At 38.1% G+C, this 115949-nt stretch overlaps 1 protein-coding gene across 4 annotated transcripts; it reads right to left on the bottom strand.

The window, feature by feature from the left end:
* Positions 1–38876: 38876 nt before the first annotated feature.
* Positions 38877–91603, bottom strand: jag2b (jagged canonical Notch ligand 2b). 4 transcript variants are annotated; one of them, XM_067383621.1, is made up of 26 exons: positions 91398–91603; positions 90614–90937; positions 75206–75260; positions 69973–70230; positions 68973–69033; positions 64150–64280; positions 63459–63578; positions 62317–62430; positions 58052–58165; positions 56255–56368; positions 55874–55920; positions 55601–55777; positions 52278–52440; positions 51969–52133; positions 51119–51232; positions 50919–51032; positions 50718–50831; positions 48927–49043; positions 48746–48773; positions 47963–48048; positions 47510–47623; positions 46583–46698; positions 46249–46500; positions 45066–45197; positions 43600–43750; positions 38877–41504 (listed from the first exon to the last, which is right to left on the bottom strand). In XM_067383621.1, the coding sequence occupies exons 1-26, from the start codon at positions 91464–91466 to the stop codon at positions 40981–40983; spliced, it is 3774 nt and encodes a 1257-aa protein (XP_067239722.1). In that variant the 5' UTR covers positions 91467–91603; the 3' UTR covers positions 38877–40980. The 4 variants fall into 4 exon arrangements, with proteins under 4 accessions (XP_067239722.1, XP_067239723.1, XP_067239724.1 ...); XM_067383622.1 differs by having other exon boundaries at positions 56255–56281; XM_067383623.1 differs by lacking the exon at positions 56255–56368.
* Positions 91604–115949: the final 24346 nt, after the last annotated feature.

Here is a 115949-nt window from a genome sequence, read left to right as displayed (position 1 = left end):
GTTTCTAAGACATAAAATAAAATAAAAAAAGTTGACCCCCAGCTGGGAAAAAAAGTTTATATTGTAGAAATGTGCTTTCCTAACATAATATTTAGCTTTCTTAGTGAGCTTACATGCACATAAGTCCAACACAAGATTTTAATTCAATTTTTATTTTATTTTTTATTCTACAGTTTGCTGACCGGACAGGAATCGTGAATCAACATTTGGTTAGCATTACTGCACTGATAGCTTGTTAGCTTTGATGGGGGGACCTGTACTAGTGCCAGTCCCACAGGGCGCAGAGGGCCAGGGACCACCTCCCTCTGCTGTCCACCGAGGGAGAGTCACACAGCCACATTGTCCTGCATTGTTGCTGGATGACATCACCGACTGATTTATAACACTAGCTCAGAAAAGGATTCTTTGTGTCCAAACAAAACGCCTCTAAATGTATGACACCCCATTAATTGGCCTGCTTACTAAGTATTTCCATAGACGGATGGGTAATGATTAAACTACAGTCCACCTCCTGCTCATCTGATCCACCAGGAAAGACGCGGATGCGCTTCCGATGCACAGTTGAGTAACAGCGGCGTTTATGTGCTTAGTCAGAATCACCGGCTGGCTGAAATATTGCCTGTGCATGAATACGCTTCCATTTTTGGCAACTTAACAAGTATTTCTGAGTAACTTTGATTGCCAGCCTCAAGCTATGCATGTCCAAGCATTATTTGAAGAAACCTAATTCTACATTCAGGCTTTTTTTGAGTACTTTCCCAATGCCTCATGTATTATTCCATAACCACAACATGTTAATACTGTCTAGTCCTAGTCATTAATTGTTACAGTGAGAATTCTTTTTTAGTTAAGGAATACAAACAAGATGTAACTGTGTTTCTGAACATGTGACACAGGCCCGGCAGGGGGCAGCAGGAGGCAGTGTGGATTTGACAGGATTCAACCAGCAGCATACAACGGACACTCATGAAACACAATACCACTGTGCGTGCTCTCAAACATACGACACACACGCACGCTCGCACGCTCAAACGACTGGCTCCGTTCCATACTGCCGGCACACTCAAACTTGGTTTCACATAATGATGCAGCTTCAGGGCAGTAAAACCTTCTGCTTCATCCACATCTACACCCTCATCTGCTGGTGTTGCCTAGACTGGCACGGCTATAACAATTAGAGACAGCTTGGCTTCTCTTTTTCTTTGAAAGAAGTCCAGAATGGTTATGAAGCATTAAAAATCAGCAGTAAAAGCCACTTTTCAATGTTCTGCCAAAGCTAGAAATTACTCATTGTTAAGGGCAAAAATGTCCCTGTAGTACATTTTATAATGTTCTATTAGGTCTGTGTTGTTCAGTGACACCGCAGTGATGTTGAATGTGAAAAATTAGTCAATACTATATGTTGATTAAGGATAAGGGATGATGACACATTTAATTAATAGAAATTCATATTATCTATTATTCAGATAGACCCCTAGTCGCTGATATGGTAATCATTAATGAATGGTTTAGTTCTTCTTGAGTCAAATATTAACTCAAGATTATCTGTGCATTAGTTAAGCATGAAATAATGCATAATAGTGCACAAGTATTGTGAAAAGTTACTCACAATAGAGCTGTAAAATATAACATTTAAAGCATTAGTTCACCCAAAAATAAAATTTCTGTCATTAATTACTCATGTCGTTCCACACCATAAGACCTTCATTCATCCTCAGAGCACAAATTAAGATATTTTTGATGAAATCCGGTATATGACTCATCCAGACAGCAATATAATCACCACTTTCAAGGTCCAGAAAGGTATAGACATTGTTAAAACAGTCGACGTGACTGCAGTGGTTCAACCTTCATTTTATGAAGTGATGAGAATACGTTTTTGTGCACAAAAACAAAACAAAAATAAGTTGTTGTAACTCGGGCATACAATGTCTGATCCTGTCATTAACCTTACGCAGTTGACGCAGTAAGCACAGTGAAGGCTTTCATGTTTATGTTCGCTGTATATGCTGGCTCAGTATTGGCCAAAGCACAACACATGCATCTGATGCTGATGCAGGAGCTGGCCAAAAATGAGTCTGTGTTCTGACGTAGAACCTGGAAGCGCTGGACATAAACAACGTATGAGAATGACACAGAAGAGAAGATACTGTTGAATAAAGTTGTTATTTTTCTTTTGTTTTTTGCGCACAAAAAGTATTCTTGTTGCTTCATAAAATTAAGATTGAACCACTGCAGTCATGTCGACTGTTTTAACAATGTCTATACCTTTCTGGACCTTCAAAGTGGTGATTATATTGCTGTTCACGGACGAGTCATATACTGTACCTCTCGGATTTCATCAAAAAATATCTTGATTTGTGTTCTGAAGATGAACAAAGGTGAGTCATTATAGAATTTTGGGTGAACTAACCCTTTAATGTATTCTAGCAGAAAGTTTATTGCATTATCTGTATGTGAATTTACAGTTAATTTTGTTATTGATTTCATTTAACAGTTTTTTTTTTTTTGTAACAACCATTTTTTAAACACCAATGGAATCGAACAAACACCCCTGAAAATCAATTCCAGGGAACAAACAATGACCCTTAAAATCTATATCATTGCTAATAATTTGTAGAATATCCTAAAATCAGACAGGAATTACAAAAGCTAGATGGAGTTTGAAGCAAATGGGAAAGCATGGTTTCTCTCCAACTACTTCCAGTAAATCTACTGTCTTATAAATCTACTGCACACTAGAGCCAACTGCAGCCTCCAATGTTGGCATATTCTCCTCCATTTGGCTGTTGTGTCTTCCTCCATGCTCTTAGATGGTGCTATAAAAGAGGTCTGCATCCTATTCTCGTCTTGCTCAGAAATCTAGTCACCCCACAACCTAGTCACTAGTTTTGGAGAAGCCCTCCCAATGACTGTTCAGCTTTAAATCCCACCCACTCTTATCTTCCAGGCAATCCTGCTGCTGTGGTGCCAAATCCCTTCTTGCTCAGCCCAGCCCCGGGACTACAAGAGTTTTTCCCACCTTTTATGGGATCAACCCCTTATTTACCCTGTTATTTATTTAGAGATGCTTCCGGACTCAGTCTTGGCTGCATCACCTTATTAATTCTTCTGAGCAACTGAGGCGGGTACATGATATCCTCTTTCTTCAGCGAGCCAGATCCCAGCCAAACAAAGTTAACCGTGCCTTGAGAGCCCAAATACTCAAATCCAACTCGGCTTATGTTTGTGGTGCTGCCCGCTGAAAAGTGCTGTTGATATTTGTCTACAGTGATGCAAATTTACAAAGAAAAATGGTGTCCCTTTAGTGTGTGATTAGGATGTTAATGTAAGCAAATGTAAATATCCATTTTGTTTGAATATACAAAGCCAGAATGTGCCTTCAATATCAATATCCTGTTATAAAACAGTAATACAGTGGCAAAATGATACTGTCTACTGTGTGGAAAAAACACAAAACTATAGGTTTTGATTCAACTATTTGCAGACAGTCAATAGCCTAGTAATATGCATGCTAATAAGGAACTTGTAAATAGTGAGAACTGGACCCTAAACTAAAGTGTTGCCGAAGTCTGATACTTACCAAGGCTACAATTATTTGATCAAAAATACAGTAAAAAGAGTAACATTGTAAAAATGATTACAATGTCAAAAAACTCTTTTAAATCTGAATACATTTTAAAATGTAATTTATTCCTGCAATGTCATAGCTGAATTTTTTTACTCCAGTCTTCAGTGTCACATGATCCTTCAGAAATCATTCTAATATGCCAATTTGGTGCTCAAGAAACATTTTAAATGTTAAATTTTTGTAAAAGTTTCAGTCACTTTGAATCAATTTAATGCATCTATGATGAATAAATGTATTATTTTATTAAGTTTTTATATATGTGTGTGTGTGTTCCATTTATTGAAATATTATTTAAATATAGTATATTTAAAATATAAATATAGTCATATAGAAAATATAGAAATATAGAAAAATCACTTTTTTGTTTGCATATACTTCTAGATTGTATTAATCATTTACAGGAAAGGAGGAATTAAACACTTTTTGGCACGTGATCAATTATCATCTATTGTATGTTTGCTTGTCAGGACAGAAGCAGTCAACAATAGAAGATATGCATTAAGAGGATGGACCCAATGGCTGGCATATATGAGCATATATTTTATTTATAGGGGACATTTTAATGTCAAAATAGAGATGCGAATAGGTTCATTAGCACTGACAGCCAATGTCTTGTGGTGTTGAAATATCCCCTTTCTGCCACTCAGGCCCTTCCCCTTATAGGTGCCGCTGCGATGAGCGCCAGGTTCTACGCTCTGCACTACCACATCCCTGACAACCACTGCACACCCCTTTATCAAGTGTGAGTTGACAAGCTGCCATCTGACAAGAAAAGGAGATGCAGAGGGCTAATCATTCATTCTTTCCACACAGGCAGTTATAGGTATTTCAATTCCATACACATCATCTTCCCTGTATCCCCTCTGGGTCTTTCTCATACCCACTGTTTTCAGACTGGCTGCTACCGGCTGTGACAAGACTGCTGGAGCAACTGCACTGCTGGTGGTAAGGTGGGCTGGGGGGTTGGGGGTGGAGGAACAGCTGCAGTCACAAGACAAACAGAAGCTGGAGGACGCTGGTCTACCCTGACCACAACCAGACACCACCAAAAGCAATGCCAGAAAAGACAACTGGCATCACACCGCAAGAACCGAGCTACTGTTATATGATGCAGCAAGAACAAAACTCTTGCATGTTGGCTAGTTTCGGCAGTAGTTAACATGTAAAATTATCAGAATTTTGCAGATATTGACTGCAATTAATTCTGAGGATAATATTATTCAGGCTAACTCCAGTTTTATTCATGTTCGGACTGTGAAGCCACCCTTGTGAAAAAGAAGTACACTTAAAAAATATACTTTATTTGGAATATGTTATAATATACTTTACATCTGCATAGTATGTTAGACAACATCAAAATAAATTATTAAAACAAACATTTAAAATGTACATTTAAGTAAAACATTCAATATGACATTATTACAAAAAATGCATTTTTTAAAAGTGTACTTAAAGGGATAGTTCACCCAAAAATGAAAATCCTCTGATGTATGATGCAGGATGTTGGAGTATTGTAAGCTTAACCTCTTGCGGTTCAAACAAATAGTACTGGGCAACAAATTTAAGCTCCTCTTCTCTTGTATCAAAATCCTCTATCATTTCTCTTTAAAAATCATCATTTTAGACTTATAATCCATGACTGGTGATTTGTTTTGCTCTATCCTCTGTGCCTCCGTGTTCATCATTACATTGTGTGTCAGGTCAAAGGATACTCTTCCACCACAAATCGACTTGCGCATTCTGCGTAAGGTCGTCCCCCGGAAGCTTGAAGCTTGAAGTTTTAAATATGGATATTTTTCTTACAAAAATGCATTGCTTCGCTTCAGAAGGCCTATATTAAGTAGGGGTGTAACGATACGCTCAGGTCACGATACGGTATGTATCTCGATACGGAGTTCACGATACGATACGTATCACGATATTTTGAACAAAATGAAACAAATTCAAACAAGATTTATTAAAAAAACGAACAAATTTCAATAATTTTCCTTGTTGTACATACAAGATCACATTTCAATAAAATAAATAAATATAAAATTTTAATAAAAACCTTCTGTATTCAAATTAACAGTTGAATAGGGCTGTCTGTCACTGAAAAAAAAATGTTAAATTTAACATGAACTTAGAATTATGAATAGGGGCCGTTCACATATCGCGTCTAAAAACGTGTGTAAGGTGCGGCCGCACCGCTTCTCCTTCTTTCCAAAGCGCTCCCATGGCGTCGGTCGTTGCTATGCAACCATGAACTGAGTTCTCCAAGAGGATCAGGATGTTTCTGCAAAGGATAAATGATTTCTGGCCCTTGCATTAGTTTTACTATGAGATATATTGATGGAGATAAGATATAAAAAACACCATGTACAGCTATGACCAGCTGTTCGGCTGAGCATTTGATGTTTTGTTACGGAAAGGCCATAGCTGATCGGTTGATTCTTGTCACACGACCTGCGGTGCGCTTGCGGCATTCTGAGAAGTTGAGAATTTCATGCGCGTCGATCCCATTATGAGCGCGCCCGCCACGCGGCTACATTTGAAAATAATAACTGACTTGCACGCGGAAAAGACGCAATATGTGAACGGCCCCACAGAACTTCTTAAAACAAAGCATCGCAAGCGTCTTTTGCTTTTCTGTGAGCACAGCTGTTGCTGTGCACTGCGGTGAAAGAAAGCCACGACTTTTCTCACGCGATCATGCAAGAGACTGACATGAGAAACGTTTAAACCTGCTTGCAAGATTCAATGTGTGCCTGAAACACTTACTGAACTAGAGAGCTGATTGAGACACACCATCTACGATAAATCGTTACACCCCTAATACTTATAGTAATTTAAAAATGTGGTAGCATTGGATCTGGACAGGAAGGATAACTCTGGGAGTTGGAAGGGGTGTGTCACGATTCTGCCTTCTCACATTGCGATACAGGTTCGTGGACCTGCGTATCACAATTTTGGTTTCATATCGCATATCGTTACAGCCATAATATTAACCCACTGGAGTCGTATGGATTTAGGCATGTGACGGTATCAAATTTTCATGTTGCGATTAATTGATTAAGCTTTTATCACGGTATACGGTATTATCACGATATTAAAATAAGTTGCAAAACAATTTGTCAGTTTAACAGGTTTAAGAACTCTTTTTGTAATAAAACAAAAACAACTGACTGAAATTTTCAAACAGATTAAAATGCAAAAGAAGGCTATAAAGAACAACAGATAACACATATACTCTATTTAATGCATTAACTAAGATTGAGCAATAGCTACATTTGATACAGAAAGTGTTATTTTTTGTTAATGTTAGTTTAGAAACACTACTGATCATTGTTCGTTTTATCTCAGGTCCATTAAAAAAGTTATTTTGATTTTAGTAATGTTATTAAACAGTAACTAAGAAATTAACATTAATTAATAATAATTAATACTTTATAAGAATTTTTATTGTCAGTTTAGTGATAATGAATTAACATGTTAACTAATGAAGCTGTATGTTTTCAAAGTTTTACTGAACAATAACAAATAATCAGAACATTTCTAATCATTAGGGCATGTTGTAGTCCAGATTAAAATATAAAAATGTTTAGGTTTGAAAATAAATATCCTTTTAAGTCTTTTTTAAGTATTCAGTATTTAGTGCTGTAATGAACAACACTGAGATTACGAAAAAATGAATGGCTGTTTGAAGCATTTTAAAAACTTCACTAGCGCAGTTACTTTGTTCGCACGGTTTCCGTGGTAACCGCTGCTGTTCCATCAGCGCCCTCTGCTGTCAGAGAGTGAACGCACACTATCATTCAGCTCGTCTCCTTCACTCATTCCGCCATGTGCTTCTCGTGCACGTTGGGATTGTTTACATTTGAGCGCATGTCATTTTGACGCAGAATACAGCGGTGTTGTGCATTTTATACGATTGATGGGTAAAGTTGTCAGAAGAAGTCTCGGAGTCAAATGCAAGTTCACAATGTTTATTTTGAAGAGATAGAGAGAGGGTCAGACAGAGCACAACAGTCACAGTTCACAGGTGAAGAACCACACGCGGCGTCCAGCGATGTAATCCACTCTGGTCGATGACCGGAGAGAAATCCTCACACGACAGATGACTGAAGATGTGATTCACACCAGCAAAGAAAGAGACAGCTCACCGCAACCCGGAGGAGACTGGATCTCGCCTGAAGACAAAGCGCACCAGTTTCACCGGGAAACAAGGCAGGGTTCACTCGAGGTCAAGTTCACGAACACTCACAGACGTGTGAACTCCGGGCAAAGACAAACCTCCAGATGCCGGCGACTGAATCAGAGACAGAAACTGAGAGAAAATTAATAACTGGACCAGACAGCGTGACTGTGACCAACCAAGACAATGAGCGCGCGACGAAGGACAGGACAGCGTGCTACTTAAAGAAAACAGCTAATGAGACACAACAGGTGAACACTTACCGAAACGAGTGGGAGGGGCTAGTGCACATGCGAGGAACTGCCACCAACAGGTAAGTAAATAAACATACACACACAGGCACCATAAATCACCCAGGCGTCGTGACAAAAGTATTCCTAATTGCCTTATAAAAAATTAATAATTGGTAATTATTTATTATTTACGGTATTCTGAAGTGCCCACGATTACAATATCGTGAATATTCATTATCGCGATTTATCGCATTACCGAATATCGGCACAAGTCTATATGGATTACTTTTTTTATGGATGATGCATTATTTTTGGCTTCAAAATGCAGCCCCTCATTCACAACCATTATAAACCTTGGAGGACTAAGGATATTTTAAAATATATCTCTGATTATGTTTGTCTGAAAGAATATAGTCATATACACCTAGAATGGCTTTAGGGTGAGGAAATCATGGGATAATTTTCATTTTTGGGTGAACTATCCCTTTACGTGTGTTAAGAAATGTTAAAGGGTTAGTTCACCCAAAAATTTAAATAATGTAATTAATTACTCACCCTCATGTTGTTCTACACCCCTAAGACCTTCGTTCATCTTCAGAACACAAATTAAGATATTTTTGATTAAATCCAATGGCTCAGTGAGGCCTACATAGAATGGTACTTCCTCTGTCAAGATCCATAAAGGTACTAAAAACATATTTAAATCAGTTCATGTGAGTACATTCGTTCTACCTTAATATTATAAAGTGACTAGAATATTTTTTGTGCACCAAAAAAAAATAAAATAAAATAACGACTTTTTAACAATATCTAGTGATGGCCAATTTCAAAACACTGCTCCATGAAGCTTCTGAGCTTTACGAATCGAATCAGTGGTTTGGAGTGCCAAATTCACGTGATTTCAGCAGTTTGGCAGTTTGACGTGCAATCCGAAACTCTGAATCGACACAAAAGATTCATAATGCTCTGAAGCAGTGTTTTGAAATCACTAGCCATCACTAGATATTTATAAAAAGTTGTTATTTTGTTTTTTTGGCACACAAAAAATATTCTCGTCACTTTATAATATTAAGACTGAACCACTGAACTCACATAAGCTTTATAATATTTAGACTGAACCACTGTACTCACAAGAACTGATTTAAATATGTTTTTAGTACCTTTATGGATCTTGAGAGAGGAAGTACTACTGCTGGCAATGTAAGCCTCACTGAGCCATCGGATTTCAACAAAAATATTTTAATTTGTGCTCTGAAGATGAACGAAGGTCTTACGGGAGTAGAACAACATAAAAGTGAGTAATAAATGACAATATTTTTATTTTTGGGTGAACTAACACTTTAAGTCATGAAAGTGGCTTCATGTCATATATAATATTTTAAAAATATACTTTTAATATTTGGAGTACACTACAAGTTATAATTCAATACAATTAAGCACACTTCTTTTTTTTTCTTTTTTTTTTTTTTTTTTTTTTTTAAAATGGAGGGAAGCGTTTCAGTAAGTTTTATTATAATTATAATATATACTAATTTTCTACACATCATTAAAAGGATAGTTCACCAAAAATAATTTTATATGCCAATGTACTGGGGTTTTACGAAAATACATAAAAAGAATCATAAAAATTGTCCATATGACTTGTGATCTATATTCCGTTTTCCCCTTAAGTTGTGGGACAGGTTTGTGAGGAACAGACCAAAGTAGAACTTATTATTCACTGAAAATCTTGACATGTGACCCTAGATCTCCTAGGCACATCTGTAAGTCCTTGAAAGAAGTAGTGATGTCAGATTTGTGAATGAATCACTCATTTGAGAAGTATCTTTTCAATGAATCAGTTAACCCAGTTAAAAACCTGACTGATCATCAACCTGTCTAATCCAGTTCTTTAGTTCAACTCAAAAGACTCAACATTTACTGGAGGGAATTTTCAGTGAATTTTGGTCTGTTCTTAACACAAAGATATCGTATGACTTCAGAAGACTAATATATATAACACATTCATTGTAATTGAATATAAAAGAGTAGAAATTCTTCTAAATTTCTGTTTTTGTGTTTCACCGAAGAAAGTCGACATGAGGTTCAATTAATGATTAAAGAATTGTAATTTTACAACATATCACATTTGACCAGTGCAGGCTTCTTCACTTGACTCAACCTCGATTGCAAAGCAATGCCATGTTATCCGTGCATGACCTTTAATGATCTAATATACTCTAATTCATCTCAGTCACAGAGGGAGTCCATGCAACCGACTAATCCCACAATGCCTTTCATGTCTGAAACACCAATTACAGGGGGCTGATTTGAAGCCACACACACATTTACAGTGTCCCGACTTGCAGTACTGGTGATCACGGCCGGGACTAGCGTGGGAATACTGACATGAAAGAAAGTCTAGAGGTTGGTCATGATTATGGACTTAAATACAAAGTGAATCAGGGGCAAAGAGGCTGAAAAAAGCTTGTTCACTGGATATCAGACGCGTTGTCTCATGCACAGAATTACTAAACATCACTGGCAATTAGCCACTGATATCCAGCCAGGAAGAACATCAGACTGTGAGCCAGACAGGCAGGAACGCAGGATAGAGGGGGGGGTGCCGAGGTCTATTGTCAATGGATCTCTCTTACAACTGAGCTGGACACTGAACACCGAGCACTGCTATAAGAGGCTTCAGCTAACAGGCCAGTTTCTGATGCCCAGATTTACACATGAGGGGAAATCAGCAGGGACCTGCTGATATGATATTATATCAATATCTGGGGCATGATACAAAAATACTGTATATGTATAATGTATAGTTATAAGAATAGTCATTATATTATATTATATTATATTATATTATATTATATTATATTATATTATATTATATTATATTATATTATATTATATTATATGATGATTAGAATCAAAAGCATGGAGGCTGATAAGAAGAACAGTGACAGTAGATGATTCAAATGGTGTCTATGAGTCATTAATGTATAAAAAAAAAAAAAAACGGTAAAAAATAAGGGAGGGTTAGGAATGGTTAGGAATGTAGTGCTGAAAAGTAAACAGAAAAATTATGTGAATAAAGGATGTCATTGAAAGGAGGCCCGGAGGAGAGCTCCACAGCTCCAATGACATGCTTATATTTTACAGTAGTCTCATGACTGTAACACTCACACACACAGATCACTGTTTCTCCCACTAAGTCAAAAGTTCAACCAGAAGATTAAATGATTATGAATACAGTAACTGATGACACATTCAAACTAAACAAATGACATCAACAAAATAACTTGAGCATGACAAATAAATATACTTAACCCCCCATTATTTATTAGATTTTAGCCAAAATCTCATGTCACGATAGAGGCAGGGTGGAGTTATGAGGTTTTACTGACAGTTTGAGGAACCATTGGTCATTGGTCATTGGATCATTGGTTAAATATTTGCAAAACCCACAGGCAAATGTAAAAGGTGACCAATAGTAATGATTTATGAAAACAATTATGAAATATGGAGATATGAGGTTTCCGCCTGACAGTGACAATATTATGTATGTGTGTGTGTGTGTGTGTGTGAGTGTGTGTGGTTCAAGTATACCTACGTTATGGGGACAACAATCCTGGACCTTGCAGGGACAGTTATTGGTCTCAATGAGGAAAAACAGCTTATAAAAGTGATGTTTTTTTAAAATCTAAAAATGCAGTATGTTTTCTGTGAGAGGTAGATTTAGGGTTAGGAGATAGAATCTACAGTGTGTACAGTATAAAAAAAAATATGGAATGTACCAAAAAACATGAAAACCCATTGTATGTATGTATGTATGTATGAATGAATGAACGAACACAGTTTGGGTCAAGAATTTTTTAGATGACCTATTATGGTTTTTTGCATTTTCAACTTTAGTGTGTAATGTTGCTGTCACTCCAAAGGGAGTTATTCTCTATTTCAGTAAAGCACTGTTTCTCAACTCCCTGAAACGCCTCAAATGTAGTCTTGAGTTTTATTCCGGGAACAAACACGTTACAATATTCCTTATTTAAGTAATTCTCGCCCAAAGACCGCGCAAAAAAAGGGGTGAGGACAGGTTGAGTTGGGTTAGTAGTGCGCTGAAACATACTTGAAGCAGACGACCAATCAAATCGCACTGATCCAGCCAACCAATCAGAGCACACTGTGCTTTTTGGAAGGAAGGTCTTCATAGAGACTGGAACTAAACAGAACGTTACAGAAAGACTGGGATGAGAGGAGCTGCAACAATGCAAAATATGTGAAAAATACTTTTCTTTTTTATCAGCTTTTTTAACATAAAAGCATGAAACCTATTCTAGTAGACCCCCAAATCAAAATCAAGACTTTTTAAAAGGGCATAATATGGACTATTTAAAGGCACAATATGTAATTTTTCACCACTAGAGGTCACCTATTCAAAACAAAGGAATAACTTGATGATGCCGAGATTGAGTGTGGAATCATGGGAGATGTCGTCTTCACCTCACAGCCGGTGGAAATGAATCCAACGGGACTCGGGCAGAAATCATGTTCATGAATTATTAAAGGGATTGTTCACCTAAAAATGAAAATTTGATGTTTATCTGCTTACCGCCAGCGCATCAAAGATGTAGGTTACTTTTCAGTAGAACACAAATTATGATTTTTAACTCCAACTGTTGATGTCCGTCAGTCAAATAATGGGAGTGAATGGGAACTTGGATCAACAAGAGTCGAAAAACCTTGCATAGACAAATCCAAATTAAACCCTGTGGCTCGTGACGACACACTGACGTCCTAACACACGAAACAGTGATGGAGTACTCGAGTCCTGGACTCGGACTCAAGTCCGACTCAAGTCACTATTCTTTGGACTCGAGTCCGACTCGAGACTCCATTCTCTGGACTCGTGACTCGACTTGGACTCGCGGACTGATGACTCGTACTTGGACTCGGACTCGAGGATATATAAAATCAGACTTGAGCATTCATCACGTTGTTTTTGACTAAATATGTTATAAAAAATTATTTAAGTTTATATATAATATTATATAAGGTTTCGTGCCCAAGACTGGCCGGGATCTATTTTTTTCCCCTCACAGACACTGCTACCGCTCGCTCTCTTGACAACACACTCACTGACGTAACTCACTTTACGCTTGAGCATTATTCGCGGGCTATGGTCACTGTGTCAGATGGATGACGCAATTTTGACTCCTAAAATCCTGTGGTGTAGTGGACAAGAAACATGTCAGACTAACGTTACACGTTGCTTTCTGACCAGTCGTGTGCCGTCACACATGCACATTCACTTGAACACATACAAACGCACTCACGCTAAATCACTCGGTCACTCACTCATAAGTGCTCTCTCTCTCTCTCTCACTCACACACTCTCTCTCTCGGCATATTGTATTGATCTTTACGTTTTTAGTATTTTTAAATTTAATTTTAAACTCGAGACTCGACCCGGACTCGAGACTCGACTCGGACTCGAACTCTGGTAATGGTGACTCGACTTGGACTCGACTCGGACTCTTCTTTGGTGACTCGGACTTGGACTCGGAATCGAACACTGATACTCGAGACTCGACTCGGACTCGACAGTTGGTGACTCGACTACAACACTGACACAAAACGATCGGTTTGTGCGAGAAACCGAACAGTATTTATATAATTTTTTACCTCTAAAACACCACTATGTCCAACTGCGTTCAGCGCTCGCTCAGTGAGGTCTGATTGTGCTCTGACAACGGAAGTGATGTCTGGCACTCACTGAAGTATATGCGCGAGACATTATGCTAATGAGATACGAGCGTTACAAATGGCTCGACAGCAGCAGAACTTTTATTATGCTACACTGCCACTTCCACTTCTTCCGGTCAAGCATATGTGGGGTAACACAGCACTGTTTATCATATTAGATACAGTTGAGTGTGTTGAAAATTATGTTATAAATGTTACTCTGTGCGTTCACTCTGCGCCTGCTATGAGAGAGCATCAGCAGAGCGAACGCACCGAGTTGCACACTGCAGTAAGCTAGATCGATATTAGAATATCATATTAATAAATTCTGGATGGCTTGTGTTGCTAAATGGCATGCAATTATTTTTAAAACATATTGTATGACGGAGAAAAAATGCTGTATTACTGTTACTAAAAATATAAAGCTGCATCTGATTATGCTATGTTAGCCACTTGACAAAATAGTGTTTTCTCTGAGGCATGGTGAAAACATCAAGAAAAAGAGATTCAAACAATAAGATTAAATGTGTTGAGCTATATAATAATTAGTTTTTTTTTTTTTTTTTTTGTCTATAAATGTATCCAAACAGTTGTTCCCTTGTCTAATAAAACATATAATATATTAAAGCATCTTTGGTATTTCCATGGTTTCTACAAAATAAAACTGGAAATTGAGGGTAACACAGGTATGACATCATTTATAGGTGACCTGGTGTCCTGGTTAAAATTGCTTATTTCTCTGGATTTAAACATTCTTGGAAACATCTGGGATAATGTAAGTACACAAGTCAACAAAATGTATAACACTGTTATTTTTAATCCAAAAATCTTACATATTGTGCCTTTAAAAATGGTGTGACTATAGTTTTAGCCATGACTATAAGCAGAAGGTATGATTGCGCCATATCTCAGAACTTGTGACAGCTGAAATCAAGACTAAGCATGCATCAAAATGAAAGAGAAAGCTCCTCCTGTGCTCCTGGAGCTTGGGGGCCACATCCTGCCTTGGGTGTCCATTAACTCATTAGAGCATCCGATTAAAATATCAGACTGCAAGAGCAGCGAGTCTTCAGTCAATCAGCAGCCAAAGTGAGAAACCTGAGGCTTCCGCATCAGCTCATCAGTCATTGAGAGATGCTGTCATGTGTACGCTATACACATACTCTTCAACGCTTCGGACTGAAGCGTATTTTCAGCTGGCAGGACTAATCATGCTCCAGTGCTGAGACAGCACACTTTTTTTCTTCTGTGCTTTTCAGTGGTTAAATCATATTGAGGCTTTTCATAAAGCATTTAATCTTAGGTTAACACCTTTTTAAACACTGGGTAAATCACCTTTCAACACTCAGTTTAGTGTTGTGTTGTTATCGTTAACTAAATCTGAAACTATGTAAAATCATTTTTAGTATTTGAAGCTTACCTCATTAATTTATTCATGAGCTTTGTACAGTTGCAGAAACTTTAAAGTGATTCCTTTTAGGAGACAATTTTTGGGAGTCCAGTTAATTTTATTGACCTCATACAGGTACATTTGCAAAGAAGAATGTTAACCCAGTGTTTACAAATACACAGTGTGAAGTCTTGAAACCTGAATAACCAGGATTAATTACTAACTCAGAGACAAATATGAACAGCATGAAACATGAAACAAGATAACCAAGGATTAAGTTTACCCAGGTTGAATGGCTTCGGGTAAACAATTGTAAGCATGAAAACCCCAATAGCGAACAAATAAGCTCTCCATAACAAACAAGACGTTTTCACTGAAGTCAAAAACATGTTCTCCCACCCTTCTCGGTGAGCTTCTGTTGTTCTGAAACCAAAAACAAAAAAACGCTGTGGGAAAAAAAAAAAAAAAAAAAAAATGCTGTAAGTACACAAACTCTGAAACTACCCTGCTCTTCTTTTGGGCAACCCTGCAGGTTGTAGCAGAACCCCCACCGTCTTCTTCAGAACCTTGTCTCATAGGTTATTTGATAAAGTGATGAGGGGGTGCTGTGAGCGACTAGACGGTAACAGGGTCTATTTTTAGAGTGTCAACATGGAACATATTCTAGAACATGCTCCTCAGGGAACGCTGGCCTTCAAGTTCCTGAAGGACATTAAGCTACGGTCACCTGGTGGCCAAGACAGCGTTACTATTGTGAATATGAAGAGTTAAGAAAACCATATTAAAATGCCCAACAAAACTTTCATTACCTGACCTCTCAGGGTGCATTAATAGCTGGAGAAAGCAGGGAAGCAAGCAGAATAACCTTTTTCTTTCAGTATCTATCTCTTTCTATGATGTGATTAGTTAATGCACTTTAGCATAAAACAGGCAGGAACAGAATAACCAAAGTGTGTATCAAGTTCAAAGAGCTGCTCATAAGCGGCTAACTTCTTCCTGTCTTCTGTAGCACAAGACAGCTGCTGCTGCCCAGCAATGCTGCAACACATGATAGCAGTGACATATCTAATAGCGATTGAGTTTCACTTCGCCTTGTGGTTTGTTATGTTTTAAATACTATCTGGAGTAAATAATCTGGGCGAGAAGTCACAAATATCAAATCATGTTTAATTAGATTTTATTTAATTACTTTCCAAATCGCATCTACAAGTTTCATCTTTATGTCAAAAAGTATCAGTTCTCTTTTTGTCATAATTTCATTTGCACAAACTCAAAATAAAAAAGTTAATTAACTAAATATTTTATGTTAATTGCTATCAAAATGTATGAGTTAGCTAACTCGGTACTTCAAGTTAGGAGCAGTTAACAATGCATGAGTACTACAAACTCAAACTTGATAGTTCTGCTTACTTAAAATTGTGAACATCATAACTCAAAAAAATTGATGTAAGCGATCACCTGAAATTTTATGAGTTAGCCCAACTTATTCGGGTTTACAGTGCACATCCATTTTTAATGTTTTCTTTTGCAAGATAAATGAAAGATAAACGAAAAAATTTTTGTCAGACAAACAAAAGATAAACAAAATAAATCTAACAAAACCAAACAAAAATTATTTGCCATTGTTTTTGTTTTGTTCCCTTTATCCTTCATTTATTTAACAAAACAAAAAACAAAACATCTAAGTCAAGATTATTGTTTCATGTTTTCATTTTGTTTTGTTTTCATTTGTTCATCTTTTTCAAGATTAACAACTTTTAATCTTTTAATAGGAATGATGCTTGATTTATTGTTCACAGTGAAGGCAAATCAGCAAACTTGGATTTATACTGTATAACAACAATACAAGTTACAGTGTGCTATAGTTCACCCTATATGGGAAACTTAGAAAGAGGAGCATTATTCATGCTCCCAAAACAAATCCTTCCAAGACAAATTTCAATCGAGTTAGAAATACATGTGTGGGATTGAATTGTTTGTGCTGAGTTCTCGCGAATCATTGTTTATTGGAAGGAATTTTCTGGCCTTTGATGCTTAACCACGCATCGCTATTTTTACACCAACACTTGTTCTCCTCGAACGAAGAGATATTGTTTTCAACCGGTGCATAAACACACATAAACACTAGTTGGCTTGGAATAGCGAGCTGCTTATCAACAGGAAGTCACAGTTCCTACTTTGGAAATGTCATTGTTTGAATCCTACAATACACATTAAGGGGCTTTCTGTAATCAGCTCTGGGGACTGAGGGGCTGGGAGCCATTTCTTCGCTCAAACAGAAAAGGAGTGAGTGTACTTCACAAACCAGAGAAAGATTCCTGAACAATGGATTTGACAGGATATTACTTATAGCAGGAAACTCTGAATGGTTACCCACTCTAATGTAATCCTCAATCCATCATACTGACCAGTTATATTGTGCCACCAAACAGACCCTGACACATTTAAGAGCCTTTTATGAAATTAATAAAAGTCTTTAGTTCAATGCTCAATGTCGACCTGTCTACTATTTATGTTTAGCAGGACAAAAGAAGTCTAAGTTGACCTTGTATTTGAGGCTGAGATGCAAAACAAGAATGTTTTGACAGCATCCAGCGTCCTCTTACCTTTAATCATTAGCCTCATGGTGACAATCAGACAGCCTCGTCAGAACATTAATCTAGTTACTGAGGCCTTTTATGACAGCTTAAGCTCTGCTAAGTCTCATAATTCACGTATCACATTTCCCTATCAGGAGCGATGTTACATCAACTGTGTAATTACTTCCACTCACATGCAAACTTCACATTCCTCCCCTCAAGTATTTTCTCCATGCATTTCCTTTGCTGTCTTGGTATAATTAGGTGAGTCAGAACAACAAGTGGATTTTACAGGCAAGATGGACTTGTCAGATTCTGGGGGGTTTGATAGCATTTTTTTCCCCAGGGCAGGCTGGATTATACAGATCCATCATCCCTTTTGCCAAATACTGTAGGTAGGAAAACTTTCACACCCATAAGTTATTTTTGGATGTAGGCAGTGGCTAAAGTCTGCAACGAATCGTAAATGCAGAGAAAACGCCGCAACGGACAATCTGAAAAACATCTGTGTTTGTAGTCAGCATTTCAGATTCGATGACCATGAATTAAGTGTTTTAAGCCAAATGGAGGGAAAAAATGAAAGAAACTGCCGTTCTGTTCTGCTGTAATGTGCCGAATTATGTGACCCATCAAATTATGTGACCCTAGTAAGCTCAATACAGGTATCTATACAATATGCTGTATTGAGCCGACTTTGGTCACATAATTCAGTGGGCCATAGAATTTGGAACAACAATGCCCAATCCACTGAAGCAAAAGTAAAAAAAAAATGTCTGTTTGCCATAGCATTCCATTATTAACATAATGCTGTTTAGAGTAGACAAAGTACGATACAATTCACCCTTTGCAGGCGACCTGACCAATCATGATGCTAAATCCGCCATTTTGTCTGACAAAAAAAAAAACCAGACAGATGAGTTAATAAATTAACGTTGGTGGACTTGAACTCAAAAAATGGTGTATTGACGTCTTTCTGCAGTTGAAACAACATACCTTCTGATGTTCATTCGTGTTTATTACTAGTAGGAAGAGATGATCTCGGTTAGCAAATCTGAGTTTATATCTCACTTTTTTTACAAAGAAAAACAATTGTGAGATATACTCGTTATTCTGTCTTTTCTGAATTGCAATTTATCCCGCAATTCTGACTTTTTTCCCCTCAGAATTGTGAAATAAACTCACAATTGCGAGTAATAAAGTCCGAACTGGGAGTAATAAACACGCAAATGCAAGAAAAAAGTCAGAATTGTGAAATTAAAATTGTATAGACTGTTTAAAAGTTATCTATGTGAAATGTTATAGGTTTAAATATTATTTCAATGCTGTAACTGCTATGTATGTATGTCCTCTGAACTGCATATGTGAATATTATGTAGGCTTACTGTTTACATCAAATTCCTGCTTTAATAGTAGACTAATCCTTGCAGGTGTCAGGGACATTCTAAAACGCTTAACGCGAAAAAGGCTTAACGTGGCTTAATGTACCAAGACAGTGATTTTAACAGACCAAACTTACTAAATATCATTATAATAAAAGTATACTATGTGCAAAAAATCAGATGAGCCCAAAATATGATCTTAACGCGTTTTATAACACGTTAAGCTTTTTTCTCCCATAGAAAACCGTTATAAGAAAAGGCTTAACGTGGCTTAATGTACTAAGACAGTGATTTTAACAGACCAAACTCACTAAATATCATGCTAATAAAGTATACTATATGCAAAAATCATATGAGCCCAAAATATGATCTTAACGCTTTTTATAACACGTTAAGCTTTTTTTCCTATAGAAAACCGTTATAAGAAAAGGCTTAACGTGGCTTAATGTACTAAGACAGTGATTTTAACTGACCAAACTTACTAAATATCATTATAATAAAGTATACTATGTGCAAAAACGTGTAAAGATCATATTTTGGGCTCATATGATTTTTTTGGACATAGTATACTTTATTATAATGATATTTAGTAAGTTTGGTCTGTTAAAATCACTGTCTTAGTACATTAAGCCACGTTAAGCCTTTTTCACATTAAGCGTTTTAGAATGTCCCCAGGTGTCATCAGTCCAGTCTGTGAAACGTCTCCGTTTAGCTTCAAAGGACGTTTTCAACGATGGTTTTCTTTAAAAATGAAGACTATATTTTTTGCATTCCGATTCCAACATCCAGAGGCACAACAAAACATTTTTCTCTTATTCTCTTATTTTCCTCCAATTGCTACCGCTATTTTTCTGCAACCACTATGCGCGCGCAGCTGCAAGTGACGTCATTGTGACGTCTGCTCCAAAGTGGTCTATAACACCAACAGTATTGTAGGCTTACCCCTCTTTTATCATCATGCTCAAAAACACATCATTCAGGTAACCTGAAAAACCAACCTTGGCCTAAGCTAACCTGCGCCAATTCTCAACAGAGTTTGATCTCACACTGTCTTTCACAGAGGTCACAATGTGGGGAGATTCTGCAGTTCTTCTCTGCACGGCTCCTCCCTTAACTCTGCAGCCTGGCTTGACTTGAATCTCTGTCTGATATTCGATACATCAGAAACATCCTCAAATTGCTAAGGCGGAGGGACCAGGATGGCTATTTGCTGACTTAAATACACCTGGATGGAGGGGAGTTCTGAATGAAGACATGGAGAGAATCTTTACAGTTTGAACACCAATAAAGTAACGGTCAACATCGGTACTTATAATGACAATCTGTCTTAGAATTGTGAGTAAAGGCTGGCCATGGGAGGCACTGCAGCACTGCAGTTGGAAATGAGCAGAGGAAGAATGAGAGACACAGAGAGAGTTGTTGATGTGGAGAGCCCCACACAATGCCCCTGAAATAGATTTATCTTCAGCACCGATCAATAGCCTCCAAATACAGAACAAGAGTTCAGCCAGTTCAACATACAGAAGCTCTCCCTGTCAAAAAATACACTAAAAGGGCACCTATTATGCAAAATTCACTTTTACATGGTGTTTAGATATAAATGTGTGTTGGCAGTGTGTGAACACAAACACTCTACAATGATAAAAATCCACCCGCTCCTTTTTTTTAATCCCCATTAAACCAAAGCATTAGACATGCCGTTTTGATTCTCAGTCAGCGGTCGCAAGTTGTACGCTGTCCGCCATTTCCTCCCTGCTTAAGCAGCTTTACCGACAACAACGCACCCCCCAAAAATATAATTTCACTCCACTTTGCGAATGAAGGTCAATGCAAAGGGACAATACAAAACACAGGTTTTGCTAAAAAGTTGCTACTCAAGGATGCATCAGTATCAACTGTTCGTGATCCAGCTTATAGTCTCCGGAGCGATACTGGTTACGGAAGGTGGGAGCATGCACTTTATTACAGTTCAGAGTTGTTTTACAGATATTAAGTTCACCAGTTTATTAAGCACTCTTCTAAAAAGCGGCCGTGAGCAGCAGCTCATTTGCATTTAAAGGGACACACACAAAAACAGTGTGTTTTTGCTTACTCCCCAGAACTGGCCATTTTAGCATGCTAAAAATTTTTTCTGTGGGGTATTTTGAGGTAAAACTTCACATACACACTCGGGGGACATCAGAGACTTATATTAAATCTTGTAAAAAGAGGCATAATAGGTGCCTTTAAAAAAAAAAAAGGACATTACATACTTTAAAAGAATATACTTAAGTGATAATTGATAATTGAATGTAATTTTTCTGCATGTTGATTTTAATTTACATTTATATTAAATGCAATTAGCTTAACTTTGGCCTCATTTTTGACCCACTGAAGTAGCACTTAAGTACATCTTTATATGTAACATATACTTTAATGTCATTTCTATTGAAATTTGTGTCATGCATTTAAATATATTTCAATGTTTGTATATATTTTAAACATTTAAAACATATTAACTTTAAATGTACTGTAATATTAGATAGCATAATATATATATATATATATATATATATAAGCAAATTCACATTGGTTTCTCTTAAGTAGGCCCTTGTGAAAGAAGTGGACTTAATTATATTAAATGTGCACTTGTAATGTAGGCTATTGTATATGTATATATATATATATATATATATATATTATATATTATATATATATATATATATATATATATATATTATATATATATATATATATATATATATATATATATATATATATATATATATATATATATATATATATATATATATATATATATATATATATATACATACATACAATACCTTACATTACAAGTGCACATTTAATATAATTAAGTCCACTTCTTTCACAAGGGCCTACTTAAGAGAAACCAATGTGAATTTGCTTATCAGATAAAATGATACTTACAGTAAATCATTTTTTATTCAAAGGATTTTAAATTATGTATTTGTTTCCAATTGCAAACGACAATGCCTAAATGTACACAACAAGGGTGCAAAATTAACACTCACCAAGCAACAAATGCATGTAAAAAATGGTTTTGATGATTAAAAGTAAAAAAACAAAAAAAACAACAACTAGTAAAATTTAAAGGAACTGCAACATGGCTTATTGTCAAGCATGTATAAAACTTAATTTACCAAAACAAAATGAGGAATAAAATCAGTATAAATATGAAGAATAAAAATAGTGTTACCACTTTAAGACAGTTATTCCGTAAGACTACTCATGCATTTGAATAAAGTCATGTGCAAATAAAGATATTTTAATAACAGAGATCCAAGGGGAGTGTATATCACTACAACAGTCAATATTACAATAAATTTATTTAAAAAAATCTCCTGATTGCTGTCGATTGTTGAATTGTTGAAAAGGGGTCTATGACTGTGCCCTCCTGTGACAGACAGAAGCCTATGATATCTGGACAGAAGACAGCAGCAGTGCTTGCCTGGGTTATATCGCAATGTGTGTGATAAGTTAAGGGCTCAAGGTATCAAATCAGACACCTTGTCAAGAGAGCGCTATCAACCTCTATTTGAGTGAGACATTGAGTGCCAGACCGACTGGACAGACGCAGGAAGGAAGGCAGCCAACGTCGTAGTCGATGCTTCTTTCAGCCATACAGGATGACAGAAGCATTTCTCATGACCTCAGCTATTGTAGCACCCCAAAAGCAGCAGGGGATCCTACACTAGTCATGCATGTCTGCTTTAAAAATACAAAGCCACAGCTTGATGACTTTTCAGTTCATAGTAAGTCACCCTCCCTTCCCCACTACCTATATTGGCATTCTCTTTGGCAGTACTGGTCAGATCCTCGCGCTGGCCCCTTTGAGGTAGTAATACGGCCCTTCCGAAACTACTCACATCTCATTGACCCAGTTGGACAGGGTAACAGAGTTTGTTTTCTATGACATAGTAGGTCTACATCAATAAGTACAAGATATTGTAAAGGGGCGGTCACACAATTTTTGCTCTAATTCCATTCATACGCATGTGTATGCAGTAACTCACAGTAGGGCTGTTTACAACAGTTTAAAAGTTATCGTTCAAAATCATTTCCCCTACGGAGAAAATGAATGGGATTCCATTAGGAAATGTGTTTCACTCAGTACAACAGTACCTGCCCCCTTTTTTAGTGGAGTTAGTTCCGAAAGTATTTGTTCCATTCATTTTTCTCATAGGGATTTAAAAAAAAGTATTCTTAAAGCCTAATAAGCCATGAACTAAACCAATCAGCTATGAGGTGAATCATAACATAACAAACTTTGTTAAAGTTTTTGAAAATTGGACAAAATTACAAAGATAGAACACTGTGTACTTAACAGATTTATAGATAGAAAGAACTACAATCCCATGAAGCACTGTGATCAGCATAATTTAATAAAAAAATATGCATAAAATATAAAACTACTCATTTAAAAAAACAATATATTTATTGCAAATATATACATATATTTAAAGGTGCCCTAGAATTTTTTTTAAAAAGATGTAATATAAGTCTAAGGTGTCCCCTGAATGTGTCTGTGAAGTTTCAGCTCAAAATTTTTTTAATTCATTTTTTGAAAAATGAATTTTGGGGCATCATTATATATGAGCCGATTCAGGGCTACTGGCCCTTTAATTCTCGTGCTCCATGCCCACGGAGCTCGCGCTTGCCTTGAACAGTGCATAAACAAAGTTTACACAGCTAATATAACCCTCAAATGGATCTTTACAAAGTGTTCGTCATGTATGCGGCATGTATGCGTCGGATTATGTGAGTACTGTATACAGGCCCGGATTAAGAACACATTGGGTCCTGGGGCTATAGCAACACCAAGGGCCCCCTTTCATATGATTGCCAAGCCACAGTGTCTTGTACCACAAGAATTTGTTTTTTATTGTTATTATTTTTATATTTTTACAAATTTCATTTTATCAAATCATTTTATATAAGCACAAGCACACTAAATATTCCATGCTATTTTACATATTTTAAAATATATTCAACATATAAAATATTTAACATATTTTGAAATTGTATTGCATATATTGCTGATACAATAATTCTTTCTTCTTATTAACACAAAATAAACTATTTTGAAGAATGTGGGTAACCAAACAGTTGATGGTCCCCAGTGATTTCCACATTATATATATATTTTTTTCCTACTATGGAAATGAATGGGGACCAGCAACTGTTTGGTTACCCACATTATCAAAATAGTTTATTATGTGTTCAACAGAAGAAAGAAACTCATTCAGGTTTAAAACAACTTGAAAGTGAGTATGATGACAGGATTTTAATTTTTGGGGAGAACTATCCCTTTAGGGACAAGGGTCCGCATGCTAACTATTAGGATGCTGTCACTTTAAGACCTGCACGCGTCCGATTTTCTCAACTCACTTCAGACATAACCAACTGTGTTTATGTAAACCTTTTGTGTATTTGACAGTATTATAGCGCAATCAGACGCGAAAGAAGTCCAGTAGTCAGGTACTGTTTGACAGGCTTAAGTTTGTGTGCACGCTTCGGGTGTATGGGGTCAGAAAAAGCGCATAGAACAGCACACGAATGACATGTTTAACTGGCAGGGCTTTAAAGCACATGCAAATAAAGAACTTTTGTGATTGCGAATAAGTGCAGTGTCCCGTGAGTAACTCTACCGCTGTGTTAACGTGTGATGTGAATGTGAATGTGTCGAGGACGAGGTCGAGTTGTACGGATGGAGGCACCAGAACTGCAACTGATAGAATGTGCTTCAAAGGCAGATAGTGGAGACAAGTCACACGACATTGGTGTTCGTCAAAAAACAGTAGGAACGTTAATTCAGGGTTTTTACACGGGTGATGATGATGATGATGGGAGAAAAACACTGACATTGTGAATTCAAACGGCAATAAAATCAATCGACTCGTAAACTGTAAATGTTGAAAACACCTTACGTTTTCATGAGAAACAATTACTATCCGAATAGGGCTTAACTCGTTATAAGAATAATAACTTGCTGCAGCTGCTATCTCACCTTCTTCAACGTCTAAAGCACACAGATCGGCGACGGTGTCGGTGGGTGAAGACAATTGTGAGCTGCCGCTGCGCGCGGGGTCTTCCACTGGCTCGGATGTTTTATGTGAACCGAAGAAGTTAGTTTTGGTATTTTTGCTGTAAGATTAGCATCCCTTTTTCTCCCTTTCAAGCTTATTTTTCCTTTTTTGCGCACCACTTTTTTAATCATTTGAACACCAGCGAGGCTGAAAAAGCAATAAAGGCCAATTTTCTAGTCTACATGCGATAGCATAACGCAAAGAGGCGTTTCCCGATGTCATGGCACGAATTGTAAAGTGATTTTGATTGGACGATGATTTATCAGTCAGGCACATTTTCCAATCATTTTTTCTTGTTATTTTATTAGACACAAATGAAACACCTATGACTTGTCAATCTCATTTCCTCCAGCCAATCACGGGCCCCCTCTACCCGCGGGCCCTGGGGCTTCAGCCCCACCTAGCCCTTATGTTAATCCGGCCCTGACTGTATACTGTTATATTGTTTACATTTGATTCTGTATGAGTTTGAGGCAGTGCTCCGTGGCCAGGGGCGCCCCCAAGGGGTGGCCAGGGGTGGCCACGGCCACCCCTGCATAAACTCTGGCCACCCCTGTGGCCACCCCAGTATGATTTTGCATTGGGTACTATTAATTTAAATGCATAATGTAAACTCACAAGTTCATGAAGTGAAAGAAAATAAAATGCCACCAAAAAAGATAGATTGACTGACGCCACCAGAGGAGCTGTTTCACTGAACAGAACAGGTCCAATGATCTTGGTTATTCTGTGCTCGCGGCGCGCACTCAAGAATTGCATGCGCAAATGCGCCGGCGTGCGCTGCATAATTATTTTATTATAGCTTAAATAAAGCCCAAAAGAATACGAGCAATGACCGTCATTGCTCTGTTGTAAGTTAAGTCATGAAATTACCACACATGCGATTAAAGCTGCCTCAAAACTGTGAATGCATGTATTTGTTAACATGGTTTTAAAGCTATTGTTATCCAATTTGTTGGCCTTAAAACGTCTTAAAAATGCACATATGTACACAAGAGAAATCTAAATTTTCTCGGGGGAGCATGCCCCCGAACCCCCCTAGCAAACTATATTTTATGACCTCGATCATTATGAAACCATAATGCAATCTGAATGCAAAATGTGTATTTCTGCAAATGTGCACATTTTTGGACTCAAACGGTGTAGGTATGTGTATGCAAATAAATGGGACCGAACACGACTGAATGTAAAGGTTTGTGTCCTCATTATTCTATTAATAACTACCAATTGATTTTGCATGTATGTATATGTATATACATATAGGACTAATATATATATATATATATATATATATATATATATATATATATATATATATATATATATATATATATATATATATATATATATATATATATATATATATATATATATATATATATATATATTTTTTTTTTTTTTTTTTTTTTGCCACCCCAAGAATTACTGTGGCTTCGTCTGGCCACCCCTATTAAAATTTTCTGGGGGCGCCACTGTCCGTGGCTAACAGCTAATGCTACACTGTTGGAGAGATTTAGAATGAATGAAGTTGTGTTTATGAATTATACAGACTGCAAGTGTTTAAAAATGAAAATAGCGATGGCTCTTGTCTCCGTGAATACAGTAGAAACGATGGTAACTTTAACCACATTTAACAGTACATTAGCAACATGCTAATGAAACATTTAGAAAGACAATTTGCAAATATCACTAAAACTATCATGATATCCTGGATCATGTCAGTTATTATTATTCCATCTGCCATTTTTCCCTATTGTTCTTGCTTGCTTACCTAGTCTGATGATTCACCTCTGCAGATCCAGACGTTAATATACTGCCTGCCCTTGTCTAATGCCTTTCATAATGTTGGGAACATGGGCTGGCATATGCAAATATTGGGGCGTACATATTAATGATCCCGACTGTTAAGTAACAGTCATGTTATGTTGAGATTCGCCTGTTCTTCGGTGGTCTTTTAAATAAATGAGATTTATATAAGAAGGAGGAAACAATGGAGTTTGAGACTCACTGTATGTCATTTCCATGTACTGAACTCTTGTTATTTGACTATGCCAAGATAAATTCAATTTTTCATTCGAGGGCACCTTTAAATATTTTGAGAGCGTAGGGAGATGCGTTTTGGTGCGATTTGCTTGTTTCGACTCTCTGATTGGTGAAATTTTCTGTGGGTTCATGGGTAACGTAGTTTTTCAGCACAAATTCTGCTGTTAAATATGATTATTTAAAAAAAACAGTAAGTTGAAATAATGCAGGCTAAGGAAATATTATCGATTAAGCACCCAATAGCTCACAGTAAGGCTGTCTTTAACTGTTTATAAGTTATCATTAAAAATCAATTTCCCTATGGAGAAAATGAATGGAGTTTTTACTTCCAGAACCCAACTGTTGCACTATTAGGAAATATCTCACCACTGAACTTCACAATTGACCAATCAGAATCAAGTATTTCAGAAACCCATGCAATAACCAGATCAAATAAATGGAATACAGTACTCAGACATCATGAGAGAGACAAAGATGAGGTGCAGCATCCTGTGTCAGATGCTAGTCCATATTTCTACCAGCACACAGCATTCTCAGGGGAATTCTGAGTACCATCAACTCCACATGTTGTGCGAAAGATCAAAGAGCAGCATCCGAGCCAGCAGGGCAGCGTGCCAGCATACATGGTGACCTGCCAACCCCAGCTGTTCCTGCCATGCCCACGTCTATCGTGTTCAAACCTGACCTTTTGCATAACAAGCTACAGCTTCATGGGGAGGTCCCTCCTCTCCCTTATGCCAAAAATCTAAATTACATTATAACCCCAGCATGTCCTTTTAACTAATGCATATGACGAATTAGTGCCCGCTTCCTGTTCAGGCTTGTGAAAAAAATTGGCTAAAGTAATTCTTGGTGGATCTACGTTCCTTAAGACACAACTCCAATGAGGGCCACCACTCCCCAAGCTTTTGTAGAGGCATCTGTTGAAAAGCATAACATCTGCAGTCCAGAGCATCAGCGGGACCCAACCCTACTGCGGCATGTGACCAACTCCTTGGGCTTACTTCACCCCACGCAGTTCTGCCCTCTCTAATGGACACGAGACAATAAGGTCTGAGAAAGTGCGTTTATGATTATGACAGTTATTAAACGGAGACACGATCTCTCTATACTCAGTCGTCAACATTTTATTCAGTGCCCATTGTTGTTTTCATACCTTTCGATATTCAGCGCTGTGTCAAGTATGTGAAATCATTCTTTTGAAAGTAACTTTACACAAAAGTTGAGGGTGCTTAAGACAAGCCTGAACCCACATCGGAATGTGATATTACAAAATAATGATGAACAATCAGATTTGTTCATTGAATTACATCTGGCAGGAAAATATTACCAAAAAAAAAAAAAAAACCCCAACAAAAAAAACAAAGCAAAACAAGATCCACAGGGAGATAAGAAACAATTCCAAGCACATCTGAAATGATTTATCGTGATTCTGTGGAAAATACAGTGTTAGGGGAAAAAAGTATTATTTTATTACTTTTTTTCCTAACACAATTTCCACAGAATCACAATAAATCCTTTCAGATGTGCTGGGAATTCTAATTTTGGAAATGAAAGGGTTAGTTCACCCAAAAATGAAAATGGTGTCATTTAATACTGTCGTTCTACACCCGTAAGACTGTTCATCTTCAGAACACAAATTTTGATTAAATCCGATGGCTCGGTGAGGCCTCTATAGACAGCAATGCCACAAAAAAAATCTCAAGATCCAAAAAGGTACTAAAAACATATTTAAAACAGCTCATGTGAATACAGTGGATCTATCTTAGTATTATAAAGCGAAGAGAATACTTTTTGTGCGCCAAAAACCCCCAAAATAACGACTTTTCAACAATATCTTGTGGTGGCCGATTTCAAAACACTGCTTCATGAAGCTTCGGAGCTTTACGAATCAAATTAGTGATTTGGAGTGCCAAAGTCACATGATTTCAGCAGTTTAGCCATTTGATAGGAGATCCGAATCACTGATTCGAAACAAAACAATCGTAACGCTCCGAAGCAGTGTTTTGAAATCAGCCATCACGAAATACTGTTGAAAGTCGTTATTTTGTTTTTTTGGTGCACAAAAAGTATTCTCGTAACTTTATAATATTAAGGTAGAACCACTGTACTCACATAAACTCTTTTAAAATATGTTTTAGTACCTTTATGGATCTTGAGAGAGGAAGTAACATTGCTGTCTACGGAGGCCTCGCTGAGCCATCAGATTTAATCAAAAATATCTTAATTTTAGAACGACATGAGGGTGAGTAATTAAGTACTTTATTTTAATTTTTTGGGTGAACTAATCCGTTTAACTATAGTTAATCACATTGCAAGTATTTGATGTACTGTATGTTATTTTTGCATTAACATCAACAGTGCTGATTTATGTATCCTAAATACACATGCATTATCTGACAATTACAATTTGATTGAAAATGACACAAAAATTGATAACATTTTACAAAGAGGATCCATTTGTTAACATTAGGTAACAATGAAAATGCTTCTAAATACTTTTAAAGAAAATATATATAAGCAAATATATGATACAATTTTAATTGTGACTGCTTTATTTTCAACTTATTCTTATTTCAACTTATTCTACAGTTTTACCTGTATTTGAATTTTGAACTTTATTGCATTGTGTTTTAGGGTTAATGGAAATGTCCTGGTAATTTTCTGCCAGTACATTATGGATTTTTTTTCTTTCTTTTTTACAGTGTAATGAAAGTATGCATTCTTACAAAGTTGTGTTAAAATGCTTTTGTGGGTACATTTTAATGAACTTAAATGTTTGTATTTCTTCATTTAATCACTATATTTACTTCTATATTCACTATATATACACTTCTCAAGGTTACTGAAGTCTATTCAGTGAAGATACTGACAATACAGGCACAAAAACTTAAGGAAAATGGAATCAAGAATGGGAACTTGAACAATGAATAAGTCACATCAGGGTCAGGAAGTCTCTTTCAAGTCTGTTTGATGTCCATGGGCAGCAAAGGCCTGTGGATATTTGAGAGGTGAATCTGTATGAATGTGTATATTTTGGAAGGCCCTCTCTTTGATGTCAGTGGGAATTTTTGGGGTTTCTAGGTCACCAAGACAGTGGTCAACAGTTATTCCATCCAAGCTGAGAAAAGCATTATTTGAATGTCAGCTGACTATGAAAATAGGAAGATCTGGCTTGAGTTTGAGGAAGCAAAGCCGCCCCAAAGTCAACAGATCAACTCAGCATGTTCTCAGGAATAGGGCATTTGGCCTGCACTCTTCTTCCTTTTTAAATTCACCTTCTTCTGCAACAATAACATTTCAGCTGCTCCTTGGCAACATGATGAATTTCCCAGTAGCCTCTAACACTGTGGGACACAAGCAAACTGGGCCAATGATGTCTTATCCAGAGCACGTACACAAGAATGGAGCAGAAAAACAAGATACACAACACAGCCATCTTGAGCTGCACTAGATGAATCTGAACATAGACACATGATGACAGTTCCTGCCATGGGAGTAATTCTTGATCTTGTATGGAAGGGGTGATGCTTGCATGGGGGCTCATGACCTTTATCGTGCTGCCAAAGCCTTACCCATGAGACCTTGCCGCATAATCCATGCCTCATTGCTGGAATAAAGGCCCCTGGGTGGAGTTCATCTGCTCCATCCTATATCTAGATGGAGGTTAGGTGGAATATGCACACCAATGGATGATATTTGATTTATTTGCTTAAATAGCATCTCATAATGTCAGTAGTTAGTTTTATTCAAGAACATCTGATCTCAAGAACTTACACAAGAAGTTCATACTCCAATTTGGTATTAACCAACACTACTTACTTAAAAACAGTGCCATCAATGTTTAAATCCTGTTAAAAAGCGGTACACAAACACAATCCCCCATTAAGGTGTGGTCACAATATTTACAATATTTCAATGAAATTTCATATCTCTTGTCAATAGCATAGCCATGCATGAAGCACTGCACACACAGACGTCACTTTCAAACCAAGCAGCTTTCTGTTGGTCAGCGTGGTGACCAACTTGAAACAAGAGAAATCTGTCCAGGGGAACTTTTTCACCCTCACGCAAAACTCCCAATTGCACAGATTCCTACTGTCAGTGAATCTCCCGATTGCGTGGATTCCTACTAAAATGACTCAATTTCACTAAGCAACAGTAAATGCGACTGCACCTTTACTCTCGTTTGGTTAATTGGCACCACTGGCTTCAGGCCAGAACACGCATTGTTTGTTGAGCTATAACAGCTCTAGCACCAGCTCTGCCACAGGTCACAAACGCTGTGAGGAAAGGCACAAAAGATATACAGCTTGTTATACAGCTTTGGCAAAAGTTGTCCCACCAACAAATACATGAATATTCTTTATATCCTGCATGTGCAAGGATACAAGGAGATGTTTTATTGCTGGTGGGAATGATGGTGTGCCTCACAGATGCTACTGTGCCATACACCTGCTGTATGTGATGAGCATTTCTTGCTCTCCAGGGGTTTGTATATATACCTCATTGCCTTGAGATCCCATTCTAACTCATCTAAAGGCCAAAGCATTAACACAAGGATGAGTGACAACCGTAGATTGAATCATAATGACCAGACCCATCAGAAAGAAGTCAAGCAAATGATTCTGTCCATCAGTGGATGAAGGAGTCAGTTGTATAAAAAGCAACAATGATTGCCTACTTTTAAAGTCTTCCTGGTTTTGGAAGTATTTTTCCCTATTTGTTGTTTTCCATCAGAATTAAATTCAGCACAAAATGAACATTTACCCTATTTATTTTCTACATTCTATTGTAAGTCTATTGGATACTATTGGATGCATAGGTTTATAATACGACTTGATGTATGCTGGACATATCCAATCAATTCGTCAGCTTAAACTCCACTTTTGTACAATCAACTGCAAACTTGCATTCACCCATCCATCCAATCAACAACTGATGGAATAGAATCGTTTCCATGCCCAACATTTTTCATTTTGTTTCGCTCAGATGTACAGTATGTCACAATACAAAAGAAAAAAATACAGTCGTTACTTCGGTCACATCACAACTTACACAAATATTTATCAAAAAGATCAAAGACATAAACCAAAAGTTCTGAATTGCAACATTACAAACTTTGATTTAAAGGAAAAGAAGTATTTGAAAATTGGACAAAACTGTACTAAACATATTTACTAAGAGAATGAACTACACTTACATGAAGCACTGGGAATGATGTAATAGAATTAAAAACAATGGAAAAATATAAAATAATTGACTTACAAGCATAGAAATTAAATATAAATTGTAATTAGACTTGATTACATCATTCGCATTGATTTGATTGATTTATTTGCTGCTGTTTGGTGATTGGTCCATATTTCTTTGCAGGATCATGGGTAGTGTAGTTCTGCACATTGTTTTTGAAATTGCTGTGTTAAATATATTTTTTAGAAAATATAGACAAAAAACAGAAGCATATACTATCCCTTAAAAATGCAGTAATAAGAGATTTAAGAGAAATGCTGTTGATATATAAATCAACCCAAACAAACCCCCCCACCCCCATTCATTGCTCCGCCCCCAAAATGCATGACAATGCAATGCAAGAGTGAATGTCTCTTTATTATAGTTGAAGCGAAGCAAGATAATGCTTTGCGAAAAATAAAGCAAAGATGACAAACAAACAATAAGGAAGAACAAAAAATATTAATATACAGTACACAAGAGTATATACAAGCAATAGTTGGTTGTTAGTCGCGAGCAGCACACCAGCTCCGGACAAACAATGACCGTCAAAACTGTCCTGTTACTCTAGCTAACATTACAACCACAGCATATCTTGGTTCTGTGAAACATAGCATTAATGCTATTAACATATGGAACAGAAACAATGCAACATCAGCATCTGTTTTCTGGCCTTCCTTCTTTAGGTCTCTCCAGCGCTGGAAAGCTTTTCAAAAATTAAAGGGATAGTTCACCCAAAAATGAAAATTTGATGTTTATCTGCTTACCCCCAGGGCATCCAAGATGTAGGTGACTTTGTTTCTTCAGTAAAACACAAATGATGATTTTTAACTCCAACTGTTGCGGTCTGTCAGTCGTATAATGCATGTCAGTGGAAACTTTGTCTACAAGAGTCAAAAAAACATGCACAGATAAATCCAAATTAAACCCTGTAGCTCGTGACATCACATTGATGTCCTAAGACCACATGAAACGATTGGTTTGTGCGAGAAACCGAACAGTATTTACAAACAAAAACACCACTTTTAGAGGTAAAAAATATGTTCAACTGCCCTCCACATCCGGTGTGTGAGGTCTGAACGCACTCTAACAGCGGAAGTGATGTCTAGCACTCATTGAAGCAAAGCGTTTTCAGACCTCACACACCGGATGTGCAGGGCAGTTGGACATAGTGGTGTTTTAGAGGTAAAACATTATATAAATACTGTTTGGTTTCTCGCACAAACCGATCGTTTTGTTTCTAAAGCCTCGTTTACACTGCACACGTGTGCGGCGCGTTACGGCTGCGATGCGGCTACCGGAGCTGATACGCGGCCACTCTAGTCAATGCTCGTGTTTACACCAGCCACGCCGCGGTGCGTTTGAGAAGCGTCCTAGAAGCGGCTCGCCTCGCCTATTTTTGACGGACGCCGCATCCAAGACATCCAACTCAAATACAAAATAATGTCAGAATAATCACCCTGAGTAAACTCCCACTCATATTTCACATCACTAGGATGCCAGAAACTGACGACAAGAGATTCGAAGTTGAAAAACTTGAAATGTCTTTGTTTTTATAGTCCATAACTGGACTTTTAAGTGTACTAACTTCATCTGTAGGCTACAGCAAAATAAAGTATGGCATAGCAATAAACACAATCAAACCGGACAAAATATAACCATCTAGCCATTAAAAACACGAAAAAAATCAATGAAAAAACCTTGGACAGGAAAATCTAGTGGTCTCGCGAATCCAGCCGCATCGCTTCTGGTGTGAGTTGACACCGCTCAGAGAATGGAAGAAAACCTTGCTCGAGCCGTAACGCGCCGCAGACGCGTGCAGTGTAAACAAGGCTTTAGGACATCAATGTGTCGTCACAAGCCGCAGGGTTTAATTTGGATTTGTCTGTGCATGTTTTTTTTACTCCTATAGACGAAGTTCCCATTGACATGCATTATACGACTGACAGACCGCAACGGTTGGAGTTAAAAATCACCATTTGTGTTCTACTGAAGAAACAAAGTCACCTACATCTTGGATGCCCTGGGGGTAAGCAGATAAACATCAAATTTTCATTTTTGGGTGAACTAACCCTTTAACACGGGTCCTACAGCTCTTGGCTGATCATAACCCTTCCTTTTCCAATGATATTCCTGTGACCTTTTTTCTTTTATAATGTCTCCGTCATCTCTCTTTCTACAGTCTTTTTTCAAATCTCCCTCTTGCTCACTCTCTCTCCTCCCCCATCATGAGTGGACACGTCCCCTATACTGCTGATTGTGTTGTGGTGCTTGGTCCAGTCCAGTTTCAACAGCATTTCTAAGAAATCTCTTACTGCACCTTTGATGATGTTTCATTAACAAAGTTCGGGAGGAGCATGTTCAGATAATTAACACAAGAGGAGCGCATTCAGTTCATCAACTCAATTAAAAATAAGAATTATATATAAAGCAGACTTACCTCCGTTCATTGACACTTTATCAGCATCCCTCCACAACCCCATCTCCTCACATCTAATTCTCACTATAACAACTGGGGGGAATACTCTGGGTTTGAGCCAAAATTCTGAGCATGGAGTCCTCCCCCTGGACAGCATGCCAAAAATGTATAACCTTTACTCTACTTAATTATATATAAGTGTGAACTTGTGAAACAAACTTAATTTTTTTTTTTTTTTTTAATTTCTGAAACTGAAACAACTGTTGTTCACTCTTAAAAATAAAGTGCACTCTATTCATATGACAAAACACTAGCACATAAGACACTTGTGGATCTCATCGCAATCGAGCAAAGAACAAAAGAAATGTTTAAATTAAATCCACCAGCATAAATTATTAGACTGGATACTAACAACTGAACCATTTTACATCCAGACAGGAATAATCCTCCAATTCCAATGGGCGCCAAAATGTTGGCAATCGCAAAAGTAAATAGTCTTTGTTGGCATTTCTCAAGTGTTACCAATTACAACCTTTTTTCTCCCAACAGGGAGATATGAAAAGCCAAGAGGAATTAACTGAAGGCATTGGCTTCAAATTGGCCCACATACTGTTCCTTAATTCTGTAAAGCCAAAAGTTTCAGCTTCAGATCAACTCTGTCATCTCCTTTAAGGCTCAACAAAACCACAAGTCAACCCGGATAGTTTTGACTTTCTTAATTTTTTGATTCAGCACATTTGGAAAGATCTTATAACAATCTGTCAAATTGGCATATACTTTGAGAGGGAAATGCACTTTAACTAGTCAAACAGGCCATTTTTGGACGTCTTTGAAAGTCCAAATCAGAAGGAGTTACTTTTGAAGACCTAACAGCAGAATGAAGACGATGATGAGACGGGCGTACCTTTCGTTTCGGGTCATGACAGGCACTAAATGTTTATAAATGTGTGTGGGTCAGACGTCCTTGACTGCTGAGAAACACTCCAGGAATCTGGTATCAGCTTTCAGCCACATGTAGCCGTCTTCTACAAGGAGACGTGGAGTGACTTTATAGACAGCATCAAACATGTAGGTCACTCATGCCTGTGAAAAACAGTTTAGTTTTTAGAGTTTTACAGTAGGGATATACTACAGTAGAATGATGCACAAAATGTTAATGTATACGTGTTTCAACAGATGAGATATTTTCAAGCAAGATTCTAAAATTTATAACAAAGCGGAATTCTGAAAAATGTTAAAAAATGATCAGGGTTTCCACAAAAATATTGAGCAGCACAACTGTTTTCAATAAGAAATGTTTCTTGAGCATGTTTCTCGTATTTTACATTTACCTACATTTGACTTTCATTTATACCCTGGGAGTTATTGTCACTTTCTGGCAATAAAATCAAGATAAGCACAAATAAGTGTTTTTTTTTTTTTTATTTATAAAAAATACTTAGTTCAAGTATATTTGAAAAGCGTGCATATAGATTTTGTCAAAGAAATGAGTGTGACTGTATTGTACGTAGCCTAATATTTGGACCATTGATGTTGTGCAATACCCTCTGAACCAAAAACAAAACTATACTTCAGTTCTAATATTTCTATAAAATAGTACATCTTTTCAGAAATATACTTTGGTCAAGCTCAGGACTTACATGTTATTAATTTTTTGTGTAAATTAATAGGATTCCTAAGTGGATAGAAAAAAAAAGCTAATGTTAAACACTGAAGATTATATTTAAAGAGGGTGTGAACTGAAGCTAGTTTTGATTTGCCAGGAAAATCCAGCCTCACCTCTGTACCAGCGGATGAGTCTGGTCGGCCATTGATTGAATCAATTTGATTTCTAGGGAGTAAACCAATCAGAGAAGGGCGAATATGACGTTGTCAAAGCGACAAGAGAGTCAACAGCGAAAAGTAAATAATTAATGTGTTTTTGGTCATTTAAAACTGAATTCACGGCTGAATTTTAGAACAAACTCTCGGGTCTCCCGTGCGCAATCTTTGTTGATATTGAAGGGACTTTCGCCGCACTAGAGTGACGCTGTTTGTGTCATTGAAATAAACGAATCTGATTGCACGGTATGGTTTGGAATTGACTCGACTCGAGGCGCGACGGAGGGCGGACTGACCACCAGACTAGAAGATATATCTTTCTGCACTTGCCAGGCAAAGTTTTGATATTTTTAAAACCATTCACATTTCTGCAAATTCTAACAGGATTTAATGTTCTAGATAGAGACAAACCAACTAATAACAAATAAACATAAGAGATTTTTGCTAATACTTACTGATGTTTGTGCCGTTGTTGTCCCTCCAAAATGATGTAACTTTCTGGAGGATGACGTCATTGTGGAACTTTTGTAGTTAAAGGGTTAGTTCACCCAAAAATTAAAATGTCATTTATTACTCACTCTCATGCTGTTCCACACCCGTAAGACCTTAGTTCATCTTCGGAACACAAATTAAGATATTTTTGTTGAAATCCGATGGCTCAGTGAGGCCTGCATAGCCAGCAATGACATTTCCTCTCTCAAGATCCATTAATGTACTAAAAACATATTTAAATGGGTTCATGTGAGTACAGTGGTTCAATATTAATATTATAAAGCGACGAGAATAATTTTGGTGCACCAAAAAAACAAAATAACAACTTATTTAGTGATGGCCGATTTCAAAAAACTGCTTCAGGAAGCTTCGGAGCGTTATGATTCTTCTGTGTTGTGTTATGATTCTTCTGTGTCGAATCATGATTCGGATCGCATGTCAAACCGCCAAACTGCTGAAATCACGTGACTTTGACGCTCCGAAACGCTGATTCAACACGCTGATTCATAATGCTCCGAAGCTTCCTGCAGCAGTGTTTTGAAATCGGCCATCACTAAATAAGTCATTATTTAGTTTTTTTTGGTGCACCAAAAATATTCTCGTCGCTTTATAATATTAATATTGAACCACTGTACTCACTTGAACTGATTTAAATATGTTTTTAGTACCTTTATGGATCTTGAGAGAGGAAATGTCATTGCTGGCTATATGCAGGCCTCACTGAGCCATCGGATTTCAACAAAAATATCTTAATTTGCGTTCCAAAGATTAACAAAGGTCTTAAGGGTGTGAAACGACATGAGGGTGAGTAATAAATGACAGAATTTTCATTTTTGGGTAAACTAAACTTTAAAGGAATATTAGTACCCAGATAGCAAATTTGTGTTGGGCCGAATCCGGTTGAATTTCGGATGAGAGTTTGGCCCCATACCGAATGGAATTACGGTCTAAGATTGGCCCAAAAGCTACGAAAGGGAGCAGACCCATGCCGGAAGCAAACCAAAGTATCCCCAATGGTTACTGAAAACTACTGGACTTCTAACAAAATAAGAGGTGTAACTTTACATTTTAAGATAATATCTATCAAACTAGCTCCCAAATTGAAACGTTGCTTCATTTATGTTATCAGTCCAATCAGATACATTCCCTTTGGAAGAAAGTAACTTATCTCCTTTCATAAAAAGTTAAACTTCTTGCTGAAAGAAAATAATAATTTATATACATTATATATAATATATACTTCCTTAGAAGTAACCATGCTGTTGAACTTAATTTCATTGTTTTGCATTGCAGTTCTTTTATTGACAAGAACAAATTTCTTAACGCTTTGCCTTTAGTCCTTTCTTTTCATCATTTTACGTTCTTTGTTTCTTTGAGAAATGTATTTGTGTGTATGTCTCTTTCTCTCTCTTCTCATTCTCGCAGGTTGCCCCGCCTTACTATTTGTCAGTTTTTGCCAGGGGACCTTTAGATCATCAGATCAAATGCTTAAAGATTTTGCCTGTTTTTTTCCCCTTGTGGTGTGACAGGATTCACACAAAAAATTGATAGTATATGGAAGCATTGAATAATATAAATCTTTTAATAGAACGTACAAAAACAGATGCAACAAAGTTGCTAGTTTATTTTCTTAAGGGCACAGACTAAATTTGCAGCCTAAAACATTTACCAGACAGTCATTAGTTATGGCTCCCAACAGCACTGGTTTCCTTTTCTTCTTAGGACTTTGTGAGATAAAGAAAACCCAATTTCCCCACTTCACTTCCATGACCAAGTTCAATTACACCATCAGAGACACCTAAACCCAGCACTGGTATTCTGAGTGATGTGAAACATGACTCCAGCCCTCCGTCCTATTAGGGACTGTTACTTATGGGAAAAAACCATAACAAACTCACTGCATCATCAAAAGCATCCTCATAAAACATTCACACCAGATGAAGCCACGAGAAACCCATCGTCCATTGGCCAGCCAGCAGTCAGCCGAGAACAGGAGAGCCGTTACCATTGGCTGCTTCCCGACAGTAGCATCTCAACTGGAAGCAAGAGTTCCTGTATTGATCCAGAGTCACCTCTGGCAGGCGAAGGGGGATTTGTTTGTTGTATTGGTAAAATTATATGTTGTAAAGAGTTACCACAAACTCAGATGTGCACCTTCAGTACTAAACACCAGCAGACAGTGGTTCTCTTGAGCACATTGTTATAAAATGCTTTAATAAATAGTTTGATTTATTTCTAAGAACAAACATAAATTCCACTAAATGAACCAAATAACTTTTTCAGAGCAATTCTTCTGTACAAAAAAATTACATCTTAAAAAACAAACAAAAAAAAAAACCTCCTCCAACTCCACCCCGTTTCCCTTCCATAACGGACACTGAGCTTAACTTAAGCTTAATTATACTTGTTTACTTGCACTTGAACCAATTGTTCAGGAACAGTTTTAAACGTTTGTCGTCTTCCCATAACCAAAAAAAGTCTTATATTTAACATCACGATGAAAGAAATCAAATCATAGCCAGTCGTTTTCTCAAGTACAAATGCTTTACAACATAATTGTTCCCTTCATGAAGTTTTGATCCAAACAAACGAAAAGAAAAGCAGGAGAAAACATTTGGACATTATTTGGACATATCAGCATCTTTACAAGCAACAAGCAGCATGGACCAGCAGGCCTTGCCAAAAACCATGATTTTATGATCAGCAAGAGAGAAAAGGTGTAGAAAGGGAATAGGGGTCTTCAAGGAGGCGAACACACGCCACAATACAGCACACAATCGTATATGTCTCTAGTGAAAACAAAAACCAACAACATAATAGGATGATCTCTGATTATATTTCTGTTCTGACTGTGGGACGCTGTATACATCTTACAAAACCTGCCATATCAACTGGCATAAATAAAAGGAATGGTGTAAAAAAAAAAAAAAAAAAAAGACAAGGAAAAAAAACAATCATAATATTTAAATCATAATTATAATAATAAAATAATAATAATAATAAAAAAGTGACTTAAGTTACTAAATTCAAATATACACAGCGACTCCTTTATTATATACACATATTTACAGATCTCTTGTCTTTGTTTAAACAAATACCTTGATGGTGATATGGGAGCTGCTCTTAAGACCAGCCTCTCCCCTTTGTCGTGATCTATCGGGTCAGGAGACCCTAAAACCGAGGGGCTTGTCTGAAGGCACTTGCGACCGACTCAAAATACTGCAATCCGTTTTTTAAAGAGTGTTCAGCCAAGATGACAGAAAGGACAGAAAAACAAGGCCACTTTATAGGCACTGCAGCCCTCCTCATGGACGACGAGCTCGGTAAGGCAGGCGTGGAAGGAGAGCAGATGAACGTTTGAAGGGGGATCCCCCGAAGCCAGCGTCCCCCCCGCACGTGGTCTGCACCGAAATTGGGCCACTCGAAACAAAACCAAAAGCACAACCATTTGTAAACAACAACATAAAAGTCTTTATATGGTTTCTCTCTCACGTTTCTTACGAGTTCCTTAGTCCTGCTCCTATTCCAGCAGTGTTTTTTTCCGAAAACAAAGCGAGGCTTCTCGCCGCCTCTTCATAAAGAAATATAATATGCTTCCTCTGTACATAAAAAAAAGGAAAGAAAGAAATTTGCCACTTTATCAGCCTCAAAACATCTCGAAGAAGTCGAAAATAAAACTAACACATGGGAAAAACTCAGTCTGTGTTTCTGAGATGGCCTTGGTCTCCTCTTCCTGCTCATCGGAGCTCATACGCAATGTTCTTTGTGCTCTTGGCCGGTGGTGGCATTATTGACATTTTTACAGTTGTTGTCCTTTGGGCTGAAGCCTGTCCAGTAGGGTGCTTTGAGGGAAGGGCTGCTGCAGCCGCTGCTGCCGCTGCTCCGCGTGGTGCAGATCAGCCCGTTCTTGGTCCGCGCTTCAGGTTTAGAGTACTTTTGGATGGGACGCTTGCCCCCCTCCATCCCGCACCACTCTTCCACCAGCTCCAGCTCTTCTTCCTCCACCTCCTCCTCATCCTCCCCGCTGTTGCAGGTCCGATCCGGGGAGCCCATGAGCTTGGTGCGCTCATACTGCACGTCCCGGTTATCCTTGTGCTGCGGCCGCGCCACCGGCCTCAGCGGCTCCCACTGGTTGTTGACGCTCTCCTCCACAGGCACACGCTCCCGCCTCTCGCGCTCTTTTCGCCGCTTACGGGTCCACCACACGCAGACAATGACGCAGAAGACCCAGAGAACGCACAAGACAACGCAGAGCACGGGCACCAGGTAGTCTGTGTGGAAAGAGAATCAAGTCAGACATGGAAAATCTGGGATTTATGCCAAGGAGGAAAATAATGAAAAAGTAGGGATGTACGGCAAAATTATATTGGTTATTGGCCGATATTCGTCACTAAATTTATCAGTAATGGTCGATACTGTACATTTTGATTGGATATTTAATTGTGGACACTCATTCAACCAATTTTTCAATATATAATATAATATATAATATATTATATTATATTATATTATAATATAATATAATATAATATAATATAATATAATATAATATAATATAATATAATATAATATAATATAATATAATATAATATAATATAATATAATATAATAAATGTTAAACAGAAATCACTGTTATTGGCCAAAATTAAATTAAGTATTAAAATAAGACCATAAGATTAAAGTGTTCTGTTTCAATTCCCTTAAAGGGTTAGTTCACCCAAAAACAGACAAATTTATGTCATTAATTACTCACCCTCATGTCGCTCCACAGCCATAAAACCTTCGTTCAACTTCGGAACACAAATTAAGATATTTTTGATGAAATCCGAGAGCTCTCTGATCCCCCTCATAGACTGCAACGTACAGTAATTACCACTTTCAAGGCCCAGAAAGGTAGTAAAGACATCGTTAAAATAGTCCATGTGACTACAGTTGTTAAAACTTACACTGTGTCCTAACCAGATGCGATAAAAGGTATCTTTTCCAAGTTAATCAAGGTATCTTTTCCATGTTTTTGTCCTAACCAGCTGTGAAGGCAACGCGGGAATGTTCTATTTTAGAAACGGTTTCTACAGCAACACAAAGTATGGCAATGATAATATCAGGTACTGTTTATGTGCTTTATTTAACGTTAAAAGCGTCTAAAGTGAGTTCGAATTTCGTTCTGTGTTTCCAGCTTTTTAGCTGTAATTAAAACAACACTGGCTAATTCACATCAGATCTTGAAAATAAATAAATGGGCACAAGAATGTTCAAACTGTCAACTCAATGCAAACAAACAAGTGTATTCTATGACAACGATTGGTTCAGTCATTCCGTATGTACTTTAAATAATGTTTAAATTGTGTAATTCAATTGTTTAATGAATTTTACTATGTACTTGCCCATTTCATTGTGTCTGCTGTGCTCTTGCCGAGAGAGCCAGCCCACACTCTCTTCTGATTGGCTGTGGGATTTGATTGATTTTATCACTTATTTTCACGTTGCGTCTAGTGTGGACAGTCAAATTGCTTGTCGCTGGAATCTTATCGCATTGCGTCTGGTTAGGACATGGTGTTAATATTATGAAGCGACGAGAACTTTTTGTGGAAAAAATAAAAAATAAAAAAATAAAAATTATTCTCTGACGCTGTTCACACTGACGTGGGAGCCAGACAAAACTGAGCCGGCATTCTGATGTAGAACCTGGAAGCGATGCACTGTGTTTACAACGTGACACAGAAGAAAATAAACTGTTGAATTAAGTTGTTATTTTTATTTTTTTATTTTTTGCGCACAAAAAGTATTCTTGTTGCTTCATAACATTAAGGTTAAACCACTGTAGTCACATGGACTTTTTTAACAATGTTTTTACTACTTTTATAGGCCTTGAAATTGGTAATTGCGTTGCAGTCTATGGGGGGAGGGGGGGGGTGATTAAAACTCTCAGATTTAATCAAAATGTCTTAATTTGTGTTCCAAAGAAGAACGAATGTCTTACAGGTGTGGAATGCCATGAGGGTGAGTAATTAATGACAGAATTTTCATTTTTAGGTGAACTAACCCTTTAATTCACAAATACTATAATTATTTTGTTTCAACCCATTTATTATTGCCTCAACCTAAAAAAAATTTTTCAAACATCATTAAGTTTGTCCCATCATTCTCTTTAATGTACAGCTGAGGTGATGACTGTGGAGGAGTTGAATGACTATAGCACAGGTTTATGGCCTCCTGCCCACAACTGCAGGATCCTTTGAGCCTCTCAGTACCCTTTCCTCCTGTGACTCACAAAGACATTTATGCTGCACTAATTGGTGGAGACGGGGAATTGACACTCGGTTGGGAGTTGAAGGCTGGCTTTAGCCTGGCCCCTGCTCTACTCACCCACTGGCTGGGACATGACCGGCATCTCCACTTTGACCTCGATGACGGCAAGCATGACGGTGCTGTTGTGTCGCTTGGACAGCATGCTGACTATGGTACTAGCTGCCTCCTGGATCTGACTGTGGTTAGGCTGTTCGTCCTGCTGGAACGACTGCAGGAGAAATAATAGGTTTTTTATAGATATATACACATATATGCCAAACATGTAGATGAAAGTGGAAGTAAAACCACCTTCAAAGAATAATCTGTAATTATTCACTAAAATGTGCTGCAGTTCCACTGAAAATCCTATTGTTGATGATCTACATCCAATTTTATGTCTTTGATTTTTGGTGATGTTTACGCCATTGTTGTTGAAAATTCTGCTGAAGATAATGTGGTGTTGAATGCATCAGTAAGAATGTGCAAAAGTAAAAAGAACTATAATCCAATAAGTAATATTTCAGACACTACATACATCTCTAAATAAAAATTGTTAAATAAGTTAAAAGTTAAAAAAGCACACTGATGCATCACATGGTACTCAAAAGTTTTAAATTTGCTTACATCATGTGGTATAGAACCCAAAAAACTACAGTTTTAATACGAGAACACAAAAAGCTACTTGAAATCAATCTATGAAAATACGCTCTGTAAAACAATTGGAGCGAGAGCAATCTTTATCAAAAAAGCAGTTGACTCAATCATTTCAACTCCATTCTGTTTTAACATGCAAAAACCTGCAGCTGTTCAAAGTTCCTGTCTACAGGTTCCATTTTATTGAGTCAGGACAGTTAAAAACGGGCCTTCGGTTAGTGACTTGTTACAACACCGCACGGATTTAGTGTAATCTGACCAAGTATAAAGGATGCATTTGTAGGTAACCACTATTTGTAAGTAACTTCCGTGAGGCAGAATGTTTCACTGAACGCAGGAAATGTGGCTTCAAATTACACAAAACTCACCTGGCAGCACAAAGATATTAATTTTCACCCATGTATTGAGTTTTTGTTATCTTAAAGATTATTTGGCCGTGCAAGCTTTTTTTGTCTAAAGAAAATAGTGTACATCCTAAAGCTATGTGTGAGATGTGCTGGAGCCCGGTTCCAGTGCTCTCTGAGTGGGTGGAGGGAATGCTGCAATGCAGTACGGCCCGCTTCTGGTCAGTCAACTGAATCTCATTACAACATAATGGGCTGGTTTGAAGAGGGGGCCGGTTGGTATTGCTCTGGGCATCCGGGCATTTAGAGGAACCGCACTCGACTGGGTGAGGAAATCAAATTTGCATCCATTAACAGATCTGTGCAACGAGTATCCAGGACCCCCATGGTTTTGACTTTCTATTCCACTGATAATAGATCTTAGGGGCCCACATAATACCGCTGTGTGAAGGGTATAGATGTGCAGAGGACTCATGAATATAAAATGTGTGAGTATAACAAGTGCTCCCTAGGTGCACAAAGCTTGAGTCTTCAAAATGTACTTACGATTGCCACCTCTACTGCATCCTGGTTTTTGTAGGAGAGGTCACAGAGAACCAACAGCATGTGATCTTTTGCCAGGCTCCGTGTGGCAGGCATATACCTCAGCTCTGAGCAGACATTCTGCACTGTCGTTCCCTAGAAGGCACAGGGTGTATTTAGATGAATATTTCAGAAACGGCACCATTCTGGATCATAATGTAATTACAATAAGAGAAAGACCAAATACACCTTTGACTTGTCTGAGAATAAGGTTTTATATAGCATTACCGTGTTTTGGACACAGTGCCCTGGCAATACAACTTTTTTATTGGATATTATTTCATGGATTTTGTACACATTACTGGGGATACCCATGAACTATATTACCACCATTGCTTTGTACACATGGTACCCTAGTAATACCATGAATTTTTAGACATGAATTTGGACTGCAATACCAAATTACTATGGTATTATGATATTTCTCAGAGATACAAAAAAGCTTTGTGGAAGTACACTATGGTAATATTAAAGTACTATGTATTGTAATGGCTGATAGGTAACACCATGTTTTTCTACGGTTCAAAAGTTTGGGGTCGGCAAGAATTTAAGTTTTTGAAAGAAGTCTCTTATTTATTTGATCTAAACTACGGTAAAAATGTATTATTGAGAAATGTTATTAAAATTTAAATCAGCGTTTCTATTTTAATATATTTTCAAATGTAATTTATTCCTATGATTGCAAAGCTGAACTTTCAGAGCTAGTTTAGTCACATGATCCTTCAGAAATCTTTCTAATATGCTGATTAGCTGCTCATGAATAATTTCTTATTATTATCAATGTTGATAATAATAATTATATATAATATTTTTGTGGAAATTATGATAATTTTTTTTCAGGATTCTTCAACAGAAAGTTCAAAATAACAGCATTTATTTAAAATAGAAATCTTTCGTAAAATGATATATGAATTTACTGTCTATTTTGATTAATTTATTGTGTCCTCGCTAAATGAAAGTATAAAAAAAAAAAAACTGACCTCAACTTTTGGCAATGGCAAAAACAAGTATTATTACCATGTTTTCAGGACACATCTCATAGAGACAATGCCATGGAATTACCATCTGAAACCATCACTGTGCCACGGTACCATCACAGGACATATGTGTAATGAAACAAAACGCCAACTTAAATGTGAATACTTACTGTGGGCAGTTTGTCCCTGTTGAATATAAGGGTGATGCGAGCACAGCTCTTGTCCAGATAGACTGAGTTGGGCTCGCATTTGGTTTGGAGGGTTGGGGCGGCTTCAGGGCTTGAACAAAACCCCCACTGGTGGCAAGGGGGAGAGAGGCACGTCAGGAAGTTGTGCTCCAGGCATTCACGACCTCCTGGACAGGAGTGAAGCTCTCGCCCTGGCGTCCCTGGCAACAGGCACGGCCGCCTGCCACACACCACCTAAGAAAGTGGGTCATGAACACATTCATTTATTTACTTATATAAATAAAGAGAAAAAAAGACTTTTTCTTCAGACACTTACCTTGGTGCACTCCACTTTGCCGTTGACACATTGGCAAGTGTTGCATTCTTCCTCCCAGCGGCTGCCATGCGGAAACTGAAGTCCAGCATAGTGACATGTCTTCCCAATGCCAATAACTGCACCACAACACAAACACAAACACCGTAAGACTGGGGCCAATTCTAATTTAGGAGCAGATCTTTTTCCTCTCTGGAATGATCTAAGTCACATGATGCCAGGTCAGTGCTCCTACGCCGCCGCTGCCTCCCGCCCTTAATGACGTTCACACTTTAGGAACCATATTCCCGGTTAGATTTTTGTTAGCTTTTAGCTAATCTATACGCTAGTGTACTAGTGTGGCAAATCAGCATATTAGAATGATTTCTGAAGAATCATGTGACACTGAAGACTGGAGTAACGGATGCTGAAAATTCAGCTTTGAATCACAGGAATAAATTATATTTTAAAATATTTTAAATTGTAATAATATTTCACAATTTTACTATATTTTAGATCAAATAAATGCAGCTTTGGTGAGCAAAAGAGACGACTTTCAAAAACATTAAAAAAAATCTTAACGACATCAAACTTTTGCACAGTTGGAGATGTTTTTTTTTTTTTTTTTCCTCAATGTACAGTCTTTCTTTACCAGGAAAATTGACAAAAAATATTGATGACTCATCCTGCACTAGAGAGATTTTTGTCCAATCAAATGCTCTCTAGAGTGAGAATATCCCTCCCCTAAATTCCACCTGCCTCCAATTAGAAAATATAAATAATGTTCATGGAGTCTTAATGAGCCTTTCAATTTGTCCTTCTCCAACTTCCTATTTTAACAGGACAGAAAGCAAACGATTTCAGCGGGTCTTTAAGGTCCATTTCTCAATATGGACAAGCTGAGAGATGAAAAGAAATTGATTGTTTCAAAGATTACACAATAGCTCTTACACTCTTGGCATTGAGGTCCGGTGCGACCGAGTGGGCAGACACATCGGAAGCCATTGATCTCATCCACACAGGTGGCACCGTAGGCGCAGGGTGACGACTGGCACTCATCAATGTCTGGTGAAGCAAAGAAAACATACCTTCATCAATACAGCCACTGACTTGAAGTCAATACACATTTATAAATCACCAGGACTGACTGCATCCACTTGGCTGCACCTCAGAAAATGAGGCAAAGGAAATGCATGGAATCTTTAAGGAGTATTTTCTATGTAAGAGCCATCAATGGACACAAGGAGAGGAATTTTTCCACTGGCTGAATAATTTATCTCCTGTGTGTTTGTGAGCCAGGGCTAACCTTTAACCCCAGAAGAGGTCAAAGGGCACTGGATGCTCGGTAATCCTCCAACACCCTCTTTCTATACATCCCTATTCTTTCCTCCTTGAGATACTCACTGATACGGCAGTCAGGTCCAGCGAATCCAGGAGCGCATTCACAACGGAACCAGTTCACCCCATCCACACAGATTCCTCCATTGTAGCTGCAAGGAGATGTGAGGACAATGAGGTTATTGGCCGAAAGACACACCTTCACCCATCTGATTGACACAATACTTCCAGCATACATGCGTGGAAGAGGAAAGGCAGGAAAAAGGGGGGAAGAGAGGAGTGGAAGAGACATGAACGAAGAGGGATGTGAGAGCTCCTCATTGCGTTTATCAATACCAGCACCTTTCAGATGCAAATGCCCCCAGTGGCTCCTTGCTGGGATCCTCACCCCCTACTCCCGCCCCAACTCCCAAATCCCTTGCTCCCAGGTCAGCGATGAAGAAAGGCAAGAGGACAGAGCGGACTGGGAGAAAAAGAGCCTGTCCATCCCCTCCTCCCCTCACCGCTGGGGGTGCTCTTTTAGGGCCATCGGCTCTATTGTGGTGCCCATTAAAACCAGCCCAGGGTCTCCTGAGCTGTCGGATTTAGGGGTGATTTAGGGACATCTTCTCCCGTCTTTACAACCAGCGTCCCCCCTCAAACCCCCCCTCGGTGCATCCGCTCAGAGAATGGGGGTTATCAGGGCAGGAATAACATGGTGGAATCGGGCAGAAAGCCATCTTAGAAGGGTTATTACTAGCCTTCTATGTTGTACAGGGAAGGGGAGGGTCGGCACAAACAGAGGCGGCCCCAGGCAGCATTGAGTAAATAAGAGGGGGAACAACTGCAAGGCCACATAGGTCTTCTTACCAGGGGTGAGGGTTGCAGTCGTTGATGTCTGCAAAGAATCAAAAGAGGAAGAAAAAGTCAATGCGAGACATTTGCGCACTGATCGAAAGTAATTTAACGCTTTTGTGGATTGTAATGTTTGCTTTCACTGGTATGCAGACATGCACTGGCAGCTAAATTGTGAATGGGCGAATTCACTCACTCTGAGCGCAGGTGGGCCCCTCCCAGCCGTCTTTACAGATGCAGGTGAACGTGTCACCACCACCCACGCATGTTCCTCCATTTAGGCAGGGGCTGGACGCACAAGTGCTGTTCTTTGCTAAAGAAGAAAAGCGAAATGGAAAAGTTACAGAAAGTGAGCCACTCTTCAGACCTTATCATATCTTATCCCCCAGGGGTCTATCGCCAATTGCTAGGAGTCTGCAGAAAATATCAGAATATGTTTCTAAATAAATACATAAATTATTTTACATTCATTTTCTGTATAGACATTTTAAAAAATGTTAATTAGATTTTCAACTAAAATTCAATTTTTAATTAAACTTCAATTTCAAGCCTAGAACCAAATTAACCCTTTCGAGCGTGAGTTTAAATGATTCTAACTGACCCCCCAGAGAGAGTTTTTTTTTTAAGGCGACCGTTATTTTAGAACGTTTGCCTTTAATGTTTCCATAGCGACGCGTCTTGCGTGTCACGAGCACTGAACGCAGCCACAATAACACTGTATGACAGATGGATCGCTATTATTTAGTTTTTCCTTTTTTATTTAAAATATTCACAAAATTGCTTACCGTGTTAACTATATGATATTCCTATTCTCAAATATGTGTAAGCGAGTATGTTTTGTCATTTTAAAACCTTTATAAATGATCTTTATCTTGATCTATAATGCGAGATGGGCGCCACCATCTTAGTTTGCGCTGCAGTTCGCAGAGTCCTGTCAGTCGGATTTACAGCAGGTGAATTCATCAGTTTCTCCTGAAATATATGTAAGTAAGTGGATAGTGAACTGGAAGAAGAATAGAGTAAACTTTATAGCTACTTGGGCCCATTATGTGTGTCTGATATGAATAAATGTCAGCATATTATATTTGAATTCACTGTTATTGCTGCTTCCAGTGATGTCTGACATCAGTGTGTATTTTATAAACTCTAAATGTATTGTTTTAATGGTGCTTATGTGTATTTAAATGTCTGAAACCACTAAAAAAACACTGCATATGACAAGAGCTGCGCGCGTCCGTCTCGCAGCCAAAGCGCGAGAAAACAGTTTGAATCTGGCAGTTATGTGATGTCGCTGAACGTTTAAATCCCATATGTGGGACCGTACGCCCAGGGGCACAGAAATAAAAATCCCATATGTGGGACCGTACCGCTCAAAGGGTTAACCAGCTCCAGACTGAACCACAATATTTGATTTTAAGCAAAATAAATAAAATAAAATAAAAACAGAAAAAGACAAAGATACAAACTGTGTACTTTTATATAAATGGACGTTCATTCATTCTGTTTAAATAAGTAACCAAGATACAATATTAAAACTGAAAATAAGTATAAAATATATAAAAATAAAATAATATTAGAAGTTTATAAAATCTTATGTTTAGAATGCAGTATAGCAAAGTTTAAATATTTGGAGACAAACATTTATTTATTTGAAGAAATATTTTGGATTAATTTCTGTATAGGCATTTAAAAAAATTATATTAAATTTATAAAACAAAAAAAAGAAGATACTGAAAAAAACTGTTTAAATAGAATAAATGGATGACCATATATAAATTAAAATACAATATATCACTGAAAATATAAGGAGGATTGCAAGGATAATTGAGTATTAAGAGAGACTAATTTGATTATATAATTTGTGAGGGGAGTCAATGAATAGTTTGGAGCTATGAAAAGCATTTTTTGCTTCAGAATGGTTTGAGAAACACTGCTGTGAATGAAGTGAGTACGAAAACTGGACTCTGACTCACAAAGGTCTACTCACCTGTGTTGCATGTACTCCCTCCCCATCCAGGAGGGCAGGCGCAGCGGAAAGTGTCTCCGTGGTCATAGCAGGTCCCTCCATTACTGCATGTGGTGGCATCACACTGACTTTCACCTAAAAGACACAAAATAACTCAAAATATTACCAGTCACTTTACAAATACAGTTCAGCTTTGGCATAAAACAGGGAGATGTAACTCACGTGAATGACAGGTCTTTCCTTTCCAGTCATTGGCACATTCACAGTAGAAGTCATTGACCAGGTCCACACAGTGACCGCCATTCTTACAAGGGCTCCGACTGCACTCGTTCACATCTGAGTGCAGAAACACAAGTGACAAAGGTAAGATGCTGAATGTAAAGAAGGTCAAGATGAGGAGGAAGATGAAGAAAGATACTCACTGAGGTTACAGAGATCACCTTCCCAGCCATCCGGACAGAAACACTGGAAAGAGCTGATCCCATCGATACAGGTGCCTCCGTTTCGACACGGGTTGCTCACACAGTCATTTATATCTGGGTTGTCGATATATAACATTTTTGTGAACATCAAGATTTTAGGATAAAATGGTATTCAAAAGACTACACTAAACATCAGGAGTTCAAAATGTAATTTAATCATGGAAATAAAGCATTTTAGGGTTTAAATAAAATGAAATGAAACCTTAAAATAAACCAAAAATTATTCTGTACCCAATTTAGTTCCTTTAGGCCCTATTTTTGTGTGATTGTCAGGTTTTACACAAACTTGTGGACTTCATGGAGTTTAAGAGCTGCTGTCATTACAACAACATTCTCAAATGAATGTACATTTTCATTCAAATATGCTGATAATATAATTTGTAATTAACATAAAAGTTTTACATAAATTAGTATTTTCACAAGTGATCTTTTGAATCTCACTGTAAGTATCTCCATTTCTTTTTAAGCATTTTTTAAAATAATATTTTATAATATATTTTAAAACATTATGTTTAATTGGCCCAAAAGTACCTATGACATTGACAAATGACTTATAATTTTATTAAATTATTTATTTGATAATTTATTCTTAAATTTTTGGGAAAGTTTGGCTTAGAATAGTAGCATGTCACATCACATGACACTGCTGAGACTGCTTAACTGTCATGCCAATTACCCATCTACTATGTAAAGCTAAACCAAACTGATAAGAAGTGAACAAAAAAGGAGGAATGGGAGTCACAGGAACAATTAAAAAGTGGAAAACTATGAAACTGTATGGATGACTCACTCTCGTGGCAGTAGGCTCCTGTAAAGCCAAGCTCACAGGTGCAGGTGAAGTTGCCGCCCGGCAGGCTGACACAGCGGCCACGAGGACCACACACATTAGAGTTGATGTGTCTCACACCCCCATCCGAGCTGTTACTCGCCACAGCTATCGTACAGCTGTCAATCACTGAGAATGAAAAAACATAAGTGGGAATAAGATCAAATGGTGAACTATTGTGCACTATTTTTCAATTGATGATCAATGTACACATGCAGATTGACATCTTTGGTTGTTGCATCTTGGTCAGCAGGAGAACAGGAAGGGCAGTACCTTGGCAAGGGGTTGTCCTGCAGTGGTCCTTGCGGTTTTCACAAGTCTTGCCCTCAAAGTCTTCAGGACAGGCACAGTAGAAGTCACCCGGCAGGCTGTAGCACGAAGCCTTATTCTCACAGGGGTTCGGCTCACAGAGGTTTAGGTGAGGCAGACTCTCCAGCTTCAAACGAGACAGAGAGATTGAGTTAGTTTGTAAGTCCAGTCCTCTTAAACTAGATAAACAGTCAGGTAAGCTCCCATAAGCCTACAGCTAAAGGAGACAGCACCATTACAATCACACAAGAGACCAATCAAAACAAACTGTGCAGCTAAATTTAGACATCCTTCCGCTCTTACCGAGCATATTCAACTGGGACGAGGAACACTTTTGCACATCTAGTTCTCCGTCTACCTCGACTTGGCCTTGTTCTGGTAAATATTCTTAGAAGTTAATCTTCCACACAGAAACTCATAATGCTTAATATATTCTATTGATATGTTAACATTTAATATAAACTGCACATTATTTAATATATTTACAAAAACATTTTTGTAATACATGTAATACAACATTTTGTAATATATGGTCCGCATTTCCAAATATGCCATGTAATTAATATGAGCTTAATTATAAAATTATTAAAACTATTATTTTTATGAATAATAAAACAATTATTATGACTACACACACCTATATTAATTGTTTTATTACTTGTGGTAATAATTATTGATTTAATAATTTATAATTAAGCTCATGAGTCAAAATGTGGCTTTAGAAATTTGCTTTTTTGACCCCAAGGCTATCACAGGGTTACAAGCAATCCATCATTTTGCAATTGAGTTTGTCAATCTGTCTGAGGTAGACTATTTGTTAACTATTTGACTATTTGTTATTTGTTAACTACAGGCTAGGATGACATGCAGACGGATGTCTTTGCCCATTGCTCTCGCCATGAGTGCCACATTTTTAGGATGCTGTGTCGAATTTGCTATGGGTCAAGGGGCATGAATAAATGCATTGATTTTTTTTTTATTTAAATTGTTCAATTTACAGTAATAATATAATATAAACTCAACTATAAACTGTTCCTATATGACCCCCTTAATGTCCTCAGTTCCCATTTTTTCTCAAAAAAGCCTTTTCTAGGGAGATTCCTCTGGGGAATTCAAACAACCTCTCTTAAGTACACATCATGCCATCTGCCATGTAAGGTGTTAGTTCAGACTATAACGCTGTTCTCCCAAGCTCTGAGTCTGCTGAATTTATTTTAGTAGGGATATACATTGTATATAATGGAAGTTGAAGGTCTGCACAGAGCACTTTTTCACAGGCAGTGATATAAGAGGAGTGTCTGCAAACCAGACTGTATCCAACAGAGCTACATAAAACTGCTAGAGCAGACAGATGTAAGAGATAATCATCCATCTGTACTGGATCCCAGGAACAACCCTGTTGGACACGTTTCAAACAGTGGTATGTTGGCGGGCAAAAATCGGTTGACGTAATTTTTTTTAAAAAGTATTAATCTGTAGGCATATATTAGAAGCAAACAGGTCTCTATATTTTGGATAGTAGTTTGTGTATTTCATCTAAAATATAGAGTAAATCTCAGATTTATTGTAATGATTTTTTCAGTTCAATTACACAGATCTGATTCCATATCAAAACATGTCTGATCAAGGACCAAGGCTTTATATGTAGCTTCATGTGCACCTGCACTGTAAACAGCCCTACCAGATCAAAACCTTCCCTAGTATAGGCTCGCTTCTCAGACTGCAGACGGTATGGTCTAATGTGAGCGCATGGCACGCTAGGCATGAATATAACGTAAAAATCAAGGCCTTCTCTTTCCCGGGCTGATTGTGGGCAGACGGCCAGGAGGCCAAGAGAAGAGTTGCCTCATTCACTACAACTTATTTTTAGTCTGCATGGTAAGATGAGACTGGCTCAGGACCAGCTTCCAGCACCTCTATGGAAGTCCATCTTTAGCCTGCCACTAGACTAACACTGGCTCCAAAACAGAGCTCTCCACCACCAACAGTGATAATGGCCACATGAAGGCAAGAAAAAATACTCCCGCCCTCCTCCCAAACCCTGCTCTAGTTACCCTGGCGCACCTGTGGCCAAATAGCAGGCTTGATCTGCCTTACACCAAGGCTTTAAACTCACACACGCATTGGGGGGGGGGCCGACCAATTTAGCCGTGCCGAACGAGATTGTGAGCAAAGTATGAATGGAGAAGTGACACCATCTGCATTACTAAATGTCAACAATTAAGCAAGACCAAGCCCCACAATTTCCATTTATTGATCATTGAAAGAGATATGATGTAGATCTCTTAAACCTAACCTAAACCTGACTAAAATCACTAATTTCCTATCAGCTGTTCTACTCTAAATAAATAAATAAATAAAGTTTGGAAACACCCCTAGCAAAGTGTGGTTTTGAATAATATCGGCATAAATCCTTATAATTTTTTGGTACAAATTCATTAAAGTAACTTGACATTATCATTGAAGACCAGCAATAATAATTTTCCTTTTGATTACATAATAATGGCAATATATACATGTCAGAGTCAGACATGCCCCTTTGCCAGCTGTGATGCCTGGTTACTGGTTTAAACTTGGCCCAGGTTTGTAAAAGATTTTTGGGTCGGCACACCTTAATAGCTTCAACAATTGATTGCCAATTAAGTTTAGAACACAATGAACCAATTAGAACCCAGTTTAGGTCAGATAGCTGCTAATGGTGGATATTTTGATAAATTGAAAATGTAAGTTTTTTTCTATGTATAAACTGCTTATGTAATAAAATATGTTTTCGTTGTTTGTGTTATCCCTTATCAGTGCAAAATTATCACAAATTAAAAAGGATTCATGCCAATATTGTCCAAAACCCCGCTTTTCTAGGGCGTTTCCAAACTTTTGGAGGGCAGTATATTATATATCACTTATATACACTATATACACTATATATAGCACTATATACTATATACACTATATATAGCACTATATATACACACAGCGCTCTTTATGTTGTTAGGACTTTTTTCTCAAATATGGCCAGAAAATATGCATTTACGTGATTCATGTAATTCCTAACCGAGTGTGATGAGACACTTTTACATTTTCGACACATTAGGAATACAAATGAAAGTAGCCTACATGTGTGCATATTTTAATTCAAATTAATGCAAATATTATTTTCAAATAGTTCAACTAGAATTAGACCTAGAATTTCCTGCACTGTTCTGTTTATTTATGCTTTATAAAAAAACTGGTCCCCCCAATGTTCAAGACATGGTTGCGGCCTTGCTATAAACGGTAAAGATTCTTACCTCACACAGCGGCCCTGCATAGTTTGGCGGGCATTCACAAACAAAGCCGTCCAGAACGACATGGCAGCGGCCACCGTTTTGACACGGACCGCTGGCACATTTGTTCCTTGAGACTTCACAGTGCAAGCCCACAAAGCCTGAAGGGCACTGACAGTGGTAACCTCCATGAACCAGCTCCTGCACAGACACAAATAAAAGGACACTTAATAACAAACACAATTAACTGAGAGGCTAAAATAAACCAAGAATTGTTTTGAATCTTAAAGGTTATACCTTGCAAGTTGCTCCATTCTGGCACTGTCCATGGCAGCCATTGAGATCTGCAGTCAGGGGCAAAGTAAATCAAGCAATTAATCAATGGCTAAGTGGAGGAAATCAGGACAGTATTTAGGAATGGCTGAAGATGTGCAATTAACTCAAATTAGATGAGCTCTGTAAGTGCGCTGAATATGGAAATGTTAGTTCGATCACCACAAACGTGACGTACAGACAATGACCCAGCATGCAACAGCAGGTGAAGCCTAAGACAAAATATACAGTGTGCAGAACCCCACAGAGTATCAAGTGTCCGAAGAGGAAACCCTGGCCGCCACTATAGAGTAAGTGCTCAAAGAAGGGGGAAAGGAGAGGAGAGGAGCATTAGGAGATACTGACTGATGTCACAGTTCTGTCCGGCCCATCCTTGAAAGCAGTCACAGTGATATCCACCAATCATGTTTTTGCAAGAGTGAGCATTTACACAAGGCTTCCCCATACATTCATTTGCATCTGCAAAATTAAGGGACAGAAAGAGTTGGGAAATTTTGAAGACAATTGGTAGATTGAGAAATTGGGAAGAGAGATGGGAAGTGTAGAGTAGTAAGAGAGAGGCAGAGAAATCTGAGATCTTGTTGTGTAACCCCACCACCATTAAGCCCATTGGCTTGAAACTCTAACAGTAACAACGATGCCAGTCTGCTTGACTTCCTGATCAATGACCATTACACAGCAAAAAATAAATAAAAAAAATACTACAGTAATCAGTATATGTAGCTTGTGTTCTAATAAAAAGATCTAAACATCCTTAAAACAAGACAATTTTACTCAAAAAGCACAAATAAACATTATGATTCACTTTCAAAAGATATATCATAATTATAGCATTTAATACAATATTATATAATTATATACTCAGTTGTATTATTTCACATTTACTTTTATTGTACATTTACTGTGAAATATTACAATTTATATTTTTATATTTAATTGTAATATTGAAACGTAATTTATTCCTGTGATGGCAAAGCTGAATTTTCAGCATCATTACTCTTCAGTGTCACATGATCCTTCAGAAATTATTCTAATATGCTAATTTAGTGCTCAAGAAACATTTCTTATTATCAATGTTGAAAACAATTGATACAGAAACCATGATACATTTTTTCATGATTCTTTGACATATACAAAGTTCAAAAGCACAGCAATTATCTGAAATAATTTGTAACATTATAAATGTCTTAACTATAATTTTTGATCAATTCAATACATCCTTGCTGAATAAAATGAATCATTTTTGACTGACCTCAAACTTTTGAAAGATAGCAGAATATTTTCTGAAAACATTTTCTAAGCACTATCAACAATTTACTATTTGTCTTTTAAAAAAATGTTCGCATTGTGAACTAAGGGTCCACTCGTAATCACCCCTCCTTTTGCTCGTCTCTCCCCAATTAGCCTACAGCAGGTGACCAGACGGTTCAGGGGGCTATGACTCTTTTGACTTTGCCATGAAAAAAATAGCGCTTATTAGGTGTTTAAATATTCATCAGGGGCCCCTAGTGAGGTGCGCTCCGCTCCCCTGCGCACCTGTCCTCTGAGAAACACGACTCCCCACCGTGCTCAGGGCAGGCTCTTGTGAGCGAAACCCAAGCTGGAGGCTAAGGTTCGAAGCGTAAGACGAGCAGACCGACTCCTGTTCCCACCCCACGCTTGTTTACAGGTCACAATCCACTTCCTTTCACATTCATCACTTCCCCTGACAAGGGCTGCACACTATTGTGAGCAGAAGGATGATGGAAAATCCTGTGGCGCCTACGATGCCGGAGACGGGCCATCTGATCTAGCCTTAGATCCAGGTCTAAGGCTGGCCCTCCTTGTAACATATGCATATATGGCTGTCATACAGGCAACAAGGATCAGGTTGCCGCTATTACCAGTTCATCATGCAGATTAATCAAATCACTTCTCTTGCTTTGTCTAAAAATCATGCTGGTTTGTCACAAAGTGCATGCAATTTAGATCTAACACACCATATTCAACCATTTGGATGCAAAATATATAATATTTTTCAACAAATGACAAAGCACAAATAATGGCATGGTCCAAAGAACAGTGTATATATTTAAAAACTGAAACGTGCCTGAATGCTGTAGTTCAAAACACGCTTGCAATAAAGGGGGATCTCAATCTTACCGATTTGACAGGTCTTCCCAACCCACTGAGGAGGGCAGACACACTCAAAGCCATTTTCCAGGTCGATACATGTTCCGCCTTGTGCACATGGGCCGGAGGCACATTCATCCATGTCTGCAACATCAACACAAAATCATGTTATGTTCCGAAGATATCAAAAATACACAACTGAAACTGTGCTGTATCTTGTGAGACCATCCTGATATATTTTTGGATATTCATCACATAATATTATAGGATGTTTTCAGTTTTATGCATATAAACATTCAAACCGGGCAATTTTAAAACCAGCAAGGTTGTGTGGGTTATTCAATGCCCACTACACACACACATTCTACAGAAAGGATCGGTCCTGCTGTGTCAATCTATCTTTATTAAATTCCAACAGCAAGCTGAAAACTATAGCATGCACTCCAAAGTGAATATTATGTGAAAAATTTTGATGATGTGTCACGTTACTTGGTGTAACTGTAGGTTCCAATTTGGTGCAATAATAAAGAATTCAAATGATATACAGTCACATGAGTGCAAGTGTATTTTACAATAGCTTCACACAGTCATATTTTTCAAATATTATTGTTTTTTTTAAACTTATGTTAATGTACATAATGTAAGGCTGTGTTTACACTAATACTAGACATGTAATTATTTTGTTATTATTAATGTTATCTTCTGATTTGCATATAATATATGCAATAATATAATATAATATAATATGCCACAGTATAATATAACTGAAACGTGTATATAATATAATATGCTATAATATAATATGCTATAATATGCTATAATTAGTGGTGGGCATAGATTAATTTTTTTAATCTAGATTAATCTCACTGTAATCTTGGAATTAATCTAGATTAAAATGGCTCATTTGAATTCTGCCGAAAACATTCAGAATATGTGTGCTACCCAAATAATGACTAAAAGTAATCCGCCATTTTGGCCGGCAAAGCAGTCAGGAGTTAGAAAATTAACCTCGGTGGAGTTAAACTTGAAAAATTGTGTATATTGACATCTTTCCACATTTGAAACAACATTGATTCTCATGTTCATTGATGTTTATTTGATGCTATAAATGGACTCATAGTAAGAGATGATCGGTTTACAAGCCTCTTGAGCTGAGCCGCTACAGCAATCTATCACGACACATTAAAGAGCAACAAAATGGTTTTTATATTGTTTGAATGTCTTAACAAAAAAACTATACAGTTTTAAAGCTGGGACTTTGTTAAATATTATAAGTAACCTGCTCTGTCTTGTCTGTCGACGTGTTGTCAGTATCGTCTTTGCTCCGCAATGTATTTATCACTGTGTGTGGTGTGACAGCGCCACGGCTTGTCAGACAAAGCAACAGTAACTAAGGGGGGGCGGGTCTTTGCGAAGGGTCATTTCGGCTAGTTATACATCCTCGCTAAAATATCAAGGTGAAAGTCATCATAGCTTGCGTAGTATAGACCCAGCTATTCCCAACTTTGAGAATAGATTAACGACGATATTTTTTTTTTTAATCGCCCGATAAGAGTCTCACGTTAATGCAGCATGTTAACGCTGATAACGGCCCACCACTAGCTATAATATAATATAATATAATATAATATAATATAATATAATATAATATAATATAATATAATATAATATAATATAATATAATATAATATAATATAATATAATATAATTAATATAATATAATATAATATAATATAATATAATATAATATAATATAATATAATATAATATAATATAATATAATATAATATAATATAATATAATATAATATAATATAATATAATATAATATAATATAATATAATGGGAAGAAAACAAATATGTAGTGGTGGCAGGGTGAAGCTTGTTTTCTACCCATCAAAATAAAATAAAATAAAATACTATTCTAGTAAACATATAACATAACATATAACATAACATATAACATAACATATAACATATAACATATAACATAATGATGGTAGAGTTGGAGAAAAGGTGGGAGAGAGTAGGGCAGGACGATTAATTGAGAAGTAATTGAAACCGAAATTCAGAACCTCTAACCCAACCTCTAATTTTCCCATGTCGGTTTATTTCGTTTTTTTAATCCTGTTAATACTTCCCCCTTAAAGGTGCTCTAAGTGATCCTGGTGGAGTAACTTCCTGTTGATGTTCGAAGTGTTGTCAAACAAAACAGAGGCTAGCTAGACCCTCCCTCCTCCTCCTCCTCCCCCTCCGTGCTTCATGAAACACTACTGCCTTTAACGCGCATTTAAAATCATTCTTGTCGGTTATTGGCTGGAGCATGTTTATTATTTTTCATGGTCCAGGCTGCACCAGTTTGTTTTTATTGCCATTTTTGGAGCTTGTGGGGACTAGAGACCACGTTTTTTTACAGTGTGTTCAGGGGACAGGCAGCTAGCAGATAGTGAGGAGATGTTTGCTGTATATGACAAAAAATGTTTTGGCCTAAAAAGGCGTGACATCACTTAGAGCACCTTTAAAAACGTACTACCACGTGTATAGCCACGTGACTCTGCCCTGTCCAGTCAGTGGCATAAATGCAACATGGAGGTAAACGCCGGTTCAACACATAGTGATGGAGTGCGAGCGGTGAGCCTTGTGTCTTCACTAAACTTTGTCAGTTATATGTCTATTAAGGTTTGCCAGTTTGGACATTAAAGTGAATTTAGACGATCGGATGTGTATTATTATATCGAGCTACCGTGCTTGCGCAGCTGCATTGTGGCACGAACACTCATACAAACACTAGCTGTGCAAAACGTGAAGATCACATGCACCGTGAGGAATGCAGAAACTAGTTGTCAGCGCTGTCCTGTGATTTATCACTAAAGTAGCTTAGAAACTTATTATAGCATATATTTTTCTACTTTTGAAGTAACTATTTACAACCCACAGCTTCACAATTAATAGAGACGGTATGACTAATTCACACATGCAAATACTCTCATTACGTACTGGTACTGTGCTAATTTATCTTTATCTGATTTACAACGAACAGAAATCTGTAAGAAATGTTACAAACCATAGGTAAAATCACTGCAGAATCAGATAGTGAGCTGTTTTGTCAGATCACTCTTTCAATAGGAAAAAAATATCCCACCTTTAATAGTCAATCATATTTACAGTACAAACCTTGTCAGTGAACTATGAGGGCAAAACAAACAAACAAACAAAATAATCGTTCATTAATCGTAATCGAGGTAAAATGTTCAATTAATTGAGGTAAAATGTTCAATTAATTGAGGTTTTGATTTTAGGCCATAATCGTCCAGCCCTAGGAGAGAGTGTCAGTGCGTTCATCAGAGAGAGCTTTTCTTTATGCAAGACAGTAAAGCGATTACAGCTTGATATAATCCAGGTCGCCAGATTAGCTGCTATTAGAGCACAAATCATTACAGTTTTAATACGGGCACAAAGGCACAAAGAACTGAGCAGCAGCCATTTGAAATTTGGAAGAAAATGGGAGGAAACAAAAACAAGAGAAATTCCTCCCTCCTTTCTTCTCCCTTTAGCCTTATACATATATTGTGGTGAATGGGGTGGAGCGGGGTGTGTAAAAGGGTCAGACAGGCAAGTGAAGAGGGAAAAGGTGGGGGAAAAACCTTTATGGGTAAAATGGTGGGGGGGGCGAATGTCCAAATTCCAGCAGGGGACCCTGCTGTTGCTATGACAATGGAAACACAGCCCCATATGTGCGGTGGAGGAGACCGAGGAGGTAGGACGTGGAGGGAGTGATGAAGAGTGTGAGAAATACCAAAAATTAAAACACTGGGCATCCTAGAAGTGATAAACAAATTTGCAACTGATCAAATTTGAGCTCTGTGGCGCTAAAAGAGGGATGCTTTGTGGAGCTGGAGGGGTGGAGAAGGAAGGGAAGACCATGACACACTGCGTTCCCAATTTGTGAAGCCAAATGCTGGTTCAAAGTGAAGACAGATTATGCAAATCCCCCCTGTCTCAGTGATGGGTATCACCAGGCTCTAATCCGGGACCCGTAAGAGCTCAAGCTCCGCTCGCCATGCTAAGGGACCCCGCTGTGCTGCCAAGATCCAGGACCGGCTTCACCCTGCCATATACCTGACACATCCCAGCATGACAAACAGCCAAGCGGCACTCTGGCCACAGCATCTGGACACATGTCGGGGAGGGGGCGGGTGTCTGTGCTCTAGTCTAGGTCTATAACTAGGTCTCCAGACAGAACAGATCAAGCCATGGAGAAAGTCAGAGAGGAAGGTGCAAGAAAGATTTACGTACCTTTAGCACAAGTGGGTCCCTCCCAGCCTGGTGGACACTGGCATTCAAATCCGGTCGGGACTTCATGACATGTGCCTCCGTTCGCACAGGGGTTGGATACACAAGCATGCTCGGCTGCAAAAACGCAATGGTTTATGTCATAAATCTAGACAGACATCATAAGTATAGACACCAAATTCCCCATCTATCTATCCATTCTTCCATCCATTTATCCATCCATCCATTTATATATTTATCTATTCATCCATTTATCCATCCAACCTTCCTTCCATCCTTCTATCATCCATTTATCATCCATTTATCCATCCATCCCTTTATCTACCAATCCATTTATCCATCCATCCATCTATTCATCCATCCACCCATCCATTCCTTTATCTACCCATCCATTCATCCATCCAATCAATTCATCTATCCCTTCTTTCATCCATCCATCAATCCATCCATATATTTATCTATTCATCCATTTATCCATCCATCCAACCTTCCTTCCATCCTTCTATCATCCATTTATCCATCCAACCCTTTATCTACCAATCCATTTATCCATCCATCCATCCATCTATTCATCCATCCATCCACCCATTCCTTTATCTACCCATCCATTCATCCATGCAATCAATTCATCTATCCCTTTTCATCAATCCATCCATCCATTTATTTATCTATTTGTCCATCTATCGATCATCCATCCTTCCATCCATTTATTCATCCATCCATCTACCATCCACCCCTTTATCGACCAATCCATTTATCATTTATCCATCCAATCAATTTATCTTTCCCTTCTTTTATCCATCCCATCACACCTTTTTACCCTCCCAACCATCCATTCCTCCCTTCTTTTACCATCCATCCATCCATATATTTATCTATTTACCCATCTATCCATCCATTTATCCATCCATCCGTCTACCATCCACCCCTTTATCGACCAATCCATTTATCATTTATCCATCCAATCAATTTATCTATCCCTTCTTTTATCCATACAGTACATCCCTTCTTTTATCCACATCTATCCATACAGTACATCCCTTTTATCCATCCATCCATCCATTCGTCCGCATAACATCATGCAATAAAATCTTCCATGTAGCACTTTCATTTATCAAATACCCCATCCATCTGTAGAGACTTACCAATTTCACAGTTCTTGCCAGAGTACCCTTCAGGACAGGCACAGTTATATTCATCTGGTTCAGAGTTCATGCAGGTCCCGCCATTGACGCAGGGATGGTGTGTGCCGCAGTAGTTCAGATCTTTAAGGACATGAAAACAATGAACTAGGGTACTTCTTCAGGCTATGGGGGAAGAAATACTAACAATGTATTCAGATTTTTTAAGCCTGGTAATGCTGTTTGAATGACTACAGTTGGCAAACTATTGCTGGACTCCCAGCAGACCTTCTAAGGCAAGGCTGTGCACATAAAAGCCAGTAAATAAATAAAGAGAACTGTAGGCACATCTCGGCTGCTTCTCATTCCTAACCACCTTCCAGGACGCACACTACCCAACAGATCAGATATCCGAGCGCCACTCCAGTCACAACCACAATATCCAGAGTGTGTGTTTGTGCGTGTGTTGTCACATGATGCACAGCCTGTGCTGACATCGCAGCCAACAAACCAGCTCGGTGTAAGATGCTGTAGTTCTATTTAACACCATGATATGAATTTGCTGCCCTGGCACCTCCGTGGCTGGATACTCGTGGGCTTAAACTCATTCTCATCTACTGCTGACCATTTTATGGGTCAATTCCAGGTTGACCTCAATTTCTCAAAACTAACTAGGTCAAATCATCAGCGTGTGTGATGCACTTAGGACCCTTACCTTTGTCGCACAGGAGGCCACCCCAGTTCTTTTCGCAAGTGCACTGCCATGGCATAACACAGGTCCCATGCAAGCAGCCAGGGTAAGGCAGACACTCGTCACAGAACTGACCCTGCCAGCCGTAGTTGCACCTGAAAACCACATATACATGTTAACACTTAAAATGCCACTGAGGTTAAAACATCTTAATGACAGACAGGAACAAACATACAGCTGCACATCACTGCGCTGACACCTAATCTTAGGACAAGGCGACATTCCGGGTGACAAAGGTTATGAACACTTTCACAACTGCGCAGAGACGCACACTCCCCACCTCGGGCGGTTTGGTCGCAGCCGGGGGCACATAGGGAAATGCTGCAGAGGGGTTAACTAATCATTGGTTTACAGCAACACTCCGCTATTCCAAGGACTGTGGTGCGCTCTCTTCATGCCCCACCACACCCCTCACCCAGCTGTCTTGTCATTTCTGAGCAGGCTATTTTAAGACAGCTCTCCTGCAGAAGAGGTACGGCCTAACTCCAGCTGCCGAGTGGAGAGACACTGTCTGCATATCTCAACCCCAGAGCTAACGCTTACTAGCCTTACAAATAAGTACTGTGGTGATACCATGGTACAGTGATGGGTTCAGATTGAAATACCACAGTTAATTCATAAATGTACTATTTTTCATCATTAATTAAAGTTTACAAAATGAACCTTACTTTTTTTTTTTTTGCTCTGTTAAAGGTGCCCTAGAATTAAATTGAATTTACCTCAGCATAGTTAAATAAGAGTTCAGTACATGGAAAGACATACAGTGAGTCTCAAACTCCATTGTTTCCTCTTCTTATGTAAATCTCATTTGTTTAAAAGACCTCTGAAGAACAGGCGAATCTCAACATAACACCGGTTGTTACGTAACAGTTGGGATCATTAATATGTACGCCCCCAATATTTGCACATGCCAGCTCATGTTCAAGGCATTACACAAGAGCAGCCAGTATTAACGTCTGGATCTGTGCACAGCTGAATCATCAGACTAGGTAAGCAAGCAAGAATAATAGCGAAAAATGGCAGATGGAGCAATAATAACGGACATGATCCATGATATCATGATATTTTTAGTGATATTTGTAAATTGTCTTTCTAAATGTTTCATTAGCATGTTACTAATGTACTGTTAAATGTGGTTAAAGTTACCATTGTTTCTTACTGTATTCACGGAGACAAGACTGTCGTTATTTTCATTTTTTAAACACTTGCAGTCTGTGTAATTCATAAACACAACTTCATTCTTTATAAATCTCTCCAACAGTGTGTAATGTTAGCTTTAGCCACAGAGCACAGCCTCAAATTCATTCAGAATCAAATGTAAACATCCAAATAAATACCATACTTACGCGATTAGACATGCTGCATGACAAACACTTTGTAAAGATCCATTTTGAGGGTTATATAAGCTGTGTGAACTTTGTTTATGCTGTTTAAGGCAAGCGCGAGCTCCGGGGGCGGAGAGCACGAGAATTTAAAGGGGCCGCAGCCTGAATCAACGCATATTTAATGATGCCCTAAAATAGGCAGTTAAAAACATGAACTAAAAAAAATCTATGGGGTATTTTGAGCTGAAACTTCACAGACACATTCAGGGGACACCTTAGACTTATATTACATCTTTTGAAAACACGTTCTACGGCACCTTTAAACTAAGTGTGATATCAGTGCAGTGCATTAATAAATAAAATTCAGGCCCACAATCGCATTGGGCTCACATCAGCTTACAATAACTCCAAAATCATTTAATCTGAATAAACAATGGCGTTTGCTAACTAAATAAGGCAAATGTGCTCTTCGAAGAGGTACACACCTGGCACATTCTCTGCGTGGAGGCCTTGATCCAAATCCACTTATAACATCTCCAGTGAGGTCTCTGAAATAGCCCCCTAGATCTGTGCCCAAGGGGCAGGCCAGAGGCTGGATTACTTATACCAGAGCACACACAGCCTTGCGCTGCCCAGTAACAACCTTACTAGTATTGTATGAAAGAGCATGTAGGCAGCAGAGTGTGTGGGGAGAGTGTGAACCCTGCCTGTGCACGGGGGCGTTCAGCTCTGCTGAGCACTGCCAAACATAAGCTTGCTAACTAACTCACTCCAAAGAGAAAGTTGCATTACATTTACTTTATGTGTCAGGACATGTCCACTATAGCTATGAAAGATACCTTAAACTTGAATCAAAAACTTATTTTTCTTCCACTTTTGATTCGCAACATGGGTTTGCAGTGGCTTGAAAACAATTAAAGAGAGAGTTCACCCAAAAAGATTGATCGAAACCTATAGAGTAGTGCAGGGATGACATATGTTTGTAGGCTAAAACCCTGAAACTAATTAGCATTATAGCACTTCTGGTTACAACGTCGTAAAGTCAATGGGTTTTTGCTTAAATGCTTGAAATAAGGTCTGTGGTGAACTCAATCTCAATATATTTTCATGTTTTATTCTATGATATAAAATAATAAATTATTATAACTCAAACTTTCAAGGAAAATGTTTTTAAACAGAGTGAAAGTTGTCGGAAGCTTATTGACGAGGACTACGTTTAGCTTTTGAATTCTGCCGATTTATGCTTCAAAATTCATAAAAAGTTGAGTTAATTTGTGAAGATTTTCACGATGAACAAAACATGTAAGAATCATAAGCTTTTGTAAATTACAGACATTATTTTTGCAATAATCCAAAAGCCAACTGAAAAATCCTATTGGGTTTTTGTCGAGGGAACCAGGGTGATGCTAAATTCCGGGTTGGCCAACAAAAAATACGTCATCCCTGGACTACTCGAAAACAATTTAAACAATCTTAAAAATAATTTTCTTGGTGTTGATTTTTTGAATGAACTATCCCTTTATTACAAAACAAAACAAAAAAATTACTGGACGTAATGAAATTACATTTTACAAATTACAAATTTAAGTGTGGAAAAAATTGTGGCCCACTAATGCAACTACTGGTTAATTAAAATGTCTGTGACAACCTCGTTCCTCTAGTCTCCACCTTCTTCCTTCCCAGGACTATCAAGCTAGTGACGGCAAGGAAGCGAGTCACCATATCCTGCAGGGACTCACAGAACTTCCCAAATATTCAAACTCTTAAATAACATATTGGCCTCTGTTTCCTAGCCCGGTTCCAGAAGCTCTTTCGTCCAGGCCATCAAGAAGCTTGGTACATGATGTCCCAAAGAATGTTTTTGGCCCCCATTTCCCTTGAGGCACAACTCTTGGCCTTTCTGATGCCTGCGGCAGAAAATACTCATGTCCTTTTTAAACTACTCAAGTCTAGGAGCAGGTAAAGGAGAGCAGAAGAACTAGGGCATGTCTCTGTGCTCAGTTGTAGTGAGGGCTGAAAAATTCAAGCATGAGAATGTCCGAATAATTTGTTGTCAAATGATTCCAGTATGTCATCATCGTCTAGAGAGACTTCCTGGTTTACCTCTGGATCTGCTCATTCCCTGCCCTTAGACAGAGTGAGGTTGTAGGTGGAATGGACAAAAAAAGGCTTTCCTCATGGCAAAGACTAAGAGCTTTTCCTGTGGCAAAGGAAGAAGGCAGAGCTAAGCTACAGGAAGAGAACTAAAGGAGAACATGATGCGGGACGGTGAGGTGGATTTCATGCTGAGATCCACAGGAAGCATCAGAGCTTCCTGTGGCAGAAAGAGCAAAATACCACCATTTGACTTAATTATTATTTGATGATAAGGTCTGAAACATAAGGAATGTGGGGACAGTGATTTGATGAGTCCAATTTTTATAGTTTATAAAGTTTTTTCAGTTTTCCCATAAAAAAACTAAAGTGTTCTGAGAGTTTTAAGAGCACTGCTATGTGGTTGCTACAGTGTTCCGGGTGGTTTAAAAGGTCTCAACTCAAAAGACCCCAATCGAAAGGTCCCTATATGACTTGGGACCCTCCAACAGTCTAGTTTTATCATCTGCCAGGCAAAAATCATACATTGGACAGATTAATGTAACAGGTGTGACGGGTTTCCAAACCCTTAAGGGTTAGTTCAGCCAAAAATGAAAATTCTGTTATCAATTACACAATCATGTTGTCTTTAATGACTCTCGTTCATCTTCTAAACACAAATAAAGATATTTTTAATAAAACCTGAGAGGTTTCTGTCCCTCTATTGAAAATCCATGCAATTTAGTGTTTCAAAAAGTTAATAAAAAGATCGTAAAAGTAATCACGGTGTTAAATCCAAATTCTCTGAAGAGACATGATTGCTTTATATGATGAAAAGATTTGTTTACTTATAAACATTGATCAATATACAGACGTCATCAAATATGGTAAGCGAAAGCTAATTGCGTGACATGAGAAAACAAAGCTCAAACCTCAATGGAAGCTCAGAAATGCTTGCTTGTTTTGGGTGAATGTACTATCAATTGAGGAAATTACTCAGGTTTCATTAATAACATCTTCATTTGTGTTTCAAAGAAAGTATTATGGATTTGAGGCGACATGGGCATGAGTAAATGATCAAATGGCAATTTTCACATTTGGGTGAACTATCCCTTTGAATATAATAGTGAAGCCTTAAAGCTTCTCAATCAAAAAAATAAAAGATAATTGATCACAACTGTTAAACACACTTGAGAAAGTATAGCGTGATTAAAAAAGCATATTAAACAAAAATGGTTTGCACAAACAATGGCTTCACTGCACTAATTAATTAATGGTAAGGTAAACAAATGAAAAGACCTTATCAGCATGAGCACATATGGCCCTGCTGAAATTAAGGAGCCAGATTAGCCCGACCAACCGAGCATGAAATGATGCTCAAACACTTACTTGCATTCTCCAGGCACTGTACAGCCCCCGTGAATCAGATTACAGCCCTGCTTGCAGATTGCTGAGAGAGGAGAGGGAGAGAGGGAGGGAGGAGAGTAAGTCTTGTTCGTTTGTGTTGCCTTACAAGTGCGACAAGATAAATTCATCATGCTTGCTGTGACAGAAGACAACTTTATGGCCTGAACACACACATACGCTTGCCCCTATCCACCCCCATTACGGCCACCTACTCGTACCCATGCTCATTAGGACGGTGATTGGTGATTTACTGCCTTTCTTTAGTGCATTACATACACACACACGCACTCACAGCTTCGGGAACAGAGGTGTTTAGGTTGTTTGCAGAGGTGGGTAAAAGACATCAAAAACCCCAGCATCACCCAAATTAATTGAGCTAATGGAAAGTGTGACTCCAGGGCTGCAGAGGTGTTGTTTACAACACAATCTCACCTCCAGGCAGAGGAGCAAAGATCGCAGGGCTGTGAAAACACTGATAGCAGCAGGTCTCTTTACAGGGTGGTAAAGGGCAAGATTTAACAGGGTTCCTCTCTATATGCTTCAAGACATCTGTCAGCCCTAGTTCATCCTTCATCAAGGGTAATGTGGCTAATAATACTTGGCTACATATTGGGGATGCATGATATATGGCTACTTTTGAATGTCTATTTTTATATAGTGTATGTCGTGATGTGTATGTTGTGATGCCTAAATTGTATCTTTTGAAACAATTAAGTTTAGTGCAGTGTTGTAATTGTTAACTAAAACTAAAGAAGTTGACAAAAGCACATTACAAAACCACTAAATTTTAAACAAATCAAATCAATACTTATAAATAGCTAATAAAAAATATAATAGTTGACAGATAATACTAAAATAACACTGTTTTATGTCTATTTTTTTATCCAAACTAGTATAGAATTTTAAAAACAGCCATTTATTGGTCATAACATTAAACTGAAATGCTAAGTACAAAATACAGATGATGGTCAACAGCACTAACCCGTCCGGCAGTCCATTCCCATCCAGCCATCTAGACATACAATATTTCCCGATGGATCGCAGCGGTAGTGGCCGAAGTAGTCGTCGCGGGGCCGGCACTGTTTGTTGCACTTACTCCCATAGTAGTTTTCGTCACACCTGACCCGAATGCGGTACTCAATGTGGGCTGTGGTGCCGGGGTGCCGGATGGACTGCCAGTGGTCACCGGGATTCAACATGCTGGCATGAATGGTGCGTTCAATTAAATTCTCTTCACCGGCTGGAAAAAAACAGAAGAGTAGAAACAGAGATCATGTGCTTTGTTAATAATCAGAATTAAAAACAATGTATTACTGGTACTGGGGACAATTATGACTATTTAACTGGACAATATATTAATAACTTGTAAGGCCTATATATTTCAGTCTGCTATTTTGCATTAAATAATAATGAATAATAATACATAATATATAATAAAAATAAAAACACTTCAAGACCTCAAAACAATCACAGAATTTAAGAAATCAAATTTCTACAATACAACTTATTGTATGATGTGATAACAAACGGGTGCGTAGATCAGCTGTAAGTCAAAAGACAGGACAGACCCTGATTTAAAACTATAAACTCGCTAGTGACTCAGACTATCCAGTCTCTGCCAACTTCCTGCCTCGCAAATCCATTCAGACAAATCACTGCACAACAAAGACACTCACACATGAATGACACCATTGCCAAAACAAAGGGTTTTGAATCGGCTCTCAGTTAACAATCCAAAATCAAGTACTGTATTGGTGATTATTACGGCTCATATTCATTTGAACACATCCCTCAACTCTAAGTGTCCTTTGTTCCATGGACATGATGATAACTCAAATCATGCAGTTTATGTGAGGAGAGGTGTGATCAGACTTATGATTTTGAGTGAGCAGACAATAAAACGCACATAAAAAGAGCTGAGTCATATCTAGGGACTTAGGGTTGGGCCGGTAACCACCAAGCAATCCAGAAAACCCTAGCAACAGCATCACAATCCCCTAGAAACATTCACATTTTTAGTCAGTTTTAGTTAAAATCTAGTTTTTCCAATGAAAATGTTGATGTCTGGCCAGAGGGAGGGGTGTGAGTTTGACTGCTGTTACCAGGGAGATCTGGGCAAGAGCGGCAAGCGACTTTCAGCTTAGCCCTAACCGTCCTTGAAGGACCTGGATCCCACCCTAGTCCTAATCATTAAGCACATTGTCCAGGTCCACAAGGACATGGACCCTCAATACGATTCCCTCCTCCTAGCGAGAGTGGTTAGCACTCACATTAAGAGCTCCATTTTCCCAAGCTTTCCCAGCCTCTCTGCAAAGAAAGCAATCTTTATCGCAGTGGGATCGGAGACAGCAAACAATCACGGTGGAAACAGGGGGCCTGCGATTTCCTCTTTCCCGACGCGCAGAGCGCGTCCGCGTCTTTCTCCTCTTGCAAACACACATGCGGGGCGCACATACACATACCTTCCTCTCTGTCCCCTGACAATGTCGACCGAATTAAGCAACAAAAACAGAAATAGCCCTGGCGCTTCCAGATAAAGAACAATGGAGCGAGCTTTTGCTGGCCCATTCTGCCCAATGTCTAAACACTGGGCAGTCCAGAGCCCTTCCTGCAGTGTAAACACAACGCTACAGAACTTTTCCTGACACCTACAAGGCCCTACACTGAACACGTACACAATCAAACCGTTCTGACAGATAAAACAGAATTATTTAAAGCATCAATAAAAGATGCATGTTGGCTAATTCCTTCAGTTGGACTAGAACAATGTCCCACCGCCCCTGGAACAAAGTCCTGAGTCCTGAGATGACATGACGCATTGTGAAAGCTAAACTTTATTCACCCGAGCAAAGAGTCAGAGACACATTTTTGCCCTTGGTTTTCTGACAGACAGACGAGGCGGTGTTGGGACGTGTCCGGTTTAAGAAAAGAGGTGCGGCAGCTCAGAGCGTTCACACTGCATACTAAACGAGTAGCATCAAACAGCATTGGAGAGAGGAGGATGCACTGCCGCTTTTGTTGCCAAGCCTTGCGTGAGTACAGACTGCAGATAGTCACATCAGACAGACCTTGGCAGAGTTCTCTCTCTATGACAAGATCATTAATGTCTGGCACGCCTCTCTACTATGGACTTGTGTGATAAATGAAGCCACTGTCTCAAACAGAGCCCTGCCAAGAGAGTGCTCCAGATCATCAAAGAGAGCAGGTCAATTTCAAGCATTTCTAATCAATGATCACTAGAGCTTACAGGTGGTCTGCTGAACACTTCTAGGGTCATTTTTTCAAACTCTAATGCTAATTTCATAGTTAGCATTTTACGTGTCCTAAATAATTTATATAATATTTTATAAAATTATAGTCATCACCAAAAAAAGTCTGAAAAAGTCTTTTTTGGTAATGAGGCACACAAATAGAGTTTTAGTACACATCACGTCTCATATATTTAATTTCAAACACTTTACATCACTGTAGTAAAAAAGCACAATAACGTCTGTGTGGTGGAAATGATGGGATGGCTGCGGAAGCATACTGAAATGCATATTTCAATCTTTCTTTAGATCAGCTTTAAAAGTAATAATGCATATTTTATGATGGGTTTTTATAGTGGTATAAAGGCCTGTACACACCGGGATGAATATCGCACGCGTTTATCGCCAGCGTTTTTCAAGATGTTTTTTGTGTTCATACCCAAGCGATTTTCACTGGCGTTTCGCAGAGTGAACATGCAAATTCTCTCCCTGACAGTATATGGTACTTGTGCTTAAGCAAATAAACATAGTTATGAAATAGACATTCTCAACTATATTTCTTGAATGTAAAAGAAAAAAAAAATACAGAAATAATACACATCTATTGGTGTGGCCAAGAACTGGCAGAGCACCCCTAGCGTGCATCTCAATCAGCTCCGTAGTTCAGTTTTCAGGGCACTGATCAGGGAGTCGGCCACAATCATTTACAAGGTACACTGATACATGACCTAGGAAGCTAGGGAGGGAATAGTTTGTAGGGGTCTTCCTCATCTACTTACTTTCTCTTGGAAGTAATGTGTGCTCGGCAAGACCGTTTTGTGCTTGAGTGCCACCAAGTTGTATTTTACTGTAACTTCAGCATCTCCAGGCACGTGAACAAAAGTGCCACTCTCATTGGTCTGCCAGTTTTTAACACGGCGTGTCAAAAAAAAAAAAAAAAAAAACGAACCCAAGGCGTCATTTAAAAAATGACGCTTTTACACCTGACGTTTTTTCCACGCTGGTGTGCACACTCACATTGGTGCCCTTTGTTTAGTCACGAGGTGTTAAACATCGGCGATAATCACGTGCGATATTCGTCCCAGTGTGTACAGGCCTTAAGGGTAAAACAATAAAATCTATACATAGAATTCAATTGAAAAAAAAAAAGTAAATTATGTAGGCAAGTTTCCAGCCTAGGGAAGTTTTTGTGTGACTATCACACAACAAAAAAGAAATAATAAAAAGGAAAAACAAAACACAAATCGTAAGCCTAAGTTAATCGTAGAACAATTGTCACCAATGGTCTCTATGATCAACTTAGACTTACGATGCCATTCGGAAAGTAGCCCTGGTCAGTATAGCTCAATCACAGATTAACTCTTTCCCCAGAAAAAAGTTGCCAGCCACTGGCAGCATTTTTGATCATTTTCACAAAACTTTGGCCGCCAGAATATTTTGTTGCATGAATATCTGAACATGCAATATATCAAAAGAATGAACAGAGCCTCTGCTTTAAAAAATAAAAATTACAAAATTGTTATCAACAGTTGAATGCGTTTCATAAAAAAAGCAACATTTTGAACAAAAAGACTACAATGTGCATAAGCAATGCTTTTATCTCTTGTTTCTGCTCCTTTTTTGGCTGTGTTTTGATCCTGAGATTCTCTACTCTTTCAGAAGTTGCTTAATAGTACCCCCTACCATATAACAATGAAAACATAGAAAGCCAGAAAATTTGTTGTCTCATAAAATGGAAAAATACGTCAATGGCGGAGAAAAAGTTAAACAAAACTAGACCTGTACTCCGTCTCTCTGAAGTCATGCTCAACGTACTACTGATGGGCAAACTCCATGGAGAAGTGGCCTACAAGATGCTTGACTCACTGCAGTGAGTCAAACGAGCGTCCTCTGGGCCATTGTTTCAGGCTGAAGTGCATGCAAAGTGCAAGAAAACGAAAAACAGGACATAACGACTTCAAGCAGAGGGAGAGGCGCGTGTTTGTATTTTGACTTTTACGGACGCTGGGATATACAGTGATTCTACAGATCACATCCGCAGATCAAAGTCATGCCCCCCTCCGTCTCTCCCATTTAACCAGTGTTCACCTTTCTTTCGCATACGTCAAATTCCTCCGCCTGACCTTTCCCTACCGACAATTCCTAAAGCCAGACAAAGGCGGTGGGAGAAAACAGGATACAGCTGTGGAATTATGGTACCCATGTTGATTCCCCAAGATCCATACATACTGGAAGCCCCCAATAACCAGGCTTAGGGGGATTACAACCCAAGATCTCATATTCAATTGAGATTTTTATTCAAGCATGAAAACAAATATGTTGTTGCTGCAACTTATGTGTATGTGTATGACTCAATACTCAAGATCCACAGGACATTTCACCCAGCGGTTACAGTCAGCAGAGGTCTTCAGATGATCAGATTTATTGGGAAATCTTGGTGGACTTGTGTGCACTACTGAAGTATGTGTGGAAGATTGAAGATTGTGCTTGTTCGAGTTTGTAACTACACGTGATTGTGATGTCCCCTCTCTCTAGAATGCTTTGGAAGCTCAGGTAATGATTCTTGGGTAAGCAACACATCCCGTCAATATATCTGTCAAAAATTATGAGCCCCTGCTTAGTGCAGTTAAAAATATCAAACTCAATGCATAATTCCAAACCCTCAGTGATGAAAATGGACTTTCACACTTAATGCACACCACAAAGTCCTTAAATAACCCAATAAAACCCTGACACACCCCAACGAATTCCCCCGTGCTAAAATTACAACACATCAGTGGTGCAGCTTTAACACTTTCATCTCATCATCAAGGATCAGACTCAATCTCCACAAATGAAGTCATCCATTACAGCACCAAACTACAGACTAACAACGCTCAACGGCCATTATGAGCAACAAACCCAACCCAGAGAGGCTTCAGCAGCCTGCAGCAGTGAATCATATTGGGATTACAGAGGAATACTCACTGTTTTGAGTGGAGTTATCCCAGTCCCAGGCTTCCAGGATGAGTGTGTAAGATCGCTGAGGGAGAAAGAGAGAAAATATCATTATGAGATGAAATATTAAAATGCTATTGAAGAAGAATCAACAAAAAACAAACAGATTTTTATGTTTTCTTAATCAAATATCAGTGGTGCAAAAGTAGCTGCACTGATATGGTAGGTATAGGAAGTATGCTGATACTATAATTCAAGGATTTTTTTTGTCAGCCAAACCCTTTTGACCCAAAATATTTAGTTGAAGTGCCCTGAGATTTTGACTTAATATTTTAATAATTTGCCACATTTACATTTGATTGTATTTGAAATTATTTATTCTAAATTTATCATTTTTGATGACTTGTTAGCTTTTCAGCAACTCACAAACCCCTTTAAGATCCCTCATGAACCCCTGCTTGGGAAACCCTACCATAAGTTAAAAAAAAATATAATAATCTAATATTGCCTGATAACCAATGGATGGGGTATTGTGGGCGGATATAAGGTTGTGTCTGGTACTTCTAACTGATATACAGTGCATTGTGGTTGTGGTTAATAAGGTATTCTAGGTGGTTTCTAACTGACCCAGGTCAAAAGATATGCGTCAGGTACCTCTTCCAAATATAAATGACCTGTTTTAGATCCTCCAGGTGAAAATCAAAAAAGAAATAGCACAACTCTAAGGAAACAGAAAAATCTGAGGTAGCAGAAACAGTGCCAGATGATTTACACAGATTTTAACGCGCACTGGATTAAAAGCGTCTGCTAAATGTTAAATGTAAATGTAACAGAGGGTTAGAGGTTTATTCAAATTCCTAACCTCAAGCATGAGCAATAGAAAAAGTGATGTTTGCCTTAGCAAGCAGTGCTAATGAAATGACATAGATACTAAAGCTCCATTACAGTCCTCTCTCATGACAGCGGCCAGCATTTATAAGACTTGAGTTAGGTTACACACGAGATGGAGGGAGGGAGAGATTTTCAGCCACACCTTGGATGTTCAAACTAAAATTGGAAACATTCTTGATGCTCCTCTAATATCTGACAGTCTATCTTCTAGAATGTCGCCTATAGTCCCCACCTGATCACAATTATCATCTTTCATGAAATCAAAAACAGGCCATTGAAGCAGGGCATCTTCCAATGGGAAAAAGAAACATTTAACTGATGTTTCCATCAGAAACAAGTTTATTCACAGCATGTTCTCATTCCTGATTCATGACACCACTTTTAGCACTTTTATAACTTCAGGAATTCTCCTGAAAAGGTATCTTTTCTGTCTCCAATTGTCTAGGTCACAGCATTTGAAATTCTGTGAACATAAATAATTCTTATGGTCATGCATAAAGGCAAAAGATAAGGTGCAGGAGATCTGTTTTAAAGGGTTAGTTCACCCAGAAATGAAAATAACGTCATTTATTACTCACCCTCATGTTGTTCTACACACGTAAGGAACACAAATTAAGATATTTTGATCAAATCTGATGGCTCAATGAGGCCTGCATTCAAAGCAATGACCCTTCTTCTCTCAAGATCCATAAAAGTACTAAAAACATATTTAAAAATAGTTCATGGGAGTTCAGTGGTTCTATCTTAATATTATAAAGCGACAAGAATACTTTTTGTGCGCCACAAAAAAACTAAAATAACAACTTTAACAATATAGTGATGGGCCGATTTCAAAACACTGCTTCAGAGCTTTACGAATCGAATCAGTGACTTGGATCTCTATCAAATGGCTGCTGAAATCACGTGACTTTGGTGCTCCAAGTCACTGATTCGATTCGTAAAGCTCTGAAGCAGTGTTTTGAAATCGGCCCATCACTATATTGTTGAAAAGCCGTTGTTTTTTTGCCACAAAATATCTTAATTTGTGTTCCGAAGATGAATGAAGGCCTTATGGGTGTAGAACAACATGAGAGCGAGTAATAAATGGCATTATTTTCATTTTCGGTTGAACTAACCCTTTAAAAGATGAGCTAAAGATTTAAAATGGCACTATTATTCGCTATCATTAATAAACTGAATGCTCGCGCACATGCACAAACAAAAGCAACCTCAACGATGAGCCATATACTATGCTGAAAGTGTTTTTGGTCAATTATACCACTTATATTGACAGAAAAATGAAAGAAAATAATGGGAAGAAAAAAGGTCATGTATCAACCGCTAGGCTACACCTCCAGTCAAAATACAGACTGAAAAGTGCTATTTTATTAGAGTAAGAACAATTACTAAAACTTTGTAGTCACAGTTTACGCTATAGTTATCGTACTTCGTGCGAACACTTAGTCAATCTAGTGTATTCAAATATTTCCTTGCTAGAAATACCTAGAATGTACTTTGAAAACAAGTGAGCATTGGCTGTTCACTATATTCACTTATCGACTTTTAACAGCTACAACAAAGTTGCACGTTCACATGTCAAACAACAAAGTTATTGAAAAATAGGTTAGGTTGAATTGATAGAACCATTATGCTGGATCACAATGGATATGGACATCACAATATCTAGGTCTGTTAGTCCAAATGCACAAAAAGCAGACTAAAGCATTTTTATGCTTTTGTCCGACTGAAATCAGACTTTCAAATTGCACGTAAACACACTGAGCGATGCGACCCGCTAGATTTACACACACATCTTGTTCATCTCCAGAGGTGGAGTGAGAGGGGCGGAGCCAGATGGCATGGACGTGTGTTGGAGAGGCTGGGGGCTGTGGGCTGGTCTGGTGGATGCAGTCAGGGATTAGCGGCAGCACCAGGTCTGTCTGGATGGGTTGGAGTGGGTGGGCCACATATCCATGCAGACGTACAACAGATGCGTCTTAAAAAGATGGATTATTTGACATGAACGTGGATCATCCCACGACATGCTGCAGGGCTTCTGACCCCTCCTCCCATCCCCCAACACAGGGGGCGGCCGGCGTGAGAGAGCGTATTAGTGGGGTCTCGTGGTAGCGAGCATCTGCGTGGACATGAAATGTGTGTGTTTGTGTGTGCACTCTTATCTGTAAATGTGGATTTGGTCCAAAGCTCCATCAGTAAATGAATATGCTGGATTGATCTGGTTGGCCACGCACATGCGGTCATGCGTAGTGGAGCATTGCATTCACGTACCCAAGGAGAAAGGTCAGAATGTCAGGGCGTGTGCGTGTGTGTGAGAGAGAGAGACACGGTAACACGGGGACAGTCCTGTTCCCACACACTTGGTCTCTGATTAGCTGGATTATGTGACAGCTGCCCAAAGGGCTAGATGCGGATAAAGACTAGTGGGGGAGGTGACCAGTGAACAAAGACCTCTATCTAAAACCCATCACTGCGAGACACCATCAACCTGAGTCTCGTGACACTCCGAGAACATTCCTCTGGCCACACACACACACACACCCTCCGACCTCTAGAAGTGGCCCGACATACAACGCACCCAAACAAGCTCCCTTGGAGATGCATGCTGCAGTAATTCTTCCCTCCTTATCGTGGACTAGTTTCGCTGATAGCGAGGATATTTATAGCAGGCTGTGAACAAGCTAACGCAGAACGCCTGGCATGGACGTACTTGAGGCGGTACGCATCACAAGCAAACCTTTGGGCAATCGCATACTTGCAGTCGTGTTGGGACGTTAAGCCTGTACGCACCCTGAGTGTGTGTGTTTGTTTGTGTGTAAGTAGGTGGGTGTCTAGTGGGGTGGTGGTGGAGGGAGCCACAGGTGCAGGTTCCCACAGTCGGTGGATGGGGCAGTTTAAAGAGGGGCAGGGCTGAAATTAGAGGGGGCTGAAGTGAGAGAGGCTAAGCATGACCCTGGAGACCTTTCATCAGGCTTCTCATCAGCTTCAAAAGGCTCCCACGCCACAGTTTCAATTGGCAGCAGCACACACACACAATCGGCTGCAACGCTCTGACATACTCATACACAAGGTCCTACTGAGTGCAAGCCATATGATTATTACATTAAACAATGTTAAGTTTAATCATCTGATGATCACATGAAAAGATGATATCGGGATTTTCTTGCTAAGAGGGTAAAGTGTTTTCCACCGGCAGTCACGAACAAGTGACGTCCAGCTGACACAGAGTGCAAGGCGAGGCAGTCTGAGAGCTTTCACACGCCTTATCTAAAGTACCAAAGCCTTCAGTGTCGCTGAATATCCTACAAAGAGATTGAACGAGAGAAGAAAGAATATTATAGAACCAAGTCTGGTCTGCGGAGAAGACACTGAAAGAGTCCAAAAGAGATCAGCACAGAAACCTTGAAAAAAAAAAAAAAAAAAAAAAAATGGGTCTCCGTTCCTCTGTGACCTTGGTGAGAAAACGAGTACTTCATTTCCTCATCTGCTTTTGGAAGAGGAACTGCCAAGAGAGGCAAACTTCCCTTGTCTGACCTGCCAGGAAGATACAATCCCCACCCTCTCTGCTGACAGACACGTTACTAGGTTCACAGCAGTTTGACAACCAAATATTTAACTTATGGATATCCATTTTATTACATATTGCAATTAGCATTAGCAAAAATTGCACTCCAAGACACTTGGAAAAGCTGCGTCTTTTGCTACATCCATTCATTTTCAGATGGACATCTTTAGCATCATGTCCCAAATTTTTTTTTTTTTTAAGTGTCCATCTTGTTCATTTGGGCTCCATCCAACTGTTTTTGAACGCAAATACTTGTCTTATGTAAACGCCTCAGAGAAAAGCAAAGATCAAGGTCAGATAAACTCGAAACTAATCATACAGGGTTATTTAACTGAACAAGTTACCCAAAACTGGTCATTTTTGAAAATGTCATTTTGCACATTCCTACAAGTTATTAAACAATGTGTTTAATACACTGCATTCAACTACACATTCAAAAACAAACAAAACCCTTCACCCTAAGTCTGAGCGCCAATCGCACCAGTTCCAGACTTTGATTGATTGTCCTTAGGGGACCCGCGGGTCATTTATTCATTCCATGGCAAGCGACTGCAGCATATAATCTCCATTAATCTGGGATGTCAATCCCATCTTTTTTGCTGAACTGTTGACTGACACAGAGATTTGGGCCAAACTGAGGGTGGAGAGGCAGTGGACAAAACTGACCACAACCTTCAATTACCACAAAATGTAAGACACCACCAGGCCAATTAAAGGCCACTGAAAGGCTTTTTTTTTTTTGTATCATCAGACTGAAACAAGAGGAGACTGTTTCCCATCTGTTAGTTTTGGAGCAGAAAGTGTCCTTAAGATTTTTGATGCAATAATAAAAAAATAATAATAAAAACAAAAAATTGACAATGATTGAGTTAGCTAACATGATGCTGAAATAAATTTTTAATCCTAAATGCATTTCATTTCCTAATCACAATATGGGCCATGGCAAAGATATGCAGCTTTGCATATATCAGAATAATAGATCTATATTAAAAATGTATTCACTGGTTTCAGCTGATATAGATAATGACACTAATATATATATATATATAAAATAAAAGGCTCACTTAAAGTTAACCGAAACACTGTTACATTTTGTGATGCCTAAATTCACCTGTAGCATTTAAATGATTGATTTTAGTTTTTGTGGTTTTATTTGCAATTTATTTAGACAACACAGTACATAACAGATGCTTCATATCCTTTTAATCAATAATTTATGCATTCATCTATACAATTTTCTCACAATGGAAGAGTTGTAGGAAATTATACAACTGAAGAACCGGGGCATCTAAATAGGCATAAACTCTGAAACCGATGTTAATCAGTGCAGCCACCACTGTACTATTGTATTGTGAGTTAGCCGGTATCGGAGGGATAATGGTGGACATAAAACCTTTGATAAATTCAGCACATTAGAGCCCAAGAACGCCCATCCCCTTTTTGGAAGTACAGTGCAATCCGAAAGTACAGATCAATTTATTAAGACAGTGGCGATTTGTGTTCATCCCCAGGGTCTTGCAGCACAGATCTGATCACAAATAAGATCCACAAATTCTCACCAGCACTCTAGAACAGGCGATGAGCGATGTGATGGCTGTCACCCACCCCAGCATGACAAGGTCATGTTTGTGTCAACCAAGTCTAGACTTGGTTGGGGAGTATTCGGGGGTGTTAGGGAGGTCCAGTCACCTCGCAGGGTCCACATCACGCCCTCAACGGTGGGAAGTTGAGGTTGAAAAGCCAGCTCTGTAATCAATCACCCACAAGAGAAAGGTGTCACCTACTCCATCACCAATACACAGGAGTCTCGGCCACACTGCCGACAGGGGGTGACCAGGTCGTTTCTTTTGCGCTCTTTCCCTCGCCCTCTCCTTGTCTGTCAACCATATATCGATCACACATCCATCTTAAATTCCAAACACAAACCCATTTATTTGTCGCAAGTATCCAGCTTTCTCACAAGACCAGCCACAACAACTCTGAGGAAAACAACGTTGAGCTTGCAGTCTAATTAAACTAAAGGAAACAGCTCCTTGGATCTGGGTAATGACAGGAGAGCAGGGTGGGGAGGGGACGGGATCAAAGAAAACGGCTAGCAAAAATTGCTGGGGAAGACCCTGGATGAACACACTAACCCAACCTGTAGCTCAAGAGGGATTCTGGGAGGCTTTGATGGTCTCTCATCCCGAGAACAATGTGCAAAGTCTTTCCCATCCACCCTCGTCGGCAACCCTACCTTCAGCCCCAAACAAAAAGGTTTAGCTGAAAAGGGATTTCTAGGTGGCTTTGTTAGTCCCTCTTCCAGAGACCAGTGTGAAAGGTCTTTCCCACCCATCCTCATCAACATCCCAACCAACAACCCAGGGATAAGCAATCCCTGGCTATTCCAACCCAGAAATCCCTCTTCCACTGCAGCAGTGACCTCTCCACATAACAAAGTACATATGACACGACTTGTTTCAACTCAGACAATTGTCATTTTCCGCCAGGCTTCCAGAGCACAAAAGCAGACAACAGCTTTGTTTAAGCGTCATTATGGCCCTGGGAGAACAGGAAGATGCAGCACGACGTGCACTCTGGGCCCTGGAGCCAGTAAATGATATTCTGCGTTCGGTAACCTCCCCTCTTTCAGCAAACTCCTACACGGGGGTTGAGTTCCTACAGACACAATAATAAAGCACCATCATCGACTACAATGCGACTAGTTAAACTTGCATACCCATGAGACACTGTCATCAATAAAGCGAGTCGGATGGTGAGTCTGAAAGGCAAGGAACACTAAGCGAGATGCAGATATATGCTTGTGTAGACTTGGCCAATGCAGTGGACTTGGCCAACACAGGGCACGCTCTGGGTGAGTGTGTACACACACGGCCCATTTAGCATTCCGCTGCTATGCCAACAAGATCATTAGCAATGACAATACAACAAACCCCTCCCCTCTGGGTGCTAATTAAGCCGAAAGGGATGGCAGTGGCCACGAACACACACACACAGTCAGAGTTACAGTACATACAGTAACAAGCAAAAGTTGGCACAGGTTATCACACTCCGGATAACAAGGTTTCCTAACGAGATATACTATATGAGCCAGAACTAAAACATTAAACTGCTTACAAAATATTATATTATGAAATATTTATATAAAATAATTATATGAAATATAAAATATAATATGCAAAAGTATTTTAAAAACCTTTAAACCTGTAAAGTATTAATTAAAACAAAGAAGTGATTGACATTACAGCTTAAAAGTTGTTTTTTTTTTTTTTGGAGGGGGGGGGGAGATTCACAGATCGTATTGCACATCTTAAAATACAGATTAATAATATGAAAATTAAGAAAGTAATAAGAAATAATAAAGATATAGAAAGAAAGTTGAATTTTTATATTATATATTTATATTTATTTATTTATTTATTTATTTAATTTTATTTTTTTCATATTAATATTAATTAATACTTCCAAAATTCTTCAGGGATGTTATTTTTTTATATTCTTCCTGGCTGAGCCAAAATCACCTAACCACAAAGATATGCATATCACTAACTGTTTAAATTGTAGGCTACAATATGTCACATCTAGTAGTTGCTCATTTCATAGACAAAATCAATTGAAATTACAGGAAAATTTACTTTTATGTCCATAAAAAAATTTAGAGCATCTATAAACATTTAAAAATTCTAATTTTTTTTCTGATAGGGATGTCCCGATCAAATTTTTGTGCCCCCGAAGACAATGTTAAAGATAGTAAACAGACTGTCAACATGTAAACATGGGATTTCTGATATAAACTTCTTGTATTTATGTACAATAAGTAGAGTAATTGCAGCAAAAAGAAAAAAGTGGAGAAATGCAACAATGTCTCAGTTTGACTGCAGATAAAAATAAGCAGTAAATAAATGACTTTCAGGTGATTTGTTACAGCCCAGACCAAACTAGTTGTCGCACATCAAACATACACATTCAAGCTTCTTTTTTTGCTTTTAATGGCGGATGGCAAACTCACTTGAAGGTGCATTTTTCTGCCACCTACTGCACGACAGTTGACGTAAAATAAAAGGGTCGGGCTTAGGATAGTCAATACAGATCAGTTTTTTTTTGTTTTGTTTTGTTTTTTTAAAGCTTAATCAGCCCCAATACTGATTCTAGAGATCAACTTGGGACATCCCTATTTTATGATGTTATCCAAGAGCAAGCCAATCATATAACCTGATAATGTTTGACTCAAAATTTTGGATAAAAAGATTTAAGCATGAAATTTCAATATACTCATAAATATACTTGACCATAAAAAAGTATAAACATATATATTTTAAGATGTATAGTATAGTATAGTATAGTAGTGATACAAAAAAGGCAAGTTACATAAATCACCAGTATGCACATCAGTGACCATTCAGATCTTCTCAATTTCAGATATGGTTTAACTGCAGCATTTGTAGAAACTGAGACTAGTATGGCTGCTTGGCAGCAACAGAAACAGGCTGTGAGGTTGGAAGCTGCCATATCCCAGTGGGCACAGCTCACAGATCTCCCAAAGACGCCGGCCTGGATCAATTCTCACAGCTCTCAGTCCTTCCAAAAAGTGTATTACACAGTGGTCCAGCCATGCTAATCTAAAGTAGGCTTCCAAAAAATTACTCTGAACACATCAACCACATCTGTGAAACTATTACACCCGATAGCTGCTCTTACACTAATGTTATGAGCCCAATATGGAATAACACCATTCCATATCCAACTGCACATGGGCATCCACCCATTTGGCAAACAGCCCTTCGGTTACTACAGTGAGGCGGCCATTTGACACCCTAGACTGCTAGCTCATCATCAAACCATCTGACAAGCCAGTTGTCTCTCTGTCTGTCTTGTCCAGTTACTGTACTGCCTATTACTCCAGTTTCAGCATCTAGTTAAAATGGCAAAGCCATTGCTAAGTGGCTTCATATCTCAGTCAAAAGACCTAGCGGTAAAGCAAGCTAGCATAGCGCCGGTCTCTCCAGCGAGGTTACAGCCACATAAGCTCCAACTCCATTACAATCATTATCATTTTGAACAAGGTCAGGGGTCAAGCGGGAATTAAACTTGCTGTGTGGTAATGCACTTTAATCACTGCAGCACACCTGCTCGCAATTCATTAGCCCACTGGCTCCCTCAGGAAGGTGCACATGCATTAGTCAGACACAATCACACATGCACCACGTACACCAACACAGCAAAAACAATCAGGCTCTCCCTGAACAAATTCATATAGGCGGAAAGAAAAAAACAGGCATACACTTCATATAGTTGTGAATTGTGAAAGACAGCATCTCCTCCACAGTGCAAGGGAGGTAGAGCATCATGGGTAGTTGAAAACAATTAGTTGAGCACAAGGATCTAACAATAGAAACAGCTCTCTCTCTCACACACACACTAGCTTCCAGTTATTAGAAAGGGACATCAGGGTTAAGCTCGCTAACTCCCACCTCTTCCCACTGAAAGGACCCCATGTTTTCTATGACCCTTCTCAGGGGAGACAGAAAGTCCATTATAATTGCACTGCCTAATACAATCATGTCCACCACTGTTGGCTTGGTACATTCAACCTAATGGAAGCTCTTCTGTTGGGGAACCTGTTTATCTTGCACTCTTCATGAGGGCGACGCTCAAGATCTCAACATAGCCTAAAAGCACCCACATGATTTCTTGGGTACTCAGCTGAAGTAGTGCACAAAAGAAGAGTGCTTTTTCTTCAGCTCTCCCTCCGATGCCAGGCCTAAAGACGTGTTCACACGAAGAATGATAATGATAACTGTCATCTGCCAACTTAAAAGCTTTATAAAGTTGTGTGGATTTTCATTGGCTGTCACTGAAAGTGTTTCCAACTATGTAATTTCTCACAATTATTGAAACTTTTTAGTCATAGTCATCTTTATAGATATCAACCTTGGTGTGAATGGGCCTTAATCCCCGTCAGAACCGCTGCAGTCATGTTAACGAAATGCATTTTCAGTTCAAGCGTTTTATTCATTAACAGATTAAGCAGCATTTTGGAAGAGGCACTTCTGCAATCTCTACTCTAAGTAGACTGTTTTTATAGTTTTAAAAGAGTCCATCGTGTGGGAGTGATGGAGTAGGAAGTGCCTGGTCTATATGCTTTACAAAGAATCCAAGCATTCTCGCATTCTCGCTTTGTATGCTTTATCACGATTAAAAGTCTGGTCAAAACTAGGCAGAAAAAGTCTGTTAACAGAAAACAACATATCCGAAGACAAACTCTTCCAAACCACGTTGTACCATAAGAGGTTGCTTCATAAAGTCACCTCAGGCACATCGCCTCTTAATTGGTCCGGTCTCTCTGCTGCTAAAAATACCTCTACCATGACTGCTGCATTCAAGAGAGGGAAAATGCAGCCTTTCCTTTCATTTAATGGGAAGACATTGGTACAAAAAGCCCTGCTCTGCCCCAGGTCACAAGAAAGAAAATGTTTATTGTGGTGACAGAACAAAAAGCTATTTCAGGGTCAGGAAGGGAGAGAGAGAGAAAGAGCATCTCACATCCAGCTAGAGATTCCTCATGATCTTAAACTTCCTGGTGAATCACCACAGCGGGTCTCCATGGAGAAAGAGGAATCAATACTGGCTCTTCCTGTAAAATCACAAACCACTGCAGATGACTGCGAATAGTGCAGCCAGTTAAAACAAAAGCTACTCTGCCTTGACCCATTTATTTGATCTCGGGATGTGTCACAGCGGTCAACCAGCCATCCAATAACTGACTAGTCTACTATGGTGACAGTATGGTAAATGTTTTTGGTAATATATGTGACCCTGGACCAAAAAACCAGTCATAAGTCACAAATAAGGTATATTTGTAGCAATAGCCAACAATACATTGTATGAGTCAAATTATCGATTTTTCTTTTATGCCAAAAATCATTAGAATATTAAGTAAAGATCATGTTCCATGAAGATATTTTGTAAATTTCCTACCATAAGTATGTCAAAAATGTATTTTTGTGAGTGGATATGCATTGCTAAGGACTTCATTTGGACAGCTTTAACCCTTAAGTGCATCTTAATTGTACCAACATTTTAGTCCTTTGGGGTCAGATTGACCACAAACTTTTACAGAGCGATTGCATAAGGAAATATACATAAACTATTTTTTATATAATAAACTATATATCATTTTTTTATTTTCTTCTCAACTATGCATTTATGTTTATATTATATTTTTGTGGATATTTTGTAGAGTTTGTACCTATTTACTGCAATTACTTAAAGGCGATTTTCTCAATATTTTGATTTTTTTGCACCCTCAGACTCCAGATTTTCAAATAGTTATATCTCGGCCAAATATTGTCCTATCCTAACAAACCATAAATCGATGGAAAGCTTATTAATTCAGATGATTTATTAATCTCAATTTTAAATGATTTATTTATGACTTGTTTTGTGGTCCAGGGTCACATACACTAAAAAATGCAAGGTTGTTTCAACCAAAATTTGGGTCAATTATGGACAATCCCAGCCGTTGGGTTAAATTTTTAAATTAAATTTTTAACCCAATGGTTGGGTTTGTCCATATTTTACTCAAATTTGTGTTGAAACAACCCAGCATTTTTTAGAGTGTATATGTTTTTGGTATAACATTTATTAATTAGATCTTTTTTTTTTTATTGTTCATGTTAGCTTTTACATTAACCAATGTTATTGAATAGAACCTTATTGTAAAGTGTTTCCATAGTTTTGATATTTAGCAGTGATACATCAATTAGCATGCTAATAGCTAGCTGTTAAACAGTTTGCCACAAAAAGATGCTGTCTACTTATCAATCACACTCTTTCTAGTTGAACTTATTTTATGTAAATGCTCCCTAAAAAACATTCAACTGCATATATCTAATTTGTACCTGTAATTTCCTTCTTTATTTGTTACTAATTTGGTATAGTTTTTACAATGCAGCATGTTAAAATGTGAAACCGACCCACAACTTTACTGGCTTCTGGTCAACCCCCATAAAAGACAATAACAACAACAACAACAACAACAACAACAAAAGATGGACATTGCTTACTTGGACATTTTGAGGCCTTGGGGGAGCAGCGATCTATAATCAGTCCCAATCAGCAGCCACCTGCTCTGATGCTGAACTGGACAATTACTGCTTTTTGTTGACCGGAGACGCAGCCAGCTGTGACTGGCTAATTACACAGTCAATAGTGTAATCAGTTGTAAGGCTCTAGCACTTCTTTCCCAGGTGAGACGAGAACGAGTGGCTCCACTGAAAGATCAGTTAAGGGGGAAGGGAACTCGAAGGGCAATAGATAATTGTTTACTAAAGGCCCATGTAACCGTTTCCTAGCAACTGCCCAGCAAGCTCCCAATCAGGTGTGGCTGACGCTGCCGTTTAGCCTTGAAGCGCAGTGGTCCTCCACTCTGACGGATGGATACAGCTGCCGTCTCTATCGTCAACATTCACTGTGCCACCAGAGAGGCTCTTGTGGGTAGTGCCTGTCAAACTCTTGAGCTTTGGAGTTACACATCCACTAAAACTGCTTTCTATTAACTTCTAAGAAGAAGATCAAGAAGATAAAAGCACCTAATAAAGTAGGGCTGGGATTAATCACAATCTACATTAGAACAATTTTGATAAGGATTTCTTAAAAGATTGACCATTAAGTTAAGTGTTTCCTGCATCCCCACCACTGAATCTCCAGCCCCACAGCAAAAGAAGGCATTTTACCCTAGTTTGCAGGCTGAATTAAATGCAATATGGCAAAAAAAGCCATACAACAAAAAAAGTACAACAAAATAATTGCATGCCACAGCGTGGCCAGTGTGGTCTGATTCGCAAACAAACAACTCTTATGAACTACTACTTTTTACTGAATCAAAACAAACGGCGTATCTAGAGCAGTCTGATAAAAAAAAGAAAAAGATTCTTTTGAACGATCCTTCAGATGAATCATTCAACACGACTTTTCATACTCTTTCACAGGAGTTTAAAACTGAAGTGACATTTTATAATAATTTGACACAAATAGAATCAAAAGCTTTTATCAAATCAAATCAGGAAATCTGTATTGATACTTTAAAGCAAACTATTGAGGCAAAAAGCTGTAACGAGACCAATCTCTAACATCAGCTAACGAACAAAGGATATTAAATAAATAATAATTTCACCGAAAGATGGCGGACTCAATCTCCAAGACTCTGGGTGAGGTGCTAAATATCTTTATACAATGCACCCTAGATGAGGTTACACCGAGCACATCAAACAGATGTCCGGATGCAGAGGCATTCAGGAACACATTCCTCTAGCAATTTCATTAGCTTCCATGGGACACTAAGGAACTACAAACACATGGCACTGGAAATTCAAACTCAATCGCAGGCTTTCAGACGCGAGTCTAGAGCCACAGATCATGTGATCAGAGTTATATAGGGACATATCTAGGTGAAATTTCAAGCGGGGGTCAGAAGTGAAGCAGGTGTAGCATCAAAGCCGGCCCTGAAAGGGTCAGTTTGATAGCATGTTACACATTAACTTAAACGGTTGAGTGTCTGCGTACTGTTTGGAGGGGTAGTAAATGAAAGTTTCATGCCTACAGAAGGGTAGGTTTGCCTAACTGGGCTGCCATCCAAAGCTGACAGTCAACACTACGCAGCATCTCTTTTTTGTTGTTGCTGTTGTTTGCGGGTGTGACACTGAACTGCATAAAACATTGCAGCGATTTGCCACCCGATATCAGCATCAGTAATGTACCTGCGTGTCTGGAAAGACACTTGATAAGGTTTTCACATATCAACACAAGAGAAACAACCAGAACACAGCCACCCTTACAACAAATTTCCATGCTAACTATACTTTCCACTAAAATCCCACAGTTAGTGTTGCTAAACTACTATAAAAGTGTGATTTAAGCAAACACTGACAGAAATAAGTCAAAAAAAGCTTCTTACACTGTTTGAAGGAGATTTCATATTGATTAGCGTTGTACAGTTGGGAAACAGCAAGGAGGGTTTATGAACGTTGTCAGTTAAACATTAAAATTATGGCGTTTGTTTTTAATTGTTTTAGAACTTAAAAATAGCCTATATAATTTCACAACTGCATTTGTGATTATTTATAGGCTAATAAACGTTTCAACTAAGTTAGCAAAACAACTACGTTTTTTATTAAAACCAATGCGTAGCAGACGTCGAAACGCGTGTTACAACACTCCCCGAGTAGTAACTATAGTATTTTAGCGGAAACTTTTGTTACCGTGGTAAATTTTTGCAGGGGTAATAAGCTGGTTTGTGCGTCACATTTGAATAACAAGTACACTAGAAGCTTTGGGAAAGATTCGCATCACTCGCAACAGAAAGCCAACTGAAACCAAGGCAGAAGCTGTGTCAGAACCTAGTGAGCTCCCTACCAAGTCAAGACGTCGTTCTGCACGCGCCTTCGGTTTCCAAAACGTATGTCTAGGTAGACAGCTCACTACGTTTTGAGACACAGCCAGCTAATATTCACTCATGTCGTTTCAAAACTTATTGGTTTACTTTCCCCCGTTAGGCAGAATGACAGACTCGGTCACCATTCACTCACATCGAATCTTTTCTCCATTCAATGCAAGCGAATGGTGACTGTAAATCTCGTGCTCCACGGAAGAAAATAAGACATACAGGGTGAAATAGATGTATTTATTTATTTAAGAGTGAACTATCTCTTTAAGTAGAGTATGTATGTGTGTTTTACCTTGTACGCACCCAGTTTCAAACACGCACAGCAAAGTAAATCTACTACAGATGACCGTTCTACATCATTATAACAAATAACTATTTTTCTTTCTAAACAAAAATCGTTAGGACACAGCAAACTACACACCCACGATTAAAAAAAGAGACCCTGTCATCACTGTAACAATATAGTGCACTCAACTTCCGAGCAGTGACAGCTCACCGCGGCGCATTATTATTATAGCTCATGAAAAAGACGCGCACTTACCGGCCAGGCGAAGTGAAAGGGAATGATGATCTTTCCCACATCGTTCGTTTTGCTGGGGTTGTTGTTCTTTGCAGTCTTAAAAGAAAATATATTTCCACCGAGAACGTCTGTAGTTCCAGAGCCAAAGGTGCACTGGCCAGTGGTGGTGACTTCAGACTGGTACTCCTTCAGACACACTTTAAAGTAAGTATCGCACTCGTCCCGAACGCAGCGCTGGTCTTGAGAGTTCCGCGTGCCGTCGCAACATTCCCCGTCCCACAACTCACCGTTTACATTTTCTACAGCAATCAGCTGCAGCTCAAAATAGCCAGAGGAATGGGACACCTAGAAAAATAACATTTGAACAAAAAAATAAATAAATAGACAGATAGATAGATAATGCTGGTTGTTTATTATAGAAATGCAGATCGTGCTTGCAAAACTGAGGTAATATTATTTAAGGGAATGTGTAGCGTGCGCTTGTGCATTCAACTCTCCAGAGAATAAGTCTACAATTTTGCTAACCTGTTAGTGCGTATTAGAGAGTGGAAACAGCTATGTTCATTTTAAAAGACCATCTAATTGATCCACCCTTCCTTTTATCTGGAATCATGGTGCAAGTTAACATTTCTTGAATCATGACATTTCCAATTGCATGAGCACATGTGGCTGCGTAATTCAAATATCGATTACATTGAGCAGAATTGATTGAAATCATCAGCCCACACCCATCAACTTTTGCCCGCTGATCACTGCTATGGCAATTAAATCGATCTGCAATACTAGAAACAATCAGCGCTCTCACCTTCGTCCATATCGTTAACAGCAGGCACGCGATTGGGAGCCAATTCCTAATCCCGATACAATTCCACATGCCGCTGATTTATGCGTTATGAATATAAGATGGAAAACGGCCGTTGACCGGCGACAGGATCCTCCGTTCCTGACATGCAAAAAATCACAAGCGTGGTGTGTTTGCGCGGTGATGGTCTAAGCTGATCTCTCCCTCGGTCTGATCACTTCACAGCAAATGATATGTTTCACAGCTACCACACGCCTGAGGAGATCTCGCGTGATTGACAGCTGGTTGAACCAATCGCAAAGCCTCCTGCTGATTCGCTCAGCCAACCGCCGTTCGCGGGGCGGAGCATTGCCAAAACTTACGCTGTCTATTCCCGTTTCACAACGAGCAATAAAACGCATGTTCTTTTTTCCGTCAAGAATTTTGACATTTTTATTATGCAAAAAATGCTGAATTTGTAATATATTAGCTACATGAATGGTTCCTAATTAAATGTACTAAGAATCGCACCTCAAATGTAACAGAGTGCACACATGTGATAGATACACTGTATCTATTTAACCATAGCTATCCAGTTCAACTACTGTTTTACGTTCTTGCAATTAAATTGACATAGTACGTCTAAGTTAACGTTTGATTATTCGTATTCCTTATCTTGTTTTAATTCATATTCGCATTATCATATTACTATCACTTTATTTTTATTATTATTGTGTGTATTGGGAATGTCATAAGCCAAACAACCAAGTCAATGAAGTGCTTTAAAACTGAACTTAAATTCAAAATTCAATTTAGTATGCGAAATCCACAAAACCACGAAAAGTAGTGCGAGCCTCAGGAAACCTGTATATCCTCGCTGCAGCTTCATGCGTGCTCAGCCTGCTAGTGTGATTTGACACAGGTGAGAGCGCCCTCTACTGTTCATGTGTGCTTTAAATCTGAAAAGAGAGACCCCAAAATGAAAGAAGACAAACGTTGAAAAACATTTTAATGATCTGAACATGAACATATAAACATTTTAAAATATATATCGAGCGAATTTATAGATATAACCTGGTAATTTAAAGGTCTAATTACCTCAAATGCAGTGGTTTTCAGTCCTCCTTGCTGAAAAGAAAGAATAAAAAACATCTTAAACCAGCCTAAGCAGCCTAGGCTGGTTTTAGAGGAGTTTTGAACACCTTGGTCTAACTGGGAGACCAGCTCGCCAACCAGCTAAACCAGCTGAACGCCAGCTTGGCCAGGCTGATAGACCAGCTAGACCAGCTGGTCCTGGATAATACCCCAGCACATTTTGTATGTCTCCCATATTTATATCATCAGCAGCTCATTAATAAAGGTTCCAATACCTGAATTGTGTGTGTCAGATTAAGGAGATGTACAAATGAGCGGTACGGGGTCCTTCATCATTTAAATTATGATATATCTGATCCGGATTTGTGTGTCTGCAGCCTATTTCTTGCATGCTTTTGTGAGTATGTGGAGTAACACAGACAGACAGTGTGGCTCTGGTTTCCTTACACCACCCATGCAACGCCCTCTCACCTGGCAATTGTCATGTCACTAGGTACGCTGTGAATAAATGCACCGATTACTTAAACAGCAACCTCACTTTAACTAGGATATTTCACACGCTGTCAGTAGAAGAAGAAGAAGGTATGGCTGGGTAATAACAGTTTTGTGGTGGAGATGATGGGGGAAGGGGGAGTGGCGGACTGACGGACAGGGATGCTGGCGGTATGGTGGTGCTGGTAGGCGTGTTTTGGTGGTTCCCCTCATCCATATTTAATGACTTTTCCTTTGAGGCCTTGCACATAAACCTATAGCCAATGCATTGATTCCCTTTTATCTCAAATCATGGCCTTGACCCACTTTAATGGCTTTCACGATTGTTAGTTGCTCATTTCCTCCTAAAAGGCAGCTGCGACTGGGATATCAGAAAATAATGAATCCCTTGTTGTGATTTTGACAAGACAAAACCATATTTTAAAGTGACAGCATGATTCAGCCATGCAGAAACGAAAACAGGGCATCAAATAGCAACGTTTGTACTGGCTGACAGGTTATAAATCAATTGTGGGATCGTTTTGCTTTTTGAATTGCTGTGCTCAATTCTCCTCCCTATATTTGATGCATGACCTTATTACTGAAGCTTGTTTCCATAGCGATAGGCTTACAATTTTACTGTAAAGCAAGCACAGGAAATTAAATGTGATATAAGGAGATTTCCCAAAGGTGAGAAATTATTGATAGGAAAATCACACAGATTTTGTGGCTGCTAGACACTGCACATCTTACTGTCTTTTTTTGCAGAATTGATCATCAAAAAATATTATGGACGCCTCCTCCAACTACTATTTTATTTCTGACTTATAGTTTGAGGTTAAACAATATCTTATGTCTATACATAATCATAAGGTAAAGCAAACAAGTGTACCATCACAAGAGTGTCAAAATATCATAGGCATGATTATCAGAATATATTTTCATTAGATCTGAAGTAGAAAAACATATTGCTAACTTTTGTCATCCATACAACTGTTTTCCCATATAAAAAAAAGTGTAAAGTAACTGCGCCACTCAGTAACTGAATTACAGGTGCTGGTCATATAATTAGAATATCATCAAAAAGTTGATTTATTTCACTAATTCCATTCAAAAAGTGAAACTTGTATATTATATTCATTCATTACACACAGACTGATATATTTCAAATGTTTATTTCCTTTCATTTTAATGATTATAACTGACAACTAAGGAAAATCCCAAATTCAGTATCTCAGAAAATTTGAATATTACTTAAGACCAATACAAAGAAAGGATATTTAGAAATCTTGGCCAACCGAAAAGTATGAACATGAAAAGCATGAGCATGTACAGCACTCAATACTTAGTTGGGGCTCCTTTTGCCTGATTTACTGCAGCTATGCGGCGTGGCATGGAGTCGATCAGTCTGTGGCACTGCTCAGGTGTTATGAGAGCCCAGGTTGCTCTGATAGTGGCCTTCAGCTCTTCTGCATTGTTGGGTCTGGCATATTGCATCTTCCTCTTCACAATACCCCATAGATTTTCTATGGGGTTAAGGTCAGGCGAGTTTGCTGACCAATTAAGAACAGGGATACCATGGTCCTTAAACCAGGTACTAGTAGCTTTGGCACTGTGTGCAGGTGCCAAGTCCTGTTGGAAAATGAAATCTGCATCTCCATAAAGTTGGTCAGCAGCAGGAAGCATGAAGTGCTCTAAAACTTCCTGGTATACGGCTGCGTTGACCTTGGACCTCAGAAAACACATTAGACCAACACATGGCACCCCAAGCCATCACTGACTGTGGAAACTTTACACTGGACCTCAAGCAACGTGGATTGTGTGCCTCTCCTCTCTTCCTCCAGACTCTGGGACCCTGATTTCCAAAGGAAATGCAAAATTTACTTTCATCAGAGAACATAACTTTGGACCACTCAGCAGCAGTCCAGTCCTTTTTGTCTTTAGCCCAGGCGAGACGCTTCTGATGCTGTCTGTTGTTCAAAAGTGGCTTGACACAAGGAATGCGACAGCTGAAACCCATGTCTTGCGTACATCTGTGCGTAGTGGTTCTTGAATCACTGACTCCAGCTGCAGTCCACTCTTTATGAATCTCCCCCACATTTTTGAATGGGTTTTGTTTCACAATCCTCTCCAGCGTGCGGTTATCCCTATTGCTTGTACAATTTTTTTCTACCACATCTTTTCTTTCCCTTCGCTTCTCTATTAATGTGCTTGGACAAAGAGCTCTGTGAACAGCCAGCCTCTTTTGCAATGACCTTTTGTGTTTTGACCTTTTGTGTCTTGCCCTCCTCATGCAAGGTGTCAATGGTCATCTTTTGGACAACTGTCAAGTCAGCAGTCTTCCCCATGATTGTGTAGCCTAAAGAACTAGACTGAGAGACCGTTTAAAGGCCTTTGCAGGTGTTTTGAGTTAATTAGCTGATTAGAGTGTGGCACCAGGTGTCTTCAATATTGAACCTTTTCACAATATTCTAATTTTCTGAGATACTGAATTTGGGATTTTCCTTAGTTGTCAGTTATAATCATTAAAATGAAAAGAAATAAACATTTGAAATATATTAGTCTGTGTGTAATGAATGAATATAATATACAAGTTTCACTTTTTGAATGGAATTAGTGAAATAAATCAACTTTTTGATGATATTCTAATTATATGACCAGCAGCTGTATAATTGCTCCTTGAAGTTCTTGAATAGTTATGAGATCTAGTGAGTAGATTAATATTTTTGCACATTTGACCTTGATTGCATTTGTAAAGCAATTGTATAGACACCCAAATACTTGACATTAAAGGATTAGTTCACTTTAAAATAAAAATGGCCCCAAGTTTTACTCACCCTCAAGCCATTGACCTTCTTCTTTCTGATGAACACAATCGGAGTTATATTTATGAATACCCTAGGCATCCAGGCTTTATAATGGCAATGAATGGGACCAATGTGTTTGAAGCTCAAGAAAGTACATTCATCCACCATAAATGTATTCCCAAATTTCGATATATCCTAATTATTGTGAATATGTAATTCATTTTTCCAGGAGCTCATTGCTTCTACCTTCAGTTAAACTAACAGTGATTGTAAATTAATTGCCTAAATGATTACATTATTTGCTAACTGCATTCTTTAAATTGTATTGTTGACATCCATTCTCTGTAAAGCTGCTTTGAAACTATATGTACAGTACTGTGAAAAGCGCTATACAAATAAATGTGAATTGAATTGAATTGAATTGAAATGTACTCCACACGGCTCCGGGGGTTAATAAAGGCCTTCTAAAGCATAGCAATTCATTTGTGTAAGAAAAATATCCATATTTAACAAGTTATAAAGTAAAATATCTAGCTTCTGCCAGACAGTCTTCCGTATTCGAGTCGCGACAGTTATGCTTTTTTCATAAGTTGAATACGGAAGGCGTAGGACATAGCATAAGCACTTTGAACTGCGAGAGGCGTTACACTTTCTTCGTAAGTTGAATACAGAAGGTGGTCTGGTGGAAGCTAGATATTTTACTTTATAACTTGTTAAATATGGATATTTTTCTTACACACATTATAAAGCTTGGAGGTGTCAGGATATTTATTAATATAGCTCAGATTTTGTTCATCTGAAAGAAGAAAGTTATACCGAGGATGGCTTGAGGTTTAGTAAAGCTTGGGGTAATTTGAAAGAAAGAAAGAAAGAAAGAAAGAAAGAAAGAAAGAAAGAAAGAAAGAAAGAAAGAAAGAAAGAAAGAAAGAAAGAAAGAAAAAAAGAAAAAGGTTATGCCTCTATTTTTTTGCAGAAAGAAAAAGAAAAAAGATAAGTACAGGTTATGCTTCTATTTTTTTTTACCTTTGTTCATACCTGCCCGATACCCTGAGGCAACTCACTTTCAACCCAACATAATCCTTACAAAGCATGACTCATATATAATTTCATGTAAATCTGCCTAGCCATGACATTAACTAATATCATCAATGGAGGTGTGACACCCAGCATGAGGCTGGTCATTTGGAGTTTATTTTAGCCCATGTCCACAATAACAGATAATGTTATCTAAATAACATCATTATTCAGCAAAGATGGCCTTCAATAGGGCATTACAGCAGAAAGTTAGCAAAGGAAAAAAACAAGTGATATTTGGCCATAACACATCCAAATTTAAACTACTTTTCCTCCATAACTTAAAGGAGCAAACAGAAGAATGAGGAAATGGCATTGGTTGTTCTCAATGGAATCTCACTCTTCACGTTCCAGAAACGATTCTCCTAGAAAGTCGTTGGCCACCAAAGCCTCATTCATGAAGACATGATAGACAACTCTGGTAGTGAAGTATGTCACCTTACATTATGATAAAATTAAAATATTTTTCTCATTTGCTAAATAACATCAATCTTAGCATCTTTATGGATTATAATGTTGGCTCAGAAATATCTATGTACTGATGGGAATTGCAGCGTATGTATAAAAGTAAACTGTAAAATAATATCTATTTTCAGGGGTCACATCCATGTCAAGCACTCTATGACCTCTTGTATGGTAAAAGTGGTGTGCATATTTGCAGTGGTGCAGAACATGAGGGCATCCGACACCTGACAGAGCTGCAACTCCCCACACCCTGATCACTGATCCCTGCTTAGTCTTCTTATCTCTGAGGAAACATTACTTCCCCCTACCCTGTAACCTAAACAAGAGCCAGGGATACTGTACATCTTAGGATGGAGCTCATCTTTTCTGTCAGTGTGTGCTTGTGTAAAAAGTATGTGAAGATCTACATGGTGACTACTCCTGAAACAACAAGACAAATACTGACTGTAAAAAAAAAAAAAAAAATCTAAAATTACATATTAGGCAGTGGGAATTTCATGCAATACTCAATTTACTCAAATTAAAACTAAGTTATAAATAAAAAGAATGCTTCAGATATGTCTCATGATGATGGAACAAATAGGTTTTCCAGAAAAAAGGGTTGTCTTTAATTTTCAGAGAATGAGCATGATAAGTTGCAGTAAGCTTCTTGTGTCTGCCCTTGAGAATGACCTGACACACCCCCGACTGATTCCCTCTTTTCGAGCAGGTGCAGATTGCTCTGCTCAATAACAATTTACAATTAGACCTTATACAATGGGCCCAATCAACCTTGACAATGTGTCAGGAAAAGAGAACTCCTGGACTCACTGCAGAATTCAAATACCACACCACAGTTATAACTAACTAGATAGATAGATAGATGGATGGATGGATGGATGGATGGATAATATACTATGCATAACCAAATATATAATCTACATTACCACTTATATACAATTTTCTATATACCGTGGTTGGATGAATGGATGGATGGATGGATGGATGGATGGATGGATGGATGGATGCATGGATAGATGATAGATAGATAGATAGATAGATAGATAGATAGATAGATAGATAGATAGATAGATAGATAGATAGATAGATAGATAGATAGACAAATACTATGCATAACCAAATATAATACTCTACATTACTACTGAGATACAATATTCTATATACTGTAGATACATAGACAGACAGATGGATGGATGGATGGATGGATGGATGGATGGATGGACAATATACTATGCATAACCAAATATATAATCTACATTACCACTTATATACAATTTTCTATATACCGTGGTTGGTTGGATGGATGGATGGATAGATAGATAGATAGATAGATAGATAGATAGATAGATAGATAGATAGATAGATAGATAGATAGATAGATAGATAGATAGATAGATAGACAAAATACTATGCATAACCAAACACATTACTACTGATATACAATATTCTATATACTGTAGATAGACAGACAGATGGACAGATGGATGGATGGATGGACAATATACTATGCATAACCATTTTCAAACAGTTTTATTGCTGTGGTGTTTTTTTTTTTTTTTTTTTTTTTTTTTTGCAGCATGGGATAGTGCATAGTGCATTGTATTTCAGAAGGCACTATCCTCCTTTTTATACCAGTTGAAAATGGCCAGTTATGAACTCCACATATCTTGCAAAAGTCATTTTAGTACCCTCAGGGACCCTAAAGGGACCCTCCATCTCACTTCCCAATATTCCAGCCCAAATCATCACCCACTAGCTCCTTGCTGACGTCGCAGTCTTGTTGGAACGTGGTGGCCATTCACCAACCATCCAGAAATCCATACGTTTAGAACATCCATTGTAGTACGGCATTAGTGAATAAAACTATTTAAAAATGAGTCTTCATTTATTTCTACACCCACTGTAAATGTTTCTCTTTGTGAGGTTTGGTTAGTGGTGGCTAAAATGCATCTTTACGTTCAACTGCCAGCCCTTCATGGTGAGGTTCTCAAGACTCCAGAGACACCAGAAGCTTCAAATACCTGTTTGCTGCTCAACACTGGCTTTTTTTTATAGCTGCCCTTTTACAGTTTTTCTCAGTCGCTTTGGTACATTTCTCGAATCAAACTCACAATTTGCAAAACAGTAAGTGCATTTCTCAAAACAATTTGTATAAATAGCAAAACACCATGGATAACCTGCAAAAGCCACTCTCTTACTCAAAATCCTTAGTTCATCTCTCAAAAGCAAATATCTGTGTCAATGAACATGTCAGTGCCATCAGAATGACAAGTCCTTGTGTCATTGTGTACAGATAAGACAGTCAAATTGTTTAGTCATGTTCTCAATATAACCGTTTACTCTAGAGGGACGTTCTGATGGAAACTATGGCTAAAGTTTTGATGACAATTATTGTCAATTATAAGTTACATCTTAGTGTATGTGTGAGTGTAATTGCAAGAGAATGGAAAAGATTTAAATTTACTCTCTTACTGTTTGTACTGTATTTTATTGACAGAACATGTCATTGAGTCATTGAGTCATATCGTTATTGAGTCATGTCATGTCGTCAAGATTCACCTGGGAGCAATTTACCAATTCAGGACAGATTTAGAAAAAGTCTAATGGAAATATAGAAAGTATAGAAATATGCTTGACATATTATGATAACTTGTTCAACCATTTTGCATGTAAAGACTTATGCTATGAGCTTGTGCCTAAATGTTGTGGGGGGTGAGACTATTCAACAGAGACCCAATACAATACATTTTGATCAACATGACATAAGCAACTGATAATGTAGGAAACAACAGAGAATTGTACATAATCATTTGCATGGATGTACCAAAGCATTTGCAACTTGTTCAAAGAAATGAGAAACTGCTTTTTTGATGTGCACAAGTGACACAATGATGTGAGAATTGAACAGGTAGTTTTGAGAATTTCAATTCTGATCTGAGAAATGTACCAAAGCGACTGAGAAAAACTGTAATACAATTCATTTTTTTGACAGGAACTTTCATTAATAAGCCTTTATCTGACCGAGTTCTGCTGTGCTCTGGATCACTCACAAATCTTATGATAATTTGATTTTTGATAAATCTCCATTCCGTTTTCACACAATATTAGTTGTTTTCATGCCTTTTGCACAACATTTCACCATTTCATGCTTTTCATCTTCAGAAAGATCTTTCTTCCTCCCCATATTTCATGAGAACTGTGACTTGCTTAATAATGTGGAACGACCTCTATGCCTGGCTCACACTACAGGAGTTTTAAAATCCTGTCCAATTGTAAAATCTGGTTGCAGCACACACTTCAGGAGAATCTTTGCAAATTTTCTTCCCTCAAATCTTAAACATGCTCACACTACAAGATTTGAAATTCGCGGAGCATCACACACTACAAAATGTTATTAAGATTATCTGCCAGAGGAAGCGCGTCACGTGATCTACGCAGCAGATCGAAAGCGGATGTAAACAAAATGGATACGGAAACACGGAAACTTGCTGTAGCAATAATAATTGTTTGTTGTGAGAAAACACAAAAGCGGAAGAATAAACGAGTGTGGATGAAAAAATGATTGAGGAGATGGGCTCAACATGGATTGTCAGTTCTTCAGCGAGAAATGGAGGTAAAATTGACCTTTTATTACTATCGTAGTGTGCTAGAATGTTTTCCGTTATAATATTGCCTGCCTACTGTAGTTGAAAAGCGCTAGTGTCACCTTTTACATTGTAGATTCCTTGATCTTGGTTTCGCGGTCGCCATTTCGAAATGTCTGTCACTTCCGTTGCGTCGTATACTTGTTTCCTATTGGCTATTGTGACAGTACGGATGTTATTACAATCTTGCTCATCCCGATAAATATCAAATATGTTTGATATGATCGGGGTGAGCCCGATTTGTATGAGATCAGATCGGGAGGTGCAAGATTTTATCTGTGAACGTCTCACATTAGCAGATAATCTGCGCCGAACATCGGAACCGATTGAGGTCGTGGACAAGATTTTTTCTCAGATTCTCAGGAGGGGAAAATCGGGCATAAATCGGCCTAAAACTCCTGTAGTGTGAGCCAGGCATAAGTAGGGTTTCCATAGTCCTGGCAAATTATTTTGTCTGAGATTGATACCAGTTATCTAAAAAGACATGGATAAATAAACAAACAAACATTTTCTTAGAAAAACTAAAATCTGAATGTTTATTCTACTGAAACCTTACTGATATGTCACTTGCATAATAACGTATATACCGTGGATGGATGGATAGATGGATGGATTTATGGATGGATGGACAGACGGACGGACAGTCAGACAGACAGACAGACAGACAGATAGATAGATAGATAGATAGATAGATAGATAGATAGATAGATAGATAGATAGATAGATGATATTGATATTGTAATGTATGTTGTAGATAATAATGTGCATAATGTAGCTACACATTTGTTTCAAAACATGAGGATCAGCAGCAATTGATGATAAATTATGTTAACAATATATAATTAGACCCCACTTGAGAATGTTGATGAGTTGTGTGTAATCAAGAGACTCTTCACCCTCGTTTCATGTGGGTCTCTGAAGAGGGTCGAGTGCAGGGACATGCCTATGCTATTTGTGTCATTAAAGACATAATACATCTGCGCAGAGGGCTGAGCGAGGATTCTTTTGTTGTCAAATTAATTCAAGGGGGACACGTTTCTGTTTATTATCCACATCCCCCATTTAGGAGTATTTTGAATATCCCATTTTCAACCCATATTTACCACTTGCATACATTTTAATCTACTATATCATTTAATTTTTTATCTTCTATATCATATCATTTTTTATTTGCTATATTTCAGCAGTGCTACAACTGCATCCTCCTAAACAAATTATCTCTGAGGTTGTTATATAATCACATCTGGAATTCATTTTTTAATCTTAATCATTTCAGTCTTATGTACTAAAATGTAATATCAACCTCCACTTGAGAAGGGTATTTTTTTCCATATGCGAAATGGTTATATTTGGGCTAGAAAAGACCAGGATGTCCGTCCTGTTTATGACATCACACTCTGGCCTAGAGTGGCTTCTGAATCTCATGAGAGCTGAGTATATCAAGCTCTACATGCTTTGGCTGCCCAAAAACAGCAGTGACATGCACTCATCCAGGATATCCTACAACAGAGTCGGAATGGTGACTCCCCTGTTTGCTTGTTTTTATTCTGCTCCATTCCAAGCCCCACATCCGTCCACTGGTTCAAAGAGGGTTCACCGAGTGTAAGAGTATGAAGACTGTAGAATCAAAACTCCTTTCTTAACTATCTCCACAGAAAAAGACAGGGAGAGAAAGGGAGAAAAAGAAGCAGACTTTGCAGGAGACAGCGCAACAGGGGAGTGTAGTCATTGAAGCCTCATAAATATCTACAATGTCTACAGATAAGCAGAGGACCTTATGTTCTCACGACTGGTACTCTGCCTCACTCAAATCAAAATCTACATCATTTCTGTCACCCTAAATATGGTGAAGAATGACCCCTTCACAAACTACAACGACCAGGATGTAACTGTATCTGAGTGGTAAAATTATAAGACAATAAAAATTTGATGCATTAGAGGCTATAGAATATATATATATATATATATATATATATATATATATATATATATATATATATATATATATATATATATATATATATATATATATATATATATATTATATTTTTAAACCTAAATAATTTTAATGGAAATAATGAGCATGAGACTTCTTTCAAAACCATATGTTTAACATTTTTATTTAGTATATACAGTATTATATATTTTTAATGAGGTTTTTATCATTTTGAAAATCTCATGTCTCAAATGCTGCATTTATTTGAACAAAAATAAAATATAGTATTATTAAGAAATATTACAATTTAAAATAACTGTTTTCTATTGGAATATATTTTTAAAAAAAAATAAATTGAAGCAGAATTTTCAGCATCATCAGTCTTCAGTGTCACATGATCCTTCAGAAATCATATTCTGTTTTGGAAGAAAAAATAATTATAATTGCTGCTTAATATTTTGTTGGAAATTATGATACATTTTATTCAGGATTCTGAAATTGAATTGATGATCATTTATTTGATGGATGTTTATTTGTTTTTGTGTACATACAAATTATGTCTGGTGCACATGATTTAAACATTTTTTTGCTAGTATTCAAAGTATTTTGCATATATGTTACAGAAAAAAAATGTCTTATGATGAAAAATGTTGTACCTTCAACTAAAAAAATGAAGGAAACTACTTAAAGGGTTAGTTCACCCAAAAATGAAATTTCTGTCATGAAGTACTCAGCCTCATGTCGTTCCAAACCCGTAAGACTTTTGTTCATCTTCAAAACACAAATTAAGATATTTTTGATGGAATCCGAGGTTTTTTCCCCCATAGAAAGCAACATAATTACCACATTCAACGTCCAGAAAGATATTGTTAAAATAGTCAACGTGACTACAGTCATGCAAACTTAATGTTATGAAGTGACGAGAATACTTTTTGTACGCAAAAACAAAAAAAAAATAATGGCTTTATTCAACAAATTCGTCTTTCCCCTGTCATTCTATTTATGTTCAGCGTTTCCAGGTTCTACATCAGAACGTGGGCTCAGTATTGGCTGACGATGATCGCGTGAGCAGCACGACGCATGCGTGTGATGCTGACGCAGGAGCCAGCCAATACTGAGTCAACGTTCTGACGTAGAACCTGGAAACGCTGAACATAAATAGAATGACAGGGGAAAGACGAATTTGTTGAATAAAGCCATTATTTTTTTTTTGTTTTTGCGTACAAAAAGTATTCTCGTCACTTCATAACATTAAGTTTGCATGACTGTAGTCACGTTGACTATTTTAACAATATCTTTCTGGACGTTGAATGTGGTAATTATGTTGCTTTCTATGGGGGAAAAAACCTCGGATTCCATCAAAAATATCTTAATTAAGATATTTTAAGATGGAATCCGATGTTTTTTCTTCTTTAATTTGTGTTTTGAAGATGAACAAAAGTCTTACGGGTTTGGAACGACATGAGGCTGAGTACTTCATGACAGAAATTTCATTTCGCTGAACGTAAATAGTGTTGGAGAATGACAGGGGAGAGATTAATTTGTTGAATATAGCCGCTATTTTTGTTTTTGCACACAAAAAGTATTCTCGTCACTTCATAACATTAAGGTTGAACCACTGTAGTCACGTTGACTATTTTAACAATATCTTTCTGGACATTGAATGTGGTAATTACGTTGCCTTCTATGGGGCATAAAAAAACTCTCGGATTCCATTAAAAATATCTTAATTAAGATATTTTAAGATGGAATCCGATGTTTTTTCTCCCCATAGAAGGCAACGTAATTACCACATTCAACGTCCAGAAAGATATTGTTAAAACACTCTAAAAAATGCTGGGTTAAAAACAACCCAAGTTGGGTTGAAAATGGACAAACCCAGCAATTGGGTTGTTTTAACCCAGCGGTTGGGTTAAATGTTTGCCCAACCTGCTGGGTAGTTTTATTTAACTCAACTATTGTTTAAAAATAACTGTATTGCTTAATTAAAATTAACCCAAAGTATGTTGGAAATGAACATTTATTAATGTTCAATGAATAATTATTAAACAATAAACATTTATTAAATTGCTTATTAATACATTTATATTAATAAACTATTAAACTATTAAATTTATATTAATAAAATATTAAAGCTTATTAATAAACATTCACCTTTTGTCTATTATTGTTGCCTCTAATTGCATCTGGTTTTTAATTTCCCAACTATTTTGGGTTCGTTTTAAGCTAGCCATATAGCAATTTTTAAATAATAGTTGGTTTAAATAAAACTACCCAGCAGGTTGGGCAAACATTTAACCCAACCGCTGGGTTAAAACAACCCAATCGCTGGGTTTGTCCATTTTCAACCCAACTTGGGTTGTTTTTAACCCAGCATTTTTTAGAGTGAATAATCAACGTGACGTGCAAACTTAATGTTATGAAGTGACAAAAACACTTTTTGTGCGCAAAAACAAAACAAAAATAATGGCTTTATTCAACAAATTCGTCTTTCCCCTGTCATTCTATTTATGTTCAGCGTTTCCAGGTTCTACATCAGAACGTGGGCTCAGTATTGGCTGACGATGATCGCGTGAGCAGCAAGACGCATGCGTGTGATGCTGACGCAGGAGCCAGCCAATACTGAGTCAACGTTCTGACGTAGAACCTGGAAGCGCTGAACGTAAATAGTGTTGGAGAATGACAGGGGAGAGATTAATTTGTTGAATATAGCCGCTATTTTTGTTTTTGCACACAAAAAGTATTCTCGTCACTTCATAACATTAAGGTTGAACCACTGTAGTCACGTTGACTATTTTAACAATGTCTTTCTGGACATTGAATGTGGTAATTACGTTGCCTTCTATGGGGGATTTAAAAAACCTCTCGGATTCCATCAAAAATATCTTAATTTGTGTTTCGAAGATGAACAAAGGTCTTACGGGTTTGGAACGACATGAGGGTGAGTACTTAATGATAGAAATTTTAGTTTTTGGGTGAACTAACCCTTTAAGTGTATTACGATTCCACCATCGATGAGATTCTTCTACAGGGATCTGCTTAAATTTCTCATTCAGTTCCTGAAACCAAAAATACGACACCTGTTGACCAGTCATGTTTGGTGACCACCATTTCCAAGCCAAATGGCTCTCAGGACATGGAGTGGGCAGCCATATCCAGTTTCTCTGCCCCCCGTGTGCACACCATTTCTCATTAGCATACAGATGGACAGTGTGCTGGAATCATATTGTGTGTCCTCCTGCTCTTTGTTTGCCAGTCATAACTCCAGAGGTGGGCACAATGCTCCCTGCTCTTCAAAGGGCCGGTCACACCTGGGAGTGTTCTGAGAAAGGGAGTAGGCACCCATAGCCAGCTGCACAGATGGCCTCTCACGCTAAAGCACAATGGGAGAGCTGTAAGAGGTCCATGTGTCGGGTTACATATGAAAGTGCTCGCAAAACTCTGGACGAATTTGGGAGCTATGACGCGTAAGAGGACCTCATTACTATTTCATCATCGGTAGTGACATAGTGGAAACATCATGTTGTGATGGGCTTGTGTGGTGCATGGTAGGGTTTCACATTACCTGCAAACATTACTTTACACTAACTAACGCACTCTTTAAGGCTTTCTCAGATATTAGGGTCAATGTCAAATAAAAGTGTTCATCATAAAAAAGGAAAAATCTTTTAAAAAGTTCTTAGAAATACATTTTTGTTCATTCTTGTTGGTTTCATATGGTTTTAAAAAACTTTTATGTTTTTAACTTTTATGGTGTAACCATCAAGAAATATATTTTATTTAATATATGCACATTTAAATAATAATATAATAATATACCCATCTTAATCAATATATATATATATATATATATATATATATATATATATATATATATATATATATTGACTAATATGGGTACATATTATACCCATGTGTGTGTGTGTGATTTTTTTTTTTTTTAAATTCTCCACCTTTATCTTTAAAAAGGTAAAACTTTTTAAATACTAATTAATTCATTGTTGTAGGGAATTTTAGGGAGTCATGCCACATTGGGCCCTATTTTAATGATCTAAGCACATGCACTCTAAAAAAATCTGTGTTAAAAACAACCCAAGTTGGGTTGAAAATGGACAAACCCAGCGATTGGGTTGTTTTAACCCAGCAGTTGGGTTAAATGTTTGCCCAACCTGCTGGGTAGTTTTACTTAACTCAACTATTGTTTAAAAATTACAGTATTGCTTATTAAAATGAACCCAAAATATCTTGAAAATTAACATTTATTAATATGTTTAATAAATGAACATTTTAATTTCATTTTAGATTCATTTTAAGTCAGCCATATAGTCATTTTCAAACAATAGTTGGGTTAAATAAAACTACCCAGCAGGTTGGGCAAACATTTAACCCAACAGTTGGGTTAAAACAACCCAATCGCTGGGTTTGTCTGTTTTCAACCCAACTTGGGGTTGTTTTTAACCCAGCATTTTTTAGAGTGTGGTCTGAAGCGTATGGCGCAGGCAAGGGAATGTCCAAATCCACTTTTGCTAGTTTAACAATGAAAAAAATGGTCGGAACCATTCCAAAAGGGTTGTACCTTGTCTCTTAATGATGTTTTATTAACATAGTTCGGGAGGAACAAAGTCAAATAAGCTATCCAATTATCACATCATCTCAACCAGCTGTCAACAATCAGTAATCAATATATTTACCCAATCAGAATGAGTACAGGCATATATATAACCACAGTCAACTCACCCATGAATCCTCGACAGTTTTCAGTATCCCTCCACCACCCCGTCTCCTCACACTCACTTGCTTACTTCCTAACCTAAATAGGTGGGTGGGGGTACTCTGTGTTCGGGTCAAATACCGAGCTCAGAGCCCTCTCCCCGGACAGCACGCCAAATACATTTACCATTTATTTTATCTGACTTGTGTGAACTTGTGAAATAAGTCATGGGTGTGTTTTGAGCATAACATGCAATAAACCAGACTCTCATCTCCCATTCCCTTTATAAGCCAGGTGTGCTTGCACCATGGCGGATTGCTATTTACATGGCAGAATATAGACACCCTCAACCTGACGAGTCAGTTTAATTACATGTGTGTATTGCCCCGATTGGTCAAATAATTAACCAATTTCATTCGTCATTACTGCAAAAATTACTGCACCACTGACTTTGGACCAGTTTTTTTTGGGGGGGGGGGGGGGGGGGCCATGGTGCAGTCATTTGCAGTTGCCTTTAAATAGCAACATGCCAATAATGCACCTGAACACACCTTTATGATAAAATATCATAATAAATATTATATAAATCAGTACAATTACATAAAGTAGTATAATGTTTATATGATATTTTAAGAAACTTAAGTCAGTCAGCAGGGATCATCTCTATAATATTTTCTGTTTTATTTTATTTTTTTCTGCATGTTGGTTGGATCACATGACTTCATTTAAAAGAAATAATAATAAAAGATCCAGCCAAATTACTTCAACGACTATATACACTTTTTTTTCAAGAGTTTTATTCTTTTAATAAGGCTTTATTTCTTCATTACAGTATCATGTCAGTCATTTTTTTACTTTATGCCCCATAAAACTGTTAAAATAAATTTCTATTCAGAAATTAAAAGCATGCTCATCATTGCATTTTTAATTTTAAAGTTAATAAATGTGTATCATGCTATTGATATAACGTGATTTGATAAAACTGAGTAAAAATGTGCTCGGAAAGTGCAATAACAGATGTTCAGTTGATGAAGAATACTACCATATCCCTTTTATAGCTGAAGGTTAGCATATGCTCTGAGAGGCAAACAGACAGACAGGATGACTTGCATCTCATTGAACAAAACCCTGAGGGGGTGTTCCATGACCTGTTACCATCTCGTTCCCCGGCAACAAGTTCTTCAAACAGTGCTGGTTGTACTATTGAATTTATTTATTTTTTTTTAAATGCTGTAGGTGGATTGGAAGTCAAGTCACAATTCATAAAATCCACCCCTTCCAAGAATCTCAGTCTTCGGGTCTGCAATGATAACATCTGTATTTATACCTCCGTCCAGGAACTCACAGCATCCTTTTCATTGCAGTGCACCCCAAGGAACTTTGCATATAACACAACATACTTTAGGAATATTTTAACACAAGCATGTCAGTGCGGGTGATCCATAGCCACAGGCAGTGGAAAAAGAAGCCCTTATCTGTAACACAAACCCACATGCTGATCATGCAACGCTCATGAAGCTGGTGTAGCTTGAAAGAGAGAATTGAACCAAATGATCACTTACATGTCAGATTCAGAGTGCCCTGCCCTGAGGCTTTGGAAGCAGAGTGAAAGTGAAAGCAAGACTTACTGGAAGCCAGGTAGTCTCAGCAGAACAATTTGGAAAATGACTCCATAAAAAAGTGATGATGCCATGAAAACTGAAAATGAAATATGATTATTAATCCAAAGGTCCAAATACAACTAATACTAAAGAAATAAAATAGCAGTTTTGTTGCACAGATGCAAAAATACTCTGATGATTATATGATTGGAGAATAATTCTTTAGTCACTGACAGATGGTAAGTGGTGCTATAACTATGAAAAGACTACCTGCAGATTTCTTGCCACAGGCTATGTTTGAGCGGTGAGCCTTGGGAGGAAATAATAGGAAGGTGGCACAGTCCCTTGACTCCTGCAAATCTCAATTTGTGTACTGTTTACAAGTATTTGGCTCTGGCAGCTCAGATTGGCTTTACAGACACAGTCATCCTCCATTAAGTGCCTTATTCAGCCAGTCATATCATATTTTATTGACATTTTATGCAATTTATAAGCAAGAAAAGGAACGCTGGACTGTTGCCATAAAGTTTACATGTCCTTAGGAGTGAAGCAACGAGATTCCAGCGGTAAGCAATTTGTCTGTCCGCACCTAACGTCAGAATAGGGCGTGGTGCGACGCAACCAATCACAAAAGCACACTAAATCGGAACAGGGCTGTGTTCAGCCCCGACAAAACGTTGCAACACATTTTTAAACGGAAACGGTGGTGCGTTGAAAACCCTGTTCTGATGACGCAAGAGTTGCAACTATGGCCTAGTCCACATGTACACGGGTATTTTTATAAACTGAGTTTTCCTCCTTAGCTTTAAAAAAAAATCGTGTCCACACAAGCACATTTAAAAAAAAAACAAAAACAAAAAAAAAAACGTCCACATGAAAAAGCAAAAACAAGCCATGCTGGCCAATCAGAAGCCTGGAAAAAAGTTTAATAGTGGTTCTGGTTGGCTATAGAGTACCCCAGGGATGACGTGTTTTTGTAGGCCAACCCAGAAGTTAGCGGCGCACGGGTTCCCTCAATTGAAAGCCTATGCATTTTTCCCATAGACTTTTGGAAAATCGCAGAAAATAAGCTCTGTGTTTAACAAAGGGTTATGACACTTACACGTTTTGTCTATCAAGATAATCTTTACAAGTGAACACAACATTTATAGATTTTGAAGCCTAAATAAAGTCGTCAGATATAAAAGGCTAACAGTAGGCTATAAACGAACTACAGCGCACCATGGTCGCGGATCAACTTCACCACCACCAAGCTTCTTCAAACTTTACTTAAAAAACAACTTTATTTAAAAACATGCTCACTGATTATATATGCGCTGTGTATGAATACTTATCCACTTTTTCATGAGAAATGCTGTCCAAATGTCCCGTTTTTAATGATGACATCTAAAGTCCCCACCAAAGGAAGTAGTCCCTTTTAGCAATTTGTTAGCAACCGCCGATTTTAAGACACAGTAAAAGTTTAAAAAATCACAAGTGGGTTATAACCAGTGTGTTTTATGTCATAGATCAAAACGTGAAAGTATTTAGAGGCTTTGTTAACCACAGACCTTATTTCAGGAGATTTAGCAAAAATCCATTCAAAAAACCCATAAGTTGCGTCCCAAATGATGCACTATACACTATGCACTTATACACTATGTACTTGTGCACTATGCACTCATCCATGTAGTGCGTGAATTGTATAAGGTTATTTTGTCATTTCACAACGGAGTCCGATCCTCCCTTCCCCTCTGCTACGTAATTAAAGCTGCGACAGTTGAGTGCACGAAGTGTCCAACATTCCACATTTCTTTTTTTCCGTTTATTTAGTGCATCATCCGGATATTTAAAGTGCACTTTTTCTTTTTGGAATTTTCTGTGTGAACGCACTACTCGCACTATTTATACTTAAAAACGTCATATAATAGTGCACAAGTATGCGAATTGGGACGTACCAATAGACTTTACGGCGTTGGAACCGGAAGTCCTAAAATGCTAACTTGCTTCTGGGTTTTGCCTACAAAAATGCGTCATCCCTGAAGCACTCTATAACATTGTCATTTTATTAAGCACTTTATTACTATAATTATTATTATTAATTCCATAAACCAGAACAATACAATGCAACACATTCATTCATAGAAAAAACAAAACAAAACAAAAAAAAACATTGTCATTAGCAGTGAGTGGGATATTATAAAACGCTTAACGTGAAAAATGCTTAACGTGGCTTAATACTAAGACAGTGATATTAAAAGACCAAACTCAGTAAATATTATACTTAAAAACCATACTATTTACAGCAAAGCAGATGAGCCCAGAATATGAACGTAATGTGTTTAAAGGGTTAGTTCACCCAAAAATGAAAATTATGTCATTAATGGCTCACCCTCATGTCGTTCCACACCAGTAAGACCTTTGTTAGTCTTCGGAACGCAAATTAAGATATTTTTGTTGAAATCCGATGGCTCAGTGAGGCCTGCATAGCCAGCAATGACATTTTCTCTCTCAAGATCCATTAATGTACTAAAAACATATTTAAACCAGTTCATGTGAGTACAGTGGTTCAATATTACTATTATAAAGCGACGAGAATATTTTTGGTGCGCAACAAAACAAAATAACGACTTATATAGTGATGGCTGATTTCAAAACACTTCTTCATGAAGCTTTGGAGCGTTATGAATCTTTTGTGTCGAATCAGCGGTCAACATAAAAGACTCATAACGCTCCGAAGCTTCCTGAAGCAGTGTTTTGAAATCAGCCATCACTATATAAGTCGTTATTTTGTTTTGTGGCGCACCAAAAATATTCTCGTCGCTTTATAATAGTAATATTGAACCGCTGTACTCACATGAACTGATTTAAATATGTTTTTAGTACATTAATGGATCTTGACAGGGGAAATGGCATTGCTGGCTATGGAGGCCTCACTGAGCCATCGGATTTCAAAAAAATATCTTAATTTGTGTTCTGAAGATGAACGAAGGTCTTACGGGTGTGGAACGGCATGAGGATGAGTAATAAATGACATTATTTTCATTTTTGGTTGGACTAACCCTTTAATTACACATTAAGTGTTTTCCTCCCATAGAAAACCATTATAAAAAAAAACACTTAACGTCTCTTAATGTAGCCTACTAAGTGATATTAAAAGATCAAATTCTGCACAAACAAATTTTTCTGTATAGTATGCTTTATTAGTATAGTGTTTACTGAGTTTGGTCTTTCAATGTCACTTTAATGTCACATTAAAGGGATAGTGAACTATCCCTTTAAGCGGAATGGGAGGAAAATGCTTAACGTGCAATTAAACGTATTGCGTTCATATTATGGGCTCATCTGCTTTTCTGTAGTATGCTAAGGTGCTTACTAAGTTTGGTTTGTTAATAACACTGTCTTAGTAAATGAAGCCACGTTAAAGTTTTTCACATTAAGCGTTTTAGAATGCCCCCAGTGACTGCATAGTATTGCATTCTGATGCCTATATTTTTACTATAAAACTTTTACAACAAACATGTCTTCTTATATCTTCAATTGTTGTTTTTTGTTGAATATTAAACCAGGCTGCAGCAGACTTGTAAACGACTTCACTTGGACCCATTGTGCGAGCTGTCTCTTTAATACCGCGTGGTTTACATGATGCTGCTGATTGGGCTGACATTTTTGAGACACCCACCAAACAAGAGAAAATGTATCTCAAACCCTTTTGCACACCGTTTCCAGGAAACATGTCGTTCAACCCGGAAACCGTAGCAAAACGTTGCACACCGGTTTGAGCTTGAACATGCCCCAGATCTCTGTTTGCGCGCTCTTTCGCACTCACAAAGCTCTGAAGCAGAAGAAGAACATAGTTATGTGATAATAGTAAATGATATAGTATGTGATAAATGAGTAAATGATAATTCTGTCATCATTTACTCATCTCTATGAATTTCTTTCTTCTACTCCACACAAAAGAAGTTATTTTGAAGAATGTCAGTAACCAAACAGTTGATAGGCCCCAGGACTTCCATAGTATTGTGTTGTTGTTGTTGAAGGTGAGTAAATGATGACAGAATTTTCATTTTTGGGTGAACTATCCCTTTAAAACCAAAAACATAACTTTTTTATTCATTTTTGTGACATACTGAGTGATATTTTAGCTTGATTTTAATGATCTTCCTTGAGTAACTAAGATTTTGTCATAAAAATGCTATTCTAAAATATCTACAATTAATCAGCCTCTCCTCGTCCATAAACCGAATTTTGATCCAATGAGATTTCAGTGTAGGCGGGGCTACTTGACGAAATAGCGTCATAATACATTGCTTTTATATATTGTGTTATAAAAAATAAACCTCTGGAATATGTTGTCAATTTTTATATTCTATATGCTAAATGTTTTATTTATAGGTAAAAGTTTTCAAATTGAATCCCATCTTTTAAAAAATCTTTTTCAAAATTAAATTAAGACTCTTCTCTTCTAAAATGTATTTGCTTTATAAAGAACAAAAAAAAAATATTGAATATTATGATTTTTTTTATCGTGAATTATGTTTTTGTTTTCTTATTTCTTGTAACTTTTCATGATATTGTTGTAAGATATGGCATTTTTTTTTTTTTTAAAGATTGTTTGCTATTGAAGGGGTGAGTTTTTCCTCTCTTTTTTCCCCTTTATTTGAGGAGAGCAAAAGTGGTTACATGTGCTTCTTGCATTGGCAAGAAAATTACAAGTCAAAAGTGATAATGTATCAGAACAAAATCTGATTAGCTTGATTCACACCAATTGTTAAAAATGTTTCAGTTTACGTACTTTCCCACAGTAAATGTTTCGTGGTGGTTCTTAAAAAGGATACGTTTAACTATGAAATGCAGCTAAAGATCACATCATCTGCAAATAAACTCAGGGGGCTGCAAGTTATTAAAACATATCTGTGGCTTGCATATAAGAACAATATGGACTACCTTTAATGCCCAAAACAGAAAACAACAGGCCTTAATTAATCAGCCTCCTGCCTGGCGTGACAGAGCTCCCAGAGGATGTTTGAATATTCCCTACTGAAGCTCAGCCCTGTCAAACCACACAGCAAATCAGTCCTGCCGTAGTGCTAGAAGCAAGATCAGCACATTACAGAGCCAGTAGTTGTCATCAAGATGGGGCAAGTTCACATAAACATTCAACTGTGCCATTAATGCATTAAGCTCGTATTATCTTCAGTGAATCTTATCAGCTGCACTTGGTTTGTGGAGCAGGATGGGGGAGTGATGACAGATCAGGGGTTCATGGAAATGGAAGTGCCCTTTCCTTCAGGGGAGGGAAAGATTGGAACCTGCATGAAATTTAGAAGCTGCCGCTCAATGTGAACTGAAATGTTGACCTCACCTCCTCATCAAGAACATTGTTGTTACATTTATTTCCACGTAGATGATTTATGAATGCACTGAGAGTTAAGAATAACAATAAGAGTGAACAACTCCTTAAAAGTCAACGCATGTGTTGAGAAGTGGAAAAACGAAAGGTTTTTGTTAGGAAATGTAACAGGTTGAAATGGAAAACAAAACCCACACCTTCCTGGATATGAGAATCTCTTGAACGGCATGCCCACATGTAACAGAGCTTTCAGCAGATTCTCATTTACTGTTACTGGAAGCTCAGAAAATTGGAGGTGGAGTCAAACTTATATGCAAATTATGCGAAACCATAAAAAACAACTGACTGAAGAAATTGGTAGTCTTAAGATATGCCCGTTAGTAAAGACTCACAACAAAGATATTTTGGAAGCCGGGGGGGGTTGGGGGGTGTGGGTGGGTATATCAAACTGTATTTGATATGCAACTTTCTAAGGCCTCTAAATGATCAACATGCACGTTTACGTTTTAAAATGCACAAGTTTAGCTATGGTTATGCCTGTCATTTACACTATGCCGGCGTTTACGCACCTCGAAAATGGAGACTTCTGAAAACGCCGGGGTTGTATTTCAGTATAAACAGACCAAAACGGACTTTTGAAAACGATGGCAAGGCTGCCACGTTTGCTTTGCATATCTTTGACGACCGTGTAAACAATAACATGGAAACTGAATTGCAATCTTTGCTGGCTTTGTTGTAATTTTTAGCAGCCATTGTGCAGTTAAACTTTTTTTTAAACACTGCGGCTGACTACATGCGCAAGAGGCAACTGTTTACACTTGTTCGTGCATGCCCAGTGTAAACGAACGGTCCCGTGACATGCGTTTTTGGCTGTGTAGTGTAGACGGAGTTTGTTTCTGAAACGCTGTGGAAACGCTGCTGCTCCCGGCCACTTTCCAGAAGAAGGGGGAGCTTTAACAGCTCGCGCTTGAGTTGCTCAACAACAACAAAGCTGGAGAATCTCACACAGCCAAAATGACGATTGTTAGTAACTTATTGCTCAGCCTTACATTGGTCAAACTGGAATCAGACACTGATGGAGAGACTCAGGAAAAAGTTACAACTTTTAGAATGCATCTGGATGTTTCTGAACCGTTAGTGGATACATTTATGTGTTACTGTGGAGTTGATTCAACTCATCAACTAGCATGTGCCGTCATGTTAATCTTTGTGTAAATCCAGAGGTGAATTGACTCTTGTTTGTGAAGCGGTCTGGTGTAAAATAACAGCATGGCAACAACACTACTACAACTCTTCATCTTCTCTAAAGCAGCCCAAAATGGCCTCACCTGCTTTGTTGCTTGTTCTTGGGGGCAAGGATTATATAAATTTTAGGGTTAGTGATGTCATCAGCCCAGGAAAAGCTTGTTGTAGTCCCTAGCCATTTTTTGTAGTCCT

This window comes from Chanodichthys erythropterus, chromosome 4 (assembly GCF_024489055.1).
Source record: "Chanodichthys erythropterus isolate Z2021 chromosome 4, ASM2448905v1, whole genome shotgun sequence".
Lineage (NCBI taxonomy): Eukaryota > Metazoa > Chordata > Actinopteri > Cypriniformes > Xenocyprididae > Chanodichthys > Chanodichthys erythropterus.
Note: the sequence above shows the minus strand (reverse complement) of the source record. Positions and strands in the feature narration are given on the sequence as shown.

Excerpts from the sequence above, each read along its gene's own strand:
- jag2b (XM_067383621.1), bottom strand. The coding sequence starts at position 91,466 with ATGTGGAATTGTATCGGGATTAGGAATTGGCTCCCAATCGCGTGCCTG. Across the intron at positions 69,034-69,972 it reads GGGAATGGACTGCCGGACGG|CAATCTGCAAGCAGGGCTGT; the intron begins GTTAGTGCTGTT and ends CTCCTCTCTCAG. Across the intron at positions 55,921-56,254 it reads CGGACAGAACTGTGACATCA|ATCTCAATGGCTGCCATGGA; the intron begins GTCAGTATCTCC and ends CCCTGACTGCAG.